The sequence below is a fragment of the Chiloscyllium plagiosum genome, unplaced genomic scaffold, assembly GCF_037043375.1.
Source record: "Chiloscyllium plagiosum isolate Xiang-an unplaced genomic scaffold, Cpla_swu_hap1 HiC_scaffold_16, whole genome shotgun sequence".
In the NCBI taxonomy this organism is placed as follows: Eukaryota; Metazoa; Chordata; class Chondrichthyes; order Orectolobiformes; family Hemiscylliidae; genus Chiloscyllium; species Chiloscyllium plagiosum.
In genome coordinates, this window is record NW_028270154.1 from 87,769,487 (window position 1) to 87,912,917 (window position 143,431).

The window sequence follows — 143,431 nt, forward strand, 5'->3', positions numbered from 1 at the left end:
CAAAGCTGGTCCCTTTTTCTAAAAGCTGTTTCTTTTCTCAAGGATTCTTTGTCCTTGGGTTTTTTCCAGAGGGTAATAAAATGCAGAGATTAAATGGAATTGAGAGGTCTTTTTGTTTATATGTAAACAAATGAGACTTCAGGCCAAAGTGGCCATGTTTTAGAAGTGACCTGTATAATTAAAGGGGAGTGGTCAGCTCTCTAGATTAGATTAGATTCCCTATCGCCCTAACCAGTCCACACCGACCCTCTGAAGGGTAACCCACCCAGACCCATTTCCCTCTGAATAATGCACCTAACACTATGGGCAATTAAGCATGGCCAATTCACTTGGCCTGCACATCTTTGGATTGTGGGAGGAAACCGGAGCACCCGGAGGAAACCCATGCAGACACGGGGAGAATGTGCAAACTCTATACAGACAGTCGCCCAAGGCTGAAATCGAATCTGGGACCCAGTTCAGTCCAGAACTCTCTCTTTCTGCTCTTCTAACTTCAACCTTTAAGCATCAGTTCCATTTTCTAACTGTGTTTTTAAGGGAATTTGCTTACTGGGGCTGTTGTGTATATTTGGGAACATGATATTTAAGTCTAGTTTGGATAGACTGAGAAACTTAGGAGTTCTGTATTCTGTTCTTTGTGTTCAATCGCATAATTTTGTGAATATATTTCTGTCTGTTTTAAAAGCTAGTAGTCAACCTAGCTAACTTACTCTGGGTAATTTTCACTGGACACTTAATGAAACAAATTGCAAAGTTATGGTCTGGGCTGTGTGCTTAAGAATGTTTTGAGTGGTCTGGCCTAGTCCATAACAGATTAGGGGCTCTTTGCAGTATTTTAAACAGCGAATGGTCGGTGCTAGTGTCTTTATTTCGGGTGTTGGTTTGATTGGTTGATTGGGTAGACAAAGCTTGGGATAGTAATGGCTCTTTCAGTTGCCAAAACTTTTCTGGAAGTGGACGCGGTGACTTTGGAACGTTTGCAAAAGGCGAAAAGGACCAAGCTGCAGGAATTAGCAAACAAGCTGGAATTGGAGCTGCCTGCTTCTGTGAGGAAAGGAGAGACAATGACAACAATAGCTCAGCATTGAAACTTGCTGGAGAAACCATCAAAATGTGTAGAGATGGCAAGAATTCGATTACAAATGATGCAGCTTGAGTTAGAGGCAAGAGATATGGAAAGGGCAGCAGAAATGAAACAGTTTGAGTTCTGATTAAAAGCAGAAGAGACAGAAAAAGAGAGCGTCTGAACTTCAGAAACTGACACTTAAAAAGTAAAGTCAGCTTAAAAGGCTGGAGATAAAGGCTGAAGGTAACTTTAGCGAGGAAGTAGTGTGAAGTCATGTGGAAGAGCAAAGAGTTAAAACAGCAAGGTTAGACAAAGGAATTCTGGGTAATCCAAGATGGAGGACGGGAAGAATTTCTGGCTGTAACAGGCTGCTCCTTTTTTTGAGGTATTTTGGGTGCTGGAGGTGATTTCTTCAAAGTCCAGGAGCAGTAATCACTGTTTTATATGCTGTTGCATTGTTTTGGAACTTTGGAGAAAAAAAGTCAAAACAACAGCAGTTTTAAAAGGGACAGGAACAGACAAAGGAAGTACATGGTGAGGTCAGTGCAGGAGAGAGAGAGACAGAAACTGACACCACAGTGAACCTGCACAGTTACTGACTTTGCTATTTGCATTCATGTATCGCTGGACATCAGAGTGCGACTAGGAAAATCAACAAACAGTGAAATTCACAACTGATCTTAGAGGAACTGTTGGGTGAAGTTCACAGCACAGAAACAGATAAGTTAATCAGTGTTTTGAGTGTGGCCTACAGAGAATCTGCAGTAGTGAGTAGAGTGGGTTCTTTCTTGATTATATGTTTTTTGAGATATGTCTCTTGATTAAACTTAAAATATAAGCCATAACTATTAATTTAACCTGGAGCAGTATTTGTAGAGGAATAAGATGGTGTCATGTTCTGGGTCTGGAGATTGCGAAGGAGCAAAAATGGCCTTTGCAGTGATATGTACTTCTTGTCAGATGTGGGAGTTTAAAGAGAGTTTACGGTTACTGTGGATTATTATATCTGCAATAAATGTTGTTGTTTGTGAATCCTATCAGATCGAATAGATTGGTTAGAGAGACAGTTAGAAGCAATGATGAATTTGCAACAGCAACGATATGTGATAGATGGCAGTTATAGGAAGGGGGGAAAGCCACAGATACAGTCACATAGATGGGTTAACTCCAGGTAAGGTAAGAGAGGTAGCAGTTAGTGCAGGAATCTTCTGTGGCTATCCCCATTTCAAACAAGTACGCTGTTTTGGAAAATGTCGGGGGAGGGGGTGATCGATTCATAGGGAACGTAGCATGAACAACCAAGTTTCTGGTATTGAGACTGTCTCTAATGCAATGAGGAGTACGTCAGCTTCCAACAAATCAATTGTGTTCGGGAACTCTCTAGTCCGAGGTACAGACAGATGTTTCTGTGGCCAGCAGCGAAAAAGCAGAATGGTGTGTTGTTTCCCTGGTGCCAAGATCAAGGATGTTTCAGAGAGGGTGCAGAATGTTCTCACGGGGGAGAGAGGCCAGCAAGAGGTCACTGTCCACATTGGAACGAACGACATAGGAAGGGAAAAAGTTGAGACACTGAAGGGAGATTACAGAGGGTTAGACAGAAATTTAAAAAGGAGGTCCTTGAGAGTACTAATATCTGGATTACTCCCAGTACTACGAGCTAGTGAGGGCAGAAATAGGAGGAAAGAGCAGACGAATGCATGGCTGAGGAGCTGATGTATGGGAGAAGGATTCACATTTTCAGATCATTGGAATCTCTTTTGGGGTAGAGGTGACCTGTACAAGAAGGACAGATTGCACCTAAATTGGAAGGGAACTAATATACTGGCAGGGAAATTTGCTAGAGCTGCTTGGGAGGATTTAAACTAGTAAGGTGTGGGGGGTTGGACCCAGGGAGATAGTGAGGAAAGAGATCCATCTGAGACTGGTACAGTTGAGAACAGAAGCGAGTCAAACAGTCAGGGCAGGCAGGGACAAGGTAGGACTAATAAATTAAACTGCATTTATTTCAATGCAAGGGGCCTAACAGGGAAGGCAGATGAACTCGGGGTATGGTTTGGAACATGGGACTGGGATATCATAGCAATTACGGAAACATGGCTCAGGGATGGGGAGGACTGGCAGCTTAATGTTCCAGGATACAAATGCTACAGGAAGGATAGAAAGGGAGGCAAGAGAGGAGGGGCAGTGGCATTTTTGATAAGGGATAGCATTACAGCTGTGCTGAGGGAGGATATTCCTGGAAATACATCCAGGGAAGTTATTTGGGTGGAACTGAGAAATTAGAAAGGGATGATCACTTCATTGGGATTGTATTATAGACCACTTAATAGTCAGAGGGAAATTGAGAAACAAACTTCTAAGGAGATCTCAGCTATCTGTAAGAATAATAGGGTAGTTATGGTAGGGGATTTTAACTTTCCAAATATAGACTGGGACTGCCATAGTGTTAAAGGTTTAGATGGAGAGGAATTTGTTAAAATTTTCTGATTCAATATGTGAATGTACCTACTAGAGAAGGTGCAAAACCTGACCTACTCTTGGGAAATAAGGCAGGGCAGGTGACTGAGGTGTCAGTGGGGGAGCACTTTGGGGCCAGCGACCATAATTCTATTAGATTTAAAATAGTGATGGACAAGGATAGACCAGACCTAAAAGTTGAAGTTCTAAATTGGAGAAAGGCCAATTTTGATGGTATTAGGCAAGAACTTTCGAAAGCTGATTGGATGCAGATGTTTGCAGGTAAAGGGATGGCTGGAAAATGGGAAGCCTTCAGAAATGAGATACCGAGAATCCAGAGAAAGTATATTCCTGTCAGGGTGAAAGGGAAGGCTGGTAGGTATAGGGAATGCTGGATGACTAAAGAAATTGAAGGTTTGGTTAAGAAAAAGAAGGAAGCATATGTCAGGTATAGACAGGATAGATCGAGTGAATCCTTAGAAGAATATAAAGGAAGTAGGAGTATACTTAAGAGGGAAATCAGGAGGGCAAAACGGGGACATGAGATAGCTTTGACAAATAGAATTAAGGAGAATCCAAAGGGTTTTTACAAATACATTAAGGACAAAAGGGTAACTAGGGAGAGAATAGGGCCCCTCAAAGATCAGCAAGGCGGCCTTTGTGTGGAGCAGCAGAAATTTGGGGAGATACTAAAGGAGTATTTTGCATCAGTATTTACAGTGGAAAAGGATATGGAAGATATAGACTGTAGGGAAATAGATGGTGACATCTTGCAAAATGTCCAGATTACAGAGGAGGAAGTGCTGGATATCTTGAAACTGGTAAAGGTGGATAAATCTCCAGGACCTGATCAGGTATACTCAAGAAGCTAGAGAAGTGATTGCTGGGCCTCTTGCTGAGATATTTGTATCATCGATAGTCACAAGTGAGGTGCTGGAAGACTGGAAGTTGGCTAACGTGGTGTCACTGTTTAAGAAGGGTGGTAAAGACAAGCCAGGGAACTATAGACCAGTGAGCCTGACCTTGGTGGTGGGCAAGTTGTTAGAGGGAATCCTGACAGACAGGATGTACATGTATTTGGAAAGGCAAGGACTGATTAGAGATAGTCAACATGTCTTTGTGCGTGGGAAATCATCTCTCATAAACTTGATTGAGTTTTTTGAAGAAGTAACAAAGATGTTTGATGAGGGCAGAGCGGTAGATGTGATCTATATGGACTTCAGTAAGGCCTTCGACAAGGTTCCCCATGGGAGACTGATTAGCAAGGTTAGATCTCACAGAATACAGGGAGAACCAGCCATTTGAATACAGAACTGTCTCAAAGGATGGTGGTGGAGGGTTGTTTTTCAGACTGGAGGCCTTTGACCAGTGGAGTGTCACAAGGATCAGTGCTGGGTCCACTACTTTTCAACATTTATATAAATGATTTGGATGCGAGCATAAGAGGTACAGTTAGTAAGTTTGAAGATGACACCAAAATTGGAGGTGTAGTGGACAGCAAAGAGGGTTACCTCAGATTACAACAGGCTCTTGACCAGATGGGCCAATGGGCTGAGAAGTGACAGATGGAGTTTAATTCAGATAAATGCAAGGTGCTGCATTTTGGGAAAGCAAATCTTAGCAAGACTTACACACTTAATGGTAAGGTCCCAGGGAGTGTTGCTGAACAAAGAGACCTTGGAGTGCAGGTTCATAGCTCCTTGAAAGTGGAGTCACAGGTAGATAGGATAGTGAAGAAGGTGTTTGGTATGCTTTCCTTTATTGGTCAGAGTATTGAGTACAGGAGTTGGGAGGTCATGTTGTGGCTGTACAGGACATTGGTTAGGCCACTGTTGGAATATTGCTTGCAATTCTGGTCTCCTTCCTATCGGAAAGATGTTGTGAAACTTGAAAGGGTTCATAAAAGATTTACAAGGATATTGCCAAGGTTGGAGGACTTAGCTATAGGGAGAGGCTGACAGGCTGGGGCTATTTTCCCTGGAGCGTCGGATGCTGAGGGGTGACCTTTTAGAGGTTTACAAAATTATGAGGGGCATGGATAGGATAAATAGACAAAGTCTTTTACCTGGGGTGGGGGAGTTCAGAATTAGAGGGCATAGTTTTAGGGTGAGAGGGGAAAGATATAAAAGAGACCAAAGGGGCAATGTTTTCACACAGAAGGTGGTACGTGTATGGAATGAGCTGCCAGAGGAAGTGGTGGAGGCTGGTACAATTGCAACATTTAAGAGGCATTTGGATGGGTACATGAATAGGAAGGGTTTGGAGGGATATGGGCCGGGTGCTGGTAGGTGGGACTAGATTGGGTTGGGATATCAGATCAGTATGGATGGGTTGGACCGAAGGGTCTGTTTCCATGCTGTACATCTCTATGACTCTATGACTCTATGAGCAGCTGAAGTGGCTGATGATTATGAGCTGGTCCATAAAACACAGTTTGGCTTCTCGAATCAATTTCAGTCCGTGAGGGATAGAAATTAGGGCAAAGAGAAATCATCACATGGAAAGGAAAAGGTAGATCTCAGTGAAGATCATAAGGAAAACTTACCACAGGGTAAAAAAGAAATCCTTGAGGGGGACAAATAAATTACAAAGCTCCAGTGTTTTCATTGTAATAAAGTGGGCCAACGAAATCACAGTGTTGGTGGGCTAGGAGAAAGCCAGATGTTGGAAAACTGGACAAGCCTAGAAGTTTTGTTGGACTAGTAACAAAAAGCACAAGGGAAGTTAGACAACTGCCTCAGAGTGTACAAGATGATCAGAGGTTGATTAAGGAGGAAGTGCCAGATCTGCTTAAAAATATCCATGCAAGGGTAAAGTTTATGCACATAGGCCAGGAACAGGAGGTAAGGAGGTTACAATATTAAGCGACACAGGATCCTCCCAGTCTGTAATGCTAAAGGATGAGGAGATATGTATTCCTGAGGGACTATTGCCCAGAAAAGGTACTGGTAACAGGAATTCATGGTGAGACAAAAAGTGCTCAATGATGTGAAGTGAGGCTAGAGAGTCCAGAGAACAGTGGAGAATCTGTGGTAGGAGTATTGGGCAAACTCTCAGCTCCAGGAATACAATTTGTGCCTGCATATGATACAGCTGATTCACCGATAGGTGTGCTGCTTACTCTAGTTGAAAAGCCAGTTAAGACACACACAACTGAAGAAATGAAGGGTGTTTATCCAGGAATTTTCCCTGATTGTGTGATCACAAGATCACAGAGGCACAAGTTGAAGCAGGAGAGATCAAGAGGCACAGATAAGGAAGCTGACATAGCTTTGTCCAAGACTTTTTTGATCAGATAAGTGGGATAGAGCAGGAGCAACTAGGTAAACATGCAAGTATCTTTAGCTCTGCTACGCTTATTGAGATACAGCAGAAAGATGAGAACTTAAAACAGTTATACCAAAAGGCATATACAGAGAAGGAGAGCAAATGCCTTCCTGTGTGTTATGATTTAACAAATTATGTCTTAATGAGGAAATGGAAACCATCACACATTCAAGTAGATGAGAAATGGGCAGAGGTTCATCAAATTGTTTTGCTAATACGATATAGAAAGGAGGTGCTGCAAGTGGCGCATGATCTACCACTTGGAGGTAATTTAGGGGTGAGGAAAACACAGGCTAAATACAAAGACATTTTTACTGGCCTGGACTACACAAAGATGTCATTGAATTTTGCCAGGCGTGTCACACATGTCAGCTAATCAGAAAACCCCAGGCAGTAATAAAACCTGCCCCTTTAATACCTATTTCAGCATTTTAGGAACCTTTCACAAGAGTCTTGATTGGTTATGTAGGTCCCCTACCTCAAACAAAAAATGGGAATAAGTATTTATTAACAATAATGGGTGGGTCGACCAGATTTCCAGAGGCAATCCCATTACGCAACACCACAGCTAAAAGAGTTGGAGAAGAATTACTTAAAATGTTTACTCAAATTTTAGAGAATGATTAAATAGAGCTGGAGAGTTGGCTAGACAGCATTTAAACGTATCAGAGTATACAATGAATCAGGAAGCAGGTAAGAAATCACAAATTCACAATTTTGCAATTGGGGGTAAGGTATTGGTGTTATTGTTGTGGTTGTGTTCGCCAAGCTGGGAATTTGTGTTGCAGATGTTTCGTCCCCTGTCTAGGTGTTACTTCCAGTAACAGGTGAGCCTTTAAAAGTAAGGTTTAGGAACCTTATCAAATTGAGAGAAAATTGATAAGGACTCCAGACAGGAAGATGTCTCACAGAGTGTGTCATGTGAATCTGCTCAAAAGATAATTTGACAGGGAAGGAAAGCAAGAGGAGAAGGTGTTAATGATTACAGCACAGAAGGAGGAACCAAGTGCAGAGGATTCTGAATTGGACATTCCTCAAATCAAATTAGACAATGAGGAAGTTGTCAAAAATTGGGATAAATTATAGAGTTACCTTCCACAAGAAAATCAAAATGAACTGAAAGAGTTATTACTTTCACATGGAGAGATATGCGGAAATAAACTGGCAAGTACTAACCTCTTTGTGCATGATGTAGATATAGGAGATGGTGTTCTGATTAAGCAACATTCTTATAGTCATAACCTTCTAAAGTTGGCACAGGTTCAGAAGGAGATAGAGCGCATGCTCCAAGATGGCATGATCGAAGCTGAGTTACAGTGACTGGAGCTCACCCATAGTCATGGTGCCAAAACCAAATGGTACCCAATGGTTAAGTGTGGACTATCGCAAAGTCAACACCGTTAGAAAGACTAATGCATATCCAATTCCACTGTTGGAGGACTCTGTCAAAAATGTGGGACAAATAACTTACATTTCTAAGTTGGACTTGCTCAGAGGTTACTGGAAAGTACCTCGGTCAGACAGAGCAAAGGCAATTCGTAACGCCAAATGGACTATATCAGTTCAAAGTCTTGCCATTTGGTATGAAAAACACTCCAGCCACATTTCAGAGACTGACTAATAAGGTCATTGCTGAATTACCCAACTGTGTGCTGTATATTGATGACCTGGTGATTTTTAGTCACTCATGGAAGGAACATTTACTTCATTTATCGGACTTGTTCAATCGACTTCGGAAGGCAGGCTTGGTGGTAAACCCAGCTAAAAGCGAATTTACCAAAACCCGAGTCACCTTCCTGGGCCATGTTATTAGACATGGATAAATGGCCCCATGGGATATGAAAATGAAAGCAATTGGGGAATTTCCCACACCATCGACGAAAAAAGCAGTGCTACAGTTCCTGGGATTGAGTGGATTTTACCGAAAGTTTGTGCTGAACTTTAGCCGTGTGGCTGCTCCACTCACTGAATTGTTTAAAAAAGACAAGTAGTTTCAGTAGTCAATGGACTGTCAAAAGACTTTGACAGTCTAAAAACTGTTCACCACTGCCCCAGTATTAGCCGCACTGGATTACACAAAGCCTTTCAAGGTGGCTATCGATGCCAGTGATGTGGGTGTCGGTGCAGTGCTCCTGCAGGAGGATGATGAAGGGATGGAAAGACCCATTGGGTATTTTTCCAGGAAGTTGAGCGTTCATCAACAGAAATATTCCACGGTGGAGAAAGAGACTTTAAGCTTGGTGTTGGCATTACAACATTTCAGTGTTTATATTACCAGCAATGCATCTGAGACAATCGTCTGCACTAATCATAACCCATTGACCTTTGTGGAAAAATTTAAGGACAAAAATGCCAGACTGTTTAGATAGAGCTTGTTGCTGCAGCCATTCAATTTGACAATTGCGCGTGTGGCAGGTCGGGAAAACGTGATTGCCAATCCGTTATCGAGACTCGAATGAGATACGGGGGCATTCGGTAGAGGGTGTACTATGGCCTGAATTTGCATGTGGTTGTGCGTGTTTGCATGTGTATAGTCAGTGTAGTGTATATGTGTATTTTAGAGTACTAACAGTTTGTTTTTGAAGACTTTTAAAAATGAAGCCATCTTTTGGTATTGATGGTTCATTTTTTTTAAAGGGGGGGAGGTGTCACAAAGCTGGTCCCTTTTTTTCCAAAAGCTGTTCCTTTCCTCAAGGATATTGTGTCCTTGATTTTTTTCAGAGGGGTATTAAAACGCTTCCAGCACCAATCAGACTGGTTTGGTACAGAGATTACAGAGAGGCCTTTTTGTTTATAAGTAAACAGATGAGACTTCAGCCCAATGTTTTAGAAGTGACCTGTATAATGAAAGGGAAGTGGTCTGCTCTCTAGCTGAGCATTTCAGTCCAGAACCAGTTAGGAGCTCAACTGTGTGGAAACAGGCTCTCTCTCTCTTTAGGCCCTTCTAACTTCAACCTGTGAGCACCAGTTCCATTTTATAACCGTTCTTTTAAGGTGGTTTGCTTATTGGGACTATTGTGTAATTTGGAACAGCATAATTAAGTCTAGCTTGGATAGGCTGAGTTTTGTAGAGGTTCTTTATTCTGTTCTTTATATTTCATTGTGTAATTTTGTGAATAAATTTCCATCTGTTTTAAAAGCTAGTAGTCAACCTAGCTAACTTACTCTGGGTAATTTTCACTGTACACTTAGATTAGATTCCCTACAGTATGGAAAAAGGCCCTTTGGCCCAACAAGTCCATGCCGACCGTCCGAAGAGTAACCCACCCAGACCCATTCCCCTACCCTGTATTTACCCCTGACTAAAGCACCTAATACTGTGGGCAATTTAGCACGGCCAATCCACTCTAAGCTGCACATCTTTGTACTGTGGGAGGAAACGGGAGCACCCGGAGGAAACCCACGCAGACACGGGGAGAATGTGCAAACTCCACACAGACAGTCAACCGAGGCTGGAATCAAACCCGGGTCCCTGGTGCTGTGAGGCAGCAGCGCTAACCCCTGAACCACCGTGCCACCCCTACTGAAACAAATTGCAAAGTTATATCTGGGATGCCTGATCAAGAAGGTTTTGAGTGGTCTGGCCTAGTCCATAACAAAATGACCACCTAATCTGTTGTTAGTGGCAGATCTAAGCATAGGACATCTGGAGAATTCTCCTACATTCGGATTGGATGTAGGGTTAACTCTTACCCAACAAAGAATGCAGCAAAGGTTCACTATGATGATCCAAAATACCAGGACTATTGCAGGAGGAGAGACAGATCGACTGGGCCTGTATTCACTAAGGTTTGGAAGAATGGAAGGGGATCGGATGTATTACACTCCAACAGGACTGGACAGACTCAATGCAGGACAATGTTTCCCTGGACGAAGGTGTCCAGAAGCAGTAGACCAGTCTCAGGATACAGGCTTGGCCACATAGGACTAAGGTGAGGAAACATTTCTTCACTCAGAGGATGGTCAGCCCATGGATTCTCTACCACAGAAGGCAGTGGAGGTCATGTCACTGAGTATATTCAAAAAAGAGATTGATAACTTGTTCTGTCGAAAAAGGCAATATGGAGGGCTATGGAGAGAGAGTTGGAACACAAATGATAAGAGTGAGGATCTCTTACAGTCACAGAGTCACAAAGCTGTACAGCACGGAAACAGACCCTTCAGTCCAACTCATCCAAGCCGACCAGATATCCTAACCTAATCAAGTTCTACTTGCCAGCATTTGGCCCATATCCCTCTAAACTCTTCCTATTCATATACCCATCCAGATGCCTTTTCAATGTTGTCATTATACCAGCTTCCACCACTTCCTCTGGCAGCTCATTCCATACACGTACCACCCTCTGCGTGAAAATGTTGCCCCTTAGGTCTCTTTTATATCTTTCCCCTCTCACCTTAAACCTACGCCCCGTAGTTCTGGACTCCCCAACCCCAGGGAAAAGACTTTGTCTATTTACACTATCCATGCCCCTCATGATTGTGTCAACCTCTATAAGGTCATCCCTCAGCCTCTGATGCTCCAGGGAAAACAGCCCCAGCCTGTTCAGCCTCTCCCGATAGCTCAAATCCTCCAACCCTGGCAACATCCTTGTAAATCTTTTCTGAACCCTTTCAAGTTTCACAACATCCTTCCTTTAGCAGGGAGACCAGAATGGAACGCAGTATTCCAAAAATGGCCTAACCGATGTCCTATACAGCCGTGACATGACCTCCCAACGTCATTGAATGGTGGAGCAGGCTCTAAGGGCCGAACAGCCTAGTCTCTAAAATTGTATCATGTGACCTATTTACCCTATCAACCTGGGCCTTCATTCAAACAATACTCACCAGTAACAGTGCAGCTCTTGATCACTGCACTGGGTTGTGGACTCAGGTGGTTGGAACAGCTCTTCCCACTTAGAGACAGAAACAAAGCCATCTCTGACCTTGGGCTGACTGCCCACGTGGTTTTGATTCCAGAGGGCAGCTGCAGACCCCTGGAGAAGGCCCCCAGGCTGAGCCAGGGGTTTCAGGCAGGAAAGAGTGGGAGATCTGAAGCTGCCCAATAACGGAATGTCGACTCAGTTTAACAAAGAGGGGAGGCTCTCGCAAATATAGGGCTGTTGTGGGCTTCATTACCAAAACCCTTGCACCTTTACTCTCCCCTCCCTGGGCTTTATTATACAATCCCAGCCTCTGAGAGTTCCCACTTTGAGAGTGGATTCAGTAACTTGGCTAACCCGAGCCCAGGATTTTGGAGTCCCTGAATACGTTTCCTTTCTGGTGTCTCTCCCTATCAGACTAGTGGCTTCACCTTCTCCCCCCGCCCATCTTTGGTGTGCCAAGACAGGGAAGGACTCTGTCAGAATTCCAGAACTTTCTCACATTGTGTGGCAGCAGCAGAGATAAAAGGTGACCTCCGACAAAGGTCACAAGCCTTTAATCATACGGAATTGACACAACATGTGACAAAGTTATTGCCTTCAGGCTATTGTTAGTGATGAAGACATAACCGGATAAATGGTTGAGCTCTGTTTCCGTACGGACAATCCCCACAGCTTACTGATTTGATGGGGAAATGTATAATGTGGAACAAACCGTCAAATTTACCTTACCTTAACAGAACATAAGCATGCTAAGAGCAGTCAAAGAAGGTTCACTTGACTCATTCATGGAATGAAGGGTTTATCTCTTGAGCAAGTGCAATTCCAGTCTCCTTCCTATCGGAAAGATGTTGTGAAACTTGAAAGGGTTCAGAAAAGATTTACAAGGATATTGCCAGGTTGGAGGATTTGAGCCATAGGGAGAGGCTGAACAGGATGGGGCTGTTTTCCCTGGAACGTCGGAGGCTGAGGGGTGACCTTATAGAAGTTTACAAAATTATGAGGGGAATGGATAGGATAAATAGACAAAGTCTTTCCCTGGGGTCAGGGAGTCCAGAACTAGAGGGCATAGGTTTAGGGTGAGAGGGGAGAGATATAAAAGGGACCTAAGGGGCAACTTTTTCATGCAGAGGGTGGTGTGTGTATGGAATGAGCTGCCAGATGAAGTGGTGGAGGCTGGTACAATTGCAACATTTAAGAAGCAATTGGATGGGTATATGAATAGGAAGGGTTTGGAGAGATATGGGACAGGTGCTGGCAGGTGGGACTAGATTGGGTTGGGATATCTGGTCGGCATGGATGGGTTGGACTGAAGGGTCTGTTTCCATGTTGTACATCTCTATGACTCTATGACTCTAGGTTGGATCTGTACCTCATGGGGTGTTGCTTTAGCTCAGTTGCCTGGATGGCATTTCAGAGTGATGCCAACAGTGTGGGCTCAATCTTATGAGCTGAGGTTAACATGAAGGACTCTCATTCTCAATCTTTCCCCTCAGGAGAGGGGTATGGTGACCCTCAGGTTAAACCCCCACCAGTCATCTCTCTCATGAGAGAGCATTCTTCTGGTCTGAGAACACTGTGGTGTCGTTACTTTTATACCCAATGGAATTGGGAAGAATGATAGGTGATCTTACCGAGACATATATACTCATGGTTTAACATGGAGAGGATTGAAACGGAGATTAAAACTATTGGTCAGAACATTGAGTATAGGAGTTGGGAGGTCATGTTGTGGCTGTACAGGACGTTAGTTAGGCCACTTTTGGAATATTGCTTGCAATTTTGGTCTCCTTCCTATCCGAAGGATGTTGTGAAACTTGAAAGGGTTCAGAAAAGATTTACAAAGATGTTGCCAGGGTTGGAGGATCTGAGCTACAGGGAGAGGCTGAACAGGCTGGAGATGTTTTCCCTGGTGTGTCAGAGGCTGAGGGGTGACCTTATAGAGGTTTATAAAATCATGAGGGGCATGGATAAAGTAACTAGAGAAAGTCTTTTCCCTGGGGTGGGAGAGTCCAGAACCAGAGGGCATCAGTTTAGGGTGAGAGGGGAAAAATATAAGAGGGACCTAAGGGGCAATGGTTTCATGCAGGGGATGGTATATGTATGGAATGAGCTGCCAGAGGAAGTAGTGGAGGCTGGTACAATTACAACATTTAAAAGGCATCTGGATGGGTATATGAATAGGAAGAGTTTGGAGGTTTATGTGCCAAGTGCTATCAAATGGGACTGGATTAGGTTAGGATGTCTGGTTGGCATGGACGAGTTGGACTGAAGGGTCTGTTTCCGCACTGTACATCTCTATGACTCTAGAGGATGCAATTTAAAAAGGAACAGTGTTTAAGACTGAGACACGAGATTATCTTTCACTGTTGGGGTGGTTAGTCTGTGGAACGCATTTCTCCAGAAAGCAGTGGAGTCTTGGTCACTGAAATCATTCAAGGCAGGGATAGATGGATTTGGGATGAAGAAGGTGATCAAGGAGACCGACAGGGAAGTGAGGTTGAGACCATAATCAGATTGGTCACGACATTCCTGAATGGTGGGATAGGTCACACTCTTCCTTTAAAGTCTGATGTTCCCATGTTGTCTGTTACCTATCGCAGTTATTTGATCTCAGTCAGGGAGTGCTGGAGAGCAGCTATGATGAGCTATAAGAGGGCAGCTATAACGAGCTCCTGGGTCTATAGAGTGTATCTACAATCAAACAGTGTCCCCTTGTTTAGTGCCCTAGCGATTCTCCTCACTGTGGGTGAGGTTTCTATGCTGGGCAGTTTCAAGACATTGCTCGGGTGGTTCTCCCCAAGGGTTGCCATGGCGATTACTGCCCCTCGGAACTTTCCCTGCTGCCCAGGAAAGAATGTTGCTGGTTCCCAATGCAAGTGATTCAGTGGCTGAGAAGAACACTGCCTCTCGGTCTTCCTTCTCAGCCGCACTGTCGGAAACGTACTGCTCCAATTCTCACCACACAAGGGGTGACATTTTCTCCCGCCTCCTGGCTTAAAGCAGAATATAATCTCTCTCCTGTTCCACCCTTTAGTTTCTCCTTGTTCTGCTCCTTATCTGAATTAATAATCTCCCAGTGAACTCCGTCCCACAGGGCGTGGTCTTTTGACCGACTGTCAGTTCTCTCTGTGTGACTCTACACGGCTGTTACATTTAGATTCTATTTTCATGTGTGCTCAAGTGCACGAGGACAGAGAAAAGTGTTCAGAGCCACCATTTTAGACTCATAAAAAAAAAACAGAATTTAAAAAAAACAAGAGCAGAAATACAAGGATTCCTCTCCACAGATGCTGCCAGACCTGCTGAGCTTTTCCAGCAACTTCTGATTTTATTCTAGGAATGTAAGGAACAGAGCTAAGAAGAAAGGCAAATTACTGTATCTCAAAGTCTTATCTCCGTGAGGTAAGTGCTTCTCAATCCTCGAAGCCAGGAATCCCTGCTAAACTGCCGTCAGCCCCCTGAATTTGCTTGTCATTATTGCTGGGCTGTTTAATTGCCTTATCTTCCTTGGCACCCATCCAGCCATAATGGGGATTCACTGGAGAGCCATCAGGAGTCAGAACTCCTCTCTCTTCGGAAGAAAGGGAGGACCGCAGATGCTGGAGAGTCAGAGTCGAAAAGTGTGGCACAGCCGGTCAGGCAGCATCCGAGGGGCAGAAGAGTCGACGTTTCGAGCATAAGCTCATTATCAGGAATGCTCAAAACGTTGACTCTCCTGCTCCTTGGATGCTGCCTGGCCGGCTCTGCTTTTCCAGCACCACACTGTCTGACCCCCTTCTCACGTCAGTCTTATTCAGGCACATAGAGCCTAACGCTGGGAAGGTCAATCTGGTAACTCTCCAGCTTGTAGACCCACTCTGCACTCAGAAATTCATCAATCCACACAGCACAGAAAAGGCCCTTTGGCCCAACGAATCTGCTCCAACATTGATACCACTTAAGGTCCATTAACCCCAATTCCCTGCACTTGTCCCACATCCTGGAACGTTATGATATTTGAAGTAGTCATGCACGGTGGTTCAGTGCTCAGCACTGCCGACTCATGGGACCCAGGTTCAATTCCAGCCTCAAGTGTTTGTCATAGAGTCATAGAGATGTACAACATGGAAACAGACCCTTCGGTCCATCCCGTCCATGCCAACCAGATATCCCAACCCAATCTAGTCCCACCTGCTAGCACCCGGCCCATATCCCTCCAAACCCTTCCTATTCATGTACCCATCCAAATGCCTCTTAAATGTTGCAATTGTACCAGCCTCCACCACTTCCTCTGGCAGCTCATTCCATACACGTACCACCCTCTGTGTGAAAAAGTTGCCCCTTAGGTCTCTTTTATATCTTTCCCCTCTCACCCTAAACCTACGCCCTCTAGTTCTGGACTCCCCCAACCCCAGGGAAAAGACTTTGTCTATTTATCCTATCCATGCCCTTCATAATTTTGTAAACCACTATAAGGTTGTCTGCTTGGAGTTTGCACATTCTCCCCGTGGATTTCCTCTGGGCGCTCCAGGTTCCTCCCACAAACCAAGACTGTGCAGAGTGGTTGGACTGGCCATGGGAAATTATCCCATAGTGTTCAAGGATGTGCATTGGTGTGAGGGATGTGTCAAGGTGGAATGGTCTTTGGAGGTTCAGGATGGACTCAATGGGCTGACTGGCCTGTTTCCACACTGTAGGGATCCAATGTTGATTTTTTTTTGGGGAGGGGGGCTTTCCCACCTCCACAGCTTTCCCAGGCAGTGCATTCCAGATTTCCACCACCCATTTTCTCCCAAATCCCCTTGGAATCTTCTGCTTCAAGCACTTGAAGATCTACAGTCTCTATTGCAGACTCCTCATTGGAATAAAGACTGGTTGTATTGTACAAGAAGATGAAGTTCAGATTTAACATCACCATGCTGGATGGCATGGTGGCTCAGTGGTTAGCACTGCTGCCTCACAGCACCAGGGACCTGAGTTCGATTCCAGCCTCGGGCAACTGTCTGTGTGGAGTTTGCACATTGGTTGTTTGGGTTTCCTCCAACAGTCCAGTCCAGTTAGGTGAATTGGCTGTACTAAATTGCCCCACAATGTTCAGGGACATGTAGATTAGGTGCATTAGTCAGGGGTAAATCTAGAACAATAGGGAATGGGTCTGGGTGGGTTACTCTTTGGAGGGTCAGTGTGGTCTTGCTGGGCTGAAGGGACTGTTTCTGCACTGTAGGGATTCCAACTGACCTCAGTATCCTTTTGGGGAAAGAGATGAGATTGGATTAAGTTTTTCTCAATTTCACCTCTGGAAGAGCCTGGTTCTAATTTTAGCAATGGTCTGGATTCCCCCAACAGAGGAACTATTTTCCCTGCAATAGCCTGCAAATCATGTGAAACTCCTCCACAATACTCACTGACTTAGCCACTCTGAGTGGAATGACAGGAACTGAAGTTAGCTGGGGAAGTGGCACTCTGTGCCTATACTTAACACCCTCCTTCACAAATAGCTCAGCTGCAATACTCCAGCTTTCAGACAGGGCGAGAAGGTTGAGTTATGCTCACAGCTGATTCCCCACGGGGTGGGGAATAGAGATACATTCTGTCCGGGGTCTCACCCCCACACCCATCCTGGGGGTCCCTTCAAACTGAGATGGCTTTCTGCTGCTGAAGAGTGAATAGGACTAAGCAAGTCCTACAGATGCTAGAAATCTGAAATAATGTTAAAGAGAAACACAGAGAGTGGCTGGAGAAACCCAGCTGGCATTTGTGGGAGAGAAACAGCATTCCATACCATTTCACCTTTAGAAGAAGGATCACGTTCAGCTCAGTGCTGGATCACGTCTCGGATCACTATTAATCCTGGCTGGGGCAGTCTGCATCATAGAGCATAGAACAATACAGCGCAGAACAGGCCCTTCAGCTCTCGATGTTGCGCCGACCTGTAAACTATTCTCAGCTCGTCCCCCTCCACTATCCCAAAATCATCCTTGTGCTTATCTAAGGATTGTTTAAATCTCCCTAATGTGGCTGAGTTGACTACCTTAGCAGGTAGGGCATTCCACACCCTTACCACTCTCTGCGTAAAGAACCTGCCTCTGACATCTGTCTTAAATCTATCACCCCTCCATTTGTAACAATGCCATCTCATACAAGCTGACGCCATCATCCTAGGAAAAAGACTTTCACTGTCTACCCTATCTAATCCTCTGATCATCTTGTATGTCTCTATCAAATCCCCTCTTAGCCGCCTTCTTTTCAATGAGAACAGACCCAAGTCCCTCAGCCTTTCCTCATAAGACCTTCCCTCCAGACCAGGCAACATCCTGGTAAATCTCCTCTGTACCTTTTCCAATGCTTCCACATCCTTTCTGTAATGGGGCAACCATCCATGGTGGTTCCTATGCTCAGACCCAGGCCTGGCCTGTCTGTCTCCTTTGGCCCTCGCAGATGTCAGGATGGAGAGAATTGAACTCCATCAGTGATGCCCCATGCAGTCGAACAGACTGACAATACCTGATGAAGGGTCCCAACCTTAAACGGTGACTGTCCTGCTCCCTGGATGCTGCCTGGCCTGCTGTGCGTTCTCCAGCTCCTCTCTGACTCTCCAGCATCTGCAGTCCTCACTATCTCCAGACTGACAAAGCCCCTGGTCTGGGCTCCATGAGCCATTAGTTGTATTGGCTGAGGGTCAGTGTAATCCTGCAGTGTTTGTGGACCTGTCCTCAACAGGCAGCTTTGGGGAGACTGAGAGAGAACATCCATATTGCTATTTTCGTTGACATGGGGAGAGTGCAGTCTTTACAGTCATAAAGATATACAGATGTACAGCACAGAAACAGACCCTTCGGTCCAACTCATCCATGCCGACCAGATATCCCAACCCAATCTAGTCCCACCTACCAGCACCCGGTCCATATCCCTCCAAACCCTTCCTATTCATGTACCCATCCAAATGCCTCTTAAATGTTGCAGTTGTACCAGCCTCCACCACATCCTCTGGCAGCTCATTCCATACACGTACCACCCTCTGCGTGAAAAAGTTGCCCCTTAGGTCTCTTTTATATCTTTCCCCTCTCACCCTAAACCCAAGTCCTCTAATTCTGGACTCCCCTACCCCAGGGAAAAGACCTTGCCTATTTACCCTATCCATGCCCCTCATGATTTTATAAACCTCTGGAAGGTCACCCCTCAGCCTCCGACGCTCCAGGGAAAACAGCCCCAGCCTGTTCAGCCTCTCCCGTTTATTTTTAACCATTCAAAAGGGGACGATTCTCATCTGAAAGGAGGAGGTGTGCGGGGAGGGGAGGGTTTACTGTGGGAGGGAGGGAGCAGTAAGAAATTAATTAATCAATGCTGACAGAACCCAGTTATTTTGTGGCCACTTGGTGGGAAGCAGTTTGGTGAATGTTAACCCAACAGATGCAAGTCAGTGGGACTAGACGATGAGATAGGGACTCATCAGGTCCGGGGCCTTGTTTGTTACTTAGTCCTTTCTATGGCCTTTCTTTTTGTGAAGCTCAATCGAGGATGGCCTTCCCCAATCACTCCCCCTCAGGGTTTAAATAAAAAGTAAAATTCTGCGTACAATCTGGTTCAGGGACTTCAGTGAGATATTCGGAGGCTGCTGGTAAGGTCAGAGGCTGCAATTATTTCGGCAGATGTGGAAACTAGGAGTCTCGAACCATTCCACTGCTCAGAGAACAGCCAGGCATATGTTCCATGGCTTGTGTTTGACAGACTAGCAGATGGATACTGCAGGAAATGGAGTCTATTAATAATAGCAGAGTACACAGACTCCATTGTACCCAATAAAGTCATTCAGAAGGTGCTCAGCACAGGAAAGAGTGAAATAACTGAATTTCCTGCTCCCCGCTAGCTGGAAAGTGAGCTTTTATGTATAAAAATAAAACCATCCGTGTGATTGGCACTTGAGCCCTGTCAGGAGAAAGCTCCCACAGTCATGTGATTAGTACTGACCCTCAGTTTGCCACCCACCCGCATCTGTTTCTCAAACTCCCCCAGTAAGTCAGTCAGCTAAGTGGCTTTACCCAGCAGCCACTGAAGCGCTGATAGAGTTAAATTTGCATTCCTCCCTGTGTTTAAACAGTGAGGTCCTGCATTGTTAATGTGTTTTACACTATATTCTCAAACCACTTTACAGCCAGATGAAATATTTTCGAAGCGTAGGAGACCACTGTCGCAGAATCGCTGACCATCAACATGTTGAGGGTTACCACTGACAGCCCTTGGACCAGCCACGTAAATACCAGTGTGGGTCAGAAGCTTGAGATTTTAATGTCTGCAACTCACCTCTTGAGTGCCCAAAGCCTATCCATCATCTGCATGGCACCAGTCGGGAGTGTGATGGAATACTCCCCAGTTGCCCTGGATGGGGGCAGCTCCAACCACACTCAAGAGGCTTGACACCATCCAGGACAAAGCAACCCGCTTGATGGGCACCACATCCACAAGCATCCACTCCCTCCTCTACCAACACACTGTTACGGCGGTGTGCACCATCTACAAGATGCACTGCAGAAATTCACCAAGACACCTGCAATAGCATCTTCTAAAGCTGCAAGGTCTGCCGTCGAGGAGGGCATGGGCAGCAGATGCACAGCAAGACCACCTCCTCCAATTCCCTCTCCAATATACGATCCTATAGCACTGCTCCTACATTGTCACTGGCTCCAAATCCTGGAACTCTCTCCCTCCCTACACTGTGGGGGGTTGTGTACACCATGTAGACTGTGGTAGTTCAAAAAGACGATTAGAAATTGGCAATAAATACTGACATTGCCAACAGATCCTACGATCATGTGAATGGATAAGAAAATACTCCCACATAGAGCAAAAAGCTGGGTTCCAGATAATCAGTTTGAGTGAAGTATTGGCTAATAGAGGGGAGCTCTCCTGTTGTTCACCACACACTGCCATGGGACCCACTCAAGAGGGAAAGTGGGATCTTGGTTGAACACCTCATTACCACTTCATTCATAAGACGTCACCTCTGACAGTTCAGCACTCCTTCAATAGTGCACTGCAGTACTAACCTGCCCCAGACGAGGGAAAATTTAACAACTGACCTACCGTCAATTGACATTTGTGGAAGAGAGTTCCAAAGTTGTACAACTACTTCTTTGTGAAGCAATATGTTTTTTAACTTCAATCCTGTTGTGAGGTGACATATGTGCTCTGCTGAGTCAACAGCAACAGGTTTTATTGAATGTAACGGTGTAAACAGCATGGGAAAAGAGGAAATCTAATTTTTGGAGCCCTTACAGACCCAGGGTCCAGTTCCACCTGACACCCAGAGTAAAATACAATTTCTCCCGACACAACAATTTCCTTTACGGGTTCCTCTTTTTACTATTAACATGTAACTGCCATCATTTTCCTCCACTTCCTCCCCTCACTTTCAGAGAACAAGTTAAACCAAGACCCCAATACCCTCCTAGCTGGATGTAAGAACATCTGATGCTATTATTGGAAAGAAAAGCAGGAGGGTTTACCCCAGTTTCTGACCAATGTTTATCTTTGACTCAAAGTCACTTTCCTGTTACTTACCCCTCTTACCCCTGAGGGACTAATTTCAGATGGTACTCTCTGGTCTTTTGAAGGAATGGAAGACAAATGCATTCTCTCACAGAATCCCTACAATGTGGAAGCAGGCCATTCAACCCACACAACCCTCCACAGACCATCCCACCCTGACCCTAACCCTGCATTTCCCATGGCTGACCCATCCTGACCTCCACATCCCTGATACTATGGGCCAATTTAGCATGGCCAGTCCACCCTAACCTGCATAAACAATCATTCAGCACGGAAACAGACCCTTCGGCCCAACCAGTCCATGCCGACCATAATCCCAAAGTAAACTTGTCCCACCTGCCTGCATTGGCCCATACCCCTCCAACCCTTTCCTATTCATGTACATATCAAAGTGTCTTTTAAACATTGTAACTGTACTCACACCCACCACTTCCTCAGGAAGTTCATTCCACACATGAATCACCCTCTATTCCTGATGAAGGGTTTATGCCCAAAACATCGATTTTCCTGCTCCTCAGATGCTGCCTGACTTGCTGTGCTTTTCCAGCACCACTCTAATCCAGAATCTGTTTTCCAGCATCTGCAGTCATTGTTTTTACCTAAAACATTTAACTCTATGACTTTTTAAATCTTTCTCCTCTCACCTTAAAAATGTGCTCCCTGATCTTGAAATGACCCATCCTCGGAAAAAGACAACTACTATTAACTCTATCTATGCCCCTCATGATTTTTTAAACTTCTATCAGGTCACCTCTCAACCTCCTACACTCCAGTGAAACAAATCCCAGCCTTTCTTTATAACTTAAACCTTCCATTCCCAGCAACATCCTGGTAAACCTCTTCTGAACCCTCTCCAGCTTAATCATATCCTTCCTATAGCTGGGCAACCAGAACTGGACACAATATTCCAGAACAGGACTCACCAGTGTTGTTTGGAGTGTGGGAGGAAACCCCCGCAGACCCAGGGAGAACGTGCACACTCCACACAGTCACCTGAGGGTGGAACCGAACCCAGGTCCCTGGTACTGTGAGACAGCACTGCTAACCACTGAGCCACAGTGCCACCCATCTGAGCCAAGTTTTGAAAGGCTAACACATTAGTGAAGCTTCCAATGACGGCTGGTCTTTGGGCTGTGACTCACAAGACAAGCCAAACGTCACAACAGTAAGGACCCGCTGAAGAAATGTGGACGCACGGGAGGAGATTCCGACAGTTGAGTGATCACAGCCTCCTGGAGATGAGGTCACAGCAGAGAAATCCTCACCCTCCTTCCAACCCGCTTTGTTTGCTGATCATCGGGAGGGTGGAATAATCCAGAAGATGAATCAAGTGCATTCCAAAGATTACACTGGAGGCAAGCAGATAAAAATCGAGAATAGAAGTTTCTCTTTCTCTGGGTAGTGATGTCGTTGCTGTGGGGTGAGGCAGCTGAGGTAGAGAGAATAATCTAAAACTGAAAATGTGTTGCTGGAACAGCGCAGCAGGTCAGGCAGCATCCAGGGAACAGGAGAATCGACGTTTCGGGCATAAGCCCTTCTTCAGGAATCATTCCTGAAGAAGGACTTATGCCCGAAACGTCGATTCTCCTGTTCCTTGGATGCTGCCTGACCTGCTGCGCTTTTCCAGCAACACATTGTCAGCTCTGATCTCCAGCATCTGCAGACCTCACTTTCTCCCAGAATAATCTAAAAACCTGCTGAGTTTTTCCAGCGATCTCTGTTTTTGTTTCTGATTTACAGCATCCGCAGTTCTTCCGGCTTTTTTAATCTACAGAGATGGACTGACAATCACAGAGCCCGCGAGATCAAATCCCATGAGGGGATTTTCAGAATTTAGACTCAATTTTTTAATAACATGACGGTAAGCAATATAGTAAATGTGACCAGAAAGCTGTTAGATTGTTGTAAAACTCACAACCCCTCATTAATAAAGGAAGCAGACCATGTGTGCTCACTCTGGCCTATATGTGACTCCTGTCCCACACAAACAGTGAGGTCTCTGAACTGGCCTTCCATTTTTGCAAGTGACCAGAAAAAGTGACATTAGATTGAAGGGGTTCAAGAAATCAAATCACCAGGGGCTCCTCAAGAGCAATTAATGGTGGGTAATAATTGCTAGTCTTCCCTGTGACACCACATTCTGAAGTTGTACAATATATGATGGGAGATAATACAGTCCCAGATAACTTCTTAATCCTTAGGAGGATTCACTTACTTCGCTTTAACGTATGTCATAAAATCCCTACAGGGAAGCAGGCCATTCAGCCCATCAAGTCCAAACTGACCCTCTGAAGATAATCCCACACCTCATCACTGTAACTGCATTTCCCATGACTAAATCCACCTAACCTGTACACACCTAGGCACTATGAGCAATTTCCCATGGCCAATTCACCCTAACCCGCACACCTTTGGACTGCGGGAGGAAACCAGAGCACACCCACACAGACACGGGGAGAATGTGCAAACTCCACACAGACAGTCACCCGAGGCTGGAACCGAACCTGGGTCCCTGGCGCTGTGAGGCAGCAGTGTTAACCACTGAGCCACCGTGCCACCCCCTGCCTGTCAGCACAAGCTTTCTCGTTGGGCAGATATGAGAACTCAGTAACATTCAAAGACAATGTCCTCTCCAGTAGTTGGTTTACTTTGGGAATCCCTATACCAATAGAAAAAAAAACTGCTGGCAATGATACAGGCAGAATTTTCAGAATGTGGTAAAAAGACCTGGGGAGAAGGAAATAATCAGGGAGTTTGCCCTGGAGAGAAACCTGATCTCAGCAATTCAGCGCTGGGCAAGGGAGTTCTTGGGGTGACTTTTTTGAACTGCCAGGCATCAACTAATGGCTACTTAATAGCCTCACCTCAGCACCTTTCCAATCACCTACATCCCTGACCAGTGAAAGGTGGTTGGCTGCCCAACTGGGAAACTATGGGGAAACTGAGGATTGCCGATGCTGAAGAGTCCGAGTCGAGAATGTGGTGCTGGAAAAGCACAGCAGGTCGGGCAACATCCTCAGGAATGCGGAAGGGCTTATGCCCAAAACGTCTATTCTCCTGCTCCTCAGACGCGGCCTGACTTGGCTGTGCTTTTCCAGCACCACACTTTTCGACTCCAACTGGGAAACCATGGAAACCTACCTGCTGAATTTCAGGAAGGTGTCTCCAATTGCCCGATCAAGCAATTCATAATGAATACAATTTAAAAGATTTCAAAACATGTGGCAAACAAAATCCTATCTATCACAACTTTAAAATACTTAAATAAGAGCTTCCTTCTGTATTACATCTACAGATTTGACTTCACTACTTTTGCCCACTGAGGAGGTGATACCTTGTGGTATTATCACTGGGCAGTTAATTCACAGACCCAGTTAATGCTCTGGGACCCAGGTTCAAATCCTACCACAGCAGACGATGGAATCTGAATCCAATAAGGATCTGGAATTAAGAGGCTAATGATGACTGTGAATCAGTTACTAGAAAACCCCTCTGGTTCACTGATGCCCTTTAGGGAAAGCTAACTATCATCCTTACCTGGTCTGAGCCTATACATGACTCCAGACACACAGCAATGTGGTTGATTCTTAACAGCCTCCTGGGCAATAACTGCTGGCCTGGCCAGTGACACCCTCATCCCATGAATGAATGGTTTTGAGAGTTTAATAGTCTTTTCCTGGGTTATTCAAGTAACTGAGCTTAAACGTTCTTAGCTTCAATCTGGTGAAAAATCATGGCTCTAGAAATACAGACAAGTTAATTATTAAACCCCTTCATTCACAAAGCTGCGAGTTCAAAATCCAAAATCTCAAATAAAATACATTAATGTATATAAATCACACACCATACATCAGGTTTTGCTCTGTTCTGGATGAGAGAGATGACCTTCCAAAGAGCAAAAACTTAACAAGTGTCAGACTGGGCGATGTTCTGCTCAGCTGTGGGCTGTTCTTTAAAATAAACATTGCCACAGCATTCAACCACCCAGATTTAGAATGCATACGCAATACGTTCAGCCCTGAATGCTCTGCCAAGGTAGCACTCTGTCCTCTGAGTGAAAAGACCCGTGAGTTCCAGTCCCACTCCAAAGAGCTGAGCACCACGTTGAGCCTGACGCAGTAGTGAGGGAGTGCAGCGCTGCCAGAGGTTTCATCCTGTCAGGTCATGGCCCAGGCTGTCCTCTCGGGTAGATGTTAAAGATGCAGTGGTGCTATTTTTGAAGAGGAGTAGGGAATCTCAGTTGGACCAATGAGTTAGCCAGTGCCACGAAATCAGAATGGGCCATTATTGCCCAGTGACCCATCTTCAGAACGAGAAATCAACTTGAACAGTTAACTGTGCTTCTTCTCTCCTCACAGATGCCGCCAAACCTGATGACTTTCTCCAGCAAGTTTTGTTTCCATGTGTCTCAAATCTCCAGCATCTAAGGTTCTTTGTTTTTCTTTCTTCGTTGGGATGTGGAATGTCGCTGCCTGGGCCCAGCATTTATTGCCCATCCCTAGTTGCCCCTTGAGAAGATGGGGGTGAGCTGCCTTCTTGAACCGCTGCAGTCCAACTGCTGTGGGTTGACCCACAACGCCCCGGGGGGAGGGAATTCCAGGATTCTGACCCAGCGACACTGAAGGATATGACTATTATCATATTGCTCTTCGGTGTCTTTGCGATGCATATATTGGCTGCTACATTCCTTACACTACAAATAGTTGACTTCAAAAGTAATTTGTTGACTTTGGGAAGTCCAGATATCATGCAAGTTGCTAATAAAACTCTTCCTTTCAATGTGAGAAATTACAGGATTTAACAACATTGTCCAGTAGGTGGCAGAATACATCCACCATGTGAAAAACCCCTGATCTCAGTGTGATTTAAGCTGCTGTACTCACCCATTCTACTGTAATAACACCATTTAAAAACAGCTTTAAAACCTAATGAACTTGAAAGTGCTGCCTGCGTGCAAATTCATAAATTATAAAATATTGATTCCAAGTTGAATTGATTGTCATGTGTACTGAAGCACAGTGAAAAGTTTTATATTATGAGCAATACAGACAGATCACAGAGTTAAGTAGCTTTGATAAGTAAATGATAGGTAAACAGCGGCAAAAACAAAAACACAGATACAGGCGACTGTTAAGAGTTTGTGAGCCCATTCAGTATTCTAACAACAGTCAGGTAGAAACTGTTTTGAAACCGGCTGGTGCGTGTGTTCAGGCTTCTGTACCTTCTCCCCGATGGTAGAGGTTATAGAAAAACATTGTCAGGGTGGGATGGATCTTTGAGAATGCTGGCGGCCTTTCCTTGACAGCGGGCCTGGTAGGTGGATTCTGTAGATGGGAGGTTGGCCTTTGTGATTGTCCGGGCCGAGTTCACCACTCTCTGTAACCATCTCCGATATTGAATGGTACAGTTGCCATACCAGGTGGTGATACATCCAGACAGAATGCTCTCGATGGCACAACTATAAAAGTTGGCAAGGGTATTCGCCGTCATGCCAAATTTCCTCAGCTGCCTGAGGCAGAAGAGACGTTGTTGGGTCTTTGTAACCAGTGCGTCCACATGAAGAGTCCAATTAAGCTTGCTGTGGATGACCACTCCCAGGAGCTTGACACTCTCCACTCATCCCACCTCTGTGCTGTTAATGTGTAGGGGGGGACATGTGTAATGTGTAGACGTAAGTCAATAATGAGTTCCTTGGTTTTGCCGGCATTGAGAGCTAGGTTGTTCTCAGTGCACCATTTTTCCAAGTCTTCCACCTCCCCTCTATAGTCTGGTTCATCGCCATCTGAGATTCGACCGACTATGGTGATGTCATCAACGAACTTGTAAATGGCATTAGTCTGGTATTTGGCGACGCAGTCCTGGGTATACAATGAGTACAGTAGGGGGCTGAGTACACACCCCTGGGGGGCTCCAGTGTTGAGTGTGAGTGAGGATGAAATATTGTCCCCAATCTTCACTGATCGTGGCCTGTGGGTCAGGAAACTGAGGGTCCAGTTGCAGAGAGTGGGGCTTAGTCCGAGATCACTTAGTTTAGTAATATAAAGTTTAGTAATATCACTAAGTTTATAATAAGGTAGGATCCATTCCAACTTTGTTATTCCTCTGTCAGACTGAAAGGTACTCAAGATATGGCTCCATTATAAAACTTGTTGATAGCTCTAGAACAGAGTGAACCTGGAGTAACCTAGAAACAGAAAATAGGAGTGGACCGAGGCCATTCAGCACTTTGAGCCTGCCCCACCATTCAATACAATCATGGCTGACCATGCAATCTCAGTATCCCATTCCCACCCTCTCCCCATCCCCTTTGATCCCTTTAGCTACAACTACCCTTTAGCAGTTCCCTCTTGAATCTATCTAATGAACTGGCCCCAACAGCTTCCTGTGGGAGAGAATTCCACAGGTTCACAACTCTCTGAATGAAGGAATTCTTCATCTCAGTCCTGAATGACTTACCCCTTTATTCTTACACTCCGACCCCTAGTTCTGGACTTCCCCAACATCGGGAACATTCTTCCCACATCTAGCCTGTCCAGTCCCGTCAGGATTTTATATGTTTCTGAGATCTCCCCTCATTCTTCTCAATTCCAATCAGTACAAGCCGAGTTGATCCAGCCTTTCCTCATGTGTCAGTCCCACCATCCCGGGAATCAGTCTGGTGAACTTTCATGGACTCCCTCAATAACAGGAATATCCTCCCTCAGACTGGGAGACCAAAACTGTTCACAATACTCAACGTGTGGCCTCACCAAGACCCTGTATAATTGCAGCAAGACATCCTTACTCCAATCCTCTCGCTATGAAGGCCAGCATGCCATTAGCTTTCCTCGCCGCCTGCTGCAGCTGCATGCCAACCTTCAGAGACTGTTCCACCATGATACCCAGGTCTCATTGCACCTCACTTTTCCCTAAACTGTCACCGTTCAGATAATAATCTGCCTTCCTGCTTGTGTGACCGATGTGGATAACCTCATATTTATCCACATTCTATTGCATTTGCCAAGTATCTCAGCCAGTCTGCCCAAGCCACAATGCAGCCTCCTAGCATCTTCCTCACAGCACACACTGCCACCCAGCTCCGTGTGTCAGCTGCAAATTTGGAGATATTGCACTCCACTCCTTCGTCCAAATTGTAAATGCATATTGAGAACAGCAGGGGTCCCAGCACTGAACTCAGTGGTACCCCACTTGGCACTGCCTACCACTCTGAAAAGGACCTGTTTATTCCAACCCCCTGCTTCCCGGATCTGTCAGCCAGGTCTCTACCTGGGTGCAGAGGTCGATCGCTTGGCAACTCGATGCTGCTCTAACCCTTAATAAGGTCTTGGCTGATTTGGTTGTGGCCTGATCTGCATAATCCCATCCAGCCCAGATGGACTCTCACTCCCTCGCTGGTCAAGACTTTATCTGCCTGTGCCTTAAAAAATATTCAGTGCCCCAGCTTCTGTCACTGTCTAGAGAAGCGACTGCCAAAGACTCGTGACTCTCCGTGAGAGAAAAGTTTTCAACTCCATTTCAATTTGGAGACCTCCCTTACTTTTAAACTGTGTCCTGGTCTCCAAAACCAAGGGGGGATTCATAACATTCCCTTCAGCAACAGTCTCAGCTCTGGTTCAATACGCTCACCTCTCAGTCAGAAGGTGAAGTCCCCTCCACAAACCTAAGCACAAGATCTAAGCTGTTATGGAATTCCAAGGAACTGTCACATTGTCATCGACAGCGTCAATGTTAGATCAAAGTCTATTCGCCCCTTGTGGGTGAGTTAAAAGATTTCCCGGCACATTGGCGAACGGGAGCTAACGGAACGATGAATTAAAGGTGAAATCAAGGAATAAAAAGTGGGAAAGAGAGAGTGGATTAATGGAGGGTAATAGAGACCAAATGGAAAAGTAAGAACGATTTATTTAAAATTGGACATTTTTAAAATTCAAAGCCTGAAGAAATTAGACTCTGTAGGTGTGGCTCAGTGGCTCAGTGGTTAGCACTGCTGCCTCACAGCACCAGGATCCCAGATTCAATTCCAGCCTCGGGTGACTGTCTGTGTGGAGCTTGCATGTTCTCCTTGTGTCTGTGTAAGCTTGCTCCCACAGTCACAAAGATATGCTGATCAGGGTGAATTGACCATGTTAAGTTGCCCATGCTGTTAGGTGCATTAGTCAGAAGGAAATGGGTTACTCTTTTGAGGGTCGGTATGGACTTGTTGGGTGGAAGGGCCTGTTTCTGCACTGTAGGGAATCTAATCTAATTTAGACTGGCTCATTTTCAGTGCCAAAGAGTTGGATTGGCAATTATTAACACATGGTTAAAAATGTACTTAGCTGGTTCCTTGAACTGCTTAATTTTTGCCATTTGCATTAACTGCTGGTCCTCCTCCTGCACCATTACCTCTCCTGTCCCTCAACGGATTCACCTTCTATTTGTCATTTACTTACTCCATCTGAGAGTTAGTTTTTATGTGGGCCACACACTGAGGACACTCAGCTCTACCTCACCACCTCCTCTTTTCATTGAATCCCGACAGTACAGACAGAGGGAATTCGGCCCATCGAGTCTGCACCGACACTCCGAAGAATATCCCACCAGACCCAGCACCCCCACCCTATCCCTGTAATCCTGCATCTCCCATGGCTAATGCACCTCGCCTGCACATCCTGAGACACCACGGCGCAATTTAGCATGGCCAATCCACCCTAACCTGCACACCTTTTACACTGTTGGTAAATTATGACATTACTTATCTGACATGTGTTTAATATTGTGAAGCCCAAAACTTTTGCTTTTTTGCCCTTTGCTCTTAATTCCCGGTTCCTTAATGACTGACCCCATCCTCTCTTGAAACAGTCTGAGGTTAAATTAATTTGCAGGCAATCTTGGTGTTAGACATAATCCTGACACATTTCCAACCTCATATTCTTGCCATGACAAAGACTATTTCCACCTCCATAATACTGTCCGACATCATCCCTCTCTTAGCTCATTGGCTGCTGAAACCCGCACCATAATCTACAATACAAACGGCCTCACAATTCTCCCAGAGATCTGAGTTCCTCCAATACTGGCCTTTCGAATATCCCCCAGCTCCCCACCCCCTCCACCCCATAACCCCCCAATTTTAATCACTCCGCCATTGGTGACTGTGCCTTGAGTTGCCAAGGTATCCAAGTAAAGTGGCCATAGTCCCAGACAGCTACTCTGTCATTAGAGAGAGAGAGACAACTGGTGGTGGTTTAACCTGAGGGTCACTGGGCAAGACTGGGACTAATGACTCGGGTGGGGGGTGGGGTAGTATTTGTGAGAATGACCTTTTTTTTTAATTCATTCACGGGATAAGGGTGTCAGCCACATTGCAGACCAGATAAGGATTGCAGCTTCCTTCCCCAAAGGGCATTTGGGGATCAGATGGGCTTTTCCAACAATAGATGCTTGGTCATCTTTAGATTCTTAATTTCAGATTCTTTATTGAATTCAAATTGAACTATCTGCCATTGCGGGATTCGAACCTGGAGCCCCAGAACATTAGTTGGGTCCCCTCCTACTCTGCCGAGGACATGCAGGTCCTGGGCCTCCTCCATCGCCACTCCCTAACTACCTGCCCCCTGGAGGAAGAACGCCTCATCTTCCGCCTCAGGACTCTCCAACCCCAGGGCATCAATGTGGATTTCACCAGTTTCCTCATTTCCCCTCCCCCCACCTCACCCCAGCTCCAACCTTCCAACTCAGCACCGCCCTCATGACCTGTCCATCTTCCTTCCAACCAATCCGCTCCACCCTCCTCTCCGACCAATCACCATTATCCCCACCTCCATCCACCTATTGCACTTTCAGCTGCCTTCCCCCCCAGCCCCACCCCCCTCCCATTTATCTCACCACGCACCCCCCCTCCCTTCCACCCCCTCGGCTCACAGCCTCAATCCTGATGAAGGGCTTTTGCCCAAAACGTCGATTTTCCTGCTCCTCGGATGCTGCCTGACCTGCACCACATTCTCAACCCTGATCTCCAGCATCTGCAGTCCTCACTGTTTCCTCTGTGGACTGACAGGCCAGTGATAATCCTACTAGACCATCACCTCCCCTCTCTAGGGAGGGATTAAACTAGATTGGTGGGGGGATAGGGACCTGTGCAAGGAGTCAGAGGATGGGAAGTCAAGAGCAAGAACACAAGACAGAAAGGGGAATACGAGAAGTGATAGAGGAATCAAAGTCCAGACTCAAATAAGGCCACAAAAAAAACAAAGGACATGGAATATTAAAAAGACAAGCCTTTATGGTTTTGAGCCTGAACACATGGAAAATTTGAAATAAAGTGGATGAATTAATTATGGAAATGGATGTCGAAGGAAATGATATAGCTGGGCCTATGAAGATAGGCTGCAGGGTGGCCAGAGATGGGAATTCAATATTCAAACCTTTCAGTATGTAGTAAGGACAGACCAAAGGTGGTAGGGCATATAAACTCATTATTGAGGAAAGATATTAGCTCAGACAATGTCGAATCTGTGAATTGAGAAATAACAAGGGGCAGAAAACATTAGTGGGGTAGTATAGAGACCACCAAACTGTAGTAGTGAAGTTGGAAAAGGCATTAAACAGGAAATCAGAGATGTACGAGGTAAAGGAACATCTGTAATTATGGGTGACTTTATTCTACATATAGATTGGTCCAATTTAATTAGTCAAAATACTGAAGCGGAGGAATTTCTAGAGTGTACTCGGGGTGGCTTTCTAGACTGATACTTTGAGAAACAAACGGAGAACAGGCCATGTGAGACTGGGTATTGATTAATGAGAAAGGATTAACCCAGATCATGGAGTGTGTGTGTGTGTGTGTGTATTCCCCAGAAGGGGTTTGAAGCCAAAACATTGAATGCTTTTCAGAAGGCGTTAGGGAGAGTTAAAGGGCATGGGGGGGAAAGTGGGAACAGGGGACAGAGTTGAGTAGTCAGCCAGGACCATACTGAATGCAGGCTCGAGGGGCCAGATGGCCTATTCCTGCTCCTACCTCAGGTCAGGGGCAAGGTTGTGAAGATACATCCTACATGGTGATGACCTAACTGCCCAGAGGCCGGGATCCCCTCGCCCACACATGCACTGTACATGGGCTCTGACCAGCCAGCTCCCAGCCACTCTCTAGACCACAAAGACTCTCCGAATCTCCTGTTTCTATCTGTCAGCCAGACCTCCCCGATTGGCCCCAGCCAATTAAGATGTTTATATCTGACAGTGTCTGTTTTGTACACATTAACCTCCATGGTCAAACTCCAAATACACGCCTCACTTAAATTTAAACTGACTGTCAGTACGTCCTGGTACCTCCCTCTCTGTCAGAGCCTCTCTCTGACCTAATGTATTATCAGTATGTTTTCCCCTGCAGTGCAGAGATTTCCCTAGATTTGCGTATTTCACACCTTTCTGGTTTGTTTCAGCCTTTCCAATCCCACTGTCTCTCTCTTCCTTCCAGTATGTTAGTATCTATCCCAGTGTTCCCGTCTGTCTGTCTGTGTGTTTTGATGACCAGCTGGGGATTGTCCCGGATTCAATCCCACGACAATCCACAGACAGAAATTTCATTTCCTTAAAAATCACGTCCTGTGCAACCCCTGAACCTGGATGGAGACTGGTGCTGGGAAGTGATGAAAACCACCCCTCACAAAGCTCAGATCCACCCAGACTTGCACACACCTCTCTGGGTTTAACAGGCTCCCAGGGGGTGGGAGGAGGAGGTGGAGAAACCTTGCTGTACATTTCAGCTGCTCTCTCTCTCTCTCTCTGTACAAAGTCAGACTCCCCTTTCCGACGCAGGGCAGAGTCCAGGAAGTAAGGGTGAACTTCAGAAATCCCTGGCTGCTGTCTGCCATGCCTGTCCTCAGTTTGTTGCTGCTGTTGGTGAATTCTGCCGTCGCTCTGTCTTCCACAGGTGAGAATGGAACTGCTTTTTGTCTGCCTGAGAGAAGGTGTTACTCCCTGGGCAACTTGGAGTGTGGGCAACCAGTAACATTGAGAAGGACCATAGGAATAGTCTTTAAGGGAGGGAATCTGCCATCCTTACCTGGTTTGGCCTACACCTGGCTCCTGACCCACAGCAATGTGGTTGACTCTTAACTACCTTCGGAAATGAACTAGGAGACAGTGAGGTTTGCAGATGCTGGAGGTCAGAGTGAAGAGTGTGTTGCTGGAAAAGCACAGCAGGTCAGGCAGCATCCGAGGAGCAGGAATTCCTGATGAAGGGCTCCGGCCTGATTCCCCTGCTCCTCGGATGCTGCCTGACCAGCTGCGCTTTCCCAGCAACACATTCACAACACTGTCCTCTGAAATGGCTCATTTGAGGAGCAATTGCAGGAACAGGCCATTCAGCCTACCAATGACGGCACCGACCCTCTGAAGGGTATGGCACCCAGACTCCTTTACCCTGTAACCCTGCATTTCCCATGGACTAATCCACCAAGCCTACCCAGCCCTGGGCACTATGGGACAATTCAGCACGGGCCATTCCACCCTATTGTGCACATCCTTGGACCGTGGGAGGAAATCCACACAGACACGAGGAGAATGTGCAAACTCCACACAGACAGTCGCCCGAGGCTGGAATCAAACCCAGGTCCCTGGCGCTGTGAGGCAGCAGTGCTAACTACTGAGCCACTGTGTCACCCCTATTATAATGCAAAATGAGGTCATTTGGCCCATTGTGCCAATGCTGTCTCAATTGTCAAACCCGTCTCCATTACCCTGTGCCAATCTCCTGCCTTTCCTCCATCTCTCTGCACACCATTATTACCCAAAAACATCATCCAATACTCCTCTTGAATGGCTCAGTTGACTCACCCTCGACCACATTTCCAGGCAATGTTTAAACTTTTACAGTAGTGAGCCCAGTACACAGTGGATTGTGTCCACCTCCTGGGTTCACCATGAAGTGTAAATGTGTGCATTTGTTTTAAAGGGAACAAGTTATGAGGGGTTGAGTTATGAAGAGTTAAAGGGAACTTAAGTTATGAGGGGTTGAGTTATGAAGAGAGGTGATACAAATTTGGCCTGCTTTCTCTCGAGTTGAGAAAGTTAAGGGGTGATCTGATCAAAGTCTTCAAGATAATAGGAAAAGACAGAGTAGATGAAGATAAACCATTCCCACCAGGTTTGACAGTGTGGTGCTGGAAAAGCACAGCAGGTCAGGCAGCATCCGAGGAGCAGGACAGTCAACGTTTCCTGATGAAGGGCTTATTCCCGAAACGTCAATTTGCCTGCTCCTCGGAAGCTGCCTGACCTGCTGTGCTTTTCCAGCACCACACTCTCGACTCTGATCTCCAGCATCTGCAGTCCCCACTTTCTCCTATTCCCACAGGTTGGGGAGTCTAGAATGAGGGTCATAGTCTAAGGATTAGGGCCAGACCATTTAGGAGAGGTGTTAGGAAGCACTTCGACACACAAAGGGTGAGAGAGGATTGGAATTCTCTTCCATGAATGGAAGTGGATGCTGTGTCTGTTGTTAATTTTGAATTTCAGACAGATCCATGGCTGTTCAGCAAAGTGTATGAAGGGATATGGGTCAAAGGCAGGTTTATGGAGATAGGCCACTGATGATCTCACTGAATGGTGGAGCAGGCACAAGGGCTGAATGGGGTCCTCTTGCACCTATTTCTCTGTTAGTGTCAACGGCAGCACTATGAGTTAAGGGTCACATGTAGGCCAGACTGGGTAAGGGTGGCAGATTTCCTTCCCTGAAGGACGTGAGTGAAGGGGTTTTACAATACTTTATTTTGGGTAAGGTAAAGGCAGGAATTCAGTCACTCAAAGGGCATACCGCTGAGCTAAGTGCAGCAGCATCAAGAGGGCAGTATGGACAGCCAGCACCCAGACCTCAAAGTGGGCAAGATCAATGTAGGCAGGAAAACGGGGCTCTGAAACCATGGAAACAGCAGACTTGTCCCAGCCACCCCATCGTTCTCCCGATCCGGTCGGAATCTCCCATGTTTTATTATTTAATTACATATGGGTTGACGACCCTTGTTCCCCATTCCACTTGTGAAATCTGCCCTGGGGGATGTGGAGCACAAGGCATTAAAGAGAGATAAAGTGCCCGCGATAGAAAATGAGAGGAGATGGTGCATGTCACACACAGTAAGTGTATGACACAGAGGCTGAGATAAAGGCAGGGCGTGTGCTTTACCCGTGTAACAGAGAGATAATGAAACTGTCAAACATTGGATAAAATGTATTTTTAGAGCAACTTTCATAACTGCTGAGCAACCAAAACCGCGTTATATTCAATGAAGTATATTTTTAATTGAATGGTGGAGCAAATAAAGCTGCCCATTTACACCCCACCAAACTCTCACAAACTGTCCTGTGGTAATGAACACATCGTGGTTCAGCAATGTCAGCGCAATTATAGTAACTGACCTAAACATTAGAGACTGTGCACAAGTCACCATCTTCAAAATCGTGCCTTAGGATCTTTCACATGGAGGAGCTGACAGGGCCACCATTTCATAAATGGGGCAAAAGATGGGACCCATGCCAGTGCTGCACTCCCCCAGTACTGCACTGTGCCAGTGCTACACTCCCCCAGTACTGCACTGTGCCAGTGCTACACTCCCCCAGTACTGCACTGTGCCAGTGCTACACTCCCTCAGTACAGCAACATGCCAGTGCTACACTCCCTCAGTACAGCACCGTGCCAGTGCAACACTCCCCCAGTACTGCACTGTGCCAGTACTGCCCTCCCTCAGTACTGTACTGTGCCAGTGCTACACTCCCCCAGTACTGTACTGTGCCAGTGCTACACTCCCCCAGTACTGCACTGTGCCAGTGCTACACTCCCTCAGTACAGCATCGTGCCAGTGCTACACTCCCCCAGTACTGCACTGTGCCAGTACTGCCCTCCCTCAGTACTGCACTGTGCCTGTGCTACACTCCCTCAGTACAGCATCGTGCCAGTGCTACACTCCCCCAGTACTGCACTGTGCCAGTACTGCCCTCCCTCAGCACTGTACTGTGCCAGTGCTACACTCCCTCAGTACAGCACTGTGCCAGTGCTACACTCCCTTAGTACTGCAACATGCCAGTGCTACACTCCCTCAGTACTGCAACATGCCAGTGCTACACTCCCTCAGTACAGCACTGTGCCAGTGCTACACTCCCTCAGTACAGCACTGTGCCAGTGCTACACTCCCCCAGTACTGCACTGTGCCAGTGCGACACTCCCTCAGTACTGCAACATGCCAGTGCTACACTCCCTCAGTACAGCACTGTGCCAGTGCTACACTCCCCCAGTACTGCACTGTGCCAGTGCGACACTCCCCCAGTACTGCACCATGCCAGTGCTACACTCCCTCAGTACACACTGTGCCAGTGCTACACTCCCCCAGTACTGCACCGTGCCAGTGCTACACTCCCTCAGTACTGCATCGTGCCAGTGCTACACTCCCTCAGTACTGCATCGTGCCAGTGCTGCACTCCCTCAGTACTGCATCGTGCCAGTGCTACACTCACTCAGTACACACTGTGCCAGTGCTACACTCCCTCAGTACTGCACCGTGCCAGTGCTACACTCCCTCAGTACAGCATCGTGCCAGTGCTACACTCACTCAGTACACACTGTGCCAGTGCTACACTCCCTCAGTACTGCACCGTGCCAGTGCTCCACTCCCTCAGTACAGCATCGTGCCAGTGCTATACTCCCTCAGTACTGCATCGTGCCAGTGCTATACTCCCTCAGTACTGCATCGTGCCAGTGCTACACTCCCTCAGTACAGCATCGTGCCAGTGTTATACTCCCTCAGTACAGCATCGTGCCAGTGCTACACTCCCTCAGTACTGCACCGTGCCAGTGCTACACTCCCTCAGTACAGCATCGTGCCAGTGCTATACTCCCTCAGTACTGCATCGTGCCAGTGCTATACTCCCTCAGTACTGCATCGTGCCAGTGCTATACTCCCTCAGTACTGCATCGTGCCAGTGCTACACTCCCTCAGTACTGCATCGTGCCAGTGCTATACTCCCTCAGTACTGCATCGTGCCAGTGCTATACTCCCTCAGTACAGCATCGTGCCAGTGCTATACTCCCTCAGTACAGCATCGTGCCAGTGCTACACTCCCTCAGTACTGCATCGTGCCAGTGCTACACTCCCTCAGTACTGCATCGTGCCAGTGCTACACTCCCTCAGTACAGCACCGTGCCAGTGCTACACTCCCTCAGTACAGCATCGTGCCAGTGCTATACTCCCTCAGTACTGCATCGTGCCAGTGCTACACTCCCTCAGTACAGCATCGTGCCAGTGCTATACTCCCTCAGTACTGCATCGTGCCAGTGCTATACTCCCTCAGTACTGCACCGTGCCAGTGCTACACTCCCTCAGTACAGCACCGTGCCAGTGCTACACTCCCTCAGTACAGCACTGTGCCAGTGCTACACTCCCTCAGTACTGCATCGTGCCAGTGCTACACTCCCTCAGTACTGCATCGTGCCAGTGCTGCACTCCCCCAGTACAGCAACATGCCAGTGCTACACTCACTCAGTACTGCATCATGCCAGTGCTACACTCCCTCAGTACTGCATCGTGCCAGTGCTACACTCCCTCAGTACTGCATCGTGCCAGTGCTACACTCCCTCAGTACTGCACCGTGCCAGTGCTACACTCCCTCAGTACAGCACCGTGCCAGTGCTACACTCTCCCAGTACAGCATCATGCCAGTGCTACACTCCCTCAGTACAGCATCGTGCCAGTGCTACACTCCCTCAGTACACACTGTGCCAGTGCTACACTCCCCCAGTACAGCAACATGCCAGTGCTACACTCCCTCAGTACTGCACCGTGCCAGTGCTACACTCTCCCAGTACAGCATCGTGCCAGTGCTACACTCCCTCAGTACTGCATCGTGCCAGTGCTACACTCCCTCAGTACACACTGTGCCAGTGCTACACTCCCTCAGTACAGCATCGTGCCAGTGCTACACTCCCTCAGTACTGCATCGTGCCAGTGCTACACTCCCTCAGTACACACTGTGCCAGTGCTACACTCCCTCAGTACAGCACTGTGCCAGTGCTACACTTCCTCAGTACACACTGTGCCAGTGCTACACTCCCTCAGTACTGCATCGTGCCAGTGCTACACTCCCCCAGTACACACCGTGCCAGTGCTACACTCCCTCAGTACACACTGTGCCAGTGCTACACTCCCTCAGTACAGCACTGTGCCAGTGCTACACTCCCTCAGTACAGCACTGTGCCAGTGCTACACTCCCTCAGTACAGCACTGTGCCAGTGCTACACTCCCTCAGTACTGCATCGTGCCAGTGCTACACTCCCTCAGTACACACTGTGCCAGTGCTACACTCCCTCAGTACAGCACTGTGCCAGTGCTACACTTCCTCAGTACACACTGTGCCAGTGCTACACTCCCTCAGTACTGCATCGTGCCAGTGCTACACTCCCTCAGTACACACTGTGCCAGTGCTACACTCCCTCAGTACAGCACTGTGCCAGTGCTACACTCCCTCAGTACAGCACTGTGCCAGTGCTACACTCCCTCAGTACAGCACTGTGCCAGTGCTACACTCCCTCAGTACTGCATCGTGCCAGTGCTACACTCCCTCAGTACACACTGTGCCAGTGCTACACTCCCTCAGTACAGCACTGTGCCAGTGCTACACTTCCTCAGTACACACTGTGCCAGTGCTACACTCCCTCAGTACTGCATCGTGCCAGTGCTACACTCCCCCAGTACACACCGTGCCAGTGCTACACTCCCTCAGTACACACTGTGCCAGTGCTACACTCCCTCAGTACAGCACTGTGCCAGTGCTACACTCCCTCAGTACAGCACTGTGCCAGTGCTACACTCCCTCAGTACAGCATCGTGCCAGTGCTACACTCCCTCAGTACTGCACCGTGCCAGTGCTACACTCTCCCAGTACAGCATCGTGCCAGTGCTACACTCCCTCATTACAGCATCGTGCCAGTGCTACACTCCCTCAGTACAGCACCGTGCCAGTGCTACACTCTCCCAGTACAGCATCGTGCCAGTGCTACACTCCCTCAGTACAGCATCGTGCCAGTGCTACACTCCCTCAGTACACACTGTGCCAGTGCTACACTCCCTCAGTACAGCATCGTGCCAGTGCTACACTCCCTCAGTACACACTGTGCCAGTGCTACACTCCCTCAGTACAGCATCATGCCAGTGCTACACTCCCTCAGTACTGCAGTGGGAGGGTCAGGCTTTCGATTGCCTTCAAGTTTCTGCTGTCACAATGAGACCATCGTGTTGGTCAGAGACCGCGAACGAATTGAATTCTTGTAACTGTATTCATTACTTTAAACTGGACTCAACCTTCTGGTACTGGGCCAGCAACGCAGCGGAGCATTGGTCCCTTTAGTGACGAGATTACATTTGTTTGCTTTCAGGTTATTTCTGGCACATCACCGATGTGCACTGGGATCCTGATTACAGTGTTACTGACAACCCATCGGCTGTGTGTCCTTCTTCATCAGAGCCCGTGAACAATCCAGGGAGGTGGGGGGATTATCTTTGTGACTCTCCCTGGACTCTGATCAATTCATCGATCTACGCCATGAAGGCTATCTTCCCCCGTCCTAACTTCATCATTTGGACAGGGTAAATATGCAGGGATTACTGTGTGTGAATATGTGACCCGTGTAGGAAGAGAGGAGTTGCTGAATTAATAGAGAATAAGGTGGATATGGCTCACCTTGTACCATTCTAGAAGCTGCTATCTGCTGTTGCTTGTTGAGTTGTATTTCTGATGCCAGGTCTAATCCACTGCACCATGACCACCACCATGGAAATGCCAAGGAGGCACCAAAACCAGAGTGGGCGTCAAATCCCATTGTTGACACCAATCTGTTCCACATTCATCAGCTGCCCTTCCCCCAAACTGAGTGCAAGTCACCGACAGTGACAATGATTTCCTTTCCAGGTTTCTTGAAGTCCAGGGCTATGAATAGTTTTTCACAGATTCCCTATAGTGCACAAGCATAATATGAGATAACCAGATTGAGTATCATCTTCTAAATCTTTCCACTACAAGCCAATGCTAATACTAAGAGACATTCTTGGAGATGGAAGGAAAATTGGAACTTTGACCACGCTGGCTCAGTGGTTAGCACTGCTGCCTCACAGCGCCAGGGACCCAGGTTCAATCCCAGCCTCAAGTGACTGTCTGTGTGGAGTTTGCACATTCTCCTGGTGTGGGTTTCCTCCAGGTGCTCCGGTTTCCTCCTACAGTCCAAAGATGTGCAGGTTAGGGTGGATTGGCCATGCTAAATTGCCCCATAGTGTTCAGGGATGCACAGGCTGGGTGGTTAGCCATGGGAAATGCTGTTGTGGTTCTGTTCGCCGAGCTGGGAATTTGTGTTGCAGACATTTCGTCCCCTGTCTAGGTGACATCCTCAGTGCTTGGGAGCCTCCTGTGAAGCGCTTCTGTGGTGTTTCCTCCGGCATTTATAGTGATTTGTATTTGCCGCTTCCGATTGTCAGTTCCAGCTGTCCGTTGCAGTGGCTGGTATATTGGGTCCAGGTCGATGTGCTTATTGATTGAATCTGTGGATGAATGCCATGCCTCTAGGAATTCCCTGGCTGTTCTCTGTTTGGCTTTTCCTATAATAGTAATGTTGTCCCAGTCAAAATGCTGGGTTACAGGGATGGGGATTGGAGGCTCTGGGTGGGCTGCTCTTCAGAGGGATGGTGTGGACTTGTTGAGCCAAATGGCCTACTTCTACATGATTCTATACGATGGTGACAACATCTAATTATCTCCTCCAGTCTGGTGTAGTGAAATGACTCACCCTTCCTGGCAAATTGTGGCAGCTGTAGATCTCAGGAGAAGACTACCTCCTGGTACCTGTCCTTGGCTGGTCCTTTATAAGCCTGAGAGTGTCTCACTGCCTAGGGCCCTATGACAGTATTGTTCTGGGTTTACCTCCTCCATCCTGATTGGCTGTATTGTAAGAAATACAGCAGGACCACAGAGCCAGAGTCATAGGGCACGGAAACAGACCCTTTGGTCTAACACATCCATGTTGACCAGGTTTCCTAAATTAATCTAGTCCCATTTGCCAGTATTTGCTGCACATTCCTCTAAGCTCTTTCTATTTATACACCCATTCAGACGCCTTTTAAATGTTGTAATTGTACCAGCTTCCACCACTTTCTCATTCCATACATGCACCACTCTCTGCGTGAAAAGGTTGTCGTGTTAACTTTCCAAAATGGAGATGCATTCTGTCCAGATTAGAATGTTTATTTAATCAGAAGACTAACTGAATCTTCCTTCTATCCAGTGTGTGATTAATGTCCAAGATCTATTCCCTTCTTGTGCAGAGATGACACTCCGCACATCCCTAATGAACAACTCAGTGAGGAAGCAGTGCTGAGGATAATTGGGAATGTCTCACAGCTCATACAGCAAGTCTTCCCAGGTGAGTGCTAAAGTTGTCGAGGTCTCTGATGGACAGGAGCTGAAATGACAGACAATGTCCCAAAGTTCTGCTCCTTTGCTAGCCACCAGCAGGCAGGAGGGAGCATTGCTCAGAGAGTACACAAATGAACCCAGCAAAAGAGCAATGGACAACAAAATCCAAGGGGTCCAAAGTGTTTATGCCAACAAATAGAAAGCACAATGTCAATGGGGCCACAATTATTGACAATGAGGAAGGTGAGTGTATGTCAGAGGTTGAGAGGTGACCTTATAGAGGTTTACTGATGGTTTCTCTTTAGCGCGATGGTTGTGTTCTTGTGCAACCTCACATCATTGAAAATGCCGGCTTTAGAAACAGTGCTCTAAACGTTACAACCAACACACGTTTTAACACGTGTTAGAAACAGTGTCCCCAATTCATCAATCGCGTTTCAGCGAATTCACGTTAACAAAACAGAATGACCTGTATAAAATAACGCGAGGTATAGATGAGGTGAATGGCAGGTGTCATTTCCCCAGGGTGGGAGGTTTTCAGGACTGGGGGGGGGGACACATTTTTAAGGCGAGAGGAGAAAGATTAAAATAAAGACATGAGGGGCAATTTTTTTTACACAGAGGGTGGTTTGTGGGTGGAGTGAACTTCCTGAGGAAGTGGGAGATGTGGGTACAATTACAACTTTTAAAAGACACTTGGATAAGTTCATGAATAAGAAAGGTTTGGAGGGATATGGGCCAAGCGCAGGCAGGTGGGACTAGTTTAGTTTGGGATTATGGTCGGCATTATTGGATGGACGGGTCAGTTCTGCCCCTGTATGATTCTATGACTCCACCCTCGCCAAGTTATTGGAGGGCACAGAAATAGGTGGGAATGCAAGTGGGGAGGATGATTCAAAGAGTTTGCAGGGAGAGACAGACAGATTAGGCGAGTGGGAAAGAAAATTAGCAAGTGGACTAGAACATGGGGAAATGTGAGGATGCACTTTGGTAGGAAAGGCAGATGAGCTGAATATTATTTAAATACAGAAAGCTACAACACAGAAGGGTTTGAGAGTCCTTGTGGGTAAATTACAAAAAAATACTAGTGGACAAATGCAGCAGGAAACAGGGAAGGCAAATGGAATGGTGGTCTTTATTTCAGAGAATGGAGTATAAAAATAGGGAGGTTTTGCTAAAATTATAGAAGCCACTATTCAAACCACAGCTGGAATATTGTAAATATTACCCCTTATCTCAAGAAAATCATACTGACATTGGAGGATGTTATTAGGCTGGTCCGAGGTATGGAGAAGCTGCCTTATGAGGAGAGATTGGGTCTGCAGTCATTGGAGTTCAGGAGAATCATAGATCATAGAATCCCTACAGTGTGGAAACAGGCCCTTCGTCCCAACAAGTCCACACTGGCCCTCCGAAAAGTTTCCCACCCAAGCCCATTCCCTTACTCTATTACTGTACATTTACCCCTAACTAACACATTAGGCAATTTAGCATGGCCAATGCACCTGACCTGCACATCTTTGGACTGTGGGAGGAAACCGGAGCACCCAGAGGAAATCCACACAGACACGGGGAGAATGTGCAAACTCCAGACACAGTCGCCCGAGGCTGGAATTGAACCCAGCTCCCTGTGCGGCAGCAGTGCTAACCACCATGCTGCCAGAGAATAAGAGGAGGCTTTATTAAAGCATACAAGGGGACTTGACAGCGGAGATGGAGAAAGTTGTTTCCTCTTGTTGGAGAGTTTCAGACCTGAGGGCATGACCTCAGAGTAAGGGATTGCCTATTTAAAACAGAGATAAGGAAGATTCTTTTTCTTTGAGGTTAGAAAATCTGTGGAAATCTTTACCAGTGAGGGCTGTAGAGGCTGGGACATTAAGTGTACTCAAGGCTAAGAAAGACAGATTTTAAACCTCCAAGGAAATGCAGAGTTTTGTGAATAGGACAGCGAATTGGAATTGAGGATTATCAGATCAGCCGTCATCTCGTTGAATGGTGAAGTTGACTTGATGGGCAGAATGGCCTACATCTGCTCCTATGTCTGACTACAACAAGGAGAGAGGTTCCCATTGCTGGCCAAAGCAAACTGTGGTGGACATCGCAAAGAAAGCCTGATTTTACTTTGACTTGAAGAGTGTAAAATCCCAGAGAACAATCAAGAGTAAAACCCCTGAATCCATTTCTTGCTCTTTGGGGCTGGCCCAGAGAAATTACGGTCAACTCTACTGTCACAGTGTGAATCTGCTTGGTGTTCCTGGCTTAGCTACTCACTGTATCGGACACAAGAGTGAAGGGCAAATCTCCATTCTATATTCCGTCTAATGACTTTTTTAAAATGGAGACCAAACAAAACGCTGGAGAGAGTGGTAGAAATTTCCTTGCTGTCGCCAATTGGACTAACATCCCCACTGCTACCATGTGGCTTGTGCAGTGTGCATTCCTGTAGGTGTTGAAACGAAGCCAGAACAAGGCTTAAGGGTGACTGTCCCCTCCCAATCATAGAAACCCTACATCAGGCCATTCAGCCCACACCAACCCTCTGATGAATACCTCACACAGACCCACCTCCCCTATAACCCTGCATTCCCTCATGGCAAACCCCACTAGCCTGCTATCCCTGGACACTACGAGCATTTTAGCATAGCCAATTCCCCCTAACCTGCACATAGAACATAGAACAGTACAGGCCCTTCGGCCCTCGATGTTGTACTGGCCTTTTATCCTACTCTAAGGTCAAACTAACCTACATATACCCTTCATTGTACTATCTTCCATGTTCCAATCCAAGAATCGCTTAAATGTCTCTAATGTATCTGACTCTACTACCACCGCTGGCAGTGCATTCCACCCCCCCCCCCCCCCAACTCAGTGTGTAAAGAACCTACCTCTGACATCTCCCCTAAACCTCCCTCCAATCACCTTAAAATTATGCTCCCTCATGATAGGCATTTCCGCCATGGGAAGAAAAATCTGACTATCCACGTCATATCTTTAGACTGTGGAAGGAGACCCACACAGACACAGGGAGAACATGCAAACTCCACACAGGCAGTCACCTGAGGCTAGAATGAACCCGGGTGCTGTGAGGCAGCAGTGCTAACCACTGAGCCGTCCATGCCCTAAGTTTGCTTTTACCATTGTGCTGTCTGGGCCTATTCATAAAGACAACCACCTGGATGAGGTATTGAAGGGCACACCTCCCTATGATGCTGTATGCTATAATAGACAGTAATAGATTGTAATATATTAGAACAGTGCCATCAAGAGAAATCAGTCCAATTCTGTAAATCAGTTTGGCTGATTGTCCAAATTAGAGATGTTCATGATTTATTTATTATTCCTCACTCAGGCACCAAGGTTTATGCAGCAATGGGGAACCATGATATTCATCCAAAGAGCCAGTTTCCTGCGAATGGCCATGTGCTCTACAATCAAACTGCAGAGCTGTGGACCCAGTGGTTGGAAGCAGCATCAGTTCCCACTTTCCAGAAAGGTATCGGCTTTCTCATCTGGAGTTCTGACGTGAATGCTTTCAATTTTAACCTCTGCATAAAACATCCCTGGTGTTACACCCCCGCCCCGATACCCTGACAAACAAGTCAAGACGTCATGTTGGTTAAGTTACTCATGAAGCATTTTGCCTCAAGCGCTGCATCTTCTCCCTGCGCCCACGGCTCCAAAACTACCAGCTTTTCCCGACCTTGAAAGGGTTCAGAAAAGATTTACAAGGATATTGCCAGGGTTGGAGGGTTTGACCTATAGGGAGAGGCTAAACAGGCTGGGGCTGTTTTCCCTGGAGCGTCAGAGGCTGAGGGGTGACCTTATAGGGGTTTAGGAGAAAGTGAGGACTGCAGATGCTGAAGATCAGAGCTGAAAATGAGTTGCTGGAAAAGCGCAGCATCAAAGGAACAGGAGAATCGACGTTTCGGGCATAAGCCCTTCTTCAGGAATGAGGAGGGTGTGCCAAGCAGGCTAAGATAAAAGGTAGGGAGGAGGGACTTGGGGGAGGGGTGTTGGGAATGCGATAAGTGGAAGGAGGTTAAGGTGAGAAATCTGCATTCATCCCTTCATTTCCCTCCCCCCCCCACCTTTTCTCAGTCCCAACCCTTGGACTCAACACCGCTTTCTTGACCTGCAATCTTCTTCCCGACCTCTCCGCCCCCACCCCCGATCACCCTCACCTTAACCTCCTTCCACCTATCGCATTCCCAACACCCCTCCCCCAAGTCCCTCCTCCCTACCTTTTATCTTAGCCTGCTGGACACACTTTCCTCATTCCTGAAGAAGGGCTTATGCTCGAAACGTCGATTCTCCTGCTCCTTTGATACTGCCTGACCTGCTGCGCTTTTCCAGCAACATATTTTTCAGCTTATAGAGGTTTACAAAATCATGATTAGATTCCCTACAGTGTGGAAACAGGCCCTTCAGCCCAACAAGTCCACACCGATCCTCTGAAGAGTAATCCGCTCAGACCCATTTCCCTCCAATTAATGCACCTAACACTATGGGCAATTCACCTGGCCGGCACATCTTTGGACTGTGGGAAGAAACCGGAGCACCCGGAGGAAAGCCACGCAGACACGGGGAGAATGTGCAAACTCCACACAGACAGTCGCCCGAGGCTGGGTCCCTGGCACTGTGAGGCAGCAGTGCTAACCACTGACCCCCCCCCCCGTGCAGCCCCTGCAGGGCATGGACAGGGTAAATAGGCACGGTCTTTTCCCTGGGGTGGGGGAATCCAGAACTAGAGGACATAAGTTTACGGTGAGAGGGCAAGGATATAAAAGGGACCAAAGGGGCAACGTGTTTCACACAGAAGGTGGTGTGTGTATGGAATGAGCTGCCAGAGGAAGTGATGGAGGCTGGTACAATTACAGCATTTAAAAGGCATCTGGATGGGTTTTTAATAGAAAGGGTTGAGAGGGATATGGGCCAAGTGCTGGCAAATGGGACTAGACTAGGTTGGGATATCTGGTCAGCATGAACAAGTTGGACTGAAGGGTCTGTTTCCCTGCTGTACAACTCTATTTCTCTATCCACAGGTTACAACCACCCAACGAAGGAGCAGCACTCCAAAAGCTGGTGCTATGAAGTTGTGGCCATAACAGAGACATGGGTTTCTCAGGTGCAGGAATGGTTGCTGGATGTTCCAGGGTTTAGAGCATTTAAAAAGAATAGGGAGGGGGGAAAAAAGAGGAGGGGGTGTAGCACTACTAATCAGAGAGAGTATCACTGCTACAGAAGATTCCATTGTTGAGGAAGGCCTATGGTGTATTAGCGTTCATTAGCAGAGGGATTGAATTCAAGAGTCGTGAAGTGATGTTACAGCTGTACAGGTCTTTGGTTAGGCCACATTTGGAGTACTGTGTGCAGTTCTGGTCACCTCACTTTAGGAAAGATGTGGAAGCTTTGGAGAGGGTGCAGAGAAGATTTACCAGGATGTTGCCTGGAATGGAGAATAGGTCGTACGAGGATAGGTTGAGCGTGCTAGGCCTTTTCTCATTGGAACGGAGAAGGATGAGGGGTGACTTGATAGAGGTGTATAAGATGATCAGGGGAATAGATAGAGTAGACAATCAGAAACTTTTTCCCTGGGTACAACAGAGTGTTACAAGGGGACATAAATTTTAGGTGAAGGGTGGAAGGTATAGGGGAGATGTCAGGGGTAGGTTCTTTACCCAGAGAGTGGTGGGGGCATGGAATGCAATGCCTGTGGGAGTGGCAGAGTCAGAATCATTGGCGAACTTTAAGTGGCAATTGGATAGGTACATGGATGGGTGCTTAAGCTAGGACAAATGTTCGGCACAACATCGTGGGCCGAAGGGCCTGTTCTGTGCTGTATTGTCCTATGTTCTATGTTCTATGTTCTACCGAGTCAGTATGGGTGGAAATTAGGAACAGCAAGGGAGCAGTCACCTCGTTAGGGGTTTACTACAGGCCACCCAATAGCAGCAGGGAAATGGAAGAAAGCATAGGTCGGCAGATTTTGGAAATGTGTGGACGTAGTGGGTTGTTGTAATGGGAGACTTTAACTTTCCCAATATTGATTGGAACCTCCTTCGAGCAGAAGATTTGAATGGAGCTGTTTTTGTAGGTTGTGTTCAGGAGGGTTTCCTAACTCAGTCCGTTGACAGGCCGACGAGGGGAGAGGCCATTCTAGACTTGGTGCTCGGAAACGAGCCGGGGCAGGTATCAGATCTTGTGGTGGGAAAGCATTTTGGTGATAGTGACCACAACTGCCTCACATTCTACATAGCTATTGAGAAGGAGAGGATTAGGCAAAATGGGAGGATATTAAATTGGGGAAGCGGAAACTATGATGCGATTAGACATGAGTTAGGAAGCATGGACTGGGAGCAATTGTTCCATGGTAACCGCACTATAGATATGTGGAGACTGTTTAAGGAACAGTTGTTGCGAGTGATGAATAAATATGTCCCTCTGAGACAGGCAAGAAGGGGTAAGATAAAGGAACCTTGGATGACGAGGGCGATGGAGCTTCTCGTCAAAAGGAGAAAGGTTGCTTACATAAGGTGGAGGGAGCTAGGGTCAAGCTCAGCTCTAGAGGATTACAGGCAGGCAAGGAAGGAGCTCAAAAATGGTCTGAGGAGAGCCAGGAGGGGGCACGAGAAAGGCTTGGCAGACCGGATTAGGGAGAACACAAAGGCATTTTACACTTATGTGAGGAATAAGAGAATGGTCAAAGAAAGAGTAGGCCCGATCAGGGATAGCATAGGGAGTTTGTGTATGGAGTCTGAGGAGGTAGGGGAAGCGCTAAATGAGTTTTTTGCTTCTGTCTTTACGAAAGAAATGAACTTTGCAGTGAATGAAACCTTTGAAGAGCAGGTGTGCATGCTGGAATGGATAGAGATAGAGGAAGCTGATGTGCTGAAAATTTTGTCAAACATTAAGATCGACAAGTCGCCAGGCCTGGACCAGATTTGTCCTCGGCTGCTTTGGGAAACGAGAAATGCAATTGCTTCGCCACTTGCAAAGATCTTTGCATCCTCGCTCTCCACTGGAGTCGTACCTGAGGACTGGAGAGGCAAATATAATTCCTCTCTTCGAGAAAGGAAATAGGGAAATCCCCGGCAATTACAGACCAGTCAGTCTCACGTCTGTCGTCTGCAAGGTGTTAGAAAGGATTCTGAGGGATAGGATTTATGACTATCTGGAAGAGCATGGCTTGATTAAATGCAGTCAGCACAGCTTTGTGAGGGGCAGGTCATGCCTCACAAATCTTATCGAGTTCTTTGAGGATGTGACTAGAAACGTTGATGAGGGTCGAGCTGTGGATGTGGTGTATATGGACTTCAGCAAGGCATTTGATAAGGTTCACCATGGTAGGCTCATTCAGAAGGTCAGGAGGAATGGGAGACAGGGAAACTTAGCTGTCTGGATACAGAATTGGCTGGCCAACAGAAGACAGCGAGTGGTAGTAGAAGGAAAATATTCTGCCTGGAAGTCTGTGGTGAGTGGTGTTCCACAGGGCTCTGCACTTGGACCTCTACTGTTTGTAATTTTTATTAATGACTTGGATGAAGGGATTGAAGGATGGGTCAGCAAGTTTACAGGCGACACAAAGGTTGAAGGTGTTATTGACAGTATAGAGGGCTGTTGTAGGCTGCAGCGGGACATTGACAGGATGCAGAGATGGGCTGAGAGGTGGCAGATGGAGTTCAACCTGGATAAATGCGAGGTGATGCATTTTGGAAGGTCGAATTTGAAAGCTGAGTACAGGATTAAGGATAGGATTCTTGGCAGTGTGGAGGAACAGAGGGATCTTGGTGTGCAGGTACATAGATCCCTTAAAGTGGCCACCCAAGTGGACAGGGTTGTTAAGAAAGCATATGGTGTTTTGGCTTTCATTAACATGGGGACTGAGTTTAAGAGTCGTGAGATCTTGTTGCAGTTCTATAAAACTTTGGTTAGACCACACTTGGAATACTGCGTCCAGTTCTGGTCACCCTATTATCAGAAATATGTGGATGCTTTGGAGAGGGTTCAGAGGAGGTTTACCAGGATGCTGCCTGGATTGGAGGGCTTATCTTATGAAGAGAGGCTGAGCTCGGACTTTTTTCATTGGAGAAAAGGAGGAGGAGAGGGGCCCTAATTGAGGTATACAAGATAATGAGAGGCATAGATAGAGTCGATAGCCAGAGACTATTTCCCAGGGCAGAAATGGCTAACACGAGGGGTCATAGTTTCAAGCTGGTTGGAGGAAAGTATAGAGGGGATGTCAGAGGCGGGTTCTTTACACAGAGAGTTGTGAGAACATGGAATGAGTTGCCAGCAGCAGTTGTGGAAGCGAGGTCATTGGGGACATTTAAGAGACTGCTGAGGATCAGTGGTCGGCACAACATCGTGGGCTGAAGGGCCTGTTCTGTGCTGTACTGCTCTATGTTCTATAAACCTTGTGTTGAGTGATTTTTAACTTTATAGGTTAATGAATAGATAACACCATTGTCCAGGTGAGATGGCAGAGTTCAAAATACAACTTCCAGAGAGAAGAACCTGACGAGAAACAGCCATTTCTAAATCTTAGGTTTTAATGAGGTCTCCTCTCATTTTTTGAAATTCCGTTGGGGAAGGTGGCTACGCAGTGAACGAAACCTGCTGAAGGAAATTTAGGGATGGGCAAATGCCAGCAACGCTCAAATCCCAAGAACAAATAAAAGAAAAAAAAAAGTAGCAATTTACTGCCCACTGTCTTCCAGTGTTTATCACCTATCCATCTGCAGCCTTGCCTGCCCTCATGCCAAACCTTGCATGGTCTTTTCCCACCGTACGTACATGCTGATTGCACTCACCTCCTGCCGCATTCACTTGCAGGTGCTTTCTACACAGAGAAGCTACTCCATCAGGAAGGACAGCGAATGATCGTCCTGAACACAAACTTCTACTACAACAAGAATGCACTGACGGTGGATCTCAGTGACCCTGCTGGCCAGCTCCAGTGGTTTGATGAAACCCTTTCAAGAGCCTCCACAGCGGGAGAGAAAGTAAGAGATGATGTTTGATCTTTGATTTAGAGTCATAGAGATGGACAGCACAGAAACAGACCCTTTCAATCTAACTCAACCCTGCTGACTAGATATCCTAAACTAATCTAAGCCCATTTGCCATATCCCTCTAAACCCTTCCTATTCACGTACCCATCCAGATGCCTTTTAATCCCAGAACTAGAGGGCATAGCTTTAGGGCGAGAGGGGAAAGATATAAAAGAGACCTAAGGAGCAACTTTTTCACGCAGAGGGTGGTGTGTGTATGGAATGAGCTGCCAGAGGAAGTGGTGGAGGCTGGTACAATTACAGCATTTAAAAGGCATCTGGATGGGTATATGAACAGGAAGGGTTTGGAGGGATATGGGCCAGGTGCTGGCAGGTGGGACTAGATTGGGCTAGGATATCAACAGTTTAACTCCCCCTCCTCCATCGCCGCTCCCTCACCCCCCGACGCCTAGATGAAGAACGCCTCATCTTCTGCCTCGGAACACTTCAACCCCAGGGCATCAATGTGGACTTCACCAGTTTCCTCATTTCCCCTCCCCCCACCTTACCCCAATTCCAACCTTCCAGCTCAGCACTGTCCCCATGACCGGTCCTACCTGCCAATCTCCCTTCCCACCTATCCGCTCCACCCTCTTCTCTGACCTATCACCTCCATCCCCACCTCCATCCACCTATTGTACTCTTTGCTACCTTCTCCCCAGCCTCAACCACCAACCGCCACCCCCCCCCCCCCCCCCCCAACCCCCATTTTTCTCTCCACCCTGGAGGCTCCCTGCATCTATTCCTGATGAAGGGCTTTTGCCTGAAACATCGATTTTCCTGTTCCTCGGATGCTGCCTGACCTGTTGTGCTTTTCCAGCACCACTCTGATCTAAACGCTGGTTTAGGATATCTGGTCGGCATGGACGAGTTGGACCGAAGGGTCTGTTTCTGTGCTGTACATTTCTATGACTCTATGACTCGATAAATGTCCTACCTGCGAGCACTCGGCCCATATCCCTCCAAACCCTTCCTATTCATATACCCATCCAAATGCCTTTTAAATGTTGTAATTGTACCAGCCTCCACCACTTCCTCTGGCAGCTCATTCCATACATGCACCACCCTCTGTGTGAAAAAGTTGGCCCTTTTATATCTTTCCCCTCTCACCTTAAACCTATGACCTCTAGTTCTGGACTCCCCCACCCCAGAGAAAAGAACTTGTCTGCTCACCCTATTCATGCCCCTCATAATTTTGTAAACCTCTATAAGGTCACCCCTCAGCCTCTGATGCTCCAGGGAAAACAGCCCCAGCCTCTCCCTATAGCTCAAACATCCAACCCCAACAACTCCTTTGTAAATCTTTTCTGAACCCTTTCAAGTTTCACAATATCCTTCCGATAGCAAGGAGGACTCTATGACCAGAATTGAACGCAATATTCTAAAAATGGCCAAACCAACATACTGTGCAACTGCAACATGACCTCCCAACTCCTGTATTCAATGCTCTGACAAATAAAGGCAAGCATACCAAACACCTTCTTCACTCCCCTCTCCACATAGTAATACATAGAAGCCAGCACTGTTTAAAATAAAAAGAAACACACATTTAAACAGTAGGTGTCACAACAGTGTAAGTTCCGTACAGTCGACAGATTAATACAACATTCCAACTGGGACAATACCATGACTTTAAGAGGCATATTTTGTCTTTTTTTTATGAGGAAAGGTTGTGAGAGAGGTGCTGATCAGTGTACACACGGCCCATAAACAGTTCTTGAGGCCTTGGGGTTATTTTTAAAGTTGGAACAATAGAAGCAGCCTGAATGGGTGGGGGTAAGTTCCCAGAGAAACAGGAGTTTTAGTTTTAGTCTTTTCAGTAGCAGTTGCTTGGATCTTGAAGCTGGGTTTGGGAGCTGCAGTACATCCCTCCCTGCTACACTCTCTCTCTGAGTTTTCTCTTGATGTTCTTCCTCCTGGACTGGAGAATTGCCTGTGAGACAACCTATGTTACAGAATTTGCCTTTGCCAAGGGTGTGTTTATGAGATGTTACTATATTTGAACAGTTACTGTTTAGTCATTAAATAATTTATTATTCTGTTAAGTTTTTCAATAGAGTTAAGTTATTCCAATTTCTTCTTTATTTTGTTATATTTTAACCATAGGGTATGAATAAAGTGTGTTTTGCTTCAAATCTGGGAGTTTGACCAATCAAAATGCAACACCTGGCACTTATCTTTAAAATAAGAAAGGACGAGGGTCTGGGCTGTCTTCTGAATATATCTTGAGGGTGTTCAGTCTGGTCCATAACAAACTCACGATCACTACCCAGTGAAAATGTTTGCAAAAGGTTATAGGTCAGGAATGTCGAGTGATGGTCCTGTCATTAAATCATTAATCAACAGTTAGCAACACTAGGCTGGTGCATTTGGGTTGCCACTGGAGCGAGTTAGGTGAGACCTATAGGAATGTTCTGAGCCTTTGAGAACGGATGAGAATTAATATTTGAAACCCTATTGTCAGGTTTACATCATTGGGCATGTACCTCCTGGATTCTTTGAGAAGAAAAGGGGAACACACTGGTTCCAGGAAAAATTCAACAAAAGGTATATCGAAATCATCCAAAAACACAGCCAAGTGATAGCAGGACAGTTTTTTGGACATCAACACCGTGACAGTTTTAAAATCTTCTACTCCAATGACGGTACAGTATGGACAATTCTCTTCGTATTAAGTTCTGATTACTACTGAATTCAATCATTGTATGGATCAAGTTAAAGAGACATGGCAAGTGTATAATCTTATGCAGGGAGTGTCAAGTGAGCTCAGGTAAAACGGCCCTGTCTGTGTGATTCTCCCACTTAGCTTTCAGGATCAACAATTCACCTCATTGATTTGATTTGATTTGATTCATTTATTTTCGAATGTACCTAAGTACAGTGAAAACCTGTGTTTTGCGAGCAGTACAAGCAGATTGTAGCAAACAAGTTCAGATAGATCATAGTGTCTTAGACAGAGCGAGGTACATAAGGTTACACTGCACAGGAGGGGCACAAAGTAAGATCAACAGTGTTTGAAGTTAGAGAGTCCAATCATCAGCCTAACAATGACAAGGAACATGCTGTTCTTGAGCTTCAATCTTGAAGCACCAACCACAAATCACGTAAAGGATGCAACACTTCACTATTATAAGTGTAGTACTGACTTAAAGACCTTGCAAAGGGGCTGTTAGATTTCTTGTATAGTTCAAGGCTTCCCAGTACACATCATGATACCGCTTTGCCATGGTTTTGTGCTATTAATGAGAACACAATGTGAATACACAGAAGCAGAACACATCCATCTTTATTAAAACCAAAAGAACTGCGGTTCCTATAAATCAGAATAAAGACAGAAGTTGCTGGAAAAGCTCAGCAGGTCTAGCAGCATCTGTGGAGAGAAGTCAGAGTTAATGTGTTGGATCCAGTGACCCTTCCTCAGAACTGGTCTGAGGAAGGGTCACTGTGAAGACCCAGACCCCAGGAGAGGCCTCTCGTTTCTGCAATCGGTCAAATAAACACTTGGTCTGATTTCAGCAAGATTTAACAATTTATTACGACGCCAGGCATGGGTTATCCAGCAACACAGGGGTTAAGCATCTCTGTGTACTCTGGAAAAGTTGCTGTACTTCAGCTTAAACACAAGCAACTTTTATAGGTCTCTTAACAAACTGAACTGCCTTAATTGCAAAATTAATCCAATAAAATGTAATAAAACGACAAATAGACATAAAACTAAACCAATGATATTTCCTGGGAACTGACTTGTTTTGCGCTTCTTTATGTCCGGGACACCTGATTTCCAAGGTCAATGTAGGATACTTTAATAATGTCATATCTTACTTAGTTAATTCATACTATGAACAGGGCATTGTTTACTAATCTCTTTCAATTAGTTCAGGAATGTAGTTTTCATCAGTTAGATGCCATTATAAACAAAATTGTTAATTTGCTTCTAGAAGCCATTTTGTTATGTTATTTTATGTTACTTGCATTAAGAAGCATTTTGTAGTTAGTAAAAACATGCATTAAATGGTTGCTCCTGACAACAGCCTAAATCTAGACTTCAGATCAACTGGACCAAAACATTAACATCCATTATTATTGCCCAGTGTCAGCAGCAAGCTCTCTCAAATATGCTCAGAGGATGCAGAGTGAAGTCCCCATCCACGTTATACCATCATCACACTCGCATTTAATATTGCCCTCTCTCAGCTAAGATTGATGAGTGAATGACAACTTAGAGTTGTGAAATCGTGGAATGTTTAGTATTTGATTTGATATATTGTTGTCAAATGTACCAAGGTACAGTGAGAAGTATTGTTTTGCATGCTAGCCAGACAAATCATACCTTACACAAGTACATCAGGGTAACAACAGAATGCAGAATATAGTGTTACAGCTACAGAGAACGGGCAGAGAAAGATCAACTCTGATATATGAGAGTCCTCGGATGCTGCCTGACCTCCTGTGCTTTTCCAGCGCCACACTTTTCAACTCTGATCTCCAGTATCTGCAGTCCTGACTTTCTCGTAGCCATGGGAAACACAGAGTTACAGGGATGTGATTGGAACTTTGGAGGGTCTGTGAGGACTCGATGGGCTGGAAACGCACAGCTGGTCAGGCAGCATCCGTGGAACAGGAGAGTTGATGTTTCGAGTTTATTCTTCTCAGATGCTGCCTGACCTGCTGTGTGTTTCCAGAGCCACACTTTCTGACTCTGATCTCTAGCATCTGCAGTCCTCACTTTCTCCTAGTCTAATATATGAGAGGTCCGTTAGGGGAGAGGCTGAATTAAATCTGTTGGCACGTGTTATCAAATGTATTTTTTATTGTCTGCCCATTGGAAGAGATTTTAAATCGGCATGGGAGGGGTCTTTGATTATGTTGGCTATTTTCCCAAGGCAGCAAGAAGTGTGGATGGAGTCAGTGAATGGGAGGCTGATTTGTATAATGAACTGGGCTGCGTTCACAACTCTCTGTAATTTCTTGCAGTCTTGGTCAGAGCAGTGCCATACCAAGCCATGAAGCATCCAGATGGGATGTTTTCTATTGTGCATCTATAAAAATTGGTAAGAGTCATTGTGGGCATGCCGAATTTCCTCAGTAAGTAGAGGTGTTGGGGTGCTTTCTTGACTGTAGCATTCACATGGATGGACCAGGATGGATTGTTGGTGATATTTACTCCCAGCACCATGAAGCTCTCAACCATCTCCACCTCAACCTCATTGACACAGACAGGGGCATGTCCTCCACTCTGCTTCCTGAAGTCAATGACCAGCTCCTTCATTTTTCTGACATTGAGGGAGAGATTGTTAAGTTTACACCACGCCACTAAGCTGCCTATCTCTTTCCTGTATTCTGTCTTGTTATTTTTTTAAATCTGACCCTTCACGTGGCATCATCAGCAAGTTTGTAACTAAGAGTTGGAGCTGAATTTGGCCACACAGTGGTGAGTGTATAAGGAGGATAATAAAGGGCTGAGTACACAACCTTGCGGGGCACCAGTGTTGGGGATTATTGTGGAAGAGGTATTGATGCCTATCCTTACTGATAATGCGTCAGGAAGACGAGGATCCAGTTGCAGAGGGGAGGGGCAGAGTCCTAGGTCTTAGAGTTTGGAGATGGATTTTTTGGAATTGTGATGTTGAAGGCAGAGCTAAAGTCAATGAATAGGAGCCTGATGTAGGTATCCAGATGTTCCAGGGATGAGTGTACGGCCAGGGAGTTGGCATCTGCCAAGGGCCTATGGCAATGGCAGGCAAATTGCGGATTTCTTCCCACAGTCCAAAAATGTGCAGGTTAGGGTGGACTCAATTGTCCAGGATGTGCAGGCTAGGTGGGTTAGCCATGATGAAGGGCTTATTTCCGAACCCACACAGACACGGGGAGAACATGTAAACTCCACACAGTCGCCTGAGGCGGGAATTGAACCCGGGTCTCCGGCGCTGTGAGGCAGTAGTGCTAACCACTGTGCCACCGTGCCGCCCACAAATAGAAGCAGTCTGGCTGGGTGTCACCAGTTCCCACAGACCAGGATTTCTAGTTTTTCTTCAGTTTTTAGGTTTAGCATTAAGTAGTTGTTGTTGGCGACTCAACAGGGCAGAAGATGCTGGAGGCTTGAAGAAGTATAAGTTAACTTTCCCCTCTCTCAGTTACAGCTAGAAGTTGAGATTTCTCTTTGCTGCTGCGTTACCTGGGAGACCAATCTATTTTTCGTAATTTGCTTTTTTGCCAAGGGGTGCGTTTATGGGATGTTGCTATATTGGAAGTTAGTTAGTAATAGTTACTGTATCGTTTCCACACTGTAAGTAATCTAATCTAATCTATTCTGTTACGTTTTCCAAAGAGTTGTTATTCTAAGTTCTTCTTTCTTTTGTTGTATTTTAACTACAGTATTTTGTATAAAGTTGAGTAGATTGACCAATCAAATTGCTTCTGGAACACATTACCTTTGCCTTTAAAATAAGAAAACGTTAGGGTTCAGGCTACCTTCTTAATATATATTGATGGGGTCTGGTCTGGTCCGATACATAACAAGCTCCATCTTTGTTTCTTCAATCCCTACAATGTGGAAAAAGGCCAGTTGGTCCAACAAGTCCACACTGACCCACCCAAGAGCATCCCATATAGAGGTTTATAAAATCATGAGGGGCACGGATAGGGTGAATAGACAAGGTCTTTTCCCCAGGGTAGGGGAGTTCAGAATTAGAGGACACAGATTTAAGGTGAGAGGAGAAAAAATTAAAAGAGACTTAAGGGGCAACTCTTTCACCCAAAGGGTGGTGTGTGTATGGAATGAGCTGCCAGAGGATGTGGTGGAGGCTGGTACAATAACAACATTTAAAAGGCATCTGGATGGGTATACGAATACGAAGGGCTTAAAGGGATATAGGCCAAATGCTGGTAAGTGGGACTAGATGAGGTTGGGATATCTGGTCGGCATGGACGGTTGGACTGAAGGGTCCGTTTAATGCTGTACAGCTCTCTGACTCTATTGCCTCTTTATTTTTCTCCCGTCGATCTCCATACTAAAGTGCTTTTGAGTGAAGTTGATGATTGGCATTCGAACTAAAAAATGACAGAAGTATTTCATTGCAGGTTCTCCCGTCAGTGCCATGTTTATTGCTCCGGCAGTAACCCCTTGGAAAACCACATTAGCCGGCTTACAGAAGGGATCACAAAACCCCGGGATTCGCCTCTTTCAATATGATGTACACACTCTGCAAATCTTGGTAAGAATCCATACACACCACACTGGCTGACTTAGCATATGTAATCTTGATGTTTGTTGAAACAATGCTATCTGGAAATTGATCTCCTCACCTCTGCCTGGAATGTATAGATGAGGGAGAGTTCCTCTCAACTCCTGCCATAACTTTAATAGTTCAGAAGAATTCACAGTGGCTACTTCTACTGTTTTATGAGTGCATCAGCTGAACCCTGTGACAATTCCTTCCCCATAATCGCTAGTTCCCAAGTTGCATCTTTTTATTTCTTCTAAGATGGTATCCTGCTCTTTGTTCCTGACCTGGTGCTTTGTTAGGTTGGCATCAAGGCACAATCATTGTCCTGTAAGAACTTTAACGTGACTGGGTAGGTTCAGATTAAGAGGCAGCTCCCTATAAATTCAGCATAACGTTGCTGTTTTCACGCAGCTAATGTCTACTAAAAGAAAATTTGAGAACAATCACTGGTACTATTGGGTGGCACTTGTAACCTGTAAGCCCTTGGCTTTCTTTGTGCACTGATCTCCTGCCCTGAGCCAAGAACAGGAAAAGTTTAGTTCTGTTTTCACTCTTTAATGGGTGTTCTTGGCTACACCAACATTTGATGCCCATCCCTAATTGTCTCTGAAAACATGGAGGTAAGTAGGATATTCTTGCCTCTCTCCGCCCTTTACCACTATCCCAGTCAAATTCAGATCATTAAAGTCCTCCATAACTACTCTCTAACTGCTGCAATTTTTCAAACTTGTTCCTCTGATCCTTCCCACTGGTTGCTGACCTACAGAATACACCAAGCATCCTGCTCCTTACTCCCAGCCAAATAATTCCATCTTTGAGCCTTCTGGGACATCCAATTTCTCCATTACTGCAATACTCCTTAATTAACACCAGCAGCCCTCCCCACTTTTGTCTTTTTCTATCTTTGTTGAACACCTTGTATCCTGGAATATTTAACACCCAGTCCTGCCCACATCATATTTTCACTTGACAATCTGTACCTGCAACTAACCAGTCTTATTTACCACAATCTATGCATTCACATATGTACACAACGATGCTAATTTAGACCTCTAAGGCTAATTACCTCTCCCAGTATTTGCAATTCATCTAGAATCATAGAATCCCGTGCAGCGTGAAAGCAGGCCATTCAGCCCATCAAGATTACACCTCCCCTCTGAAGAGCATTATTGGAGATATTGAGGTGGCTCAATGGTTAGCACTGCTGCCTTACAGCACCAGGATCCCAGGTTTGATTTCAGCGTCAGGTGACTGTGTAGAGTTTGCACATTCTCCCTGTATCTGTGTGGGTTACCTCCGGATGCTCCGGTTTCCTCCCACAGTCCAAAGATGTGTAGGTCAGGTGAATTGGCCATGCTAAATTGCCCATAGTGTTAGGTGCATTAGTCAGAGGGAAATGGATCTGGGTGGGTTACTCTTCGGAGGGACAGTGTAGACTGGTTGGGCCGAAGGGCCTGTTTCCATACTGTAGGGAATCTAATCTAATCTAATCATAGACCTACCTGCTACCCTATCCCGGTAACCCCTGCATTTCCCATGGCTAGCCCACCCAACTAGCTTGCACATCCTTGGACGCTACGAGCAATTCCCCACAGCCAATCCACCCACCTGCACATCCTTGGACTTTGGAAGGAAACTGGAGCAAACCCATGCAGACACAGGAGAACGTGCAATCTCCACACAGTCACCTGAGGACTAGAATCGTACCTGGGGTCCCTAGTGCTGGGAGGCATTGGTTCTAACCACTGAACCACCACAATATCTCCGATACCTGTGGGTTCCCACATCCCTGCTAAATTACTCAAAATCCTTTCCAGGAAAAATAGCACAACGCCCCACAAGGGACACAGCCCTGACTCTGACCGGGGCAATCATCTGCATGGTCCCACCAACCCAGTCCCAGCGTGCCAAAAATCAAAAACTCTCCATCATCAACTTTTCAGCCGCACATTTACATGTCTTATCCCATTATTTCCATGCTTGTTTACACTTCACTAGGAGTAGACCAAAGATAACTCCTTCTCAATTCCTGATCTTCTACCTACCTCCTGAAATTCTGCCTGCAGGATTGCATCCATTATTCCACATATGTTGTCAGAGTCAACATGGACGTTGCCGCTGGATATCCACCCACCCTCCCTCCTCTCAACTGCTGAGTGACGTCCTTGATCCTACCCCCAGAGAGGCAACCTACCATTTTGGTTTCACGTAACAGTCACAGAAATATGTATATGTTCCCTGACTGAACCATCTGTCACTATGTCTTTTCCAGTCTTCCTTGTACCTTGAAGTGAATTAGCTTTACTGTCACATGTACCCACCTGAGTACAGTGAAAAGTTAGGAGAAAGTGAGGACTGCAGATGCTGGAGATCAGAGCTGAAAAATGTGTTGCTGGAAAAGCACAGCAGATCAGGCAGCATCCAAGGAACAGGAGAATCGACGTTTCGGGCATAAGCTTTTCCAGCAACACATTTTTCAGCTACAGTGAAAAGTTTACAATCTTAGGTACAAGGTACCTAGGCACAGATTAAATACAAATTCTTAGGGCTAAAAAATTAGAAAAATAAAGAAATAAAGTTCAGAATGACAGTCGTTCCAGAATATAATAAAGAAAAAAATAAGAGAATTTAAGACAGCTGATTCCATGGCTCTGGATTCAAGGACTCGACTCCCACCCTATCCCCCACTGGAATTGCGGGCCAGATGCTACACGTGCTGGTAAAAATGCTGCATTGAGTCACAGACTGACAGAAGCCATCGCAAGGAGACGGCGTCAAAAACAGGCCACTGAGAAAGGTGCCAGGTGCTCACAACTCAACCAGCCACAGCCTTGGCTCTGACTGCACTCCCCAGATGAACTGTCAGTACTGAGAACCGAATACAGACTAGGAGGATAATCGTGGGGGACCCATGCACTGCCTGTCAGGTGGTCTCCCATTCTTCCTCTCCAGCATGTTCTTTAAGCTGTGGACTGATCGCAAACGGAACCGTGCAGTCCAGACAACCAGAGGTGATTGCAACTGAAAACAAAAGGATATGTCTAATTGAGCTGCAAATGCGATTAGCAGATTCAACAAGTCAACAATTCAATATTACAACGTCTGCCTCTCTTTTTATTGGACAGCAACTATTGGTGCTAATTCTTCTCCCCCATCTTGCACTGCCTCTAGACCTATATTATTTCTTCACATATTAGATTATAGATTACATTACAGTGTGGAAACAGGCCCTTCGGCCCAACACGTCCACACCAACCCGCCGAAGCGCAACCCACCCACACCCCTACATTTACCCCTTACCTAACACTACGGGCAATTTAGCGTGGCCAATTCATCTGACCTGCACATCTTTGGACTGTGGGAGGAAACTGGAGCACCCGGAGGAAACCCACGCAGACACGGGGAGAATGTGCAAACTCCACACAGTCAGTCGCCTGAGTCGGGAATTGAACCCGGGTCTCTGGCACTGTGAGGCAGCAGTGCTAACCACTGTGCCACCGTGCCGCCCACTGTTCCGTTACTGTTTCCTTTAGAAATTGGAAATTAGTCCCATTTATTCCATAATAGCGTTGAACATTGTTAGTTTCACAATTATTACGAATGTAAGATCAGGAGCATTGTGTTCGGATGTGTTTGTCATGACAGACATTGCTATTCCTTCCACAAGAAAGGGTCAGAAGTCACATGACACCAGGTTATAGTCCAATAGGTTTATTTGAAATCACAAGCATTCGGAGCACTGTTCCTCCATCAGCTGAAGTGATTTGAAATAAACCTGTTGGACCATAACCCGGTGTTGTGTGACTTCTGACTCTGCCCACCCCAGTCCAACACTGGCACCTCCACATCATGGATACCACAAGAAAAGGCAGGGGAAGAAGATAGACATCAATAAATCAACTTCCAGATAAAAATGAGATTAACATTTTCAAAGCATTCCCACAAATGTTTTCCTGACGTTGTTGGATGTCTTTGGATGGAAGGAATCGTCTGGTAATTTAAAAACGCTTGATTCACACAGTAACAATTGCATAAACCCAGAGCAGCGACCAAAGAAAATAATGAACTTCATTATAAATGAGTACAACTTATTCAAAATACATATGAAAAATGTATGGCACTTGGTCAGGTTTCGTTCGCTCAGGGACAAGAGAAACATTAAAACCTCCTGGGAAATTTGGGATGCTGATTGGTTGAGACACAGCCATGGAGAATGCACCATGCTTTGGGCATTCTGAGAGTCTGTGGTGTTTTCTCCACAGTAATACTTTTTTAAATTCACTCCTAGGATGGGGGAGTTGTTGGCTGGCATTTATTGCCCATTCCCAACCACCCAGTTAATGGTCAATCACGTTGCTATGGCTGTGAAGTCACACGTAGACCAGACACTACTTTCTTCAGCTCTTGATAGAGAGTCATCTAGATTCTAAACGTTAGCTTGATGTCTCTTCATGGATACTGCTGACCCACTGTGATCTCCAGCATCTTTCTTCGTTTTTACTAGATTTTCCCAATAATCAAGAATGGTCTCTTGGTCATCATCAGACTTTTCATCCCAGATTTTTTATTGAATTCAAATTCCATCATTTGCCGTGACAGGATTCAAGCTAGAGTTCCCAGAACAGGATATTCTTACTACATTATTAAGCTGGTGAGGGTTAAGAAGAGATTTACCAGGGTGTTGCCAGGAATGAGGGGTTTGAGTTATAAGGAGAGGCTGGGACTCTTTTCACTGGAGCACACATGGTTGCAGGGTGACCTTATAGAGGTTTATAAAATCATGAGGGACATAGATAACGATTGGCAGATGTATTTTCACCCCTAGGGGTTGGAATTTCAAAACCAGGGGGCATATTTTTGAAGGTTGAGAGGAGAAAGATTTAAAAAATGAATGAGAGGCAATTTTATTTACAAAGAGCATTTGTGTGTGAAATAAACTTCCAGAGGAAGTGGCGGATGCAGGTACAATTACAAGATATTTGGGTAAGTACATGAATAAGAAATGATTGGAGATACAGGCTAAGAACAGGCAGATGGGGGCTAGCTTAGTTTGGGATTATGGACTAGTTGGACCGAAGGGTCTGTCCCCATGCTGCATGACTCTGTAAGCTTACTGGATGTCTGGGTTACTAATCCAATGACAATACCACTAGACCATCATCTCCCCAAAAACCAGTTACATAAATCAATATGAACTGCCAAGCTGTTAACACCCAAATTTCCACACATTACAAAATGTCGCCTTATTTGAAATTTGGTATGCTTACCGTTGTCCCAATGAGTGCAAAATGGCAAGCTTCAACAGTACGTCTCTTTCTTCAGCATGATTGAAGTAATTTTAACCTTACAGTGGCTGTCTCAAGTAGGCACAGAAAAGGGAATGGAAATCTGCAGCTTCACTGAACACAGCACATTTTGCATTGACACATTACAGCAGCTGTAGCGTATCCGTGCTACAAATGGAACATATTTTTCCACACTCAAAATTTACAGACAACTTGTTTCTCTGCTTTTTCCCATCTTAGGATATGGTGACCTATTATTTGAATTTAACTTTGGCCAATACCCAGGCTCCACTTTGGGAAGAAGAATACCGTTTAACAGAAGCCTTCCAAGTACACGATGGAACAGCTGGATCCATGCAAGCTGTGCTGGATAAATTGAGCCAGGACAAAGATTATTTGCAGAAATATTACGAATACAATTCAGTTAGTTACGACTTGGGTGATTGTGATGACTGGTGCCGGACTGATCACATTTGCGCAATTAGAGATGTCGATTATGCAAGGTACAAAAATTGTATCAAATCTGAAGGATCATCCACAATTAATGAAATGCATTTGCTGTTATGCTTTTTTGTGCTGTTGTGCAGCATGTTCTTTCCTTGCAACTTCACTTAAATGGAATTTTACCTCCTAGCATGCAAATTACTTCTTTTGATTTTACTGTTGATTTAATGGCAAAATAGTGAGATAAAGGTCACATGGAGCTTTAACACAGGATAGACCTTTTGGGTCAAAAGTCTTCTTTAACTGGTTCAAATTCTGTACTCACATACAAGCTCCCCATACGCAGTGCATTAAGGCACCACCAACTTTAATATTCGAACAGAGATGGTTTCAGCCTCAGCTCTTGAACCGATGGATGTTTTGTCCACCTCAAACATCGAGTGAAAACTGAAGATTGTCTTCTCAAAAGATGCAACTGCAGGATTCCATATATAAGCAATGAGCTTCATTTTCACACCTAGAACTCAAGTCATTTTCCAATTATAGATCAACACATAGATTCAGCCACTGCTCTTGATGATATAAAATGTACCTGCAAATGTTCAAGTATTTCTTTCAGGGGAGCTGTTGACTCAGTATTGTACATCAGCTATTTTAGTCCAGACAAAGCCAGATGGCAGCTGTCACTTTGTCAAATATTATGGGACTAAGGCTCAATTTTCTTGATGATTTGAACTAGAATAAAAGCCTTTTTTTTTGCAAAAAAAAAAACACAATTCCAGTTGGCATCTTCCTTGAAGAACATTCTCAGATGCTGAAGGTGGTGAACTCCACTCCACCCAAATCCAATGAATAATCAAGTGATGGAGAGCCATTAAAAAACTCCAATCTTATGCAGAACACATCTGTTAAGATTCTCAGAAGATACGGGATGGCCACAACAAACCCAGCGCTATATTATGAGCACTACCAGGTTCAAACCATTTTGATTTGTGAGATTCATCCAGCAATATAACCATTGCTCCGGGCTGAAGTCAAACCCCACCATCAGAGTTTGTCAATTGAATTCAATAAATAGTACATATCCTTCATAAGCTATGATCAGTATTGATGACCATGAACCAATAGTATTGTAATATCCTGTCATGTTACAGAGTCGCGGAAGGAGTGGTCTTTCCGGAACGCTGATAGGGGAGGGGAGGGAAATATATCCCTGGTGGTGGGGTCTGTTTGGAGGTGGCGGAAATGACGAAGGATGATACGATGTATCTGGAGGTTGGTGGAGTGGTAGATGAGGACCAGTGAGGTTCTGTCCTGGTGGCGATTGGAGGGGCGGGGTTCAAGACGGAGGAGCGGAAAGTGGAGGAGATGCGGTGGAGAGCATCGTCAACCACGTCTGAGGGGAAATTGCGGTCTTTGAAGAAGGAGGCCATCTGGGTTGTTTGGTATTGGTATTGGTCCTCCTGGGAGCAGATGCGGCAGAGGCGAAGGAATTGGGAGAATGGGATGGCGTTTTAACAGGGGGTAGGGTGGGAGGAGGTGTAATCTAGGTAGCTGTGGGAGTCGGTCGGTTTATAGTAAATGATATATTTCCCTCCCCTCCCCTATCAGCGTTCCGGAAAGACCACTCCCTCGTCAGGTCCACACCCCCTCGAACCCAACCTCCACTCCCGGCACCTTCCCCTGCAACTGCAAAAAATGCAAAACTTGCGCCCACACCTCCCCCCTCACTTCCCTCCAAGGCCCCAAGGGATCCTTCGATTTCCGTCACAAATTCACCTGCACCTCCACACACATCATTTACTGCATCCGCTGCACCCGATGTGGCCTCCTCTACATTGGGGAGACAGGCCGCCTACTTGTGGAACATTTCAGAGAACACCTCTGGGACACCCGCACCAACCAACCCAACCGCCCTGTGGCTGAACACTAATTCCCCCTCCCACTCCGCCAAGGACATGCAGGTCCTTGGCCTCCTCCATCGCCAGACCATGGCAACATGACGCCTGGAGGAAGAGCGCCTCATCTTCCGCCTAGGAACCCTCCAACCACAAGGGATGAATGCAGATTTCTCCAGCCTCCTCATTTCCCCTCCCCCCACCTTTTCTCAGTCCCAACCCTCAGACCCAGCACCGCCTTCTTGACCTGCAATCTTCTTCCCGACCTCTCCTGCCCCACCCCCTCTCCGGCCTATCACCCTCACCTTAACCTCCTTCCACCTATCGCATTCCCAATGCCCCTCCCCAAAGTCCCTCCTCCCTACCTTTTATCTTAGCCTGCTTGGCACACCTTCCTCATTCCTGAAGAAGGGCTTATGCCCGAAACGTTGATTCTCCTGTTCCTTGGATGCTGCCTGACCTGCTGCGCTTTTCCAGCAATACATTTTTCAGCTCAAACAAAAAGACTCAGCAACATCCAAGATAATGGGTGGCACAGTGGTTAGCACTGCTGCTTCACAGCGCCAGAGACCCGGGTTCAATTCCCACCTCAGGCGACTGACTGTGTGGAGTTTGCACATTCTCCCCGTGTCTGCGTGGGTTTCCTCCGGGTGCTCCGGTTTCCTCCCACAGTCCAAAGATGTGCAGGTCAGGTGAATTGGCCAGGCTAAACTGCCCGTAGTGTTAGGTGTAGGGGAATGGGTCTGGGTGGGTTGCAGGTCGGTGTGGACTTGGGCCGAAGGGGCTGTTTCCACACTAAGTAATCTAATCTAATCGTTTCCTAATGGGAACATTGTTGGTACTCAGGGGGTGCATCTTGCATTAATCTCATGAACACCTTTCTAGACTGCTCTAGTAAGCTAACATGCTGGACCACAGTTAAAAAAAAACTGGACTCTACAGGAACAAAGAGAACAATAAAGAATGGATATATGAACACGTTTATTAAAGCTTTGAAGTGAAAAATAAAATCAATTTAAAAATGATTTACAAATCCATCTTCTTGCTTTTTTTTTAGAGAAAGTAATCAGATACAGCAATTCAGAGTATGGAATTTAAACACTGACCAGACATCTAAATAAAGAGTGCAGTCAGCTACAGAGGTCCAGACAATTTTCACACGTTCATCTCGGTCCGACTGTTGTAGAAAATTCCTCAGCCAAACATAAATGAAAGCAGAACATTATCCACAATCGAACCGAATTGTTCAAATCCAGTGTATTGAAATCAAATAATTTATTGCTTTAAATTGGACAGTCACAGCTTTTCATTCCTCCCAGTTTTCTATTCAGCACCCGCCCCAAGGTTCCACAGGTCCCCAATGCTCCCCGCAGCATCAAATGAATTGTCTTTCCTCATGAATCAATTGGAACAGCAAGTCTTAGAAAGCTATTTACTTGAGAAGCTTAAGGCTGACACAAATCCTGTCGCAACATCCAGCTGCAGAGATTGATTGTTGGCCGAGTTAAAAATTGTAATGTTCCCTCCTTTCCTCTCCTGCACATTTACCCCCACTTCCTTGTCCAAAGCCTCACTCCACATCCCAGTTTGGTCAGTGAGCTCCCCTCAGATGAGAGCTCTGATCTAGAGTGCATGGTTCATATGATTTGGTATCTCAGCATTTTTATGCAGAATGTGCTGAGGGGATGCTGCCCATGTATGGAAGGTTTGAGTTAGGAAGGAAGACTGGATAGAGCTGGGATATTTTTCACTGGAGCATAGGGGGTTGATAGGCGTTGCAGAAGTTTAGAAAATCATGAGAGGTATAGATAGAGTTAATGGTAATTGTCGTTTCCCCAGGATGGGGGATTTCAGAGACCAGGGGGCACATTTTTAAGGTGAGAGGAGAAAGATTTTAAAAAGATATAAAAGACACATTTTTATGCAGAAGTTGGAATGAACTTCCTGAGGAAGTGATAGATGCAAGCACAATGGCAACATTAAAAAGACATTTGGATAGATACATGAATAAGTGTTTGGAGGGATATGGGCCAGGAGCAGGCAGGATTATGTTGGGCATGGACTACTGTATGATGCTATAACAACTGACAGTGTAGTTTAACTGAATCATTCAGCTACAATGTAATTTTGATTTACCACACGTAAATATTTATCAAACCAAACATTTTGTTTTCTGAAATGCAAATTATGCCTATTTCAGAGGCAGCCAGCATGAGAAATAAGAAACTTTTTTTTAAAAAAAGGTGGAAATAGTTTATTTCAAAAATGAGAACTTCTGAAAAATGGTCCAGGAACTTGTACATGACAATTACTGCAAAATACAAGAAAACAAATCTCATTAAGCAACATAATCTCTACATAAAATGCACCAAGTTCCAAAAGAAGAAAGAAATTAAGAGGATGGAAGAAAAGAAGGGAGAATGTTAATGTGAAGAAAACAGGCAGAAATTTACATTGAGGCACTATTTATTTTTTCAACAATGATAGAAATCAGTGAATTGGTTCTGGGGCAATCATACAACATATATCAGTCTTCACCTTCGTATCCAAGGCCAATTACCTATTTGCAACAGTCATCTTCAACCACGTTCAAAAATGGACAGATTAACATACTCAACAGTTTAAACTGATGGGTTAGTGAGCATCACACACTCACTCCCCATGCACTTCAGCTTTGTGTGCACTACACCCAGAACAGCACAAAAGGTGTGCTGTTATTTTTAAGGAAATCTCTCACAAAAAAAAGGTATCAGTGGTACAGGTAATGGATTAAAGAACCTATATCCTTGTCCTTTAGTGTAACAGTGCCCATTTAGTATACACTCCACAATCCACACAGCTCCTCTACATATCCTTTCGAAAAGAACATGTGTGAAATGTCAAAGCACAAAAACATCTTCTCTGGGAGATTAGTTAGCATAAAGACTGCTACATAACAACCCACTTTCCAATCAGATGGCTTGGTCAAAGTCGTCAGTAAACCAACCAGGTTTTCAGACCGAGCCAGACATCTGAAATGAAGCCTTTTCATCACGCAATTCTGATTCCTACCTCACGTTGAGAAAACTAGGACTGTTAATCTTAACAACATGAACTGGAGAACTGTAGAGAAATGGTGCCTCTGAATTGGTGCATATCGACACAATAGGAGGCATAAAAATCCCGGGGTGAGTAGACCTTAGTTGACTGGATTAATAGGAATCAATTTGCCCATCTTGTGTGTTATTTTTCCAGAAAGAGGGATTCCCAAGCAAGGGAATTGACTTCCAGGGGAAATAGTGTGTGACAGGTTATTGCCTTGAAAGAGAAGGAATCACATCTAATTATCATTCAAGCCTTTTCCAACATCAGTACTCTTGATGACAAGGTTCAAACAGTGGGGAACAGTTCAATCAAAAGAAGAGAGCCGAAGTAGTCAGCTGTAATTAGATTAGCATGATTTAGCAAACAATAAGCATAGCATGTGTGTTGGAAGCAGCAAATGGAGATACTGCCTGTTGAAGACGGGACAATGGCCTCAGCTTTTACAGCAGTTTCCATGTGGAGAGCCATTATTCTGCCTTGAACAACCCACCGACAAGTCACCAAGTTGCTGGCAGCAGTGAATCATAAATGTCCAAACTTCCAATATCGATGACTGAACGGGCAAGACCGGATCTCTGAATAAAGCAATCAACTTGGCTTTCCCTTCCAGCAGTTCAAGAATGAGGTGTCCTAAAGTTTATAACACTCAAACTCAGAAGGATGGCCTACATTATAAGTAGTACTTCGGTCTACTAGATTAATATGAACAGACCTGGACTCTGGTATCACAGCAGTTTCTTCAACTGCAAAACTTAGTGAATGCAATCCTATCGGGTCAAGCCCAAACTGTACTGTTGCCAACAGTGGAACATAGCAATGGCCACACTCATTTTCCTACGCGAATAGAAATGAGGAGAGAGAGAAACAAAAAGCCCTGATTATGTAATTAAATTTCCACCCAATATCTGTCCATCCACAAAAAGCAGCAAAGTTCAAAACTTTAAAAATAATAACAATTTGGATGTAGTCAATGTGGCAGTCAATAACAAGAGACTCAGCAGAATCATGGTACAAATATTTACAACTGCCTCCAAACATTCAAGGATCAGGAGCAGCTGCACAAATGGAACACCAACCTTCTTATAACCAAATTGAAACAGGACACCATCCTGCCCCAAACCCTACAGTAACATGTAAACAGCGATTCCTACATCCTGCTCCTGCAATAACTGATATGACCAAACCCAATGCTTCTGATCACAACAAATGGCGGCCAATAAATTATAGTGCCGAGAACATTACAAGAAAATCAGAGCACTTAGTTGCTCTGCAGTGTTGCCCTCCCAAAGTCAGAGTCACTCAGTTACAACCAGAGATGTATAAATAATTAACTCTTGTTTCGCCTATCCTTACAACCAAGTCTGAAAACACAGTAAAGCATTACTCATACCTCCATGATCACAGCCAGCCATGTCAAGGCTGCCCTGCACACTTAAGGATGGCTCAAATCAAAAAAGGTCACATAAAAGCTGGACTAATTAAACCTTGGAGAGAAGTTCACAGGACATTGTTGGGTACTTCGTTTCAAAAACTAATATTAGAGAATGGATTTTTAAACAGCTCAACTATAGATCAGGCAAGGAATACAGACCTTAGCGTGCTTAAATACTGCCTAACTCCACTTTGAATACTCTCGTACTGAAGCTTTCAGAGCTTTGGTGTGATGAAAAGAGAATTGATTGACAATGGCTTTAACAAGATACTGGGGTCAAAGAGGCAACAAAGCAGTCAACTCAAATTGGAAAGAGTTGCCTTTTTATCAGTCAGGGCACCTTTCCAAAATCACACCTGGCAAACAGACTATCCATTACTTTATAATCTCCATTTGGAAAGAAAAACTTGCATTCATATAGGATCTTTGAAAATCTCAGGATACCCCAAAGCACTTTACAGCCACTGTTTTGTAGGAAGCACTGCATATCACAGAAGTTGGGAAAGGGGAAGAAATTGGATAAAATCCGACAAGCCCAGGGCTTGAATTGCGTAATTGAAAACGTGCTTTTGGCTAATCAGCCTCCTCTGTTTTTAAACCAATTGAACCCAGGTCATTGTGATCACGGCCTATACCAGTTTCTTGGCCTCAAAGAAGCTTTTCAGGTGCCTCATCTGCCAGATGCCAGTCAGAATGAGGATCAGTGTTTGCACGATGGACCACCACAGGACTCGCTGATTGGTGCTCTCACTGGTTACTCGGAAGCGCTCCTCACGATACTGGAACAGAAAAAATGTTGAGGATACTCATGTACCTTGCAGCAGTCTTGCATTGTACCAAGTTGCATAATTGACTTTCTCTGCTTTATTTCCACAGACCCTGCCAGACCTGCTGAGTTTGTTTTTGTTAGATATTTTGAATATTTTGTTAAACAATACAGCACGGTGGCTCAGTGGTTAGCACCGTGCCAGGGGCCAGGGTTCAATTCCACCCTCTGACGACTGTCTGTGTGGAGTTTGCACATTCTCCCCAGGTCCGCATGGGTTTCCTCTGTGTGCTCCGGTTTCTTCCCACAGTCCAAAAATGGGCACCTTAGCTGGACTGACCATGCTCATAGTGTCCATTGATGTGTGTGCTAGGTGGATTAGCCAGGGGAAATACAGGGTTACTGGGATAGGGTAGAGGGGTTGGGTCTGGGTGGGATGCTCTTCAGTGGGCTCGATTGTGGCCTGTTTCCACACCTTAGGGATTCTATGATGATCAAAAGCAGTTAACAGTAATCAAATGCTTCTGAGCCCCATATGAACAATTTCAAACAGTATAGTGTAGTACTAAGCTAAACCTATTGACACTCTACTTTTCCAATGAGTTTTACTGCAGCATTTAACCCATGTACACCTGCTTGGTTTCTTACTTACCTACTAACCCTTAAGTTCCCACCCTCTTCCTCACAGTAATTCTCTCACTTTCTATTTTGGTCATTCCTTTCCTTCCCTTCAGTAATTACATTCCCACCCATCATTTATCCAAAAAGCTATGTCCTTACCTCCCACCTACACAAACAGGTAAGCCCTAGTCATCCTCCTCTCTCTCCTCACTCACCCGCTGGTAGTTCTGCTCTTTCTGGATTTGTTCCACCTGTTCAATGAGTTGTCTGACACGAAGTTGGAGCTCTGACAGTTTGTCCTTCGCTGCAATCTCAACGTAATCATTGGCATGTTCACCAACTTGGATGTCCAAGTGAACCCGCTGCAGAGAGAAAATTAATTACTCGGTGCGCAATAACTTATGTACTCAACTAAAACTGGCAGCATCCTGATTGACTTGAGTTAACATCATTAAAATAAAGGTATTGAGACAGACATTTAGGACCACAAGGCTACATTTCAATGCTCCTTTACTTACTAAACAATGGATTGGGATTAAAAAGGGGTGTGCTAGAAGGCTAGAGTTACACTGACAAAAAAAAAAGGACAGCTGAAATATAACATAAAAAGACTTTGAAATATTCAATACTAATGTGAAGTTCTAGTCAAACAAACCCAGGTCCATTTAAGATCATCAGTCTGATTTATTTTCCTTTTCCTTTCTCTTCTCACTAAGTTAAAAACAAAACCATAAGAAACATTTCATATCTTGGGCAAACATCTTAAAACAAAGAACTTTAATTTTTTTTCAATAGCTAAATTGTGAATTGCAGGAAGCATGGAGCTGTTGGACAACATTTCAAAGTAGCTTATCTGGCAATCAAATATGGTCACCAAAATACTTCCATATTTTCATACCCAGAGGGTTCAACAGCCTCTCTATCCTCCCTGTGGAAGACTTTTGAATGCAATGCATCTGAAGTAAAAACATATTATCCAACTCCAGCCCACTTCAGGAAATCCAAATATTGAGGATGAGGTGAATGATACAGAACTAAAATTAAAGTTAACAGTAACATATTCGTTGGGATCTTAGAAATAAGAACTAGGAGCAGTAGGCGGCGATCTGGCCCCTCGAGCCTGCTTCCCCATTCAATAAGGTCATGGCTGAACTTTTCGTGGCCTCAGCTCCATTTACCTGCCCTCTCACCCGTAACCTTGAATTCCTTCATTGTTCTACCATAGCTTTAAAAACATTTACTGAAGTAGGGTCAACTACTTCACTGAGCAAAGAATTCTGCAGATTCACAACCTTCTGGGTGAATAAGTTCCTTCTCAATTCAGTCCTAAATCTGCTCCCCTTGATTTTGAGGCTATTCCCTCTTGCCCTAGTTTCACCTGCCAGTGGAAACATCCTCTCTACGCCTATCTTATCGATTCCCTTCATAATTTTATATGTTTCCATAAGATCCTCCCTCAATCTTCTAAATTACAATGAATATAATCCCAGTTTACTCAGTCTCTCTTCATAAGCCAACCCCCTCAACTCCGGAATCAACCTAGTGAACCTCCTCTACAACCCCTCCAGTGCCAGTACATCCTTTCTCAGGTAAGGAGATCAAAACTGCACACAGTACTCCAAATGTGGCCTCACCAGCACCCTACACAACCTCCCTGCTTTTAAAATCAATCCCTTTGGCAATGAAAGACAAAATTCCCAAGGTCCCTCTGCACAGCAGCTTGCTGCAACTTTTTACCATTCAAATAATACTCCTCATTACTGTATTTCCTACCAAAGTGGATGACTTCACATTTATTAACATCTTCTCAAAACTCATTAACATTGAATTCCATCTGTCAGACCTTTGCCCACGGTCGTATCTGTCAGGGAAGACTAAACAGACTGAGGCCCTTTTCACTTTAAAAGTCTAAGCCATAACCTAAAAGATGATGAAATTGTAATTTGGTTTAATCTAGTAATTGTAGAAAAGTTGATTCCATTTGTAAGAAGTTACAAAACTAAGTTCCATAATATAAGGTAGTCACAAATAAACCCATTAGGGTTTACCCATGAAGTTATGAGAAACTGCACTTGGTCAATAGGATCAGAGGACTTTTTTTTTAATTCATTCATGGGATGGGGTTATGAGTCAGAGGTAAATATAGGGTGGGGGAATGGGTCTGGGTGGGTTACTTTTCACAGCGATTGGTGTGGACTTGTTGGGCCGAAGGGCCTGTTCCCACACTGGAGGGATTCTAATTCTAATTACCTAGCTCTCTGGATTAACAGTGCAGCCATAATACCATGAGACCATTGCCTCCCCAACTCAAAACAGAGGGAGCTGGAAATGTGTTGCTGGAAAAGCGCAGCAGGTCAGGCAGCATCCAGGGAACAGGAGAATCGATGTTTCGGGCATAAGCCCTTCTTCAGGAATGAGGAAAGTTTGTCCAGCAGGCTAAGATAGAAGGTAGGGAGGAGGGACTTGGGGGAGGGGCGTCAGAAATGTGATAGGTGGAAAGAGGTCAAGGTGAGGGTGATAGGTCAGACTGGGGTGGGGGCGGACAGGTCGGGAAGAAGATTGCAGGTTAGGAAGGTGGTGCTGAATTCGATGGATTTGACTGAGACAGGGTGGGGGGAGGGGAAATGAGGAAACTGGTGAAATCCGAGTTCATCCCTTGTGGTTGGAGGGTTCCTAGGCGGAAGATGAGGCGTTCTTCCTCCAACCGTCGTTTTGTTGTGGTCGGTCGATGGAGGAGTCCAAAGACCTGCATATCCTTGGTGGAGTGGGAGGGGGAATTGAAATGTTGAGCTACAGGGTGGTTGGGTTGGTTGGTCCGGGTGTCCCAGAGGTGTTCTCTGAAACGCTCCGCAAGTAGCCGGCCTGTCTCCCCAATATAGAGGAGGCCACATCGGGTGCAGAGGATGCAATAGATGATGCGTGTGGAGGTGCAGGTGAATCTGTGGCGGATATGGAAGTTTCCTTTGGGGCCTTGGAGGGAGGTGAGGGTGGAGGTGTGGGCGCAAGTCTTGCACCTCCTGCGGTTGCAGGGGAAGGTGCCGGGAGTGGAGGTTGGGTTGGTGGGGGGTGTGGATCTGACGAGGGAGTCACGGAGGGAGTGGTCTTTACGGAATGCTGATAGGAGAGGGGAGGGACCCGATGTGGCCTCCTCTATATTGGGGAGACAGGCCGGCTACTTGCGGAGCGTTTCAGAGAACACCTCTGGGACACCCGGGACCAACCAACCCAACCACCCTGTAGCTCAACATTTCAATTCCCCCTCCCATTCCACCAAGGATATGCAGGTCTTTGGACTCCTCCATCATCAGACCACAACAAAACGACGGTTGGAGGAAGAACGCCTCATCTTCCGCCTAAGAACCCTCCAACCACAAGGGATGAACTCGGATTTCACCAGTTTCCTCATTTCCCCTCCCCCCACCCTGTCTCAGTCAAATCCATCGAATTCAGCACCACCTTCCTAACCTGCAATCTTCTTCCCGACCTGTCCGCCCCCACCCCAGTTTGACCTATCACCCTCACCTTGACCTCTTTCCACCTATCACATTTCCGACGCCCCTCCCCCAAGTCCCTCCTCCCTACCTTTTATCTTAGCCTGCTGGACAAACTTTCCTCATTCCTGAAGAAGGGCTAATGCCCGAAACGTCGATTCTCCTGTTCCCTGGATGCTGCCTGACCTGCTGCGCTTTTCCAGCAACACATTTCCAGCTCTGATCTCCAGCATCTGCAGACCTCACTTTCTCCTCAAAACAGAGGGAGGCTCAGCATAGACCAGTTGGGTCAAATAAGTACTTTCTGCATTGTAAATTCATAGCAAAGTTTTCACAATCAATAGTCATGACTAATTTTATGCTTCGTTCCCAAAGATACTGCTTTACGCTAATAAATTATTTCCTTACCAGCATTCCTGATGCAAAGAGTGAGAGTTTGGTGGAATTGGAGTGTAGACAAATCTGGTGCTCTCCAGGAATATGGGAGGTAAATGTAAATCTTCCCTCAGAAGCATACTGCCTTGATAGAATGACCTACACAACAAAAGGGAGACATGAAAGCATTAGTTATGTATTTGATGTTACCTATACTCTTCTCTTTTTATACCTCTAATCTGTACGTTATTCTAATCTTGACATATAAGACTATAAGGCCATAAGGCCATTCGGCCCATTAAGTCCACTCCACCATTCAATCATGGCTGATGGGCATTTCAACTCCACTTACCCGCATTCTCCCCGTAGCCCTTGATTCCTTGTGACATCAAGAATTTATCAATCTCTGCCTTGAAGACATTTAGCGTCCCGGCCTCCACTGTAGTCTGCGGCAATGAATTCCACAGGCCCACCACTCTCTGGCTGAAGAAATGTCTCCGCATTTCGGTTCTGAATTTACCCCCTCTAACTCTAAGGCTGTGCCCACGGGTCCTAGTCTCCTCACCGAACGGAAACAATTTCCTAGCATCCACCCTCTCCAAGCCATGTATTATCTTGTAAGTTTCTATTAGATCTCCCCTTAATCTTCTAAACTCCAATGAGTACAATCCCAGGATCCTCAGCCGTTCCTCATATGTTAAGACCTACCATTCCAGGGATCATCCGTGTGAATCTCCGCTGGACACGTTCCAGTGCCAGTATGTCCCTCCTGAGGTGTGGGGACCAAAACTGGACACAGTACTCCAAATGGGGCCGAACCACAGCTTTATAAAGTCTCAGTACCACATCACTGCTTTTATATTCCAACCCTCTTGAGATAAATGACAACATTGCATTCGCTTTCTTAATCATGGACTCAACCTGCATGTTTACCTTTAGAGAGTCCTCAACTAGCACTCCCAGATCCCTTTGTACTTTGGCTTTATGAATTTTCTCACTGTTTAGAAAGTAGTCCATGCTTGTATTCTTTTTTCCAAAGTGCAATACCTCGCATTTGCTCACGTTGAATTCCATCAGCCATTTCCTGCACCACTCTCCCAAACTGTCTAAATCCTTCTGCAGCCTCCCCACTTCCTCAGTACTACCTGCCTGTCCACCTAACTTTGTATCATCGGCAAACTTCGCTAGAATGCCCCCAGTCCCTTCATCCAGATCATTAATATATAACGTGAACAGCTGCGGCCCCAACACTGAACCCTGCGGGACACCGCTTGTCACCGGCTGCCATTCTGAAAAAGAACCTTTTATCCAAACTCTCTACCTTCTGTCAGACAGCCAATCCTCAATCCATACCAGTAGTTCACCTCGAACAACATAGGCCCTCACCTTGCTCAGCAGCCTCCCATGTGGCACCTTATCAAAGGCCTTTTGGTAGTCTAGGTAGACTCCACACAATCAATCAGTCGCCTGAGGCGGGAATTGAACCCGGATCTCTGGCACTGTGAGGCAACAGTGCTAACCACTGTGCCACCTTGCCGCCCCTGTTTTAAACGGACATGTTATTTTTTAAGCTGCGACCATGACTGCCAGCTCTGGGACTTAAGGCATTGATGAATTGCTACAAGGCCTTTCTTATATGCTGCACATGGCTGCCATTGTGCGCTGACGGTCACGGAAAGTTTATAAAGTGGTGGATCAAGTACCAAAACAACCTTGGATAGCGTTGAACTTGTGTTGCTGAAGTTGCATGTGTATGGGCAAGTGAGGAGCATTCCATCTCTCTTCTGTTCTCTGCCTTTAGTTAGTGGACACGCTCTGCAGAGCTCCCAGACTCTGTCCTTCTCTTATAGAGTGTTTACACATTGAATGCGGTTACATTTCTGGTCACTGGTATGATGTTGACATTTGGGAGTTCAGGAAAGGTAATGCTCACACAGGTATTCTTTTCAACAATTTCACCTGTGGTATGCCAGTGTGAAAATTATACCATACTATCCACAGGAACAATAACCATCATGGGGATATTAAGGCAGTTGGTTATGCCTCTACTTACAGAAGTAATATAGCAAACAGAAACCTTCCTCCAGTTTTATGCTGAATCAAACATAACTTTGAATTAAATTAGGTACAAAATACATAATTTCCCAACATCATTGTTTACACAAGCAAAATATTAATTTAAAAAGTGACTTAGCTTGGAAATAAAGTCTTAAAATAATTAGATAGTGCACTTGAAGCGAGCAAATAAACAGGCTTGGTTCTCTGATCTTGAATATGTCATACCTTTTCATCAGGATCCTTCACCTCTACAAACATTCCTAGTCCTGGAGGAGAAGGCAGGTACTCCTCCCTCTGTTTGTCATACATCAGAGTTTTATAATTACCTACAAACAACAGAAACTGATTAGTTCCATTCATTCTAGGTTACCGTTGGTCAATGGGCAGCAGCTTGTCAGATAGAACAGGAGAAGAAACCAAGATCCAAAACAGTGTACCTTGCTTAAACAGAAATGGCAAGTGCAGGCGAAACTCAGCAAGTCTGGTAGCACTATGAAGTGAGAAACAGAGTTTCAAGTCATGACCTTACTGGTGTAGGGCCTGATGAAGGGTTTATGGCCGAAAAGTCAATTCTCCTGCTCCTTGGATGCTGCCTGACCTGCTGTGCTTTCCCAGCACTACACTCTCGAATCTGATCTCCAACATCTGCAGTCCTCACTTTCTCTTTACTGGTGTAAACAGTTAAAAAGCTGGAGTAACAGCAAAATAGATTATTACTTGAATGGTAAAAAGTTGCAGCATGCTGCTGTGCAGAGGGACCTTGGTGCCCTTATGCATGAATCACAAAAGGTTGGTCTGCAGGTACAACAGGTAATTAGGAAGGCAAATGGAATTTTGCCCTTCGTTGCCAAAGGGATTGAGTTTAAACGCAGAGAGGTTATGTTAGAGCAGTCCAAGGTGCTGGTGAGGCCACACCTGGAGTACTGTGTACAGATTTGGTCTCCTTACTTAAGGAAGGACGTAAAGGTATACAATCATTTATCCAAAATGCTCGGGACCAGCTGGCTTTCGGAATTCAGAATTTCGGAATTAGTGACAGCTCAACGGTGAAATTTTTTAAAAAATCTTACCGAACAGTAGACTCACTGAGTAACAGGCCTTGAGACAGAATTGAGGCCTGCCAGTGCTGGGCCACACCCTCCTCCACATCCCATCTGAGTGACATGCATCAAATGGGTGTGGAGTTGGGTGCCAAACAACCTTGTTAAGGAGATATAAACTTCACAAAAAAAACCTCTGGATTTTGGAGCTTTTTGGATTTCAGATGAAGGGTTGTCTACCTGTACTGGCACTGGAGGGGGTGCAGAGGAGGTTCACTAGGTTGATTCCTGAATTGAGGGAGTTGGCTTATGAGGAGAGGCTGAATAGATTGGGATTATATTCATTGGAATTTAGAAGAATGAGGGGAGGGGATCTTATAGAAACATATAAAACGATGAAAGGAATAGATAAAGTAGAAATAGAGAGGATGTTTCCACTGCTAGGTGAGACTAGGACAAGAGGGCATGGCTGAAAATGTGTTGCTGGAAAAGCGCAGCAGGTCAGGCTGCATCCAGGGAACAGGAGAATCGACGTTTCGGGCATAAGCCCTTCTCCGAAACGTCGATTCTCCTGTTCCCTGGATGCTGCCTGACCTGCTGCGCTTTTCCAGCAACACATTTTCAGCTCTGAATTCCAGCACCTGCAGACCTCACTTTCTCCTCAAGAGGGCATGGCCTCAAGATTAGAGGAAGCAGGTTTAGACCTGAACTGAGAAGGTTGTTAATCTGTGGAATTCCTTCCACAGGGAAGTAGTCGACACTACTTCAGTAATCGCTTTAAAGCTAAGATAGGTACTTTTTTAGAAAAATAAAGGAATTAAGCTATATGGTGAAAACGTGGCTAAGTGGAGCCGAGTCCACAAAAAGATCTTATTCAGTGGCAGACGGCCTACCCCTGCTCCTAGTTCTTATGATTGGGGGAGGCTGTTTGCAGGTAAAGGGACATCTGGCAAGTGGACGCTTTCAAAAGCAAGATAACAAGTGTTCAAGGAACAATATGTTCTTTACTAGTGTGAAGAGCAAGGCTGGCAGGAGTAGAAAACACCGAATGACTGCAGGCATTGAGGCACTGGTGAACAGAAAGAAGGAAATATACGTCAGATATAGATAAGTGGGATTGAGTAAATCCTTTGAGTTTAGAGGGTGTAGGAGCACACTTAAAAGGGAATTGAAGAGGGCAAGGTGGAGGGGCAAGGTGGAGGGGCAAGGTGGAGGGGCAAGGTGGAGGGGCAAGGTAGCTTTGGCAGATAAGGTTAAGGAGAATCCAAAGAGCTGTGCATATATTAATGGCAAAAGAGTAAGTTGTTATGAAGATCTGGGTATACTTTAAAAGAAGTTAAAGCAGCAGAACTACCGGACACAGCACCAAGTGTTCTCAATGAGGCAACAACGTAACACTTGCTCAAACAACACGATTAGCTCGTTGCCTGGAGACAAAAACAAATTCGAATTCGGCCAATCAGTTTAAATTATACCCCAAAAATATCAAACTCCAACCCAGTTTGAATTGAGCATGTTGACAATCTTAAAAGCCAATGACACAATCCGATGCTCTGCGGTAAAAGACCGGGAAAATTGGAATATTGCATGCAATTCTGGTCTCCTTCCTATCGGAAAGATGTTGTGAAACCTGAAAAGGGTTCAGAAAAGATTTACAAGGATGTTCCCAAGATTGGAGGATTTGAGCTACGGAGAGGCTGAACAGGCGGGGACTGTTTTCCTTGGAGCGTCGGTGAGTTTAGAGAGGTTTACAAAATCATGAGGGGCATGGATAAGATAAATAGACAAAGTCTTTTCCCTGGGGTGGGGAGTCCAGAACTAGAGGGTATAGGTTTAGGGTGAGAGATATGAGAGACACCTAAGGGGCAACTTTTCACGCAGAGGGTAGTGTGTGTATGGAATGAGCTACCAGAGGAAGTGGTGGAGGCTGGTACAATTACATTTAAAAGTCATTTGGATGGATATATGAATAGGAAGGGTTTGGAGGGATATGGGTCGGGTGCTGGCAGGTGGGACTAGATTGGGTTGGGATATCTGGTCGGCATGGACGGGTTGGACTGAAGGTTTTGTTTCCGTGCTGTACATCTCTATGACTGTAACAGGTGAGGAGGAGAACTGCCAAGCTCAGCATGTAAACAGGCCACCTAAAAAATAGCTCTCTTAAAAAGGTACCTTTTCGATCAGTAACCTGTGACTCAGAAGTTCCTAAGAAAAAGAAAAGACAACATAGGAAGATGCGAACAGAAGAACAAAAACTGCCTGGTTTTGAGATAAGAAGGGTGGTTTTGTAAATCTTAATTGGAAGTTTTATCAGACCAGTATCATAGAAGGGAAAGTAAAAGTTGGGTTAGAGGAAGAAATTGTAAATAATGGTTAGTTAATTATTCTCTGTTATACTTTAAGAAATAAAGTTATTAATTTTTACTTTAAATAGTTCTTGGCCATTCACATTTTTACAGATTACTGCGCGGGATAAATCTTTTTAGTGTTGCTAGTTTTAAATGAAGCAGGAGGATTTATCCCATGTCGTAACAAACGAGAGAGAGGGTCCCTTGAAGACTAACGAGATTATTTATGTGTGGAAATACAGGAGATGTGTGAGATCCTAAATGAATATTGCGTGTCAGTGTCTCTTAAAGGTAGATAAATCTTTGGGACCTGACTGATGCAACATCGAGGGCTGAAGGGCCTGTACTGCGCTGTTATGTTCTATGATGAAGTGTATCCAGGACATTGTGGGAAGCTAGGGAAGAAACTGTAGGGCCCCTAGTGGAGATATTGGTATCATTGACAGCCACTGGTGAGGTGCTGGAAGACTGGGGTGTGGCTAATGCTGTGCCATTATTTAAGAAAAGCTGCAAAGAAAAGCAGGGAAATACAGACAGTTGAACCTGACATCAGTAGTGGGTAAATTGGAGGGATTCTGAAAGAGGGGGCAAGGACTGATTAGGGATAGTTAACATGGCTTTGTGCATGGGAAATTATGTCTCACTAACTTGATTGAGTTTTTTTGAAGAGATGACCAAGATGTTTGATGAAGGCAGAGTGGTAGACATGGTCTACATGGATTTTAGCAAGGCCTTTGACAAGGTTCCACGTGGTAGGGTGGTCATTAAGATTAGGTTTCATGGGATCCAGGAAGAGCTAGCCAATTGAATACAAAATTGACTGGATGGTAGGAGACAAAGTGGTAGAACAGGTTTGTTGTTCAGACTGGAGGCCTGTGACCAGTGGTGTGCCACAAAGATTGATGCTGGGTCCATTGCTGTTTGTCATTCGTATAAGCAGTTAGTGTGAGAATATGGAAGGTATGGTTAGTAAGTTTGCGGATGACACCAAAATTGGTGGTATAGTGGAGAATGAAGAAGGTGATCTAAGAGTACAATGGGATCTTGATGAACGGGGCCAGTGGGCTGAGGCATGGCAAATGGAGTTTAATTTATTTAAAAGCGAAGTGTTGCGTTTTGTTAAGACAAACCAAGGCAGGACTTACACAATTAATGGTAAGGCCCTGGGAAATATTGTCAAACAGGGAGGCCCCAGGATACAGATACATAGTTCTTTAAAAGTGGAGTCACTGGTATACAGCGTAGTGAAGCTGGTGTTTGGCATGCTTGCTTCTGTCAGTCAGAGCACTAAGTACAGGAGTTGAGTTGTCATGTTACGACTGTGTGAGACATTGGTAAGGCCACATTTGGGGTACTGTGTACAATTCTGGTTGCCCTGCTATAGGAAGGGTGTTGCTAAACTGGAAAGGGTAAAAAAAAAGATTTACAAGGATGTTACCAAGACTGGAGGGTTTGATGATAAGGAGAGGCTGGGACATTTTGTCCCTGGAGCATAGAAGACTGAGGAGTGACCTTATAGAGATTTAGAAAATTATGAGGGGTACAGATAACTCCCTATATAACTCTGCAGGACCTTATCCATTTTTTTAACCTATGTCATTAGACCAATGTGTTTCTTTCTCCTTTATTCATTCAAAGGATGAGGGTGCTCCTGGCGAGGCAATTTATTGCCCAGCCCTAATTGCCTGGGAGGTGGTTAAGAGTCAGTCACATTTAGAGTTACATGCAGGCAGTGGTTAGGATGGCAGTTTCCTTACCTAAAGGACATTAGTGAACCAGATGGTTTGTTCCCAACAATCGACAATGGATTCATGATCATGATTAGACTCTTAGTTCCAGAATTTTTAAAATTGAATTCAAATCCCACTATTCGAGCCGGGGTGCCCAGAACATTATCTGGGTCTCTGGATTAACAGCCCAGGGATGCTATCACTAGGCTATCACCTCTTCCAGTGTTTTGAAAATTTGTTGCAACTGTTCAGAAACATCCTTGACCCTGGCACCAGGGAGGCAACATGCCATCTTGGAAACTCGCTCATAGCTACAGAAATCTGTCTGTGCCCCTGCCTAGAAAGCCCCCTATCACAACTGCTCACTTGGACTTTGCCATACCCTGCTTTACAGCAGAGCCAGTCGCGTCTAAGATCTGGCTGCTGCTGCCTATTCACGTGTTATTCACCTAGACTCACTCAGATCTAACCAGCAGCACCTCGATCACAAAGTAGCCCCTTACAGAAGTGGCCAGAACAAGACACAGCACCGCCTCCTCTCACACTTGAGCTCAACTCCCAGCATTTGCACTCTCTTGCCTGTCGCACTTTTTCACAGCCCATAAACCGGATAGCCATAAGACAGAATGGGTCATCAGCAGAAGGGCAGCAGATGCATGTGAGCACCAACACCTTCAAGTTTATTTATAAGCCATGCATCATCCAAACTTGGAACTGCAATACCATCTTCACCAAAATAAGACCAAAATCCTGGCACTCACTTACCAGCTGCATTGTCAATGTACCTGCACCTGATGGACTGCAGCGATTAAAGGCAGCCAGGCAATTCATTGTTCAGGAGATCACTAGGCACAGACATGAAACAAAACTGAAAACTTCCTGCTCTGGATACAGCAGGCAGTGGTTTCATCTGCCACAAGCCTGAAGAGCTGAGTACCTGATTTTTCCTTCTGATAAGTCCTGCATCTCTGCCGAGGGGTGTGCAGAGGTCTTCTGCAAGCATAACTACTTTCCTTAGTACTGGGCTAAAAGAGCACCATGCTTTTGGAAATACTGTATGCAAAAATGGGATGTGCACCCAGAGTTGATAAGGAGCCATAAAGGAATTCATTTATTGTCCTGTTTGTAATTTTGATGCAGTTACTGCAAACTATAACACTTTGCAAGACTTAGTGCCAAACACGCTGTTTAATAGAGGAGATCTACAACTCTCATAAACAGCACAACCTGAAGATTTTTTTTTTAGAAAAGAGTTCTACAAACATTGGAAATTCTTACCCTTGTGAGAAGATTTCCCCACACTTGCAAGATTTCAGCGACTGCACTGAGAACAAAATGCACTCTCAGGAACATTCATTTCTGCACAGCACGGAAATGCCAAATCAACAGATTACAGAACCATGATAAAAGTGATGAAAGGAAGTGGCTCACTGAAAGAGAAAAGTAGATGGCCACCCCTAGTAACAGATGTACCACCTGGTTGAGATTTGACTAAACCAAAATAAATATCTGACTAAAGGATTTGGTTGTTATCACACTATGGGTGCTTGCTGTTCTCCCCTGGAAAACTACAGTGATTACACTTTAATATCTCACACTGAGGATTTTTATTGAAGAGTTAAATTGCTCTGCTGACCTGCAGGAAATTGGATGTCCTGAGGCTAGAGTAGTATGCCTCTGACTTACAGGTAGATTGTCAGGAAATCACATTCCCATCTCTTTGGCATTGAAAGCCATTTCCTAGTTATTCAGAAGCCATTTACATTGTCATCTCTTACTATTTACATTTTCATCCCCTATTCAGAAATCAATAAGAAATCAATAATCAATAGGAATTTGACTACTCCCCTATAGTTACAAAAAAAATCGAGTTGCAACAGATTTGACCATTAAGGGATGATGTGCATTACACTGTTTGAGGATGAAGTGGACACTGCACTGTGCCTTGAGTGGCATGTGACTGTGGGTTGTCTTGTAGGCATCACTAACTGTGATGTAAAAATTTTGTATAAAGGAAGGACCGGGTTTCCTTTGTTCAGAGAGAGCTTTGACACAACTCTGCAAGCCCTGCGAGGTGTATGTTAAAAGTTCCTCCAGAAAGTTTGTACTGTACTGTGCTTAATAAAATTTTGCTTGTTCACAGAAGTTGGTGTGTAAGTGTTGCTTCAAGTTTTAGATTAGATTAGATTAGATTACAGTGTGGAAACAGGCCCTTCGGCCCAACAAGTCCACACCGACCCGCTGAAGCGAAACCCACCCATACCACTACATTTACCCCTTATCTAACACTACGGGCAATTTAGTACGGCCAATTCACCTGACCCTGCACATCTTTGGATTGTGGGAGGAAACCGGAGCACCCGGAGGAAACCCATGCAGACACGGGGAGAACGTGCAAACTCCACACAGTCAGTCGCCTGAGGCGGGAATTGAACCCGGGTCTCTGGCGCTGTGAGGCAGCAGTGCTAACCACTGTGCCACCGTGCCGCCCACTAAGTGTGTAAGGACTTCAGGAAATTAGAACTTAACAAATGGATGAAAGCCTACTTGTTCCAAGATGCCAAGAAAATTTACAAGTCTCTCTTTTTAATGCATTGCAAATTTGCAAAATGCAAAGTGATGTGAAAATGAAGCACCATCAGCACTACCACACAAGTATGTTTCATAGACACAATGTAATCTCCAGATGACCAATAAAATGGCTGGTTAAAGGAGTGCCAAAACTCATGGTAAAGACTTCCATTCCCCTCTTACAAATGCTTTTTTCAAGAGTTTTGATTTTTCCCTTCACCATCTTACAAAGAGAATTTTATCGATAAAACATTAAAGCAAACTTTAAAGCTTTGCTGAGGTATCTTTTTGTCCACCTAACTCTAATGCACTTTGGAAAGGAAAACAAATCCCAGAGTCGGTATTTTCAATGCAAACAGGATAAAAGGGTTAGTTTTTCCAGTTTATCCAAACTCAAACACTGAAGATTGATAAAGTCAATTTACAGCTCTAAAATATGGAAAAAGAGGCACATTGACCAATGGATGAGTAATATGGTCTTATTCATATCTCCCAATGCAAGAGCCATGGACAAATCTAAAGCAGGGGTTAAGGCAGCATATTAATGAACATGTAACAGTGCTAAATGGCACAGGGTGAAGTACCCATCAATGAATTTCACTATCGTTAAAAATTCTTTCGTAGGATGTAGACATTAGTGACAAGCTCAGAATCTGCTGCCCATCCCAAGCTATCCCCAAGCTGAGTGGTTGGACAGACCATCTGTCAAAAGCCAACCACGTTGCAGGTTCCGAAAACACATATGGGCCAGACCTGATAAGAATGGCAGATTTCCATCCCTAAAATGACATCAGTGAACCAGATAAATTTTAACAGAAGGAAAATTGGAGCAGCCAGCCACAAACAGGCTTCAAACTGTGAATTCTGAAATTTTTCAGAGCAAGGTGGAGAGGCAAAAGGCAAAATTGCCATAAAAAAGAACCTTGATGGGTAGAGGTTCAGGTCAATAGTCGAGTAAGGAGAGGGACAAGAAAACTACAGAGTTTAAGTAACATAGGTTAGAACTAATGGTGCAAGTACAGTGAGATTTCAAAACAGCGACAAACTTAACCCTGCCACTCTGCAGAAACAAATCTTGGTATTTTAAAATAAGAGTATATAGTAGGGTTATGGATGAGTTAAGAGCAAACAGGGGAAGAGGGCAGACGTTTAGCAAAGACAGTACTGGAGTCATGTCTGCAGTTGACAAAACCATGTGGGTGATGGGAATGAGGTACAGAAAAGGGTAGGCAGTACAACACAAATAAATGCAGGCAGTCCTTGAGGTGGAAAGGATACATTCTGAAAGATCAGCTCAAATGCAAAATGTACATAATTTCTGCAAGTATTCTGGTTAGGTTTGTGTCATACCATGATTGGCTTGGAAACAGTTTGGGGCAGAAGCTAAAGTGTACAGCTACAAAGGACTAGACAGGAAGAAACCACAGACAAGATTCTGAACAATTAGCAACACAAAGGCAATCAAAGGATCAAGAGAACTGGGAAAATAAGAGAGTTGGCTGCCATCACAGGACTTTGGAAGCTGAGGTAAAAACAATGACTGCAGATGCTGGAAACCAGATTCTGGATTAGTGGTGCTGGAAGAGCACAGCAGTTCAGGCACCATCCAAGGAGCAGTAAAATCGACATTTCGGGCAAAAGCCCTTCATCAGGAATAAAGGCAGAGAGCCTGAAGCGTGGAGAGATAATCTAGAGGAGCTAGTCTGTACTGTTTGTCCTGTTGGGGTCCAAACTCTGCTGGTATAAAGGTGGTCCAGAGTCCGTGTAGGATGTGTTGGTTACAGAGGCAGGCACTGAGGAAACAAATGTGGCTGTGGTAGAGTTTGTTTCAGGACATGGTTGAAGAGCTTCAGGGCAGAGGAAATGACCTGGGATTTGCAATGGGAGAGGGACGCCATGAGATTTTTGTAGAGAGAGGAGGAAAACTTCTTCAACGCAGGCATCCTTGCAAGAGGATTCGCAGTATGTTTAAAATCAACTAGGTAAAAACAATGACTGCAGATGCTGGAAATCAGATTCTGGATTGGTGGTGCCGGAAGAGCACAGCAGTTCAGGCAGCATCCAAGGAGCTGTAAAATCGACGTTTCAGGCAAAAGCCCTTAATCAGGAATAAAGGCAGAGAGCCTGAAGCGTGGAGAGATAAGCTAGAGGAGAATTGACCATGCTAAATTGCCCATAGCATTCAGGGTTGTGTAACACTAGGTGCAGGGGTTTTGGAAGCTGATCCCATTTAAAGTGGATGTCATCAAGGGTCATCACGCAAACGAACACAAAAGGGTCAAGACAACTGAACTGTATTCAATACATCAAGGTCCTCAGGAGACCTCAAATGACAATGCAGGGGCTGGAAGCAGTATTTGCTGCAGATGTTTAAAGAGATTCATGCAAGGCAGCCCAGCTGAATCAGAGGATGATGCCAAGCTGAACAAATAAAAAGTAGTTGGGGGGGATATCAGATTTCTTATAGGACTTAGTTCAAATCTATTTAAGTGGTGCAAGGTAAACAGAAGGTGGACTGGAATGACAGAGATACAAGCAAAGTTACATATTCAAGTCCTTAAATTGAAAAGGGTTATGATTAACACATTTGAATCAATGGAGTAAAATGAGAAGTTTTGAAGCAAAGAGGGAAAAACATTTGCAACGTTAATAGCATGAAAGCCTACAAGGAGAGTCAGAATTGTGCAGGAAGGAAGCAAGGGGGGAAAAAAACATGCAGACAAGAGAGAGAGGAGGAGTTAATTCTGAAGTTGATGACTCAAATAGATGAGCCATCACTTCAAGATTTTCCTGGACTCTGCAGAAATTAAATATTGATCTCTGTGATCAACCAAGGGAAAATTAAATCAAAAGTTTGCTCTCTCATTTCTTCCGTTCGATTCAATTTACTTGTCAGAGAATTACTGAAGATGGGGGACCTGGCTCTTTTATCGAGCATGGCAGTTGGAGACAAGAAATCACAGAAGGAAACTTGCAGGTATACATCCAGAGTTAGCAATCCCAGACTGGAGTAGGTAGGAGATTAGAGGTACTATCCTAAATACCCAAGTTACTGTCCTTTGAATCTGAGTATTTTTCCCCTCATTCTAGTCCACATATGACAGCAATAAAACGCACGATTTTTCCCTTTCAACTCCAGGCGTCAATCCTTTATGATTTGGAGACTAAAGCTGATTTTGCACTCTTTCTCATAGTTTAAAGGATAACCATAATTATACGGTGATACTTTTTTAGAATAGATTAGATTAGATTAGATTACTTTACAGTGTGGAAACAGGCCCTTCGGCCCAACAAGTCCACACCGCCCCACCGAAGCGCAAACCACCCATACCCCTACCCCTACATTTACCCCTTACCTAACACTATGGGCAATTTAGCATGGCCAATTCACCTGACCTGCACATCTTTGGCCTGTGGGAGGAAACCGGAGCACCCGGAGGAAACCCACGCAGACACAGGGAGAATGTGCAAACTCCACACAGTCAGTCGCCTGAGGCGGGAATTGAACCCGGATCTCTGGCGCTGCGAGGCAGCAGTGCTAACCACTGTGCCACCGTGCCGCCCACTTCATAAGATTAATCTTCACCAAAGAACTGGAGGACTGTGACCAGTGGTGTGCCACAAGGATCGGTGCTGGATCCACTGCTTTTCATCATTTACATAAATGATTTGGATGTGAGCATAGGAGGTATAGTTAATAAGTTTGCAGATGACACCAAAATTGGAGGTGCAGTGGATAGCAAAGAAGGTTACCTCAGAGTACAATGGGATCTTGACCAGATGAGCCAATGGGCTTAGGAGTGGCAGATGAGAGTTTAAATTAGATAAATGGGAGGTGCTGCATTTTGCAAAGGCAAATCAGGGCAGGACTTATACACTTAATGGTAAGGTCCTAGTGGGTGTTGCTGAACAAAGAGACCTTGGAATGCAGATTCACAGCTCCTTGAAAGTGGAGTTGAGGGTAGATAGGATAGTAAAGGTGACATTTGGTATGCTTTCCTTTATTGCACACAGTATTGAGGAGAGGAGTTGGGAGGTCACGTTATGGCTGTACAGGACATTGGTTGGGCCACTTTTCGAATATTGCTTGCAATTCTGGTCTCCCTCCTATCAGAAAAATGTTGCGAAGCTTGAATGGGTTAAGAAAATATCTACAAGAATGTTGCCAGAGTTGGGACGATTTTAGTTACAGGGAGAGACTGAACAGACTAGAACTGTTTTCCCTGGAGTGTCAGAGGCTGAAGGGTGACCTTATAGAGGTTTATAAAATCATGAGGAGCATAGGTAGGGTAAATAGGCAAAGTCTTTTCCCTGGGGCAGGGGACTCCAGAAGTAGAGGGCATAAGTTTAGGATGAGAGGGACTTAAAAAGGACTTAAGGGACAACTTTTTCATGCAGAGGGTGGCGTGTGTGTGGAATGAGGTGCAAGAGGAAGTGGTGGAGGCTGGTACAATTACAGCATTTAAAAGGCATCTGGATGGGTATATGAATAGGAAGGGTTTAAAGGGATATGGGCCGGGTGCTGGCAAATGGGACTAGATTAGGTTAGGATATCTGGTCGGAATGGACAAATTAAACCGAAAGGTCTGTTTCAGTGCTGTACATCTCAGTGACTGTACGACTGTGTGTAGGAGTCTTAGTGAATGATTTGAGCGGACCTCAAAGACTCAGTGTCACCCAGCGGAGAAAGGATATAGACTCACCAATAAAAAAGGATAGCACAGTGTTTTAGTGGTTAGCACTGCTGCTTCACAGAACCAGGGACCTGGTTCTATTCCAACTTCTGACAACTGTGGCTGTAGAGTTTGCGCATTCACCCCGTGTCTGTGTGGGTTTCCTCCCACCATCCAAAGATGTTCAGGTTAGGTGAATTGACATGCTAAATTGCCCATTGCATTCAGAGATGAGTAACACTAGGTGCATTAGTCAGGGGTAAATATAGGACTATAAGGTAGGGGAACAGGCTGGGTAGGTTACTCTTCAGAGGGTCGGTGTGGACTTGTTGAGCCAACGGGCCTGTTCCCACTCTGTAGCGATTCGATAAAAAACTGTACATTTTGATTGCTGTAAACAAACCCATTCCACTCCTTTGGTTACCAGAACCACACCAAGATCCCTCCTCTCATGTTGACTTGTCCAATTGCTTCCTCCCATCACACAATTCCACAATTCAAAAACACTCCCAGCCGGCCCACCCAAAGTGTCTTGTTTTATTTAAGAGTGGTTTACTCTCCCCAAAACATTCATGCATTTAAAAAAAAGGAACAATGCAGATACTGTCACTATAATATCAGTCCATCGAATTACAAACTGAACTATTACAGGAAAATTATTTTTAAAATATTAATATACTGCAACTCATTCAGGGAAGTTCAATGCAGAAACCTAATGACCTCACCAATCCTTACGATCAAATTACAGAAAGAACTGCAGATGCTCAAAATCAGAATTTTGTCTGAACCAGGGGCAATGGATTCGAAATATTAACTCTGCTGTCAGACCTGCTGAGTATTCCCCTCCCCAATTACAGATCCTGGTTTGGTTCAGAATATCACTGTACAATGAATAAAAGCTAATCTCCCCCTTCCTCAACCTGACCTTGAAAGCTCAACCTGTCACCTGGCATTAACAAGCATCCACTGTTCCATGCAAGTGGAGTCAGGGCAGGAACAGGAGTCATAGAGATGCACAGGAGGGTAACAGACCCTTCGGTCGAGCTCGCCCATGCCAACCAGATATTCTAAATTAATTTAGTCCCATTTGCCATATCTCTCTATCCTTTCCTATTCATGTACCTATTTGGATGCCTTTTAGATGCTGTAATGTACCAGCTGCCACCACATTCTCTGACAGCTCATTCTATACACGCACCAACCTCTGCATGAAAAAGTTCTCCCATAGGTCTCTTTTAATTCTTTGCCCTCTCACCTTAAAGCTATGGCCTTTAATTATGACTCCCTTACCTGGGAAAAATAAACAAAAAGAACTGCAGATCATTGTACATCAGAAACAGAAATTGCTGGAAAAGTTCAGCACATCTGTGGAGAGAACTCAGAGTTAATGTTTCAGGTCCAGCGACCCTTCCTCAGAACCACAGGAAAAAGTCTTGACTACTCACCCTACACATGCCCCTCGTGATTTTATAAATATCGCCAAGGTCACCCCTCAGGCTCTGACGCTTCAGGAAAAACAGCCCATGTCTATTCAGCCTCTCCCTGTAGTTCAAACCCTCCAACCCTGGCAACATCCTTGTACAAAGTCAAAATTCACACAACACCAGGTTACAGTCCAACAGGATTTATTTGAAACCGCAAGCTTTCACAGCCCGCTCAGGCAGATAGTGAGTGATAATACATGGGGACACAGAATTTATAAGATCAAAAGGTCATACAACGGAATGGCAGGGGCTCCAAAAGCTTGCAGTTTCAAAGAAAGTTCTGGGAGCATAGCCCCGTATCATAGAGATGTACAGCATGGAAACACTCATCGGTCCAACCCATCCAAGCTGACCAGATATCCCAAACCAATCTAGTCCAACCTGCCAGCACCCGGTCCATATCCCTCCAAATCCTTCCTATTCATATACCCATCCAAATGCCTTTTAAATGCTGTAATTGTACCAGCCTCCATCACTTCCTCTGGCAGCTCATTCCACACACGTACCACCCTCTGCATGAAAAAGTTGCCCCTTAGGTCCCTTTTATATCTTTCCCCTCTCACCCTAAACCTATGCCCTCTAGTTCTGGACTCCCCGACCCGAGGAAAAAGGAACCTATCCATGCCCCTCGAGTTCTGACTCTGTCCACCCCATCCTGGTAAATCTCTCCTGAGCACTTTCTTTGGAAAGCTGGCAGAATCAGAAACCGCTGGGAAATTAAAAACTCAGCATCTGTGCGGAGAGGAGAGAGACTGCAGATTTAATGAATCGGGGGCTTTCCTTCAGAACGAAACCCTGATTTGCAGTGGCTGCAGATGATTTCCCTGCCGTTGGATCTGAGGGACTGCTGACAGGGTGAGGCCCCTAGGCCAGGCCCTGACTGACTAGTAACGTGTCAATCTGACTCAGTGTGAGAGCACAGTCTCTCCTTTCCGCTTACCGATGACCATGGTCTCGTCGGGTATCTCCTCGATGAAGCATTTCTTCTCGGTCTCGCCTATGTGGAAGTAAAGGCCGGAACATAACGTAGCCGCCAACTGCAGCACGGTCAAACCGCGCACCCACTCTCCCGCCGCCATCTTGCACCTGACCGCCACCTCCTTCCCTCAAGCACCCGCCTCACCACGCCTGCGCACAACCGGCCGCGGCTGGACAGGTGGAGGATGTGCGCGTGCGTCCAACCGGCCGCACGCCCCCCTCGCACACCAGTGCGCAAGCGTGCAGCCGGCAGCCGGTGAGGGAGGTCGTGCGCATGCGCCTGACCGGTTACTCTCCCGCCGCCTTGGAGGCTATTGCGCAAGCGTACAGCCAGCAGCCGGTGGGCAGGCCATGCTCATGCGCTTGACCGGCCGCTTTCTCCACCTCGGACGCTAGTGCGCAAGCGTATGGCCGGCTGCCCGAGGTGAGAGGCCGTGCTCATGCGCCTGACCGGCTGCTGAACCTGACAACGCTGCGCCCGCGCGTAGCCTGGGCCATTCGGACATCACTGCGCATGCGGCAGCCTCTGTGCCACGTCCTCCTTACACCGACGTCTCTGATTGGACGGCTGCGCACGACCCTCGTGCCGGTTGGTCGACGGCACGTCCTTCGTTGTGATTGGTTATTAGTGCCAGGCGGTTTGTCTCCCCCCTCAGGGGGGATGGGGTAAGTTCAGGCACCTGGTCCATCCCCAAATTAACTTTAATTGTCAGAGGCTGAACTGGGCTTGCCCTTGTTAGCAATCACATAAATAAAAGATAGACCTGGAGAGAAAAGAAACTTAAGATGCTGGAAACCTGAAACAAAAAGCAGGAATTGCTGGGCAAACTCTCAACAGGTCCAGCAGCATCTGTGGAGAAAATCATAGAGTCCAACCACCCCATTCCAACCATAATGGGTGGCAGACTTACTCAGGAGTTAGCATTGCTTCCTCACAGTGCCAGGGACCTGGGTTTAATTCCACCCTCAGGTGACCGTCTGTGTGGAGTATCCTCTGGGTTTCCTCCCACAGTCCAAAGGTACGCAGGTTAGGTGGATTGGCCATGGCATGCAGGGTTACAGGTGGATCTGGGTGGTATGCTCTTCATTCAGTGTGAACTTGATGGACCAAAAAGCCTGGTTCCACACATAGTAGGGATTCTATCATAAATTCAAACTGAACAAGTCCCACCTGTCTGCGCTCATATCCCTCCAAACCTCAACATGACATCCCAACTCCTGTACTTTTGAGCAATGAAGGCAAACATGCTAAATACCTTCTTAGACACCCCACCTCTCTCTTGAGAGGGAAACAGAGTTAACCTTTCAGGTCTAGAGACCCGTCTTCAGATCAGTTCTGAAGAAGGGTCACCAGCCTGAAAACATTAATTCTGCTTTCTCTCCACAGATGCTCTCAGACCTGCATAACTTTTTCCAGCAGTGTCTGGAGATCTGAAACAGACAAAAACAAATTGCTGGAGAAACTCAGCCAGTCTGGCAGCATCTGTGGGGAGAAAATGGAGTTAATGTTTCCAGTCCAGTGAATCGTCTTCAGGACTTGAAACATTAACTTCACTTTCTCACAACAGATGCTGCCAGACCCTTTGAGTTTCTCCAGCAATTTATGTTTTTGTCTGGTGGTCATGAAGGATGTTTCAAATATTCTGCTAACCATATCTAGTTTAGAAAGAAATGATTCCATTTAAGTGGCTATTCTGAATGCACAGCAAATGCCTTCTCTTTGAATATGCCACAAAGTCTTTGATATTCATCAGAACTCTCACCTGACAACAGTATCTCCAACAATGTAGCAATCTGTCCATTTCACACTGAGCTAAGAGCCTATATTATAGAATGCATAACCTTTTGAACAAGAGATGCCATACCATTTTGGTGGCATGGTGGCTCAGTGGTTAGCACTGCTGCCTCACAGCACCAGGCACCCAGGTTTGATTCCTGCCTCGGGCGACTGTCTATGTGGATTTTACACATTCTCCCCGTGTCTGTGTGGGTTTCCTCCGAGTTCTCTGGTTTCCTCCTAGGGACGTCCAAAGATGTGCAGGTCAAGTGAATTAGCCATGCTAAATTGCCCATAGTGTTAGGTGCATTAGTCAAGGGTAAAAATAGGGTAAGGGAATGGGTCTGAGTGGGCTACTCTTCGGAGGGTCAGTGTGGAATTGTTGGGCCAAGGGGCCCATTTCCATACTGTAGGGAATCTAATCATCTGTCCTATTTGTGGGAGTCTCACAATACCACTCAGATTTAGGAACATACCATAGCCAATACAGAAAGGCCAAGGAAATGGAAATGTGAGGATGATGAGTGAGTAAGACTTAGTGCGGGTCCTGGAATTTTGCAGAAGTTGGAGTTGGTGATAATTGGAACAGAAGAGGACAGGAAGGAGAATGTAGATTTTGTTTTAATCAACACGTTCAGAAATATGATGACACACCCTGGAGCAGGCCTTCCAGCTCAGAAGTACACCACAATAGCCTTTTTCAAGAGTCAACCACATTGCTGTAGGCCTGGGGTTAGGGGTTCTCTTTGCAGTAATCAATGTTGGTTTTCACGGTCACGGTTACTGAGACTAACTTTTAATTCCAGTCTTGTTTAATTGAATTTGAATTCCATTAGCTCCCCTGGTGAGATTTGAATCTGTGTCCCTAGAGCCCATTGATATTCTTACTCCTCCACCACCTTTCCCGAAGGAGAATGTGTGTTTCCCCTCATTAACTCTGCCAAGTGTCAAATTTGACCAACTGGAGCATCAATACCAAAGCGAACAAGTGACAAGAGGAAATTTTACAGCTGCCATTCCTTCGCAGCCTCTTCGATTCAATTTTTTTCCCTCACCCTTAATACACAACACCAAAATTGCTGGTTTAATATCCTTCCTTTTTCCTGTTTTGAGATCAGAAACCATGACACAGCCTCTTCATTAACTTCTTCTTTATTAGCACACAATTCCCCCTCCCCTCCAACCCCATGGGACTCAATCCCTCCATCTGTCAGACTTTCCTTCCTTACAGAATTTGTGCTAAAAAGAGTGTACTGCTGGACTTTTTAACATTTCTTTATTTCTCTATTTCAGTTACTAAGATTTTGTGAAGCAGTTGAGGCTACCTGGTTGAATGTTTTTTTAAGGCAAAGCTGGATAGATTTTTGAACATGAAAGGGATTAAGGGTTATGGTGAGCGGGCGGGTAGGTGGAGCTGAGGTCATGAAAAGATCAGGGGCGAGAGTGTGGTGCTTGGAAAAGCACAGCAGGCCAGGCAGCATCCGAGGAGCAGCAGATGCTTCAGGCAAAAGCCCTTCATCAGGAATGAGGCGGTCCTCACTTTCACCATGAAAAGGTCAGCCATGATCTTATTGAACGGGGGAGCAGGTTCGAGGGGCTGAATGGCCTACTCCTGCTCCTAGTTCTTATGTTCTTATGTTTGTACCTAGGTACTTTGTACCCAAGATAATGTCATGTATGGCAGTATTGTACACTTTTCACTCTACTCTTGTACACAATACTTGAATACCGTGACAATAAAACCTAAATCCAAAATCTAATCTCATTTACAAATTATTTAATTCCAAACTTGGTGTGGATCAATGATTGATCACATTTTGCCCTCACTATTTGTCAGTACTTCTTTTTTAATTCACTCATGGGACGGCATTTTGGATTCATTTACAAGACTCAGGCCAGAAATGGTTGCCTACCCTCAACTCTCCTTCAGAGTTGGTGAGCCATTTTTCTGAGCCGCCACAGATCCTATGGTGGAGGTACATCCATATTGCTGTTTGGATGGGAGTTACAGATATTTGACCAAGCAGCAATGAAGGAACTACAATACGTTTCCAAGTTGGGATCATGAGTTACTTGGAAGAGAACTTGCAGATGCTGGTGTTCCCATGCATTGTCCGTCCTTGTTCCTCTAGGCGACAGTGGTCATGAGGTTTGAAAGGTGCTCTCAGAAGAGCCTTAGAAGATGAATTTTGCAAATCAAATCGACTATTATTAACATCCTGATGAAGGCTCCGGCCCGAAACGTCAAATTTCCTGCTCCTCGGATGCCGCCTGACCTGCTGTGCTTTTCCGCACTCAACTATTATTAACATCCACTGACTGTGGAGCCAGTGAATGTTTAATGGGTTACATAAGCTGCCAATCAAGCAATGGCAGCCTTGCTGTGGAAGTGGCCATTGCCTGACATTTGTCTGGTGTAAATGTTGTTTGCCACCTGCCAGCCCAGGCCTAAACGTTGCTGCCTGACCTGAAGAAGAGTTTGATTTGATTAGATTCACTACAGTGTGGAAACAGGCCCTTCGGCCCAACAAGTCCACACCGACCCTCTGAAGTGCAACACACCCAGACCCATTTCCCTCTGACTGATGCATCTAACGCTATGGGCAATTTAGCACGGCCAATGCTGTGAGGTAACAGTGCTAACCACTGAGCCACCATGCCTCCCATTTGCACCCGAAACATCAACTTCTCCACCTCCTGATTCTACCTGGCTTGCTGTGTTCTTCCAGCCTCCTGCCTGTCGACTGTAAATGTTGCTGCATGCTAGTACAGACCACTTTAAGTTCTGAGGAGCTGTAACTTGTACTGAACCATCTGGCAAACATCCCCATGCTGAAATGATGTTACAGTGAAAGTCAATTGATGAAGCAGCTGATGATGGCTGTGCACAGGATGTTGTAAGGCCTGCAGCAGTGCACTTTGGCTGAAAAACTGGCCACAAACAATCATGACCATTTTCCCACACGCTAGTGATGTTGGGGCCTGAGCTCGTTAACTATGTTTCATAATATGTTGAACTGACATTTACTGATCCTCCATTTTAGCAATCTGAAATAATTATTCTGTGAGTATCATCTAACTGTCTGCTCTTCCTTTTTTTATAATTGTTTGAAGTTTTATTGCATTTTCAAAGCAGGTACATAGTAAGCTCACCATACGATAAGTTATCTTCCTATAAAAAAGCAAAACCATTCTCAAAACCTTCTATGTTTTAACATAGACAGGGAAGAAATCAAACTTAAAAGCACTAACTCCTGAACTTGGCCTCTTCTCCATTAGACTATGAGATTATAAGAGGTAGGAGTAAAAGTAGATTGTTGTCCCATCAATTCACTGAGATCAAGGCTGAAATGGTAACCCTCATTTTCATTTTCCTGCCGTTACCCTATAACCCTCAATTTCCTCACTACTTAAAATCTGTCTATCTCAGCACTGAATGTACTTAATGACCCAGCCTCTACAGCCCTCTGTGGTAACAAATTCTTCTCATTTACTACCTTCTTAGAGATGAAATTCCTCATCATCTCTGTCCTAACTAGGTGAACTCTTATTCTGAGATGATGCCCTCTGGTCCTAACTCTCCCAGAAGGGGCACGAACCTCTCCATATCTACCCTGCCAAACCCTCTAAGAATCTTTCATGTTGCAATAAATGCATGTCATTCTTCTAAACTCCAATGAGTACAGATCCATCTCACTCAACACCTCGTCATAAAATATATCCCTCAATGCTCAGGATCAAACTAGTGATCTCTCTCGGGAGTATCTCCAATGCCAGTATATGTTAGATAAAGGGACCAAAACTGTTCACAGTAACCTAGGCACGGTTTAAATAATGGAAGGAGGAAGCAAGGACTGCAGATGCTGGGGGTCAGGATCGAGAGTGTGGCGCTGGAAAAGCGCCACTGAAAACTTGTTATCCCGCAGTTACATGGAATAAATTATCAGAGAAGGCTATTGAAGCCGACTATATATATCTAGTTTCAAAAGATATTTAATTGCGTTTTTAAAGAGGGAAGGTTTTGAGAGCTCTGATGGATGAGAAACCATTGAGAACAGTCAAAAAGCAATGGATTTGTTGGCTTCAATTAACGTTTTCCATTTCTAAATATTCTTAAGCACGCATCAGTGACTCTTAACTGTGACCTCGAAGACCAAAGCTTTTATCACTCAACAGCAATTCTGCCAGTCACACGTCTAACGATATCATCTAAAGCGGTTCCTGGGCATACGTTTCCTCTTCCGGGCACGGAATCCCACTGCTGGAAGGCTGTGTGTGGATAAATCGTGTCCTACTCTTGGTGCCAAACCGACTATAATCTCCATTGCACAAACCCCAAGAAGACCAGGTGGAAACCCATGCAATCCAGAGGCATTTCTGTAACTCAAAGCAAGACCAAGTCGGTATCAGCGTGAGGCTGTTATTGGGAGGTGTTTAACTCCAACCCAGCAACTCACTAACATCAGGCCGGCAACACAACTTGTGTACAGTTCTGGCCACCACAATACCAGAAGGATGTTAGATGCTTTGGAGAGTTTACAGAAATGTTTACCAGGATGTTACCTGGTATGTGGGATCTTAGCTATGAAGTGAGGTTGGATAGGCTGGGTTTGTTTTTCACTGGAACGCAGGAAGTTGAGAAACGACCTGATAGAAGGTTATAAGATTGTGAATGGCATGAATAGAGTGGAAAGTATGAAGCTTTTTCCCAGGGTTGAGAGGTCAATCACTAAGGGACACAGGTTCACTGTGCAAGGGAGGACGTTTAAAAGAGATGTACGAGGCAGGTGTTTCACACAGAGGTTGGTGAGTGCCTGGAACATGCTGCCAGAGGGGGTGGTGGAAGCACTTACAACAGCAGCTTTCAATAAACACCTGGACGAATACGTGAATTGTTTCATAGTTTCATAGTAATAGAAGCAGGAGTAGGCCATTTGGCCCATCGAGCCTGCTCCAACATTCATTAAGATCATGGCTGATCTATCCATCGTCTCAGCTGTTCCCACCTGTATTATCCCCATAATCCTTAATTCCCCTACCATGCAAAAACCCGTCCAACTGTGTCTTGAATATATATAATGAAGCTGCCTCTGCTGCTTCCTTAGGCAGAGAATTCCATAGATTCACTACTCTCTGGGAAAAGCAGTTCCTCCTCATCTCTGTTCTAAATTTACTCCCCTTAATCTTGAGGCCATGTTCCCTAGTCTCCCCCATCAATGGAAACAACTTGCCTGCCTCTATCGTATCCATCCCTTTCATAATTTTAAATGTTTCTATAAGATCCTCTCTCATTCTTCTAAATTCTAGCAAGTGCAGTCCCAGGTGGCTCAACCTCTCCTCACAGGGTAACCCCCTCATCTCCGAAAACATCCTGGTCACACTCCTCTACACCACCTCCAAAACCAGTATATCCTTCCTCGGGTAAGGAGACCAGAACTGCACACAATACTCCAGAATGATACGGATCATGTAAGGGAAGACAGTTTTAGTATAGAAGGGTAAAATATGTTGGCACAGGCTTGGAGGGCCGAAGGGCCTGTTCCTGTGCTGTATTGTTCTTTGTACAACTAGTATTCAGTGCAATGGATTGCTCTCCTGAGAAATAAGGGCACAAAGGGGCATTTAATCAAGGTGTTCAATACCATAAAGTGTTTTGATTGCATGGGTTGTTGTACAGAAGATGCAGACCCAATTCAATTTACAAGAGAATTGGTTGGGGGATGATGCGATTTTTAAATGATCTAGTATGTGTTGTTTAAAGGGTGATGGAGGGAAGATTCAATAGTACCATTCAGAAGAGAATTGAATGGATAGTTTTCAAGGAAAAGCAGGACAGATGAGCAGCCAATCAGATTTCCAATTGAAATAGCTTCAGCAGCCATGTTGGCCTGAATAACTTATTCAAAATGTGTTGCGCTGGAAACGCACAGCAGGTCAGGCAGCATCCGAGGAGCAGGAAAATCGACCTTTCGGGCGTTAGCTCGTCATCAGGAATGTGCGATGTGCTGAAGGGGGCTGCAAATGCACTTGCTCCTGAATAACTTATTGCCATGAGGAAAAATCCTCTGTTTCTGTGAATGCTGCAATGTCTGGACTCTAAGACTGCCTAGAGTATGTGCAATGCAATTGTATTGACCTGCGTTCCCCCATCACACAACTGAGAAAAGAGTTTAAGCCAAATGCTGGGCTTATGACATTGTCCTGTATTTTACTTCGAGTTTGTTCTTTGTCTGCAGGTAATAAACACCGTCAACATCAAGATTTGGCCCATGCTACCAGCTGAATGTTAGCACCGTGCTGACGTTCTGGTGATATCAAGTATGTTGAGGGGCAGAGAAAAATATTGTCACCCATTCAACTTTAGAACATGAGCATGTGCAAATCCATCCCATGATAGAGGCAGGTCAGATTTGGAGCCCAGGTGTCTGCAAGCTATAACAGGACAGCTTCCACTGTAAATGTCACTGTATGAATGTCACCATATGGCTGGCCAACAGAAGACAGCGAGTGGTAGTAGAAGGAAAATATTCTGCCTGGAAGTCAGTAGTGAGTGGTGTTCCACAGGGCTCTGTCCTTGGGCCTCTACTGATTGTTATTTTTATTAATGACTTGGATGAGGGGATTGAAGGATGGGTCAGCAAGTTTGCAGATGACACAAAGGTTGGAGGTGTCGCTGACAGTATAGAGGGCTGTTGTAGGCTGCAGCGGGACATTGACAGGATGCAGAGATGGGCTGAGAGGTGGCAGATGGAGTTCAACCTGGATAAATGCGAGGTGATGCATTTTGGAAGGTCGAATTTGAAAGCTGAGTACAGGATTAAGGATAGGATTCTTGGTAGTGTGGAGGAACAGAGGGATCTTGGTGTGCAAGTACATAGATCCCTTCAAATGGCCACCCAAGTGGACAGGGTTGTTAAGAAAGCATATGGTGTTTTGGCTTTCATTAACATGGGGATTGAGTCTAAGAGCCATGAGATCTTGTTGCAGCTCTATAAAACTTTGGTTAGACTGCACTTGGAATACTGTGTCCAGTTCTGGTCGCCCTATTATAGGAAAGATGTGGATGCTTTGGAGAGGGTTCAGAGGAGGTTTACCAGGATGCTGCCTGGACTGAAGGGCTTATCTTATGAAGAGAGGTTGACTGAGCTCAGACTTTTTTCATTGGAGAAAAGGAGGAGGAGAGGGGACCTAATTGAGGTATACAACATAATGAGAGGCATGGATAGAGTCGATAGCCAGAGACTATTTCCCAGGGCAGAAATGACTAACACGAGGGATCATAGTTTTAAGCTGGTTGGAGGAAAGTATAGAGGGGATGTCAAAGGTAGGTTCTTTACACAGAGAGTTGTGAGAGCATGGAATGCGTTGCCAGCAGCAGTTGTGGAAGCAAGGTCATTGGTGACATTTAAGAGACTACTGGACATGCATATGGTCACAGAAATTTGAGGGTGCATACATGAGGATCAGTGGTCGGCACAACATCGTGGGCTGAAGGGCCTGTTCTGTGCTGTACTGTTCTATGTTCTATGTTCTATGAATAGAATCCCCACAATGTGGAAACAGGCCCTTCAGCCCAACAAGTCCACACCAACCCTCTGAAGAGTAACCCACCCAGACCCATTCTCCTACATTAACCCCTGACTAATGAACCTAACCTACACGACCATGAACACTACGGGCAACTTAGCACAGCCAATTCACCCTGACCTGCACATCTTCGGCTATGGGGGGAAACTGGACTACTCAGAGGAAACCCACGCAGACACGGGGAGAATGTGCAAATTCCACACAGACAGTCACTCGAGGCTAGAATCAAACCCGGTTCCCTGCTGCTGTGAAGCAGCAGTGCTAACCACTGAGCCACCCTACATAACTGCATATAAACTGTCTGCACTGGCTCAATATTGACAATTCATCTGTGTCTTTGATTCCGTATAAAATGTAATCAGGTTTAATTCGCCTGCTCCTCAGATGCTGCCTGACCTGTCATGTTTTTCCAGCACCGCACTCTCGACTCTGATCTCCAGCATCTACAGTCCTCACTTTGTCCTATTTAATTTCTGGCCAGCACTAGGTTAGCTGAGGGACCCGAAATGCTAACTCTGATTTCTCTCCACGGATGCTGCCTGAACTGCTGAGCTTTTCCAGCAATCTCTGTTTTTGTGACTGGGCTGTCTGATCCATATAGTAACAATTGGCTTTAACACACCATGGAGGAGAAAGTGAGGACTGCAGATGCTGGAGATCGGAGCTGAGAATGTGTTGCTGGAAATAGGCAGCATCCAAGGAACAGGAGAATCGACGTTTCGGGCATGAGCCCTTCTTCAGGAAAGAAGCATCGATTCCCCTTTAACACACCATGCCTGGGTTAGAAAGGGGTTAATAAATCAGGATTTACTATTAGTTAGTGACCTCTGCCAGAAGGTGCTTGTGTACCTGAGGCCAGGTCTGGTAACAGCTTTTGCAAAGCTTTTGATGATCTGTCTTAATTTCCCTACGTGTCTCATTGTCATATTTCATCTCATAACATTCCTGTGAAGTGCCTTCCAATGTCTGACTACATTAAAGGGGCTATGTAAATGAAGTTGTTGGATGGCCTGTGATGCTCTCGATGCTGTGACAGTCTCCATTTCTCATTGTCAAGCAGTGGTGCTGGAAAAGCACAGCCAGTCGGGCAGCCTCCGAGGAGCAGGAGAATAGACGTTTCCAGCATAAGTTCTTTCCTGATGAAGGGCTTATGCCCGAAACGTTGATTCTTCTGCTTCCTGGATGCTGTCTGACCGGCTGTGCTTTTCCAGCGCCACACTCTCGACTCTGATCCCCAGCATCCGCAGTCTGCACTTTCTCCTGGCTCAGTGCTTAGCACTGCTGCCTAACAGCACCAGGGACCTGGGTTCAATTCCAGCCTCGGGCGACTGTCAGTGTGGAGTTTGCACGTTCTCCCCAGGTCTGCGTGGGTTTCCACCGGTTTCCTCCCACAGTCCAAAGTTGTGCAGGTCAGGGTGGATTGGCATATTACCTATAGTGTTCAGGGATGTGTAGGCTTGGTGGGTTAGCCATGGGGAATGCAGGGTTATAGGGATGGGGTGAGTCTGGTGGGATGCCCTTCGAAGGATCAGTATGGACTAGATAGGCCAAATGACCTGCTTCAGCACTCTCTACAATAGAATGGGATTATGGAGCAGTTGTTATAGAAGGTACATGGAATTGTGCTTCAACAAGGAGGTGACAAAACCCACTGGGTGTTGGCATCCAGAGAGACAGAAGCTGCTGGAAAAGCTCAGCAGGTCTGGCAACATCTGCAGAGAGAAATCAGAGTTAACGTTTTGGGTCGTGTGATCCTTCCTCATAACCTTCTTTCGGTTTTTTATTCAGAAGTAGATATCTGATAGCACCAAGGAATTGCTCAGCAAATGTCACTACACAATGTTTCAAGACCAAGATTAATTTATTAAAGGATATGTTAGGTACAAGTATTATAGGAGACCTTGTAGTTACAGCTGTATCAGATTAATCACAAATAGACATCCACGTCCAACGATTCTGGTTTCAAATTGATAACAGAAGTGGAAATCCCTGAAGCAGATGTGCTGAAGCATTAAACATCCACGGGACAGCTGGGCCAAATGGGATACACTCAAAAAACCATAAAGGAAATAAGCGAAGGGTCAAACCAGGTTCAGACCAAGTGTTTTTAACGTTTGAAAAATGGATGGAGCGAGTGTGAGGACTTTAGAGAACATTATTGGTAGCTGTAAAAGGAGTGTACTTTTAAACATGATGCTGAAATTAAGAGCCATTACTGAGTTGTCTGTCTGCTAATAACTAAAAAGGACTTTGCCTTGAATTGATTTCCATGGTGTCGACACTCTGCGCTTTGTATAACTAGACACCCTCTGACAGCATAGCTGGGCTGATACACTTTATTAAACAAAAGCAGCACTGTATAATTCCAAACAATCGTTCTCAGGATCTGGGCATCTCTAGCAAAGCTGACATTTATTGCTTATTTCTAGGTGACCTTGAAAAGGTTGGGATGGTATTCTTAGAGTCATAAAGATGTAACAACTCATCCATGCTGACCATACACTCTAAATTCATCGAGTCCCATTTGCCAGCACCTGGCCCATGTCCCTCCAAACCTTCCTATTCATATACCCATCCAGATGCCTTTTAAATGTTGCAATTGTACCGTCCTCCACCACTTCCTCTGGCAGCTCGTTCCATACATGCACCACCCTCTGAGTGAAAAAGTTGCTCCTTAGGTCTCTTTTATATCTTTCCCCTCTCACCCTAAACCTATGCCCTCTAGTTCTGGACTCCCCGACCCCAGGGAAAAGACTTTGTCTATTTATCCTATCCATGCCCCTCATAATTTTGTAAACCTCTATAAGGTCACCCCTCAGCCTCCGACGCTCCAGGGAAAACAGCCCCAGCCTGTTCAGCCTCTCCCTGTAGCTCAAACCCTCCAACCCTGGCAACATCCTTGGAAATCTTTTCTGAACTCTTTGAAGTTTCACAACATCCTTCCTGTTGCAGGGAGACCAAATTCTTCTTGCACTGTTGCAGTGCGCACGGTGACAGCACTTGCAGTGGAAGGTTCACTTGGATCTTCAGAGACTTTGACCGAACGATGATGAGGGAACAGCAATGTCTGACAGGGTGAAGGCCAATGTCTGGGTAACTTGTTGGGGAATTCGGAGGTGAGAGCTCTCTCTATGCTCACTGCCTTTGTCCATTAACACTTGGAAACTTGGCTACCTGAAATTTAACAGATACATACCAGATAGGAGGCGGAGAATTTTAGCAACGTGCTCCCAATCACCCTCTAGCATTTCAGGGAGTGCGTGGAGGAGAGGAAACGGCAGGAAAGAAACAGGATGATTTAGAGTTTATTTAAGATGCCTGCAATATTCTTCGACAATAATGGAACCGAAATAAAAACTTTTCAATTTAACTTTAGATTTGGGGTTGGTAGGGGTAAGGAGAATAAGTTAAAGACTGGAACAAAATGGTGAGAATCTGTGTCCCAGAATTAGCCCAGAAAACTTGAAGGGGGTGGTTGTGGTGGGTTGGAGGGGTGGTTTGGCGTAGAAAGTGGTAGAACATTCAGCTTTGGTTAAAATACCATTTATTACGGTGGCTCAGTGGTTAGCGCTGCTGCCTCACAGCACCAGGGCCCTGGGGTTCGATTCCAGCCTTGGGCAGCTCTCTGTGTGGAGTTTGCACATTCTCCACGTGTCTGCGTGGGTTTCCTGCAGGTGCTCCGGTTTCCTCCCACAGTCCAAAGATTTGTAGGTTAGGGTGGGCTGACTGGCCTGCTCCTACATGTAGGGATTCTTTGAAAAAAAAATTAAGATTATACCAAAACAAATAATGGCAGATGCTGGAGATCTAAAAACCAAAGCGTTATACCAATGTTAGTCGATTTATTGATTAAGTTCAGGGCAAGAATTATAGCTGGGGTAAGGGAAATTATGATGCGGTGAGGCATGACTTAGGATGTGTGGCTTGGAAAAGTAGACTCCAAGGCAAGAGTGTAAATGATATGTGGAACTTGTTCAAGGGGCAACTATTGAGTGTCCTTGATAATTATGTACCTGTCAGGCAGGTAGGAAAGGGTCGTGCGAGGGAGCCGTGGTTTAATAAGGAATTGGAATCCCTTGTTAAATGGAAGAGGGCGGCCTATCTCAAGATGAGACGTGAAGGTTCAATTGGGGCGATTGAGAGTTATAGGGTAGCCAGGAAGGACCTGAAGAGAGAGCTAAAAGCAGCAAGGAGGGGACATGAAAGGTCCTTAGTAGATAGGATTAGGGAAAACCCTAAGGCTTTCTATAGGTATGTTAGGAATAAAAGAATGACTAGGGTAGGAATAGGTCCAGTCAAGGATAGTAGGGGGAAGTTGCGTGTGGAGGCAGAAGAGATTGGGGAGACACTGAATGAATACTTTTCTTCAGTATTCACTCAGGAACAGGGCATTGTTGTCGATGAGAATACTGAGGCACAAATAAGTAGAATGGATGGCTTTGAGGTATGTAGAGAAGAGGTGTTGGAAATCCTGGAAAAGGTGAAAATAGATAAGTCCCCTGGGCCTGATGGCATTTATCCTAGGATTCTCTGGGAAGCAAGGGAGGAGATTGCAGAGCCATTGGCCTTGATTTTTATGTCCTCTTTGTCTACAGGAGTAGTCCCAGAAGACTGGAGGATAGCAAATGTGGTTCCCTTGTTCAAAAAGGGGAGTAGGGATAGCCCTAGTAACTATAGGCCGGTGAGTCTCACTTCTGTTGTGGGCAAAGTCTTAGAGAGAATTGTAAGGGATAGGATTTATGCACATCTAGATAGGAATAATGTGATCAAGGATAGTCAGCATGGTTTTGTGAAGGGCAAGTCGTGCCTCACAAACCTTATTGAATTCTTTGAAAAGGTGACGAAGGCGGTTGATGAGGGGAAAGCGGTAGATGTGGTATATATGGATTTTAGTAAGGCGTTTGATAAGGTTCCCCATGGTAGGCTACTGCAGAAAATACGGAGATATGGCATTGAGGGTGAGTTGGAGGTTTGGATTAGGAATTGGCTGGATGGAAGAAGACAGAGGGTAGTAGTTGATGGCAAAGTTTCTTCATGGAGTGCCGTCACTAGCGGTGTTCCGCAAGGATCTGTTTTGGGACCATTGCTGTTTGTCATTTTTATAAATGACCTGGAAGAGGGGTTAGAAGGTTGGGTGAGCAAGTTTGCGGATGACACGAAAGTCGGAGGAGTTGTTGACAGTGAGGAAGCATGTGGCAGGTTACAGCAGGATATAGAGAAGCTGCAGAGCTGGGCAGAAAGGTGGCAGATGGAATTCAATGTAGCTAAGTGCGAGGTGATTCACTTTGGGAAGAATAACAAAAAGATGGGGTACTGGGCTAATGGTCGGATACTTGGTAGTGTGGATGAGCAGAGGGATCTTGGTGTCCATGTACACAGATCTCTGAAAGTTGCCACCCAGGTAAATAGTGCGGTGAGGAAGGCATATGGCGTACTGGCTTTTATTGGTAGAGGAATTGAGTTCCGGAGTCCTGAGGTCATGATGCAGTTGTATAAGACTCTGGTACGGCCGCATCTGGAATATTGTGTGCAGTTTTGGTCGCCATACTATAGGAAGGATGTGGAGGCATTGGAACGGGTGCAGAGGAGGTTTACCAGGATGTTGCCTGGTATGGAAGGAAAATCGTATGAGGAAAGACTGAGGCACTTGGGGCTGTTTTCACTAGAGAAAAGAAGGTTTAGGGGTGACTTGATTGAGGTGTACAAGATGATTAGGGGGTTAGATAGGGTCGACAGTATGAACCTTTTCCCGCGTATTGAGTCGGGTATTACAAGGGGGCATAGCTTTAAATTAAGGGGGGGTAGATATAGGACTGATGTTAGGGGTAGGTTCTTCACTCAGCGAGTCGTTAGTTCATGGAATGCCCTGCCAGTAACAGTGGTGGACTCTCCCTCTTTATGGGCATTTAAGAGGGCATTGGATAGGTATATGGAGGATAGTGGGTTAGTGTAGTTTAGGTGGGCTTGGATCGGCGCAACATCGAGGGCCCAAGGGCCTGTACTGCGCTGTATTCTTCTATGTTCTATGTTCTATGTTCATTTCCAGACCACTTGATTTGAACTGGGCAAATTGGTGCCAGTACAGGAGTGAAGCGAGGTTTATCTGTTTGCTAAAGAATAGAGTGATTGCAAGTTGGTTCTGTTTCTCAGCTCTCCGACCTTCTGAATGAGCCACTCGTTATTCGTGAGGCTTGAATACAGTCAGAAAGGGAAAGGCTGAAAGTGCCATTAGCCATCCCACACCATGCTTATCGCCATTGCTCACTGCTGAGTCTCGGCTGAAAATGTAGACCAATCCGCTGTGGTAGGCATCACCATTGTTCCGGTCTGATGTGCATTAGCTCCTTGTGGGTAGGTAGACATTGTTTGATGATGCCAACACTCCATGCCCCGTACCACCCTCTCAGGGACAAAGGCTAATTTTGTCACCTCTGTTCCTTTGTTGAATGAAATCAAAAACTGACCAGAAATTGATTCTGTTGGTTGCTTGTAGTAACATCACTTACTTTGTCAATGTGGCTCCTGACTGTGGAATGTTGTGGGATGCAGTACAGTAATTATAAACCAGCTGCAGCTCCTCACTTCAGGCAGGACACATTGTTGACTTCCACACCCCTCCTCCACCTCCCCCCCCCCCACTCCACACCACCCCTCCTCCCCCACTCCCAGTTCGCTGGATAGAGAAGAACCACTGATCTACTTGATAAATAGAGAATACCTTTCCAGTTGCTCAATTTTACAGAAAGTTCTTAAACAAGGGAAAGTCTGCATTTATGTACTGAAAACGTGTTGCTGGAAAAGCGCAGCAGGTCAGGCAGCATCCAGGGAACAGGAGAATCGACGTTTCGGGCATGAGCCCTTCTTCGGGCTTTTCCAGCAACACATTTTCAGCTCTGATCTCCAGCATCTGCAGTCCTCACTTTCTCCTCTGCATTTATGTGGTACCTTTCACAACCTCAGGATGTCCATAACCCATTTTACAGCCCTAAAAAGATTTTGAAATCGCTATAATGTAGGAAACACAGCAGCAAGTCAGTGCCCAGCAAGGTCTCAGAAATTGTGATCTAGCCAGTGATACGTTTACAAGTGTTCTCATGCATCTGTGGTCTCTACTCCCCTTAAAACCACACACACATCCTGACTTGGAACTAAGTCCATCATTGTCGCTGGGTTAAATCCTAGAACCACCGCTGAGAACGTACATGGACTGCAGCGGCTCATCAGCACCTCCTGCAGGACAGTTATGTTGAGCTTATGGGTTTGGAAAATACTGCTGAAGGAGCATCGGGTGAGTTGTCGTCCATTTTGTGGACGATGCCACAGCGAACCAGTGATGGAAGGAATGAATGTTCAAGATGGTGGTGATTAAGTGGGCAGTATAATAGCCCTGCCAACACCGCCTTCCAACAATGGGCTATTGAATCAGGGTAAATTGATGGGATTGTAAGTGGATTTGTCCTGCTTTTGCAGACAGGATATATCCCAGCTATTTATCACCTGCTGGGGAATTGCTAATATTGTATTCATTTCGCTTTGTTCATTCATAGACGAGGGTGTCACTGACTAGTATTTATTGCCCATCCCTAATTGCCCAGAGAGCTGTTAAGAGTCAAGCACATTGCTGTGGGTCTGGAGTCACATGTAGGCCCAGGATGGCAGTTTCCTTCCCTAAAGGGCATTAGAGAACCAGCTGGGGTTTTTCCAACAATTGATGGTTCGTAGTCATCATTAGAGTCACAATTTCAGATTTTTTGTTCTCCCTGAATTCAAATTTGACCATCTGCCCTAGCGAGATTTGAACCCAGGTCCCCAGAACATTATCTGCGTCTCTGGATTAATAATACCCCAAGGCTATCACCACCCTGAAACAGTTTGGCCCAGGGTGAGTATAATTCTGGAGTAGAGTAGCCGGTCAGGCAGCATCCGAGGAGCAGGAGATGTTTCGAGCATAAGCTCTTCACCAAGTCTTATGCCTGAAGCGTCGATTCTCCTGCTCCCCGGATGCTGCCTGACCTGCTGTGCTTTTCCAGCACTACACTTTTCAACTCTGACTCTCCAGCATCTGCAGTCCTCACTTTCTCCTAATTCTGGAGTACCACTGCTGGGATATTGTCAGGGCCCATAGCCTTTGCAAACAGCTACGTTAATCAAGTGATGTAGATCTCAGTAAACATTGGCGCCAGGACATTTTGTTGATTCATTCAAGGGATTTGGGCATGACTGGTTGTGCCAGCATTTATTGCCCATCCTGGATTGCCCTTAAACTGAACACTTTCCAAGGTCATTTCAAAGGGCAGTTAGGAGTCAATCACATTGCTCTGGGCCTGGAGTCACACACAGGCCAGACCAGGTAAGGTTGGCATTTCGTTCCTCCAGTGAACCTTGCAGGTGTTATTGAAAATGGACAGTTGGTACATGGCTGCCATTAAGTTTTTATTCCAAATTCAAATTTCATTTCCACATCACGTCTCAAGAATATTAGGCTAAGGGTTGAGGATTGCTCTCTCGATCATCCCCTGCTCCCTGCTCTTCCCATCATCCCTCTCCCCGCTCTCCCCATCGTCCCTCTCCCCGCTCTCACAATCGTCCCTCTCTCCCTGCTCTCCCCATCGTCCCTCTCCCCGCTCTCACAATCGTCCCTCTCTCCCTGCTCTCCCCATCGTCCCTCTCCCCGCTCTCACAATCGTCCCTCTCTCCCTGCTCTCTCCATCGTCCCTCTCCCCGCACTCCCCATCGTCCCTCTCCCCGCTATCATAATCGTTCCTCTCTCCCCGCTCTCCCAATCGTCCCTCTCTCCCTGCTCTCCCCATCGTCCTCTCCCTGCTCTCCCTATCATCCCTCTCTCCCTGCTCTACCCATTATTTCTCTCCCTGCTCTCCTCAACATCCCTCTCCCTGCCCACGCCATCATTCATATCCCTGCTATACCCATCATCCCTCTATCCATGTTCTCCCCATCATCCCTGTCCCTACTCTCCCCATCGCCCCTTTCTCCCTGCTCTCCCCATTATCCTCCTCTCCCTGCTCTCCCCATCGTCCCTCTCCCTGCTCTCCCCATCATCCCTCTCCCCGCTCTCCCCATCATCCCTCTGTCCCTGCTCTCCCAATCGTCCCTCTCTCCCTGCTCTCCCCATCATCCTCCTCTCCCCGCTCTCCCCATCGTCCCTCTGTCCCTGCTCTCCCAATCGTCCCACTCTCCCTGCTCTCCCCATCGTCCCTCTGCCTACTCTCCCCATCGTCCCCCTCTCCCTGCTCTCCCCATCGTCCCTCTCCCTACTCTCCCCATCGTCCCCCTCTCCCTGCTCTCCCAATCATCACTCGCCCCGCTCTCCCCATCGTCCCCATCTCCCTGCTCTTCCCATCGTCACTCTCCCTACTCTCCCTATCGTCCCTCTCTTCCTGCTCTCCCCATCATCCCTCTCCATGCTCCCCCCATCATCCATCTCCCCATCGTCCCTCTCTCCCTGCTCTCCCCATCGTCCCACTCCCTGCTCTCCCCATCGTCCCTCTCTCCCTGCTCTCCCCATCGTCGCTCGCTCCCAATGTCCCCATCGTCCCTCTCCCAGCTCTCCCCATCGTCCCTCTGTCCCTGCTCTCCCAATCGTCCCTCTCTCCCTGCTCTCCCCATCGTCCCTCTGCCTACTCTCCCCATCGTCCCCCTCTCCCTGCTCTCCCCATCGTCCCTCTCCCTACTCTCCCCATCGTCCCCCTCTCCCTGCTCTCCCAATCATCACTCGCCCCGCTCTCCCCATCGTCCCTCTCTCCCTGCTCTCCCCATCGTCCTCTCCCTGCTCTCCCTATCATCCCTCTCTCCCTGCTCTACCCATTATTTCTCTCCCTGCTCTCCCCAACATCCCTCTCCCTGCCCACGCCATCATTCATATCCCTGCTATACCCATCATCCCTCTATCCATGTTCTCCCCATCATCCCTGTCCCTACTTTCCCCATCGTCCCTTTCTCCCTGCTCTCCCCATTATCCTCCTCTCCCAGCTCTCCCCATCGTCCCTCTCCCTGCTCTCCCCATCATCCCTCTCCCCGCTCTCCCCATCATCCCTCAGTCCCTGCTCTCCCAATCGTCCCTCTCTCCCTGCTCTCCCCATCATCCTCCTCTCCCCGCTCTCCCCATCGTCCCTCTGTCCCTGCTCTCCCCATCGTCCCCCTCTCCCTGCTCTCCCCATCGTCCCACTCCCTGCTCTCCCCATCGTCCCTCTCTCCCTGCTCTCCCCATCGTCCCTCGCTCCCAATGTCCCCATCGTCCCTCTCCCAGCTCTCCCCATCGTCCCTCTGTCCCTGCTCTCCCAATCGTCCCTCTCTCCCTGCTCTCCCCATCGTCCCACTCCCTGCTCTCCCCATCGTCCCTCTTTCTCTGCTCTCCCCATCGTCCCCCTCTCCCTGCTCTCCCCATCGTCCCTCTCCCTACTCTCCCCATCGTCCCCCTCTCCCTGCTCTCCCAATCATCACTCGCCCCGCTCTCCCCATCGTCCCTCTCTCCCTGCTCTCCCCATCGTCCTCTCTCTGCTCTCCCTATCATCCCTCTCTCCCTGCTCTACCCATTATTTCTCTCCCTGCTCTCCCCAACATCCCTCTCCCTGCCCACGCCATCATTCATATCCCTGCTATACCCATCATCCCTCTATCCATGTTCTCCCCATCATCCCTGTCCCTACTCTCCCCATCGTCCCTTTCTCCCTGCTCTCCCCATTATCCTCCTCTCCCTGCTCTCCCCATCGTCCCTCTCCCTGCTCTCCCCATCATCCCTCTCCCCGCTCTCCCCATCATCCCTCAGTCCCTGTTCTCCCAATCGTCCCTCTCTCCCTGCTCTCCCCATCATCCTCCTCTCCCCGCTCTCCCCATCGTCCCTCTGTCCCTGCTCTCCCAATCGTCCCTCTCTCCCTGCTCTCCCCATCGTCCCTCTGCCTACTCTCCCCATCGTCCCCCTCTCCCTGCTCTCCCCATCGTCCCTCTGCCTACTCTCCCCATCGTCCCCCTCTCCCTGCTCTCCCAATCATCACTCGCCCCGCTCTCCCCATCGTCCCCATCTCCCTGCTCTTCCCATCGTCACTCTCCCTACTCTCCCTATCGTCCCTCTCTTCCTGCTCTCCCCATCATCCCTCTCCATGCTTCCCCCATCATCCATCTCCCCATCGTCCCTCTCTCCCTGCTCTCCCCATCGTTCCACTCCCTGCTCTCTCCATCGTCCCTCTCTCCCTGCTCTCCCCATCGTCCCTCGCTCCCAATGTCCCCATCGTCCCTCTCCCTGCTCTCCCCATCGTCCCTCTGTCCCTGCTCTCCCAATCGTCCCTCTCTCCCTGCTCTCCCCATCGTCCCACTCCCTGCTCTCCCCATCGTCCCTCTTTCTCTGCTCTCTCCATCGTCCCACTCCCTGCTCTCCCCATGGTCGCTCTCCCTGCTCTCCGCATCATCCCACTCCCTGCTCTCCCCATCGTCCCACTCCCTGCTCTCCCCATCGTCCCTCTCCCTACTCTCCCCATCGTCCCCCTCTCCCTGCTCTCCCCATCGTCCCCCTCCCTACTCTCCCCATCGTCCCCCTCTCCCTGCTCTCCCAATCATCACTCGCCCCGCTCTCCCCATCGTCCCTCTCTCCCTGCTCTCCCCATCATCCTCTCCCTGCTCTCCCTATCATCCCTCTCTCCCTGCTCTACCCATTATTTCTCTCCCTGCTCTCCCCAACATCCCTCTCCCTGCCCACGCCATCATTCATATCCCTGCTATACCCATCATCCCTCTATCCATGTTCTCCCCATCATCCCTGTCCCTACTCTCCCCATCGTCCCTTTCTCCCTGCTCTCCCCATTATCCTCCTCTCCCTGCTCTCCCCATCGTCCCTCTCCCCGCTCTCCCCATCATCCCTCTGTCCCTGCTCTCCCAATCGTCCCTCTCTCCCTGCTCTCCCCATCATCCTCCTCTCCCTGCTCTCCCCATCGCCCCTCTCCCTGCTCTCCCCATCATCCCTCTCCCCGCTCTCCCCATCGTCCCTCTCTCCCTGCTCTCCCCATCATCCTCCTCTCCCCGCTCTCCCCATCGTCCCTCTGTCCCTGCTCTCCCAATCGTCCCTCGCTCCCTGCTCTCCCCATCGTCCCTCTGCCTACTCTCCCCATCGTCCCCCTCTCCCTGCTCTCCCAATCATCACTTGCCCCGCTCTCCCCATCGTCCCCATCTGCCTGCTCTTCCCATCGTCACTCTCCCTACTCTCCCTATCGTCCCTCTCTTCCTGCTCTCCCCATCATCCCTCTCCATGCTCCCCCCATCATCCATCTCCCCATCGTCCCTCTCTCCCTGCTCTCCCCATCGTCCCACTCCCTGCTCTCCCCATCGTCCCTCTCTCCCTGCTCTCCCCAACGACCCTCTCCCTGCACTCCCCATCGTCGCTCTTTCACTGCTCTCCCCATGATCCCTCTCTCCCAGCTTTCCCCATCATCCTCCTCTCCCTGCTCTCCCCATCGTCCCTCTCTCGCTGCTCTCCCCATCGTCCCTCTCTCCCTGCTCTCCCCATCGTCCCTCTTTCTCTGCTCTCTCCATCGTTCCTCTCCCCGCTCTCCCCTTCGTCCCTCTCCCTGCTCTCCCCATCATCCTCTCCCCCTGCACTCCCCATCGTCCCTCTCCCTGCTCTCCCCATCGTCCCTCTTTCTCTGCTCTCTCCATCGTCCCACTCCCTGCTCTCACCATCTACCCTCTCTCTGTTCTCCCCTTCGTCCCTCTCCCTGCTCTTCCCATCGTCACTCTCCCTACTCTCCCTATCGTCCCTCTCTTCCTGCTCTCCCCATCATCCCTCTCCATGCTCCCCCCATCATCCATCTCCCCATCGTCCCTCTCTCCCTGCTCTCCCCATCGTCCCACTCCCTGCTCTCCCCATCGTCCCTCTCTCCCTGCTCTCCCCATCGTCCCTCGCTCCCAATGTCCCCATCGTCCCTCTCCCTGCTCTCCCCATCGTCCCTCTGTCCCTGCTCTCCCAATCGTCCCTCTCTCCCTGCTCTCCCCATCGTCCCACTCCCTGCTCTCCCCATCGTCCCTCTTTCTCTGCTCTCTCCATCGTCCCACTCCCTGCTCTCCCCATGGTCGCTCTCCCTGCTCTCCGCATCATCCCACTCCCTGCTCTCCCCATCGTCCCACTCCCTGCTCTCCCCATCGTCCCTCTCCCTACTCTCCCCATCGTCCCCCTCTCCCTGCTCTCCCCATCGTCCCCCTCCCTACTCTCCCCATCGTCCCCCTCTCCCTGCTCTCCCAATCATCACTCGCCCCGCTCTCCCCATCGTCCCTCTCTCCCTGCTCTCCCCATCGTCCTCTCCCTGCTCTCCCTATCATCCCTCTCTCCCTGCTCTACCCATTATTTCTCTCCCTGCTCTCCCCAACATCCCTCTCCCTGCCCACGCCATCATTCATATCCCTGCTATACCCATCATCCCTCTATCCATGTTCTCCCCATCATCCCTGTCCCTACTCTCCCCATCGTCCCTTTCTCCCTGCTCTCCCCATTATCCTCCTCTCCCTGCTCTCCCCATCGTCCCTCTCCCCGCTCTCCCCATCATCCCTCTGTCCCTGCTCTCCCAATCGTCCCTCTCTCCCTGCTCTCCCCATCATCCTCCTCTCCCTGCTCTCCCCATCGTCCCTCTCCCTACTCTCCCCATCATCCCTCTCCCCGCTCTCCCCATCATCCCTCTCTCCCTGCTCTCCCCATCATCCTCCTCTCCCCGCTCTCCCCATCGTCCCTCTGTCCCTGCTCTCCCAATCGTCCCTCGCTCCCTGCTCTCCCCATCGTCCCTCTGCCTACTCTCCCCATCGTCCCCCTCTCCCTGCTCTCCCAATCATCACTTGCCCCGCTCTCCCCATCGTCCCCATCTCCCTGCTCTTCCCATCGTCACTCTCCCTACTCTCCCTATCGTCCCTCTCTTCCTGCTCTCCCCATCATCCCTCTCCATGCTCCCCCCATCATCCATCTCCCCATCGTCCCTCTCTCCCTGCTCTCCCCATCGTCCCACTCCCTGCTCTCCCCATCGTCCCTCAATCCCTGCTCTCCCCAACGACCCTCTCCCTGCACTCCCCATCGTCGCTCTTTCACTGCTCTCCCCATGATCCCTCTCTCCCAGCTTTCCCCATCATCCTCCTCTTCCTGCTCTCCCCATCGTCCCTCTCTCGCTGCTCTCCCCATCGTCCCTCTCTCCCTGCTCTCCCCATCGTCCCTCTTTCTCTGCTCTCTCCATCGTTCCTCTCCCCGCTCTCCCCTTCGTCCCTCTCCCTGCTCTCCCCATCATCCTCTCCCCCTGCACTCCCCATCGTCCCTCTCCCTGCTCTCCCCATCGTCCCTCTTTCTCTGCTCTCTCCATCGTCCCACTCCCTGCTCTCACCATCTTCCCTCTCTCTGTTCTACCCTTCGTCCCTCTCCCTGCTCTCCCCATGGTCGCTCTCCCTGCTCTCACCATCTTCCCTCTCTCTGTTCTCCCCTTCGTCCCTCTCCCTGCTCTCCCCATCGTCCCTCTCTCTGCTCTCCCCATCATCCCTCTCCCTGCTCACCCCATCGTCCCTCTCCCTGCTCTCCCCATCATCCCTCTCCCCGCTCTCCCCATCATCCCTCTCTCCCTGCTCTCCCCATCATCCTCCTCTCCCCGCTCTCCCCATCGTCCCTCTGTCCCTGCTCTCCCAATCGTCCCTCGCTCCCTGCTCTCCCCATCGTCCCTCTGCCTACTCTCCCCATCGTCCCCCTCTCCCTGCTCTCCCAATCATCACTTGCCCCGCTCTCCCCATCGTCCCCATCTCCCTGCTCTTCCCATCGTCACTCTCCCTACTCTCCCTATCGTCCCTCTCTTCCTGCTCTCCCCATCATCCCTCTCCATGCTCCCCCCATCATCCATCTCCCCATCGTCCCTCTCTCCCTGCTCTCCCCATCGTCCCACTCCCTGCACTCCCCATCGTCCCTCTCTCCCTGCTCTCCCCATCGTCCCTCGCTCCCAATGTCCCCATCGTCCCTCGCCCTGCTCTCCCCATCGTCCCTCTGTCCCTGCTCTCCCCATCGTCCCTCTCTCCCTGCTCTCCCCATCATCACTCTCCATGCTCTCCCCATTGTCCCACACCCTGCTCTCCCCATCGTCCCTCTCTCCCTGCTCTCCCCTTCGCCCTCTCTCCCTGCTCTCCCCATCGTCCCTCTCCCTGCTCTCCCCATCATCCCTCTCTCCCTGCTCTCCCCATCGTCCCACTCCCTGCTCTCCCCATCGTCCCACTCCCTGCTCTCCCCATCGTCCCTCTCCCCGCTCTCCCCATCGAACCTCTCCCTGCTCTCCCCATCGTCCCTCTCCCCGCTCTCCCCATCGACCCTCTCCCTGCTCTCCCCTTAGCCCCTCTCTTCCTGCTCTCCCCATCGACCCTCTCCCTGCTCTCCCCATCGCCCCTCTCCCTGCTCTCCCCTTAGCCCCTCTCTTCCTGCTCTCCCCATCAACCCTCTCCCTGCTCAACCCATCGTCCCTCTCCCTACTCTCCCCATCATCCCTCTCCCCGCTCTCCCCATCATCCCTCTCTCCCTGCTCTCCCCATCATCCTCCTCTCCCCGCTCTCCCCATCGTCCCTCTGTCCCTGCTCTCCCAATCGTCCCTCGCTCCCTGCTCTCCCCATCGTCCCTCTGCCTACTCTCCCCATCGTCCCCCTCTCCCTGCTCTCCCAATCATCACTTGCCCCGCTCTCCCCATCGTCCCCATCTCCCTGCTCTTCCCATCGTCACTCTCCCTACTCTCCCTATCGTCCCTCTCTTCCTGCTCTCCCCATCATCCCTCTCCATGCTCCCCCCATCATCCATCTCCCCATCGTCCCTCTCTCCCTGCTCTCCCCATCGTCCCACTCCCTGCTCTCCCCATCGTCCCTCTCTCCCTGCTCTCCCCATCGTCCCTCGCTCCCAATGTCCCCATCGTCCCTCGCCCTGCTCTCCCCATCGTCCCTCTGTCCCTGCTCTCCCCATCGTCCCTCTCTCCCTGCTCTCCCCATCGTCCCTCTCCATGCTCTCCCCATTGTCCCACTCCCTGCTCTCCCCATCGTCCCTCTCTCCCTGCTCTCCCCTTCGCCCCCTCTCCCTGCTCTCCCCATCGTCCCTCTCCCTGCTCTCCCCATCATCCCTCTCTCCCTGCTCTCCCCATCGTCCCACTCCCTGCTCTCCCCATCGTCCCACTCCCTGCTCTCCCCATCGTCCCTCTCCCCGCTCTCCCCATCGAACCTCTCCCTGCTCTCCCCATCGTCCCTCTCCCCGCTCTCCCCATCGACCCTCTCCCTGCTCTCACCTTAGCCCCTCTCTTCCTGCTCTCCCCATCGACCCTCTCCCTGCTCTCCCCGTCGTCCCTCTCCCTGCTCTCCCCATCGTCCCTCTCCCCGCTCTCCCCATCGACCCTCTCCCTGCTCTCCCCTTAGCCCCTCTCTTCCTGCTCTCCCCATCGACCCTCTCCCTGCTCTCCCCGTCGTCCCTCTCCCTGCTCTCCCCTTAGCCCCTCTCTTCCTGCTCTCCCCATCGACCCTCTCCCTGCTCTCCCCGTCGTCCCTCTCCCTGCTCTCCCCTTAGCCCCTCTCTCGCTGCTCTCCCCATCAACCCTCTCCCTGCTCTCCCCATCGTCCCTCTCCCTGCTCTCCCCATCGTCCCTCTCCCTGCTCTCCCCATCTTCCCTCTCCCTGCTCTCCCCATCTTCCCTCTCTCTGCTCTCCCCTTCGTCCCTCTCTTTCTGCTCTCCCCATCGTCCCTCTCCCTGCTCTCCCCATCATCCCTCTCTCTGCTCTCTCCATTGTCCGTCTCCCTGCTCTCCCCATCGTCCCTCTCTCTGCTCTCCCCTTCGTCCCTCTCTTTCTGCTCTCCCCATCGTCCCTCTCCCTGCTCTCCCCATCGTCCCTCTCCATGCTCTCCCCATCGTCCCTCTCCCTGCTATCCCCATCATCCCTCTCCCTGCTCTCCCCAACGACCCTCTCCCTGCACTCCCCATCGTCGCTCTTTCACTGCTCTCCCCATGATCCCTCTCTCCCAGCTTTCCCCATCATCCTCCTCTCCCTGCTCTCCCCATCGTCCCTCTCTCGCTGCTCTCCCCATCGTCCCTCTCTCCCTGCTCTCCCCATCGTCCCTCTTTCTCTGCTCTCTCCATCGTTCCTCTCCCCGCTCTCCCCTTCGTCCCTCTCCCTGCTCTCCCCATCATCCTCTCCCCCTGCACTCCCCATCGTCCCTCTCCCTGCTCTCCCCATCGTCCCTCTTTCTCTGCTCTCTCCATCGTCCCACTCCCTGCTCTCACCATCTTCCCTCTCTCTGTTCTCCCCTTCGTCCCTCTCCCTGCTCTCCCCATCGTCCCTCTCCCTGCTCTCCCCATCGTCCCTCTCCCTGCTCTCCCATCGTCCCTCTCCCTGCTCTCCCCATCGTCCCTCTCCCTGCTCTCCCCATCGTCCCTCCCCCTGCTCTCCCCATCTTCCCTCTCTCTGCTCTCCCCATCATCCCTCTCCCTGCTCTCCCCATGGTCGCTCTCCCTGCTCTCACCATCTTCCCTCTCTCTGTTCTCCCCTTCGTCCCTCTCCCTGCTCTCCCCATCGTCCCTCTCTCTGCTCTCCCCATCATCCCTCTCCCTGCTCACCCCATCGTCCCTCTCCCTGCTCTCCCCATCATCCCTCTCCCCGCTCTCCCCATCATCCCTCTCTCCCTGCTCTCCCCATCATCCTCCTCTCCCCGCTCTCCCCATCGTCCCTCTGTCCCTGCTATCCCAATCGTCCCTCGCTCCCTGCTCTCCCCATCGTCCCTCTGCCTACTCTCCCCATCGTCACTCTCCCTACTCTCCCTATCGTCCCTCTCTTCCTGCTCTCCCCATCATCCCTCTCCATGCTCCCCCCATCATCCATCTCCCCATCATCCCTCTCTCCCTGCTCTCCCCATCGTCCCACTCCCTGCTCTCCCCATCGTCCCTCTCTCCCTGCTCTCCCCATCGTCCCTCGCTCCCAATGTCCCCATCGTCCCTCGCCCTGCTCTCCCCATCGTCCCTCTGTCCCTGCTCTCCCCATCGTCCCTCTCTCCCTGCTCCCCCCATCATCCATCTCCCCATCATCCCTCTCTCCCTGCTCTCCCCATCGTCCCACTCCCTGCTCTCCCCATCGTCCCACTCCCTGCTCTCCCCATCGTCCCTCTCCCCGCTCTCCCCATCGAACCTCTCCCTGCTCTCCCCATCGTCCCTCTCCCCGCTCTCCCCATCGACCCTCTCCCTGCTCTCCCCATCGTCCCTCTCTATGCTCTCCCCTTAGCCCCTCTCTTCCTGCTCTCCCCATCAACCCTCTCCCTGCTCTCCCCATCGTCCCTCTCCCCGCTCTCCCCATCGACCCTCTCCCTGCTCTCCCCTTAGCCCCTCTCTTCCTGCTCTCCCCATCGACCCTCTCCCTGCTCTCCCCATCGTCCCTCTCTATGCTCTCCCCTTAGCCCCTCTCTTCCTGCTCTCCCCATCAACCCTCTCCCTGCTCTCCCCTCGTCCCTCTCTCGCTGCTCTCCCCATCGACCCTCTCCCTGCTCTCCCCATCAACCCTCTCCCTGCTCTCCCCATCGTCCCTCTCTCACTGCTCTCCCCATCGTCCCTCTCTTTCCCTGCTCTCCCCTTCGCCCTCTCTCCCCGCTCTCCTCATCGTCCCTCTCTCCCTGCTCGCCCAATCGTCCCTCTCTTCCTGCTCTCCCCATTGTCCCTCTTTCCATGCTCTCCCCATCATCCCTCTCCCTGCTCTCCCCATCGTCCCTCTCTCCCTGCTCTCCACTTCGTCCCTCACTCTCTCTGCTCTCCCCATCGTCCCTCTCTCCCTGCTCTCCCCATCGTCCCTCTCCCTGCTCTCCCCATCGTCCCTCTCCCTGCTCTCCCCATCGTCCCTCTTTCTCTGCTCTCTCCATCGTCCCACTCCCTGCTCTCCCCATGGTCGCTCTCCCTGCTCTCCGCATCGTCCCACTCCCTGCTCTCCCCATCGTCCCACTCCCTGCTCTCCCCATCGTCCCTCTCCCTGCTCTCCCCATCGTCCCACTCCCTGCTCTCCCCATCGTCCCACTCCCTGCTCTCCCCATCGTCCCTCTCCCTGCTCTCCCCATCGTCCCTCTCCCTGCTCTCTCCATCGTCCCTCTCCCTGCTCTCCCCATCGTCCCTCTCCCTGCTCTCCCCATCTTCCCTCTCTCTGCTCTCCCCATCATCCCTCTCCCTGCTCTCCCCATCGTCCCTCTCCCTGCTCTCCCCATTTTCCCTCTCCCTGCTCTCCCCTTCGTCCCTCTCCCTGCTCTCCCCATCGTCCCTCTCCCTGCTCTCCCCATCTTCCCTCTCTCTGCTCTCCCCTTCGTCCCTCTCTTTCTGCTCTCCCCATCGTCCCTCTCCCTGCTCTCCCCATCATCCCTCTCCCTGCTCTCTCCATTGTCCCTCTCCCTGCTCTCCCCATCGTCCCTCTCTCTGCTCTCCCCTTCGTCCCTCTCATTCTGCTCTCCCCTTCGTCCCTCTCTTTCTGCTCTCCCCATCGTCCCTCTCCCTGCTCTCTCCATCGTTCCTCTCCCCGCTCTCCCCTTCGTCCCTCTCCCTGCTCTCCCCATCGTCCCTCTTTCTCTGCTGTCTCCATCGTCCCACTCCCTGCTCTCACCATCTTCCCTCTCTCTGTTCTCCCCTTCGTCCCTCTCCCTGCTCTCCCCATCGTCCCTCTCCCTGCTCTCCCCATCGTCCCTCTCCCTGCTCTCCCATCGTCCCTCTCCCTGCTCTCCCCATCATCCCTCTCCCTGCTCTCCCCATCGTCCCTCCCCCTGCTCTCCCCATCTTCCCTCTCTCTGCTCTCCCCATCATCCCTCTCCCTGCTCTCCCCATGGTCGCTCTCCCTGCTCTCACCATCTTCCCTCTCTCTGTTCTCCCCTTCGTCCCTCTCCCTGCTCTCCCCATCGTCCCTCTCTCTGCTCTCCCCATCATCCCTCTCCCTGCTCACCCCATCGTCCCTCTCCCTGCTCTCCCCATCGTCCCTCTCTCTGCTCTCCCCTTCGTCCCTTGCTTTCTGCTCTCCCCTTCGTCCCTCTCTTTCTGCTCTCCCCATCGTCCCTCTCCCTGCTCTCCCCATCATCCCTCGCCCTGCTCTCTCCATCGTCCCTCTCCCTGCTCTCCCCATCATCCCTCTCCCTGCTCTCCCCAACGTCCCTCTCCCTGCACTCCCCATCGTCCCTCTTTCCCTGCTCTCCCCATCATCCCTCTCTCCCAGCTTTCCCCATCATCCTCTTCTCCCTGTTCTCCCCATCGTCCCTCTCTCGCTGCTCTCCCCATCGTCCCTCTCTCCCTGCTCTCCCCATCGTCCCTCTTTCTCTGCTCTCTCCATCGTTCCTCTCCCCGCTCTCCCCTTCGTCCCTCTCCCTGCTTTCCCCATTGTCCTCTCCCCCTGCACTCCCCATCTTCCCTCTCCCTGCTCTCCCCATCGTCCTCTCCCCCTGCACTCCCCATCGCCTCTCTCTCCCTGCTCTCCCCATCGTCCCTCTCTCCTTGCTCTCCCCATCGTCCCTCTCCCTGCTCTCCCCATCGTCCCTCTCCCTGCTCTCCCCATCGTCCCTCTCCCTGCTCTCCCCTTCGTCCCTCTCCCTGCTCTCCCCATCGTCCCTCTCCCTGCTCTCCCCTTCGTCCCTCTCCCTGCTCTCCCCATCGTCCCACTCCCTGCTCTCCCCATCGTCCCACTCCCTGCTCTCCCCATCGTCCCTCTCCTTGCTCTCCCATCGTCCCTCTCCCTGCTCTCCCCATCATCCCTCTCCCTGCTCTCCCCATCGTCCCTCTCTATGCTCTCCCCTTAGCCCCTCTCTTCCTGCTCTCCCCATCAACCCTCTCCCTGCTCTCCCCATCGTCCCTCTCCCGCTCTCCCCATCGACCCTCTCCCTGCTCTCCCCTTAGCCCCTCTCTTCCTGCTCTCCCCATCGACCCTCTCCCTGCTCTCCCCATCGTCCCTCTCTATGCTCTCCCCTTAGCCCCTCTCTTCCTGCTCTCCCCATCAACCCTCTCCCTGCTCTCCCCTCGTCCCTCTCTCGCTGCTCTCCCCATCGACCCTCTCCCTGCTCTCCCCATCAACCCTCTCCCTGCTCTCCCCATCGTCCCTCTCTCACTGCTCTCCCCATCGTCCCTCTCTTTCCCTGCTCTCCCCTTCGCCCTCTCTCCCCGCTCTCCTCATCGTCCCTCTCTCCCTGCTCGCCCAATCGTCCCTCTCTTCCTGCTCTCCCCATTGTCCCTCTTTCCATGCTCTCCCCATCATCCCTCTCCCTGCTCTCCCCATCGTCCCTCTCTCCCTGCTCTCCACTTCGTCCCTCACTCTCTCTGCTCTCCCCATCGTCCCTCTCTCCCTGCTCTCCCCATCGTCCCTCTCCCTGCTCTCCCCATCGTCCCTCTCCCTGCTCTCCCCATCGTCCCTCTTTCTCTGCTCTCTCCATCGTCCCACTCCCTGCTCTCCCCATGGTCGCTCTCCCTGCTCTCCGCATCGTCCCACTCCCTGCTCTCCCCATCGTCCCACTCCCTGCTCTCCCCATCGTCCCTCTCCCTGCTCTCCCCATCGTCCCACTCCCTGCTCTCCCCATCGTCCCACTCCCTGCTCTCCCCATCGTCCCTCTCCCTGCTCTCCCCATCGTCCCTCTCCCTGCTCTCTCCATCGTCCCTCTCCCTGCTCTCCCCATCGTCCCTCTCCCTGCTCTCCCCATCTTCCCTCTCTCTGCTCTCCCCATCATCCCTCTCCCTGCTCTCCCCATCGTCCCTCTCCCTGCTCTCCCCATTTTCCCTCTCCCTGCTCTCCCCTTCGTCCCTCTCCCTGCTCTCCCCATCGTCCCTCTCCCTGCTCTCCCCATCTTCCCTCTCTCTGCTCTCCCCTTCGTCCCTCTCTTTCTGCTCTCCCCATCGTCCCTCTCCCTGCTCTCCCCATCATCCCTCTCCCTGCTCTCTCCATTGTCCCTCTCCCTGCTCTCCCCATCGTCCCTCTCTCTGCTCTCCCCTTCGTCCCTCTCATTCTGCTCTCCCCTTCGTCCCTCTCTTTCTGCTCTCCCCATCGTCCCTCTCCCTGCTCTCTCCATCGTTCCTCTCCCCGCTCTCCCCTTCGTCCCTCTCCCTGCTCTCCCCATCGTCCCTCTTTCTCTGCTGTCTCCATCGTCCCACTCCCTGCTCTCACCATCTTCCCTCTCTCTGTTCTCCCCTTCGTCCCTCTCCCTGCTCTCCCCATCGTCCCTCTCCCTGCTCTCCCCATCGTCCCTCTCCCTGCTCTCCCATCGTCCCTCTCCCTGCTCTCCCCATCATCCCTCTCCCTGCTCTCCCCATCGTCCCTCCCCCTGCTCTCCCCATCTTCCCTCTCTCTGCTCTCCCCATCATCCCTCTCCCTGCTCTCCCCATGGTCGCTCTCCCTGCTCTCACCATCTTCCCTCTCTCTGTTCTCCCCTTCGTCCCTCTCCCTGCTCTCCCCATCGTCCCTCTCTCTGCTCTCCCCATCATCCCTCTCCCTGCTCACCCCATCGTCCCTCTCCCTGCTCTCCCCATCATCCCTCTCTCTGCTCTCCCCTTCGTCCCTTGCTTTCTGCTCTCCCCTTCGTCCCTCTCTTTCTGCTCTCCCCATCGTCCCTCTCCCTGCTCTCCCCATCATCCCTCGCCCTGCTCTCTCCATCGTCCCTCTCCCTGCTCTCCCCATCATCCCTCTCCCTGCTCTCCCCAACGTCCCTCTCCCTGCACTCCCCATCGTCCCTCTTTCCCTGCTCTCCCCATCATCCCTCTCTCCCAGCTTTCCCCATCATCCTCTTCTCCCTGTTCTCCCCATCGTCCCTCTCTCGCTGCTCTCCCCATCGTCCCTCTCTCCCTGCTCTCCCCATCGTCCCTCTTTCTCTGCTCTCTCCATCGTTCCTCTCCCCGCTCTCCCCTTCGTCCCTCTCCCTGCTTTCCCCATTGTCCTCTCCCCCTGCACTCCCCATCTTCCCTCTCCCTGCTCTCCCCATCGTCCTCTCCCCCTGCACTCCCCATCGCCTCTCTCTCCCTGCTCTCCCCATCGTCCCTCTCTCCTTGCTCTCCCCATCGTCCCTCTCCCTGCTCTCCCCATCGTCCCTCTCCCTGCTCTCCCCATCGTCCCTCTCCCTGCTCTCCCCTTCGTCCCTCTCCCTGCTCTCCCCATCGTCCCTCTCCCTGCTCTCCCCTTCGTCCCTCTCCCTGCTCTCCCCATCGTCCCACTCCCTGCTCTCCCCATCGTCCCACTCCCTGCTCTCCCCATCGTCCCTCTCCTTGCTCTCCCATCGTCCCTCTCCCTGCTCTCCCCATCATCCCTCTCCCTGCTCTCCCCATCATCCCTCTCCCTGCTCTCCCCATCGTCCCTCTCTCTGCTCTCCCCATCATCCCTCTCCCTGCTCTGCCCATCATCCCTCTCCCTGCTCTCCCCATCTTCCCTCTCTCTGCTCTCCCCTTCGTCCCTCTCCCTGCTCTCCCCATCGTCCCTCTCCCTGGTCTCCCCATCGTCCCTCTCCCTGCTCTCCCCATCGTCCCTCTCTCTGCTCTCCCCTTCGTCCCTCTCTTTCTGCTCTCCCCATCGTCCCTCTCCCTGCTCTCCACATCGTCCCTCTCTCCTTGCTATCCCCATCGTCCCTCTCCCTGCTCTCCCCATCGTCCCTCTCCCTGCTCTCCCCATCGTCCCTCTCCCTGCTCTTCCCTTCGTCCCTCTCCCTGCTCTCCCCATCGTCCCACTCCCTGCTCTCCCCATCGTCCCACTCCCTGCTCTCCCCATCGTCCCTCTCCTTGCTCTCCCATCGTCCCTCTCCCTGCTCTCCCCATCTTCCCTCTCCCTGCTCTCCCCATCATCCCTCTCCCTGCTCTCCCCATCGTCCCTCTCTCTGCTCTCCCCATCATCCCTCTCCCTGCTCTCCCCATCATCCCTCTCCCTGCTCTCCCCATCTTCTCTCTCTCTGCTCTCCCCTTCGTCCCTCTCCCTGCTCTCCCCATCGTCCCTCTCCCTGGTCTCCCCATCGTCCCTCGCCCTGCTCTCCCCATCGTCCCTCTGTCCCTGCTCTCCCCATCGTCCCTCTCTCCCTGCTCTCCCCATCGTCCCTCTCCATGCTCTCCCCATTGACCCACTCCCTGCTCTCCCCATCGTCCCTCTCTCCCTGCTCTCCCCTTCGCCCTCTCTCCCTGCTCTCCCCATCGTCCCTCTCCCTGCTCTCCCCATCATCCCTCTCTCCCTGCTCTCCCCATCGTCCCACTCCCTGCTCTCCCCATCGTCCCACTCCCTGCTCTCCCCATCGTCCCTCTCCCCGCTCTCCCCATCGAACCTCTCCCTGCTCTCCCCATCGTCCCTCTCCCCGCTCTCCCCATCGACCCTCTCCCTGCTCTCCCCTTAGCCCCTCTCTTCCTGCTCTCCCCATCGACCCTCTCCCTGCTCTCCCCATCGTCCCTCTCTATGCTCTCCCCTTAGCCCCTCTCTTCCTGCTCTCCCCATCAACCCTCTCCCTGCTCTCCCCTCGTCCCTCTCTCGCTGCTCTCCCCATCGACCCTCTCCCTGCTCTCCCCATCAACCCTCTCCCTGCTCTCCCCATCGTCCCTCTCTCACTGCTCTCCCCATCGTCCCTCTCTTTCCCTGCTCTCCCCTTCGCCCTCTCTCCCCGCTCTCCTCATCGTCCCTCTCTCCCTGCTCGCCCCATCGTCCCTCTCTTCCTGCTCTCCCCATTGTCCCTCTTTCCATGCTCTCCCCATCATCCCTCTCCCTGCTCTCCCCATCGTCCCTCTCTCCCTGCTCTCCACATCGTCCCTCTCTCTCTCTGCTCTCCCCATCGTCCCTTCTCCCTGCTCTCCCCATCGTCCCTCTCCCTGCTCTCCCCATCGTCCCTCTCCCTGCTCTCCCCATCGTCCCTCTTTCTCTGCTCTCTCCATCGTCCCACTCCCTGCTCTCCCCATGGTCGCTCTCCCTGCTCTCCGCATCGTCCCACTCCCTGCTCTCCCCATCGTCCCACTCCCTGCTCTCCCCATCGTCCCTCTCCCTGCTCTCCCCATCGTCCCACTCCCTGCTCTCCCCATCGTCCCACTCCCTGCTCTCCCCATCGTCCCTCTCCCTGCTCTCCCCATCGTCCCTCTCCCTGCTCTCTCCATCGTCCCTCGCCCTGCTCTCCCCATCGTCCCTCTGTCCCTGCTCTCTCCATCGTCCCACTCCCTGCTCTCACCATCTTCCCTCTCTCTGTTCTCCCCTTCGTCCCTCTCCCTGCTCTCCCCATCGTCCCTCTCCATGCTCTCCCCATTGTCCCACTCCCTGCTCTCCCCATCGTCCCTCTCTCCCTGCTCTCCCCTTCGCCCTCTCTCCCTGCTCTCCCCATCGTCCCTCTCCCTGCTCTCCCCATCATCCCTCTCTCCCTGCTCTCCCCATCGTCCCACTCCCTGCTCTCCCCATCGTCCCTCTCTCTGCTCCCCCTTCGTCCCTCTCATTCTGCTCTCCCCTTCGTCCCTCTCTTTCTGCTCTCCCCATCGTCCCTCTCCCTGCTCTCTCCATCGTTCCTCTCCCCGCTCTCCCCTTCGTCCCTCTCCCTGCTCTCCCCATCGTCCCTCTTTCTCTGCTCTCTCCATCGTCCCACTCCCTGCTCTCACCATCTTCCCTCTCTCTGTTCTCCCCTTCGTCCCTCTCCCTGCTCTCCCCATCGTCCCTCTCCCTGCTCTCCCCATCGTCCCTCTCCCTGCTCTCCCATCGTCCCTCTCCCTGCTCTCCCCATCATCCCTCTCCCTGCTCTCCCCATCGTCCCTCCCCCTGCTCTCCCCATCTTCCCTCTCTCTGCTCTCCCCTTCGTCCCTTGCTTTCTGCTCTCCCCTTCGTCCCTCTCTTTCTGCTCTCCCCATCGTCCCTCTCCCTGCTCTCCCCATCATCCCTCGCCCTGCTCTCTCCATCATCCCTCTCCCTGCTCTCCCCATCATCCCTCTCCCTGCTCTCCCCAACGTCCCTCTCCCTGCACTCCCCATCGTCCCTCTTTCCCTGCTCTCCCCATCATCCCTCTCTCCCAGATTTCCCCATCATCCTCTTCTCCCTGTTCTCCCCATCGTCCCTCTCTCGCTGCTCTCCCCATCGTCCCTCTCTCCCTGCTCTCCCCATCGTCCCTCTTTCTCTGCTCTCTCCATCGTTCCTCTCCCCGCTCTCCCCTTCGTCCCTCTCACTGCTTTCCCCATTGTCCTCTCCCCCTGCACTCCCCATCTTCCCTCTCCCTGCTCTACCCATCGTCCTCTCCCCCTGCACTCCCCATCGCCTCTCTCTCCCTGCTCTCCCCATCGTCCCTCTCTCCTTGCTCTCCCCATCGTCCCTCTCCCTGCTCTCCCCATCGTCCCTCTCCCTGCTCTCCCCTTCGTCCCTCTCCCTGCTCTCCCCATCGTCCCTCTCCCTGCTCTCCCCTTCGTCCCTCACCCTGCTCTCCCCATCGTCCCACTCCCTGCTCTCCCCATCGTCCCACTCCCTGCTCTCCCCATCGTCCCTCTCCTTGCTCTCCCATCGTCCATCTCCCTGCTCTCCCCATCATCCCTCTCCCTGCTCTCCCCATCATCCCTCTCCCTGCTCTCCCCATCGTCCCTCTCTCTGCTCTCCCCATCATCCCTCTCCCTGCTCTGCCCATCATCCCTCTCCCTGCTCTCCCCATCTTCCCTCTCTCTGCTCTCCCCTTCGTCCCTCTCCCTGCTCTCCCCATCGTCCCTCTCCCTGGTCTCCCCATCGTCCCTCTCCCTGCTCTCCCCATCGTCCCTCTCTCTGCTCTCCCCTTCGTCCCTCTCTTTCTGCTCTCCCCATCGTCCCTCTCCCTGCTCTCCCCATCGTCCCTCTCTCCTTGCTCTCCCCATCGTCCCTCTCCCTGCTCTCCCCATCGTCCCTCTCCCTGCTCTCCCCATCATCCCTCTCCCTGCTCTCCCCTTCGTCCCTCTCCCTGCTCTCCCCATCGTCCCACTCCCTGCTCTCCCCATCGTCCCACTCCCTGCTCTCCCCATCGTCCCTCTCCTTGCTCTCCCATCGTCCCTCTCCCTGCTCTCCCCATCTTCCCTCTCCCTGCTCTCCCCATCATCCCTCTCCCTGCTCTCCCCATCGTCCCTCTCTCTGCTCTCCCCATCATCCCTCTCCATGCTCTCCCCATCATCCCTCTCCCTGGTCTCCCCATCATCCCTCTCCCTGCTCTCCCCATCATCCCTCTCCCTGCTCTCCCCATCGTCCCTCTCCCTGCTCTCCCCATCGTCCCTCTCCCTGCTCTCCACATCATCCCTCTCCCTGCTCTCCCCAACGTCCCTCTCCCTGCACTCCCCATCGTCCCTCTTTCACTGCTCTCCCCATCATCCCTCTCTCCCAGCTTTCCCCATCATCCTCCTCTTCCTGCTCTCCCCATCATCCCTCTCTCGCTGCTCTCCCAATCGTCCCTCTCTCCCTGCTCTCCCCATCGTCCCTCTTTCTCAGCTCTCTCCATCGTTCCCCTCCCCGCTCTCCCCTTCGTCCCTCTCCCTGCTTTCCCCATCGTCCTCTCCCCCTGCACTGCCCATCGTCCCTCTCCCTGCTCTCCCCATCATCCTCTCCCCCTGCTCTCCCCATCGTCCCTCTCTCCCTGCTCTCCCCATCGTCCCTCTCTCCCTGCTCTCCCCATCGTCCCTCTCCCAGCTCTCCCCATCGTCCCTCTCCCTGCTCTCCCCATCGTCCCTCTCCCTGCTCTCCCCATCGTCCCTCTCCCTACTCTCCCCTTCGTCCCTCTCCCTGCTCTCCCCATCGTCCCTCTCCCTGCTCTCCCCATCGTCCCTCTCCCTGCTCTCCCCATCGTGCCTCTCCCTGCTCTCCCCATCATCCCGCTCCCCGCTCTCCCTTTCGTCCCTCTCCCTGCTCTCCCCATCGTCCCTCACTCCCTGCTCTCCCCATCATCCCGCTCCCCGCTCTCCCCTTCGTCCTTCTCCCTGCTCTCCCCATCGTCCCTCTCTCCCTGCTCTCCCCATCGCCCTCTCTCCCTGCTCTCCCCATCGACCCTCTCCCTGCTCTCCCCAACGTCCCTCTCCCTGCTCTCCCCATCGTCTCTCTTTCCCTGCTCTCCCCATCATCCCTGTCCCTGCTATCCCCATCCTCCCTCTCCCCGCTCTCCCCATCATCCCTCTCCCTGCTCTCCCCATCTTCCCTCTCTCCCTGCTCTCCCCATCTTCCCTCTCTCTGCTCTCCCCTTCGTCCCTCTCCCTGCTCTCCCCATCGCCCTCTCTCCCTGCTCTCCCCATCGACCCTCTCCCTGCTCTCCCCATCATCCCTGTCCCTGCTATCCCCATCGTCCCTCTCTCCCTGCTCTCCCCATCGTCCCTATCCCTGCTCTCCCCATCAACCCTCTCCCTGCTATCCCCATCCTCCCTCTCCCCGCTCTCCCCATCATCCCTCTCCCTGCTCTCCCCATCTTCCCTCTCCCTGCTCTCCCCATCGTCCCTCTCTCCCTGCTCTCCCCATCTTCCCTCTCGCTTCTCTCCCCATCGTCCCTCTCTCCCTGCTCTCCCCATCATCCCTCTCCCTGCTCACCCCATCGTCCCTCTCTCCCTGCTCTCCCCATCGTCCCTCTCCCTGCTCTCCCCATCGTCCCTCTCCCCGCTCTCCCCTCCGCCCTCTCTCCCTGCTCGCCCCATCATCCTCCTCTCCCTGCTCGCCCCATCATCCTCCTCTCCCTGCTCTCCCCATCGTCCCTCTCTCCCTGCTCTCCCCATCGTCCCTCTCTCCCTGCTCTCCCCATCGTCCCTCTCCCTGCTCTCCCCATCGTCCATCTCCCTGCTCTCCACATCATCCCTCTCCCTGCTCTCCCCAACGTCCCTCTCCCTGCACTACCCATCGTCCCTCTTTCACTACTCTCCCCATCATCCCTCTCTCCCAGCTTTCCCCATCATCCTCCTCTCCCTGCTCTCCCCATCGTCCCTCTCTCGCTGCTCTCCCCATCGTCCCTCTCTCCCTGCTCTCCCCATCTTCCCTCTTTCTCTGCTCTCTCCATCGTTCCTCTCCCCGCTCTCCCCTTCGTCCCTCTCCCTGCTTTCCCCATCGTCCCTCTTCCCTGCTCTCCCCATCGTCCCTCTCTCCCTGCTCTCCCCATCGTCCCTCTTTCTCTGCTCTCTCCATCGTTCCTCTCCCCGCTCTCCCCTTCGTCCCACTCCCTGCTCTCCCCATCATCCCGCTCCCCGCTCTCCCCTTCGTCCCTCTCCCTGCTCTCCCCATCGTCCCTCTCTCCCTGCTCTCCCCATCATCCCGCTCCCCACTCTCCCCTTCGTCCTTCTCCCTGCTCTCCCTATCGTCCCTCTCTCCCTGCTCTCCCCATCGTCCCTCTCTCCCTGCTCTCCCCATCGTCCCTCTTTCTCTGCTCTCTCCATCGTCCCTCTCCCTGCTCTCCCCATCGTCCCTCTCCCTGCTCTCCCCATCATCCCGCTCCCCGCTCTCCCCTTCGTCCCTCTCCCTGCTCTCCCCATCGTCCCTCTCTCCCTGCTCTCCCCATCATCCCGCTCCCCGCTCTCCCCTTCGTTCTTCTCCCTGCTCTCCCCATCGTCCCTCTCTCACTGCTCTCCCCATCGTCCCTCTCTCCCTGCTCTCCCCATCGTCCCTCTCCCTGCTTTCCCCATCGTCCCTCTTCCCTGCTCTCCCCATCGTCCCTCTCTCCCTGCTCTCCCCATCGTCCCTCTTTCTCTGCTCTCTCCATCGTTCCTCTCCCCGCTCTCCCCTTCGTCCCTCTCCCTGCTCTCCCCATCATCCCGCTCCCCGCTCTCCCCTTCGTCCCTCTCCCTGCTCTCCCCATCGTCCCTCTCTCCCTGCTCTCCCCATCATCCCGCTCCCCGCTCTCCCCTTCGTCCTTCTCCCTGCTCTCCCCATCGTCCCTCTCTCCCTGCTCTCCCCATCGTCCCTCTCTCCCTGCTCTCCCCATCGTCCCTCTTTCTCTGCTCTCTCCATCGTCCCTCTCCCTGCTCTCCCCATCGTCCCTCTCCCTGCTCTCCCCATCATCCCGCTCCCCGCTCTCCCCTTCGTCCCTCTCCCTGCTCTCCCCATCGTCCCACTCTCCCTGCTCTCCCCATCATCCCGCTCCCCGCTCTCCCCTTCGTCCTTCTCCCTGCTCTCCCCATCGTCCCTCTCTCACTGCTCTCCCCATCGTCCCTCTCTCCCTGCTCTCCCCATCGTCCCTCTTTCTCTGCTCTCTCCATCGTTCCTCTCCCCGCTCTCCCCTTCGTCCCTCTCCCTGCTCTCCCCATCGTCCCTCTTTCTCTGCTCTCTCCATCGTCCCACTCCCTGCTCTCACCATCTTCCCTCTCTCTGTTCTCCCCTTCGTCCCTCTCCCTGCTCTCCCCATCGTCCCTCTCCCTGCTCTCCCCATCGTCCCTCTCCCTGCTCTCCCATCGTCCCTCTCCCTGCTCTCCCCATCATCCCTCTCCCTGCTCTCCCCATCGTCCCTCCCCCTGCTCTCCCCATCTTCCCTCTCTCTGCTCTCCCCATCATCCCTCTCCCTGCTCTCCCCATGGTCGCTCTCCCTGCTCTCACCATCTTCCCTCTCTCTGTTCTCCCCTTCGTCCCTCTCCCTGCTCTCCCCATCGTCCCTCTCTCTGCTCTCCCCATCATCCCTCTCCCTGCTCACCCCATCGTCCCTCTCCCTGTTCTCCCCATCGTCCCTCTCTCTGCTCTCCCCTTCGTCCCTTGCTTTCTGCTCTCCCCTTCGTCCCTCTCTTTCTGCTCTCCCCATCGTCCCTCTCCCTGCTCTCCCCATCATCCCTCGCCCTGCTCTCCCCTTCGTCCCTCTCCCTGCTCTCCCCATCGTCCCTCTCCCTGGTCTCCCCATCGTCCCTCTCCCTGCTCTCCCAATCGTCCCTCTCTCTGCTCTCCCCTTCGTCCCTCTCTTTCTGCTCTCCCCATCGTCCCTCTCCCTGCTCTCCCCATCGTCCCTCTCCCTGGTCTCCCCATCATCCCTCTCCCTGCTCTCCCCATCGTACCTCTCCCTGCTCTCCCCATCGTCCCTCTCCCTGCTCTCCACTTCATCCCTCTCCCAGCTCTCCCCATTGTCCTCTCCCCCTGCTCTCCCCATCATCCCTCTCTCCCAGCTTTCCCCATCATCCTCCTCTTCCTGCTCTCCCCATCATCCCTCTCTCGCTGCTCTCCCAATCGTCCCTCTCTCCCTGCTCTCCCCATCGTCCCTCTTTCTCTGCTCTCTCCATCGTTCCTCTCCCTGCTCTCCCCTTCGTCCCTCTCCCTGCTTTCCCCATCGTCCTCTCCCCCTGCACTGCCCATCGTCCCTCTCCCTGCTCTCCCCATCGTCCCTCTCTCCCTGCTCTCCCCTTCGTCCCTCTCCCTGCTCTCCCCATCGTCCCTCTCCCTGCTCTCCCCATCGTCCCTCTCCCTGCTCTCCCCATCGTCCCTCTCCCTGCTCTCCCCATCATCCCGCTCCCCGCTCTCCCTTTCGTCCCTCTCCCTGCTCTCCCCTTCGTCCTTCTCCCTGCTCTCCCCATCGTCCCTATCTCCCTGCTCTCCCCATCGACCCTCTCCCTGCTCTCCCCAACGTCCCTCTCCCTGCTCTCCCCATCGTCTCTCTTTCCCTGCTCTCCCCATCATCCCTGTCCCTGCTATCCCCATCCTCCCTCTCCCCGCTCTCCCCATCATCCCTCTCCCTGCTCTCCCCATCTTCCCTCTCCCTGCTCTCCCCATCGTCCCTCTCTCCCTGCTCTCCCCATCGTCCCTCTCCCTGCTCTCCCCATCGTCCCTCTCTCCCTGCTCTCCCCATCATCCCTCTCCCTGCTCACCCCATCGTCCCTCTCTCCCTGCTCTCCCCATCGTCCCTCTCCCTGCTCTCCCCATCGTCCCTCTCCCCGCTCTCCCCTCCGCCCTCTCTCCCTGCTCGCCCCATCATCCTCCTCTCCCTGCTCGCCCCATCATCCTCCTCTCCCTGCTCTCCCCATCGTCCCTCTCTTCCTGCTCTCCCCATCGTCCCTCTCTCCCTGCTCTCCCCATCGTCCCTCTCCCTGCTCTCCCCATCGTCCATCTCCCTGCTCTCCACATCATCCCTCTCCCTGCTCTCCCCAACGTCCCTCTCCCTGCACTACCCATCGTCCCTCTTTCACTGCTCTCCCCATCATCCCTCTCTCCCAGCTTTCCCCATCATCCTCCTCTCCCTGCTCTCCCCATCGTCCCTCTCTCGCTGCTCTCCCCATCGTCCCTCTCTCCCTGCTCTCCCCATCGTCCCTCTTTCTCTGCTCTCTCCATCGTTCCTCTCCCCGCTCTCCCCTTCGTCCCTCTCCCTGCTTTCCCCATCGTCCTCTCCCCCTGCACTCCCCATCGTCCCTCTCCCTGCTCTCCCCATCGTCCTCTCCCCCTGCTCTCCCCATCGTCCCTCTCTCCCTGCTCTCCACATCATCCCTCTCTCCCTGCTCTCCCCATCGTCCCTCTCCCTGCTCTCCCCATCGTCCCTCTCCCTGCTCTCCCCATCGTCCCTCTCCCTGCTCTCCCCATCGTCCGTCTCCCTGCTCTCCACATCATCCATCTCCCTGCTCTCTCCAACGTCCCTCTCCCTGCACTCCCCATCGTCCCTCTCCCCCTGCTCTCCCCATCGTCCCTCTCTCCCTACTCTCCCCATCGTCCCTCTCTCCCTGCTCTCCCATCGTCCCTCTCCCTGCTCTCCCCATCATCCCTCTCCCTGCTCTCCCCATCGTCCCTCCCCCTGCTCTCCCCATCTTCCCGCTCTCTGCTCTCCCCATCATCCCTCTCCCTGCTCTCCCCATGGTCGCTCTCCCTGCTCTCACCATCTTCCCTCTCTCTGTTCTCCCCTTCGTCCCTCTCCCTGCTCTCCCCATCGTCCCTCTCTCTGCTCTCCCCATCATCCCTCTCCCTGCTCACCCCATCGTCCCTCTCCCTGCTCTCCCCATCGTCCCTCTCTCTGCTCTCCCCTTCGTCCCTTGCTTTCTGCTCTCCCCTTCGTCCCTCTCTTTCTGCTCTCCCCATCGTCCCTCTCCCTGCTCTCCCCATCATCCCTCGCCCTGCTCTCCCCTTCGTCCCTCTCCCTGCTCTCCCCATCATCCCTCTCTCGCTGCTCTCCCCATCGTCCCTCTCTCCCTGCTCTCCCCATCGTCCCTCTTTCTCTGCTCTCTCCATCGTTCCTCTCCCCACTCTCCCCTTCGTCCCTCTCCCTGCTTTCCCCATCGTCCTCTCCCCCTGCACTGCCCATCGTCCCTCTCCCTGCTCTCCCCATCGTCCTCTCCCCCTGCTCTCCCCATCGTCCCTCTCTCCCTGCTCTCCCCATCGTCCCTCTCTCCCTGCTCCCCCCATCGTCCCTCTCCCAGCTCTCCCCATCGTCCCTCTCCCTGCTCTCCCCATCGTCCCTCTCCCTGCTCTCCCCATCGTCCCTCTCCCTACTCTCCCCTTCGTCCCTCTCCCTGCTCTCCCCATCGTCCCTCTCCCTGCTCTCCCCATCGTCCCTCTCCCTGCTCTCCCCATCGTGCCTCTCCCTGCTCTCCCCATCATCCCGCTCCCCGCTCTCCCCTTCGTCCCTCTCCCTGCTCTCCCCATCGTCCCTCTCTCCCTGCTCTCCCCATCATCCCGCTCCCCGCTCTCCCCTTCGTCCTTCTCCCTGCTCTCCCCATCGTCCCTCTCTCCCTGCTCTCCCCATCGTCCCTCTCTCCCTGCTCTCCCCATTGACCCTCTCCCTGCTCTCCCCAATGTCCCTCTCCCTGCTCTCCCCATCGTCCCTCTCTCCCTGCTCTCCCCATCATCCCGCTCCCTGCTCTCCCCTTCGTCCTTCTCCCTGCTCTCCCCATCGTCCCTCTCTCCCTGCTCTCCCCATCGTCCCTCTCTCCCTGCTCTCCCCATTGACCCTCTCCCTGCTCTCCCCAATGTCCCTCTCCCTGCTCTCCCCATCGTCTCTCTTTCCCTGCTCTCCCCATCATCCCTGTCCCTGCTATCCCCATCCTCCCTCTCCCCGCTCTCCCCATCATCCCTCTCCCTGCTCTCCCCATCTTCCCTCTCCCTGCTCTCCCCATCGTCCCTCTCTCCCTGCTCTCCCCATCGTCCCTCTCCCTGCTCTCCCCATCATCCCTCTCCCTGCTATCCCCATCCTCCCTCTCCCCGCTCTCCCCATCATCCCTCTCCCTGCTCACCCCATCGTCCCTCTCTCCCTGCTCTCCCCATCGTCCCTCTCCCTGCTCTCCCCATCGTCCCTCTCCCAGCTCTCCCCTCCGCCCTCTCTCCCTGCTCGCCCCATCATCCTCCTCTCCCTGCTCGCCCCATCATCCTCCTCTCCCTGCTCTCCCCATCGTCCCTCTCTCCCTGCTCTCCCCATCGTCCCTCTCTCCCTGCTCTCCCCATCGTCCCTCTCCATGCTCTCCCCATCGTCCCTCTCCCTGCTCTCCACATCATCCCTCTCCCTGCTCTCCCCAACGTCCCTCTCCCTGCACTACCCATCGTCCCTCTCTCCCTACTCTCCCCATCGTCCCTCTCCATGCTCTCCCCATCGTCCCTCTCCCTGCTCTCCACATCATCCCTCCCCCTGCTCTCCCCATCGTCCCTCTCTCCCTACTCTCCCCATCGTCCCTCTCTCCCTGCTCTCCCATCGTCCCTCTCCCTGCTCTCCCCATCATCCCTCTCCCTGCTCTCCCCATCGTCCCTCCCCCTGCTCTCCCCATCTTCCCGCTCTCTGCTCTCCCCATCATCCCTCTCCCTGCTCTCCCCATGGTCGCTCTCCCGGCTCTCACCATCTTCCCTCTCTCTGTTCTCCCCTTCGTCCCTCTCCCTGCTCTCCCCATCGTCCCTCTCTCTGCTCTCCCCATCATCCCTCTCCCTGCTCACCCCATCGTCCCTCTCCCTGCTCTCCCCATCGTCCCTCTCTCTGCTCTCCCCTTCGTCCCTTGCTTTCTGCTCTCCCCTTCGTCCCTCTCTTTCTGCTCTCCCCATCGTCCCTCTCCCTGCTCTCCCCATCATCCCTCGCCCTGCTCTCCCCTTCGTCCCTCTCCCTGCTCTCCCCATCATCCCTCTCTCGCTGCTCTCCCCATCGTCCCTCTCTCCCTGCTCTCCCCATCGTCCCTCTTTCTCTGCTCTCTCCATCGTTCCTCTCCCCACTCTCCCCTTCGTCCCTCTCCCTGCTTTCCCCATCGTCCTCTCCCCCTGCACTGCCCATCGTCCCTCTCCCTGCTCTCCCCATCGTCCTCTCCCCCTGCTCTCCCCATCGTCCCTCTCTCCCTGCTCTCCCCATCGTCCCTCTCTCCCTGCTCTCCCCATCGTCCCTCTCCCAGCTCTCCCCATCGTCCCTCTCCCTGCTCTCCCCATCGTCCCTCTCCCTGCTCTCCCCATCGTCCCTCTCCCTACTCTCCCCTTCGTCCCTCTCCCTGCTCTCCCCATCGTCCCTCTCCCTGCTCTCCCCATCGTCCCTCTCCCTGCTCTCCCCATCGTGCCTCTCCCTGCTCTCCCCATCATCCCGCTCCCCGCTCTCCCCTTCGTCCCTCTCCCTGCTCTCCCCATCGTCCCTCTCTCCCTGCTCTCCCCATCATCCCGCTCCCCGCTCTCCCCTTCGTCCTTCTCCCTGCTCTCCCCATCGTCCCTCTCTCCCTGCTCTCCCCATCGTCCCTCTCTCCCTGCTCTCCCCATTGACCCTCTCCCTGCTCTCCCCAATGTCCCTCTCCCTGCTCTCCCCATCGTCCCTCTCTCCCTGCTCTCCCCATCATCCCGCTCCCTGCTCTCCCCTTCGTCCTTCTCCCTGCTCTCCCCATCGTCCCTCTCTCCCTGCTCTCCCCATCGTCCCTCTCTCCCTGCTCTCCCCATTGACCCTCTCCCTGCTCTCCCCAATGTCCCTCTCCCTGCTCTCCCCATCGTCTCTCTTTCCCTGCTCTCCCCATCATCCCTGTCCCTGCTATCCCCATCCTCCCTCTCCCCGCTCTCCCCATCATCCCTCTCCCTGCTCTCCCCATCTTCCCTCTCCCTGCTCTCCCCATCGTCCCTCTCTCCCTGCTCTCCCCATCGTCCCTCTCCCTGCTCTCCCCATCATCCCTCTCCCTGCTATCCCCATCCTCCCTCTCCCCGCTCTCCCCATCATCCCTCTCCCTGCTCACCCCATCGTCCCTCTCTCCCTGCTCTCCCCATCGTCCCTCTCCCTGCTCTCCCCATCGTCCCTCTCCCAGCTCTCCCCTCCGCCCTCTCTCCCTGCTCGCCCCATCATCCTCCTCTCCCTGCTCGCCCCATCATCCTCCTCTCCCTGCTCTCCCCATCGTCCCTCTCTCCCTGCTCTCCCCATCGTCCCTCTCTCCCTGCTCTCCCCATCGTCCCTCTCTCCCTGCTCTCCCCATCGTCCCTCTTTCTCTGCTCTCTCCATCGTTCCTCTCCCCACTCTCCCCTTCGTCCCTCTCCCTGCTTTCCCCATCGTCCTCTCCCCCTGCACTGCCCATCGTCCCTCTCCCTGCTCACCCCATCGTCCCTCTCCCTGCTCTCCCCATCGTCCCTCTCTCTGCTCTCCCCTTCGTCCCTTGCTTTCTGCTCTCCCCTTCGTCCCTCTCTTTCTGCTCTCCCCATCGTCCCTCTCCCTGCTCTCCCCATCATCCCTCGCCCTGCTCTCCCCTTCGTCCCTCTCCCTGCTCTCCCCATCATCCCTCTCTCGCTGCTCTCCCCATCGTCCCTCTCTCCCTGCTCTCCCCATCGTCCCTCTTTCTCTGCTCTCTCCATCGTTCCTCTCCCCACTCTCCCCTTCGTCCCTCTCCCTGCTTTCCCCATCGTCCTCTCCCCCTGCACTGCCCATCGTCCCTCTCCCTGCTCTCCCCATCGTCCTCTCCCCCTGCTCTCCCCATCGTCCCTCTCTCCCTGCTCTCCCCATCGTCCCTCTCTCCCTGCTCTCCCCATCGTCCCTCTCCCAGCTCTCCCCATCGTCCCTCTCCCTGCTCTCCCCATCGTCCCTCTCCCTGCTCTCCCCATCGTCCCTCTCCCTACTCTCCCCTTCGTCCCTCTCCCTGCTCTCCCCATCGTCCCTCTCCCTGCTCTCCCCATCGTCCCTCTCCCTGCTCTCCCCATCGTGCCTCTCCCTGCTCTCCCCATCATCCCGCTCCCCGCTCTCCCCTTCGTCCCTCTCCCTGCTCTCCCCATCGTCCCTCTCTCCCTGCTCTCCCCATCATCCCGCTCCCCGCTCTCCCCTTCGTCCTTCTCCCTGCTCTCCCCATCGTCCCTCTCTCCCTGCTCTCCCCATCGTCCCTCTCTCCCTGCTCTCCCCATTGACCCTCTCCCTGCTCTCCCCAATGTCCCTCTCCCTGCTCTCCCCATCGTCCCTCTCTCCCTGCTCTCCCCATCATCCCGCTCCCTGCTCTCCCCTTCGTCCTTCTCCCTGCTCTCCCCATCGTCCCTCTCTCCCTGCTCTCCCCATCGTCCCTCTCTCCCTGCTCTCCCCATTGACCCTCTCCCTGCTCTCCCCAATGTCCCTCTCCCTGCTCTCCCCATCGTCTCTCTTTCCCTGCTCTCCCCATCATCCCTGTCCCTGCTATCCCCATCCTCCCTCTCCCCGCTCTCCCCATCATCCCTCTCCCTGCTCTCCCCATCTTCCCTCTCCCTGCTCTCCCCATCGTCCCTCTCTCCCTGCTCTCCCCATCGTCCCTCTCCCTGCTCTCCCCATCATCCCTCTCCCTGCTATCCCCATCCTCCCTCTCCCCGCTCTCCCCATCATCCCTCTCCCTGCTCACCCCATCGTCCCTCTCTCCCTGCTCTCCCCATCGTCCCTCTCCCTGCTCTCCCCATCGTCCCTCTCCCAGCTCTCCCCTCCGCCCTCTCTCCCTGCTCGCCCCATCATCCTCCTCTCCCTGCTCGCCCCATCATCCTCCTCTCCCTGCTCTCCCCATCGTCCCTCTCTCCCTGCTCTCCCCATCGTCCCTCTCTCCCTGCTCTCCCCATCGTCCCTCTCCATGCTCTCCCCATCGTCCCTCTCCCTGCTCTCCACATCATCCCTCTCCCTGCTCTCCCCAACGTCCCTCTCCCTGCACTACCCATCGTCCCTCTTTCACTGCTCTCCCCATCATCCCTCTCTCCCAGCTTTCCCCATCATCCTCCTCTCCCTGCTCTCCCCATCGTCCCTCTCTCGCTGCTCTCCCCATCGTCCCTCTCTCCCTGCTCTCCTCATCGTCCCTCTTTCTCTGCTCTCTCCATCGTTCCTCTCCCCGCTCTCCCCTTCGTCCCTCTCCCTGCTTTCCCCATCGTCCTCTCCCCCTGCACTCCCCATCGTCCCTCTCCCTGCTCTCCCCATCGTCCTCTCCCCCTGCTCTCCCCATCGTCCCTCTCTCCCTGCTCTCCCCATCGTCCCTCTCTCCCTGCTCTCCCCATCGTCCCTCTCCCTGCTCTCCCCATCGTCCCTCTCCCTGCTCTCCCCATCGTCCCTCTCCCTGCTCTCCCCATCATCCCGCTCCCCGCTCTCCCCTTCGTCCCTCTCCCTGCTCTCCCCATCGTCCCTCTCTCCCTGCTCTCCCCATCATCCCGCTCCCCGCTCTCCCCTTCGTCCTTCTCCCTGCTCTCCCCATCGTCCCTCTCTCCCTGCTCTCCCCATCGTCCCTCTCTCCCTGCTCTCCCCATCGACCCTCTCCCTGCTCTCCCCAACGTCCCTCTCCCTGCTCTCCCCATCGTCTCTCTTTCCCTGCTCTCCCCATCATCCCTCTCCCTGCTATCCCCATCCTCCCTCTCCCCGCTCTCCCCATCATCCCTCTCCCTGCTCTCCCCATCTTCCCTCTCCCTGGTCTCCCCATCGTCCCTCTCTCCCTGCTCTCCCCATCGTCCCTATCCCTGCTCTCCCCATCATCCCTCTCCCTGCTCTCCCCATCATCCCTCTCCCTGCTATCCCCATCCTCCCTCTCCCCGCTCTCCCCATCATCCCTCTCCCTGCTCTCCCCATCTTCCCTCTCCCTGCTCTCCCCATCGTCCCTCTCTCCCTGCTCTCCCCATCTTCCCTCTCCCTGCTCTCCCCATCGTCCCTCTCTCCCTGCTCTCCCCATCATCCCTCTCCCTGCTCACCCCATCGTCCCTCTCTCCCTGCTCTCCCCATCGTCCCTCTCCCTGCTCTCCCCATCGTCCCTCTCCCAGCTCTCCCCTCCGCCCTCTCTCCCTGCTCGCCCCATCATCCTCCTCTCCCTGCTCGCCCCATCATCCTCCTCTCCCTGCTCGCCCCATCATCCTCCTCTCCCTGCTCTCCCCATCGTCCCTCTCTCCCTGCTCTCCCCATCGTCCCTCTCTCCCTGCTCTCCCCTTCGTCCCTCTCTTCCTGCTTTCCCCATCGTCCCTCTCTTCCTGCTCTCCCCATCGTCCCTCTCCCTGCTCTCCCCGCTCTCCCCAACATCCCTCTCCCTGCTCTCCCCATCATCCCTCTCCCCCTGCTCTCCCCATCGTCCCTCTCTCCCTGCTCTCCCCATCGTCCCTCTCTCCCTGCTCTCCCCTTTGTCCCTCTCTTCCTGCTCTCCCCATCGTCCCGCTCTTCCTGCTCTCCCCATCGACCCTCTCCCTGCTCTCCCCAACGTCCCTCTCCCTGCACTCCCCATCATCCCTCTCTCCCTGTTCTCCCCATCGTCCCTCACCCTGCTCTCCCCATCGTCCCTCTCCCTGCTCTCCCCATCGTCCCTCTCTCCCTGCTCTCCCCATCGTCCCTCTTTCCCTGCTCTCACCATCATCCCTCTCTCCCTGCTCTCCCCATCGTCCCTCTCCCTGCTCTCCCCATCATCCCTCTCTCCCTGCTCTCCCCATCGTCCCTCTCTCCCTGCTCTCCCCATCATCCCTCTCTCCCTGCTCTCCCCATCGTCCCTCTTTCCCTGCTTTCCCCATCATCCCTCTCTCCCTGCTCTCCCCTTCGTCCCTCTCTTCCTGCTCTCCCCATCGTCCCTCTCTCCCTGCTCTCCCCATCGTCCCTCTCCCTGCTCTCCCCATCGTCCCTCTCTCCCTGCTCTCCCCTTCGTTCCTCTCTCCCTGCTCTCCCCATCGTCCCTCTCTCTCTGCTCTCCCCATTGTCCCTCTCCCTGCTCTCCCCGTCGTCCCTCTTTCCCTGCTCTCCCCATCATCCCTCTCTCCCTGCTCTCCCCATCATCTCTCTCTCCCTGTTCTCCCCATCGTCCCTCTCTCCCTGCTCTCCCCAACATCCCTCTTTCCCTGCTCTCCCCATCGTCCCTCTTTCCCTGCTTTCCCCATCATCCCTCTCTCCCTGCTCTCCCCATCGTCCCTCTCCCTGCTCTCCCCATCATCCCTTTCTCCCTGCTCTCCCCATCGTCCCTCTTTCCCTGCTCTCCCCATCGTCCCTCTCTCCCTGCTCTCCCCTTCGTCCCTCTCTTCCTGCTCTCCCCATCGTCCCTCTCTTCCTGCTCTCCCCATCGTCCCTCTCTCCCTGCTCTCCCCATCATCCCTCTCCCTGCTCTCCCCAACATCCCTCTTTCCCTGATCTCCCCATCGTCCCTCTCTCCCTGCTCTCCCCTTCGTCCCTCTCTTCCTGCTCTCCCCATCGTCCCTCTCTTCCTGCTCTCCCCATCGACCCTCTCCATGATCTCCCCATCGTCCCTCTCCCTGCACTCCCCATCGTCCCTCTTTCCCTGCTATCCCCATCATCCCTCTCTCCCTGCTCTCCCCATCATCCCTCTCTCCATGCTCTCCCCATCGTCCCTCTCTCCCTGCTCTCCCCTTCGTCCCTCTCTTCCTGCTCTCCCCATCGTCCCTCTCTCCCTGCTCTCCCCATCGTCCTTCTCCCTGCTCTCCCCATCGTCCCTCTTTCCCTGCTCTCCCCATCATCCCTCTCTCCCTGCTCTCCCCATCATCCCTCTCTCCCTGTTCTCCCCATCGTCCCTCTCTCCCTGCTCTCCCCATCATCCCTCTCTCCCTGCTCTCCCCATCGTCCCTCTTTCCCTGCTCTCCCCATCCTCACTCTCTCCCTGCTCTCCCCTTCGTCCGTCTCTTCCTGCTCTCCCCATCGTCCCTCTCTCCCTGCTCACCCCTTCGTCCCTCTCTTCCTGCTCTCCCCATCGTCCCTCTCTTCCTGCTCTCCCCATCGACCCTCTCCCTGCTCTCCCCAACGTCCCTCTCCCTGCACTCCCCATCGTCCCTCTCTCCCTGCTCTCCCTATCATCCCTCTCTCCCTGCTCTCCCCATCGTCCCTCTTTCCCTGCTCTCCCCTTCGTCCCTCTCTTCCTGCTCTCCCCATCGTCCCTCTCTCCCTGCTCTCCCCATCGTCCCTCTCCCTGCTCTCCCCATCGTCCCTCTTTCCCTGCTCTCCCCATCATCCCTCTCTCCCTGTTCTCCCCATCATTCCTCTCTCCCTGCTCTCCCCATCGTCCCTCTCCCTGCTCTCCCCGTCATCCCTCTCTCCCTGCTCTCCCCATCGTCCCTCTCTCCCTGCTCTCCCCATCATCCCTCTCTCCCTGTTCTCCCCATCATCCCTCTTTCCCTGCTCTCCCCATCGTCCCTCTTTCCCTGCTTTCGCCATCATCCCTCTCTCCCTGCTCTCCCCTTCGTCCCTCTCTTCCTGCTCTCCCCATCGTCTCTCTCTCCCTGTTCTCCCCATCGTCCCTATCTCCCTGTTCTCCCCATCGTCCCTCTCTCCCTGCTCTCCCCATCGTCCCTCTCCCTGCTCTCCCCATCATCCCTCTTTCCCTGCTCACCCCATCGTCCCTCTTTCTCTGCTCTCCCCATCATCCCTTTCTCCCTGCTCTCCCCATCGTCCCTCTCCCTGCTCTCCCCATCATCCCTCTCCCTGCTCTCCCCATCGTCCCTCTCTCCCTGCTCTCCCCATCACCCTGTCCCTGCTCTCCCCAACATCCCTCTCCCTGCTCTCCCCATCATCCCTCTGCCCCTGCTCTCCCCATCATCCCTCTCTCTGCTCTCGGCATCGTCCCTCTCCCTGCTCTCCCCATCATCCCTCTCCCTGCTCTCCCCATCGTCCATGTCCCTGCTCTCCCCAT

At 49.6% G+C, this 143,431-nt stretch overlaps 2 protein-coding genes across 2 annotated transcripts; one reads left to right on the plus strand and one right to left on the minus strand.

Annotated features, from left to right (window-relative positions):
• Positions 1-32,869: 32,869 nt before the first annotated feature.
• LOC122556845 (acid sphingomyelinase-like phosphodiesterase 3b) lies at positions 32,870-66,436 on the plus strand. The gene is made up of 8 exons (XM_043704090.2): positions 32,870-33,154; positions 39,641-39,851; positions 41,577-41,674; positions 45,017-45,160; positions 50,500-50,669; positions 53,182-53,362; positions 57,798-57,931; positions 63,469-66,436. Exons 1-8 carry the CDS (start codon positions 33,094-33,096, stop codon positions 63,841-63,843), a joined length of 1,374 nt encoding a protein of 457 aa, XP_043560025.2. The 5' UTR covers positions 32,870-33,093; the 3' UTR covers positions 63,844-66,436.
• A 96-nt stretch (positions 66,437-66,532) lies between these two features.
• On the minus strand, positions 66,533-92,337 carry LOC122556871 (transmembrane emp24 domain-containing protein 9-like). Its single transcript, XM_087995499.1, has 5 exons — positions 92,184-92,337; positions 77,623-77,723; positions 75,373-75,498; positions 71,689-71,835; positions 66,533-70,865 (listed from the first exon to the last, which is right to left on the minus strand). The coding sequence occupies exons 1-5, from the start codon at positions 92,320-92,322 to the stop codon at positions 70,716-70,718; spliced, it is 663 nt and encodes a 220-aa protein (XP_087851625.1). The 5' UTR covers positions 92,323-92,337; the 3' UTR covers positions 66,533-70,715.
• Positions 92,338-143,431: the final 51,094 nt, after the last annotated feature.

Bases quoted from the DNA above. Each gene is read 5' to 3' on its own strand.
- LOC122556845 (XM_043704090.2), top strand. From the start codon at position 33,094: ATGCCTGTCCTCAGTTTGTTGCTGCTGTTGGTGAATTCTGCCGTCGCT. The intron at 39,852-41,576 runs GTAAATATGCAG...CTTCTTGTGCAG, and splicing joins AACTTCATCATTTGGACAGG to AGATGACACTCCGCACATCC. The intron at 53,363-57,797 runs GTACAGTATGGA...ATTTCATTGCAG, and splicing joins AATCTTCTACTCCAATGACG to GTTCTCCCGTCAGTGCCATG.
- LOC122556871 (XM_087995499.1), bottom strand. From the start codon at position 92,322: ATGGCGGCGGGAGAGTGGGTGCGCGGTTTGACCGTGCTGCAGTTGGCG. The intron at 75,499-77,622 runs GTATGACATATT...TTTGTTGTGTAG, and splicing joins TGAAGGATCCTGATGAAAAG to GTCATTCTATCAAGGCAGTA. The intron at 70,866-71,688 runs GTGAGTGAGGAG...TTTCTGTTCCAG, and splicing joins AAGAGCAGAACTACCAGCGG to TATCGTGAGGAGCGCTTCCG.